This window comes from Crotalus tigris, unplaced genomic scaffold, assembly GCF_016545835.1.
Source record: "Crotalus tigris isolate CLP2741 ecotype Arizona unplaced genomic scaffold, ASM1654583v1 scf7180000017576.4783729, whole genome shotgun sequence".
Lineage (NCBI taxonomy): Eukaryota > Metazoa > Chordata > Lepidosauria > Squamata > Viperidae > Crotalus > Crotalus tigris.
In genome coordinates, this window is record NW_024096487.1 from 3,916,059 (window position 1) to 4,060,237 (window position 144,179).

General features: G+C 38.0%; 1 protein-coding gene across 2 annotated transcripts; it reads right to left on the reverse strand.

Moving 5' to 3' along the window:
- Positions 1 to 1,228: 1,228 nt before the first annotated feature.
- On the reverse strand, positions 1,229 to 79,270 carry CD82 (CD82 molecule). Of its 2 annotated transcripts, none has more exons than XM_039359003.1 (9): positions 78,688 to 79,270; positions 36,740 to 36,823; positions 20,886 to 20,958; positions 19,071 to 19,195; positions 17,759 to 17,833; positions 12,857 to 12,964; positions 8,254 to 8,442; positions 4,656 to 4,739; positions 1,229 to 3,255 (listed from the first exon to the last, which is right to left on the reverse strand). In XM_039359003.1, exons 2-9 carry the CDS (start codon positions 36,800 to 36,802, stop codon positions 3,178 to 3,180), a joined length of 795 nt encoding a protein of 264 aa, XP_039214937.1. In that variant the 5' UTR covers positions 36,803 to 36,823; positions 78,688 to 79,270; the 3' UTR covers positions 1,229 to 3,177. The 2 variants fall into 2 exon arrangements, with proteins under 2 accessions (XP_039214937.1, XP_039214945.1); XM_039359011.1 differs by lacking the exon at positions 78,688 to 79,270 and adding an exon at positions 29,452 to 29,500 and having other exon boundaries at positions 36,740 to 36,798.
- Between the last annotated feature and the right edge of the window lie 64,909 nt (positions 79,271 to 144,179).

Below are 144,179 nucleotides of genomic sequence, written 5' to 3' on the forward strand. Positions count from 1 at the left end.
AACTCAGCAGCACTTTTTCGTGCAGCTGCTGATAAAAACAGGATCGCCAACATGATCGCCAATGTTCGATAACGGATATGGCACAAGAAGAAGAATAAGGCAGTGAGTAGACAAGGATGTTAATGGTTGTCTTGAAGACTGACCAATCCAGGAAAGTCCTACACTATTTGCTTTTGCTTCTATAAACCATGTTGAGCAGTTCACCTCACCAACTGAAATCCATAGCAATTTTTACTTTCCATCTATCCTTGATCCAGACAGCTTTCCTCACCCTCTTACAAAGTTGTATGTTGAATCCAGGTTGACTTGGACTTGACAGTAACCTTAATCCAGTCCTATGTAAGGTATACTACTGCAGCAGCCCCAAACAGTGGTAATTAAAATTCTCCTTAAATACTTCAGTTGTCTAAATTTTGATATGTACCTTTATGTATTTTTAAACTTTCATAATTTAAATGTAAAGTTAAATTCTATATTTTTACTCATTGTATAATTTAACTCATTTTTTTTATTTAAAAGAAAACTGTTTAGATAATTTGTTGTGGCACTTAAACTCTGTAAAATAAAAACAGTATTAGTCTGAATTCTGTGGCAATTTATTTCTTGATTTGGAAGAAGTAACTTGTTGTAAAGAATTGAACAAGGAATTATGAACACAGTAAAAAAAATGTAAGTTAAACATGAATAATTTAAATGCAAGAATTTTATGTATTCTCCAGGCAATACATAAAGTTGTCTAAAACATTACCTTACTAGGATTAGGAATAGCTGCAGTTCACTTCATCATGAAATATATATCATCAGCACCCTCTAGTGGACTTCAATTTAGAAGCTTGGCAAAAAGTAATAAAGAAAATGTTAACTAGTTATCAAAACTTTTTTCTTTCCTTTTAATTGTGATTCTATCCTATGAGATATACTATATCACGTTTTCTTTGGGCAGGTATTTCTGAACTTATCTAGATTAATAGAAGTCTCTTTTACTTCTTCTCATTTAGCATCAGTAGGTTAGGACTAGAGCAGGGAGGCCCCACACATAAGAGAACATCAGGGAAGAGTCATTGTTTGAAATATGCTGCTATAACTTATTGTGGCCAATCCAGTTCTATTGCCCAATAAATACTCATTAACACAAGTACTCTTGCTGAGGGCAGGAGATCCCCATTTGCATCATTAGCATCCTAAACAAAGACAGGTGGACGTCACAACAATAATGAAGATAGAAGTGTTTTGTTATTTTTTTAAGCAAATGTTTTATTACTGAAATACCCACCCATTATTTGTTAAATCTGTACATGCATTTGTTTCATTTGGAAGTGGTTTCTAAAAACAAAAAACAAAAAAAATCCAAAACAACTCCTGTGTTCTTCTGTTCAGAGCTAAAGCCAAGAGAACAAGAACCATCATATAAACACCTTATCAGTGAAGTTTATCAAATGAAGCACAAAGTGATGCCTATACATCCTAGTGTTACAATCCATTTAAAAATGAAACAAAGACTGGTGGATGGTGACAGTAGGACAAGAGCCAACCTGGACCATTATTTCCAATAAAATGACCAATGTTTGTTAGAATGTTAATGTGAAATGATTCAAGTGATGGACCCTGGAACATCCTTCACAAATCGTCCAACTGTCCTACTGCACAAAATCTAGCAAAATGATAATAATCACCTCTTGTTATAGTTAAGAAATTGTAATATTTGAAAGGTAGGGAAGCATGGGAATGCAGGTGCTCTTAAGTAGATTTGGTCTCTAGATTATCTCAGACCTATTTCATTCTCCCTCAATAGACAAAGATCAAGTTTCCTATTTGCAAAAAGTATGTTCTGTGCTGTGAGATGATGGAACATAGCATTCATGGTTTGATCTATACATTAATAATTGTTAATGTAAGGAACTTGTAGTTTTGGACATGTAACTTTTCCTGGTTGCCTTCTTTGGCACACCTCAAAAGGAAGCTCTCCATGAATGCTAATCATGCTGTGACTACATTTTTGATTTTCTTTTTCACAGTTTTATGTACTAGCAGCCTTTCCTTAATCTGGAAGGAGAGATTTCCCTTACAAAACCAGGTTGCTTCTTTGCATTCACCTTAGAATAGATGCTCGGATGGCTTTTGAATAGAGAAGCTTCTCCCAGTAAAAATATCAACAGTTAAGTTCTTCACAGTGACTCCTGCAACATAGGTTCTGGTGGCAACTACAGTGATTCCAAGGTCACAAGATCCCCACCCAGGGAGGCAAGAAGAGCTATGTACTTTCCTTGGTACATATAAACTAAAGGCCAGAAAAAGTGTTCCCTGCCACTGTAGGCATGAAGAATAATCAATTCTGTATAAGTTCACCATAACCAAGAGAAGACAAAATTACAGAAGATTCATGTTAATGTGAGTGGAAATATATATGGTCTCCATCATCACCACAAATGAAGTTGGCAAACCAGGAGTAGATGACAGAAAGCCAGGACAGATTCATCCTTGGAGATGCAGTCACTAAAATGTCTCTAATGTAATGGACTCCCAAAGGGAGGAGTATGGCAGAAATGATAAAAATGATATCAGATTTTCTATACTATACATCCCTGTGGTAAATGGTGGTATTTTAAGCTTGGTGCCCTACAGTCCAATTCTTGATCTGGCTGGTGTCAATTCAATAGATCAGAGGAACTGAAGCTAAAAAAGATAGAGGCATCAGGTTCATTTTAGAGGAGAGAACGTTCCTCTCTACAGCGTGTATTTCTAAAAGCATGTGATTAAAAAAATATCAAACCACAACAGCTAAAGCTTCCCCCCCCTCCAACTCTTCCTCAATGAACAATATAAGGATTATGTACATATAGCAAACAGCTGCAACAACTGGAATATGGGAATACTCTAAGCTTAAGTCACAATTGACAAATGTGGATAAAAGGAAGGGAAGGAAGAGGTGCTGGCAATAAAGGTGCAGGGTATCTCACAAGGAGAAGAAGATTTAAATGGCCTGTTTCATAAAAGAACAGTCAGGAGATAAAAGGAGGCTGCCCAAGCCCCTGGTCCCTCAAATAATTCGTCAATGCAGCACAACCTAATTGAACTGCAGCAACACTGCAGAGTGGTCACCAGAGGGATGAAGACAGTCTGGGTTTAAGAAAGGGACATTCCATGTGTTCTGGGGCAGCTCTCAAGACCAGCAGTCTCTCAGTACTTGGGCACTTTGGTGTAGTCTTCAGTGTGAATGTTCTTGCAGAGGCAGATAGAGAGCACCATTCCCAGCAACTGCAAGAGAAAAAGGAGGAAGGGTGAAAAGGCTGGTCTTTTGCACTTATAAAGAAACGGGGAATCCCCTGGACAGAATTTAGCTTTTCAGTGATTGTTCAGATTTAGACCAAACACACTTTTATAAGGGAACCTAAGATAAAGTCTAAGTGCATTTTCAGTTTTATCTCAACACCCTTTGCGTTCTCAGTCTTCTTGGTTCTCCTCCTCCCGTCAAAACTGCAACTATAAGCTCCTCCAGAGAGGGAGCTACATTTTGCTAGCATTACTGTGAGAAACACTTCTGTTCTTGGATGAGTTTTGCTACAGTTAGTTCTTGCTTACTGACGGTCATTGGGACTGGGAGCCCCATTGCTAAGCAATGCATTCATAATGTGGGGTACAATATGACTGCACCAATTTATGATGATAGTTCCAGTAGTTCCAGTAATAGCTGGGAATTGTTGAGCGAAGCCTAAGAGGTTGCAGCGCTCCACAGTCACATAACTGCCATCTGCAATCTCCTGCCAGATTCTCACTTTGCTTGTTGGAAGCTGGCACAAATAGTGATCACATGACCACAGGATATTGCACTCTGTAATTGCGTGCAGGTTGCTGAGCACCCAGATAGTGACCACAAGATTGTCAGATGCTGCAATGAACACAACTATAAGGGCCCCTTCCAAGTACCCTTTGTTCAGCATCAACTTTGAACAGGCACCGAATGAGTGGACTGCTGCATTTAGTTTCATATGTTTAATAAAATGTTCCAAATAAAAATGTGAGAAGCAACTAATGAACCATATTCAGCCTGCCGTTTTGTCATCATGTTGGAATATGTCTGGACGAAACAGCATCATCAACAGATAGGAATTCATACATAATAAAAATGGAAATCAGAAACCTGCTGAGATGAAATAAACCTCAATCAGCCACAGGAGATAGAACCATCATTCTAATTGAAAGACTACTACAGAAAAGAGGTAGATGGAACAAATAACCAGACCTCCTCACATATTTTTGTCCATTGGTTTGGATCTATTTACATCTGGTTCACCTTCTCTCTCATTTCCACTTTTGCATCTTTGTTTTAAATCATAAACAATATTGCTAGTGTGAATAAATTGAAGCAAGGGGAAAACGTTTAATCAAAGCTATCCTCTTTAAAAGGCTCCAATCGTCAGATACCATCTAGATTTTTAAAAATTAAATTAAATTTATTTTTAGCCAAGACATAATAAAAAATAAAGAATAGAAAGGGTGACTCATTTTTTTTTTTTGAAAAACTGATTAATTTCCACCAAGTACTACGTATTCATAGGCCAAGGAGCCAATATATTATACATCTGGAGAATATATTGTTTTGTTTGTAATTACAAACAAAAAGGCTTTTTACAAAATGCAGGAAAATGAACACCTACCTCAATGACTGCAACCCCCGTGCACACTCCAAGGATGACGCCAAGGTTGTCTTGCAACCAATTCTGCACACCTTTCATACATCCCTGGAGGATAAGTACCACATCTGATTTACCAAGATTGTAAGATTATGGATAATACTTAAGATAATATTATTTATTAGGATAATAAAGCAGGAGAACAATATCGAGTTAGAACATGAGTACTTTTGAAATCTTTTCTACTTATAATGGCTATTTTGGATAAGGCCAAAAGAATTTAATTATTTTTTCTCTTTAGTCCAGGGATTCTCTGACAAACAGGGATTTTTCCAGGATATCTTATTTCCTTATTGCTGGCTTATGGCCCAATTAGAGTCCTAAGGGATGTTGGACACTAAATTTGAACCATACCCATCAGAAATACTTCTGTACTAGGGGAAACAGCAGCACTTATATATTCCAAGTTAAAAACTAAATTTTGGAGCACATAAATTAAACTTAAGAACTGCATATTGTAAAAATCTATTCCACGATTTTGTCACCAAAAGCCATTATTAGGATGTGTTTTGAAAACTCACAAAGTATACTGCCAAGATAACAGCAATGCCAAGACTTTTGTCTTGGAGTATACACTATGTCTGTAAACATAGCCATTTATTCTAATAGATGCATTTTTAAAAATCAGAACTGTGTACGAACAAATAGTTAGCTACATACATGACCGACAGACAGGAAAGACTGAGGCAAATAAAGTGGACTTCAAAATTGTCTCCAAGAATTAAAATGAAAGATTAAAAGGCAATCAAGATGTACTCTCAGAATGATGGGGGGTGGGTGAATGAGCAGTCTGTAATCATGTCAAAGAGATAATAATAATAATAATAATAATAATAATAATAATAATAATAATAATAATAATAGGAGGAGAGGAGGAGGAGGAGGAGGAGGAGGAAGAAGAAGAAGAAGAAGAAGAAGAAGAAGAAGAAGAAGAAGAAGAAGAAGAAGAAGAAGAAGAAGAAGAGGAGGAGGAGGAGGAGGAGGAGGAGGAGGAGGAGGAGGAGGAGGAGGAGGAGGAGGAGGAGGAAGAAGGAGGAGGAGGAGGAGAAGTGCCTTGGGTGCAATCCCAAAACAACTGGAGCACCACTTGAATACCATTGGCATTGACAAATTCGCCATTAGTCAATTGCAAAAGGCGGCCTTAATAGGAACTGCTTCCATCCTGCGATGATATCTGTTAATACCATCAAACATCCACATCTGCCTATCCCAGGTCCTTGGTAAGAACTTGATAGGTAGACAAAAATGCCAAATCCAGTCTGAACATCTGGCTGTGTGATGATTAATAATAATAATAATTGGAAGGGACCTTGGAGGTCATCAAGTCCAACCCCCTGCTCAGGCAGGTAACCCTATACCACTTCGGACAAATGGCTGTCCAGTTTCTTCTTAAAAACTCGCTTCTGGAAGAAGGTTGTTCCACTGGTTAATTGTTCTAACTGTCAGGAAGTTTCTCCTTAATTCTAGGTTGCTTCTCTCCTTGATTAGTTTCCATCTGTTGCTTCTTGTCCTGCCCTCAGGCGCTTTGGAAAATAGCTTGACTCCCTCTTCTTTTTGGCAGCCCCTGAGATATTGGAACACTGCTATCATGTCCCCCCCTCGTCCTTATCTTCATTAAACTAGACATACCCAATTCCAGCAACCGTTCCTTATGTTTTAGCCTCCGGTCCCCTAATTATCTTTGTTGCTCTTCTCTGTACTCTTTCTAGAGTCTCAACATCTTTTTTACATCGTGGTGACCAAAACTGGATGCATTATTCCAAGTGTGGCCTTACCAAGGCATTGTAAAGTGGTATTAATACTTCACGTGATCTTGATTATATTCCTCTGTTAATGCAACCTAGCACTGTGTTGGCTTTTTTGGCAGCTGCAGCACACTGCTGGCTCATATTTAAATGATTGTCCACTAGGACTCCAAGATCCCTCTCACAGTTACTACTATTGAGCAAGGTACCCCCTATACTATACCTGTACATTTGGTTTTTCTTGCCTAAATGTAGAACCTTACTTTTTTCATCATTGAATTTCATTTTGTTAGATAGCGCCCAGTGTTCAAGTCTGTCCAGATCCTTCCGGTCAGCCAGCTACGAATCTGGTGGTGATGCTGTCTAATCCACATTTTTTCTATCTTATCAAATAGTAGGTTGTGATCTATTTTGTCAAATGCCTTACTGAAATCCAAGTAAATTATATCCACAGCATTCCTCTGCTCCATTGATTTTGTCACATGGTCAAAGAATGCAATAAGATTTGACTGGCATGATCTATTTTTGACAAACCCATGTTGGCTTTTAGTAATGACTTTGTTTGCCTCTAAGTGTTCGCTGAATCTTTCCAGGTACTGAGGTCAGGCTGATAGGTCTGTAATTTCCTGGATCCATTTTTTTTCCTTTTTTGAAGATGGGAACTACATCAGCTCTTTTCCAGTCCTCTGATAGTTCCCCAGTGCTCTAGGATCTTTGAAAAATATAGTTTACTGGTTCTGAGATCACATCTGCCAGTTCCTTGAGAACCTTGGGGTGTAATCCATCTAGTCCTGGTGATTTGAACTCGTCTAGGCTGGACAGGTGCTCACTTACCATTTTTTTGCCTATCTTGACTTGTGTTTCTAATCTGTTTTTTATGGCACTATTTTTGATAGGTTGGTCTGTTTTTTCCCTTTGTGTAAAGACAGATGCGAAAAATGAGTTAAGTAGTTCTGCTTTCTCCCTGTTGTTTGTCACCTTCTTGCCACTTTCACTAATGGACCAATCATTTCCTTCACTTTTTTTTTTTTTACATGTTGAAAGAAGCTTTTTTTGTTATTTTTGACTTTGGTTGCAAGCCTTAGTTCATTTTGAGCCTTAGCTTTCCTCACTTCATATTTGCAGGCTCAGGCTATTTGCTGATATTGCAAATAATAATAATAATAATAATAATGATGATGATGATGATGATGATGTTGTTGTTCGAAGGTACCTTAGAGGTCTGATAGTCCAACCCCCTATACCATTTCAGACAAATGGTTGTCAAGTCTTTTCTTAAAAACTTCCAGTGTTGGAGCATTCACAGCTTCTGGAGGCAGGTTGTTCCACTGATTAATTGTTCTAACTGTCAGAAAATTTCTCCTTAGTTCTAGGTTGCTTCTCTCTTTGATTAGTTTCCATCCATTGCCTCTTGTCCTGCCTTCAGGTGCTTTGGAGAATAGCTCTGACTCCCTCTTCTTCGGGGCAACCCCTGAGATATTGGAACACTGCTATCATGTCACCCCTCGTCCTTCTCTTCATTAAACTAGGCATACCTAATTCCAGCAACCGTTCCTTATATATTGTCCATGGTTATATTCACATACTTCTTTCAACACTTTCCCTTCAACCAGGAAGACAACTGAGATCAACTCAAAAGTCATTAAAAAGAATGCAAGATTTTATATTTTGCTCCCAAAAACCTTTCAGACCAAATGCCAAACAAAATGAAAGTGGAGGGAGAAAGAGAAAGCAGATAAATAAAAGCTGATAGCACTTTCTCTGTTCTTTTAAAATTAAGTGATTTTGGACAGAACTTTCCTAAATGAGACACTCACCTGCTTTTTAACTGGCCAGTCATCCACTGTTGTGGAGTTGGAAATAATATCCAGGGAGCAGAAACCCACTTCGGCCGTCGAGGTAAAGGAGCCATTGGAGCAAGAGCAAGGATAGAATGTCTGATTTTTTTCCTGAAGAACAGTGTTGTTTTTCCAATTTTCTGGCCCAGTCCAACCACAGCATTGCAGCTATGTTTAAAGGAAAACATCACCTTATTAGTTCCTATTCAGTGCCACAGGGCCATTTTGACTGAGCGGATTCTTCTGCTTCTCTCTTTTGTTTAATATTATGTTTTCTTTAGTAGAACTATCTTGCTTAATAAAATTCTGTGAGCAGCTTACAATTAAAAAAAAAAAAACAGCAAAAGTTGCAGGGACTTGCCCATGTGGTTGCCAAAAGTAAAAACTGACAAACAAAACAAACAAAAACCACACCTTCACCACAAAATAGCAAAACTCACTTCCTCTACAATCTAAGGTGGTAAAACTCAAACAGTAAATAATATGAAGTTAGCTATTTTGTGAGTTTGGAATAAATTTGAAGAAGAAAAAAAATAGTAGCAAGTCTCATAAAAGCAGAATCATCCTCCCCATCCCATTACATTCCCTTCCCTTAGTCACATTGAAGGCAAAATACTGTATTGAGGCAGTATCTGCAGGATCCCTACATTTACAGCTGCCGTGCCAAATGCACCTTTGCATTTGGTATTAATTCTAGAGAATTCATTTCAGTCTGTACAATTAACAAAATGGTCCCTCTTTTAGAGATTTAAAATATTTTTTTCTTGCCATACTAGAAAAATAAGTAGGATTGGTTTGGGTTTTTTTCTTCTTTCCTTTAGGTAACTTTGGGAGTCATGGTTTGTAGGTTGGTAAGTCATATACATTTATTTAATAAATAATTCTTATAATTTTCACTGTTAAGATGTGAGGTGAATGTAATATTTTGTAGCCATTATTACAATTTTTATTATTACACACAGAATAGGTATTTCATATGAAAGCACATCCCTATATATGAAACTACTTCACGTGTTTGGAAGTATAAGAAGTTCATTGCGATAAAACTGTGTCAGGCTAGCTTCAAATGTGCTCTTAATAAGAACTATATCAAGGGTCTTCAAACTTGGCCCTTTTATGACTTATGGACTTCAACTCCCAGAATTCCTCAGCCAGGCACACTGGCTAAGGAATTCTGGGAGTTGAAGTCCATAAGTCAAAAGGACCAAGTTTGAAGACCCCTGAACTATATGGACACCCCAAGGGCTTGTATGGAAATGGCTTTCAGATCAGCTGACAAGGCTGCTGACTGTGAAGTTGCCTCCATATAAAGTCTATTAAGGATTCTCCATAACCAAAATGGTATTATAGTACAATGAAGCTGGATGCAACTTTTCCAGCACACTATTTGCTTGTGAGTTTTTTAGCCAGTTTCAAATGGAAGGTAGCAATTATAAAGCTCAACAAAACCACCAAATAATAGATGCTTTCATAAAGTTGCATATTCTTCCACAAGACTGCACAATGGTATTCTGGAAAAAACAGGCAGTTAGATTTCATTCTGCTTGAAGATCTCCAGATCCAATGCAGTGCCCTGAATTGCTAGTTTTTTGAAACATTGAAGAAGTATGTTATACAGCAGGGGTCTTCAAACTTCACCCTTTTATGACTTGTGGACTTCAACTCACAGTATTCCTCAGCCAGCGTGCATGGCTGAGGAATTCTAGGAGTTGAAGTCCACAAGTCATAAAAGGACCAAGTTTGAAGACCTCTGTTATAGAGGTACTTCCCAGCCTCACTCATAAACACCAGCTTGAGGGAGTTGGTTATTTCTTTAGCATGAAAAAGGCTAATTGTTAAGAATAGCCAGTCACCAAAAGATGGAGCTCTTCTACTATTCTCTCCTCTTAGCCTGTGGTTGAAATAGGATTATATAAAAACATGGTAAGACTTTTCATTTGTGAAGAAAGACTAAGTAGGGCTTAATTATATAATATAATGTACTATATGTAAATAAGATCCTGTTTGCTGTTGGGAATAGGATATAAATAGAAACCTGATGAAAATGGTAATAGTAAGATATACAATAGCTACAAAATAGTGAGAAGAAATTACAACGTTTGGACCAACTGAGAGTTTACTTAGTCCTAAGTAGCTAAAATGAATTTCAAGCTTATTTCCTTTCTGGTTTACAAATACCATAACTGATGTTCTGTTCTGACTTGGAGATAGTCTACAAGTTTATTCTTTATGATAAAACACACCTTAAAAGTGGAGTCTGTGAACTAATAGTTTCAATTAAAATATCCCCAATTAGTTTAGGAAGGAAAAACGAACTCAAGTTTCTCTCATGTTGAATGAATGCAATATAATCTCTATGACAAAGCAATGAGAATCTGAGTGGATAGAAAACATATTAAACACCAATGTCCAATTAACCCGACTGTATTGGTGTCAAAAGAGATTTTAAGCTACAATCCTGGTGCATGCTGTCAATACCTCAGACCCCTGCCACGTCTACTAAAAGAGGCAGCAGGTCTGGAAAAAGGCTACAAATTTTCAGAAAATCAAATCATATAGTCTGCAAAGAATAATACTATCAATTTGGAGATTGTTTCTAATGTAGAGTAAGCAACTTCTCTTACCCAAAGAAAAACACTGACTACATTTAATACAAGTCTTCAGCTATTCTTAGGTTTGTTAAAAAGTCCAAGCAAGTTCCGCACCACATTTTAATACAGCTTTATTTGACTGAAGAGAAATTATATATGTGCTTTTTAATTCTCAGATGAAGGAATGGAACAGATATACAAAACAGTTTTCCTATTAGAAGGCATTCTGATCAGCAGAAAAGGGTAATTCCTAAGGGAAATTCATCCTTAATTCCAGTGTAAAGATTACATAAAGCCTTAAAAGCCAACATCTCCTTGGACTTTGAAAAAGCGGGATAGAGTAGAAAGAGCATTAATGCATTTGAACTTTGGTTTTGGAGAAGATTCCTGAGAATACCATAGCAAAGAAGAAGAAAAAAACAAAAACAAATGCATCATAGAGTAACTCTGAACTCTCATTCAGAGCTCAAATGATCTGGGTCAAATTATCATTTGTTGACTACTTTATGCAAAAGACTCTTTATAGTTCTTTTGAAAAACCTATAATGCTGGAAAAGGAAGGATAGCGAAAAAGAGAAAGGCCAATAACAAGGTAGATGCACTCAGTTACAGCAATGATGGGTGCACCATCGGAGAACCTGAAGGACCAGATTGGGAACAGATCATATATGATTATTAAAAGACAACATCAACTTGATGGCACATAATCCAGCTCTTTAATATCCTACAAATATCTGGACCAAGTCAATATAACGGGTAAACCTCTTAGAGCTAACTAGCCCCAGTCTTATGTTTTTGTTGGCTTCTTACCAACCAGATGCTGTGATAAGCTGAAACTATATTAATGGCACTACAGGCTACATACAGAAGAACTGGTGTTTAGGCCCTTGGGTAAGAATGACAGGAGTACAGAGATGGTTGCTGTCAAGAGCCATCAGTAGTAGGCAGATTATGGTGGCCACCAGTACCGACCTCAACAATGTATACTAACTTTGTCACTGAATGATTCAAGACTCCTGGTTTATGTGAAGCCTACAATTAAAAATATGAAATAAACTGTGCCTGAATTTATAAAAAAAACCTGTCTGTAGATCTTGAATGGCAATAAGTTTTCACATATGGAACTCACTAGTAAATGTGGTCACAGTGTTGAAAATGTATATATAAATACACTGCCACGATGCAGCTTTGCACCCTGTAGTAATTGAACACGTGGACAATTCCGGCATGCTTCATTTTTCTGTGGTAACACCCAAAGTAGATCTCATGTACAGGACATGCCAAACTTTACATCTGGCAAACTAAATATTGCATAATTGTTCACACATGCCAATGGATCCATATTCTCCACACATGTTCAATTTGAATTGGACTAGGACTTGAGAGATTCAGGTTCAAATCTCTGCTCAAGTAAGAAACTCGGTGATCTCATCTCTCATTCTAATCTAAGTCACAAAGAGGAAACCATGTGTACTGCCTTGAGCTTCTAAAGCAGTTAAGATGTATAGGTTTCAATTCTATGCATCTTAAATTCCCCAAGTTGAAGTCCAAATATCTTAAAGAGACCAAGTTTGAAAAACACTGCTTTAGAGAAAAGACAGGTTGTAAGTGTAGTGACTGATTATAACTTCCTCAGATATAGAACTCCATATTCTAAGCAATGTTTGGTGAAAAGAAATTTTAACAAATAAGTACCTCAACAGTACATCTGAAGAGCAATACCAGAGGAAACCAAAAAGACAGTATATTGATGACATGACCCACTATATGAAAGCAACTTGTTCCTTATATATAGAACTTTTGCTTGGCTGATAAGGTTCTCTACCCACTTACTTCTGCCTGTAGCCAATCTTCAAACACCAGTATTAATTTATGATTAAATTAGATGAAGACCACTGTTGAATAAGATGTTCTCATTCAAGAAAAAGCTTACTATATGTATTATTGGCAATACCACTAACTGTCTCATTAACTTTTGCATAGCAACTTACTTGTAACTGGACATAGTCCCAAGCATTTTCAAGAGTCCTATTGTTGTCATCATAAGGATCGTAATTCTGGACGAGTTCACTAACAATCCCAGACATTTCCGCTTCAAGCTAATAAAAATAATGCAGAAAATTAACTGAGCACTGGTCTTGTAATTATTTATCCCACCTTACATTTGAAGATATATAAATTTCAACTTTATTCCAAAATAAGTGAATCCTCTTCCTTTTTTGCTGTAGCCCCAGAGGTGTCTTCCAGCATGTCCTGCAAGTAAGAACTGGAGAGAGGTAAAGAGAAGGAGGAACAACCACAACAATATTTTTCTCAATCAATGAAAAGAAAGAAAGGGACAGGTCAGGACATTTCATTCAACACTGAAGAATGATGTTTTATTTAATATGAACCTGTTTTTCCAAAGAATAAAGGTTGTAATCCATCCAGAGAATTCCTTTCATCTCCTCTCATGGCAGCTCTTTCTTATACCCCCTCCCCCCCACACACACATGCACATAGAACAGACACCTACAGTCTGCTATCATGCTGGCTGTTCTTCGAATCTGCTGTATTGCCACATTTTTCAGGACTTCAGAAAGATGTCACCTTTTGTGGAAAAATGGTAAATCAAAGACTGCACCCTTAAGATGCCTTAGGGATTTTTTTTTTCCTTGAAACAGTGGGTGAGTTTACTTGGCTTTGAAGAAATAATAGTGACATAGCTCTCGTGGAATTCAAGCACAGCAAACAGGCCTAAGGTTTATTTGTATGTATCCGACCTTTGTTATTTAATAAATAACACAAGGCAGTAAACATACCCAACACACCTTCTTCTTCCTCTTTTTCCCACAACAACAACCTGAAAGAGAGTGTCTGGCTCAGACTCACCCAGCTGGCTTTCATGGTTAAAGTGGGACTTACAACAGGTTGCACAAGGAAAAGGCAAAAATGGCTACAACCTATGTTTAAGCTGTGGTGAAATAACTGTTAGCTATTCTATTAGTATTTTAAGAACAAGTATGAATGCCTGTTGGTGCTGAGTACTAAACTCACAGGGCTCATATTGTGGCAATTAGACAATATGGCAGCCACAGAGTAAAGAAAGAAACACAAGCAACAACAAACAAGTTCTTCTTGCAAAAGAAGAGTTGCTGCAAAATATTGCCAAATGCTACAGATTTGGAAAGAAGGCAGCCATTTGCCTTTTTGTTTTCAGGACACACGTCTGAACAAATGGCAGAAACCTCCTGCTGTGTGAGCCCAGCAAGTGTCAAGTCAGCAAAATGCAAACTCATTTCTTGAGCGATGAATGGCACAAGTGTTTGGATTACTATCTGCCAACTGCAAAAACCATGTCAGACAAGAACAGTAAAACGTTTCACAATTTCCTCTTAGTGAAACTGGAAATTATCACAAAGGTAAAAAAGTTTTCCATTTAAAATTAACTTTCTCTAGTTCAAGTCCATGCTTTCAATTTTTACTTCATCTACTAGTGTCAAAAACTAAGGTATACCTGATGTTACACAGAAGAATGTAAAAAGAATACAATTTATAGTTACTTGAATATCATGCAAAGATTTTTTTTAAAATAAATAAATAAATTGCACCCTGTTAAACATAGAAGGGCATATTCTAATTGATCAGGGTGAAATTTGTCCTTTTCCACTTTATTATAATAATGAACATGATAAGAAATGCAAATGTTCCTGTCCAGCGGAGACCTACTATGATCAGGAAAAATTAATAACATTAACACAAACTCAGGACTATTTGATTTTTGAAAATGCATTAACATTAGACACTATTGGCACCAAATGAGAGAATTTCTTCTTTTTTTTTTCATTTAGTGCAGTGCTTTTATTTTTCTTTCGCAATGAAGTGTTGGACGTCACAATTCTCAATTTCAGGATGACTTACAAATGTTGGTTTTCTAGTGTCCTATGACAACGTTAAGGCAACCTACAAAAATCTTAAATAAATTAAACCTGTAAAGTATTTTCTGAGGAACATGGAGAGCTACCAGAGATTAATCTTTTCTTCTAATGCTGGCCCATCAGAGCAGGGGCAGATGGATGAATATGCAAGAAGCACTGGACAATTTGTGACATGTTCATCCTACATTAAATGAATTTCCCATCAACTATTTTAACAAATGGAAGTAATTTGCACAAATTGAGTACCAGCTGGTGAATTGAAGTGACTAAATCTGGGTTCAAAGAGCAGAGTAACATATATTACTGAATGGTACAAACTCTACTTGGATAAAACTTAATTCAAATATAGTTTAAAATTTTATAGGGATCTCCCGTGAACCTTATAATTCATTCGATCTAAGCACTAAACATACTCATGAAGTTTTAAAGCGAGCATTATGGGGGGGGGGATCTAATGCCTCTATATCTCTGGATGAAACTAAAGAAACAATATATGGAATTTAGTAAATTTATCCAGCCTAAATGCAAAAATGTGGAATATGAGTCAACCCCAGTGGAAGAGAGGACAGATGGCTGCTTTCCTACCCAGCAGTCACATTGTAGTTGAAACTCAGCCCACTTTCATAATCCAGAAGACTGGTAAGGAGCACACAGTCTGGGTATTCTAAACGTCTCCTGCCAACAGAATCTCCATTAAGTTTCCTCAGATGTTTCCCCACAGTAGGCAAAACAAGAAGAAAAACGAGACTTCATCAATCCCTGTTATTAAAGCAAGCCTGAAGAAACACTGCCACAGTCAGCTTTACTGCACAGATGCTAAAACCAAAACCTTGATGGAAGGAAAAAAGAAAAGAAATGAGTGATAGAGGCAATTTAAATCTACTGCCAGGAAGAACCCGTACAAAACCTTCCAGATTCCACAAGTAGAATTTCCCAATGACTGCTCACTTTTTCCAACATTACGCATTATTGAAAGTTCTCCTGACTAGGCTACACACATACTTGAATTCATTACTCTGCATTGTCACATTGTTTTGTTCTGCAAGTCAGGATATTGGACGGAAAGGATCTAAAAATGTACAATTGTCTTTAAAAGTCTAAAAATGTCTTTAATTTAAACTAAAGTTTAAGTCTGATTACTCCTTTGGTTCTAATGTTATTATCAGATATTTACTTTACCTCCATTATACGTTAACTTGCAAAAAAGGTTGTAGAAAAATTAGTACATTTTTGAACAAAAATTGCTATGTATTCTATATGTAATTTTGCACCAAAACAGTTTTTACTCAGATTTCAGCATGCTTTTCAGATTAATATTAGCATTTCTTTCTTCATTAGAGGTTGTAGCACAACATTCATAAAAGTATAACTAGTGAAGTATACTGTTATCTCTTTTCATGGTTTGCGAAGTGCAAATGAACTAAGATTACATTAAAATTAAAATGTAAACTCAATATTCAAGAGTCCAAAAGACAGTTTTGCAGCCAAATAAGTGAAATGGCAATCCATTTTTCCTGGTCTTTTGTTGTCTCTGGACATTAAAGGCAAAATTCATTTCCTTTCTTGTTTGGAAATTTAAATTCTACACAAGCTATATATAACATCTCAAAATAGAAAATATGGGTATAGAGATTACTAAGATTATAAACCAAAAATTAGAGGTTCTTCCTAAGAAACGGGATAGTGGAAAGAAGCATATTATAAGAAAGAAAAGTGGTCTTAATGCTTTATTCACATATTTCAAGCCTGCAGATTCTATTCTTTTTATTTGTTCACTCCTGCAGTGAATTTTGTCCATTTATACTTCATGTAGAAACCTACCTTTTTGCCCAAACTAAACTTTATTTAATCAGTTTCTTACCTAAAATTCTCAGGATCTCATTTACTATAGTGGTTTTCACGTCTGAACTGTTGTAGAGTTTGTATTTTAAATTTGAATTTTGTACAATTTCACCTCTTGTTGAATTGAACTTATATTACTTTTAATGGAAAACACTTAAAACATGTAATAAATAGTAAAAAATAGATCCAGTATTTTTATTAATGTTTACCCAGATTCCTTGTCCAATGCAACTGTATATAACAAGCAAAAAAACAGTTATTCATTATTTCTCAGCTTATTAGTATATCTTTTAAGCAAAGAGGGCTTTGGGCAGTTAAACATTATTAAACTCTAGATGATTAGTAAAAATTAGCTATTGAAACAAACCCTTCTTAAAGTCTATAAAGTATTTACAGTTAGTTGGTGTCTATTGTTGTTGTTGTTAATTGCGAAGTCGTGTCCGACCCATTGCGACCCCTTGGTTCCTCCAAGTCTTCCTGTCCTCTACCATCTTCTGGAGTCCATTTAAGTTCACACCTACTCTGTTTTTATTTTCTTTTTTCTATTATTTGCTATTTAATTATTGATGTTAGTTCTTATTTTAAGAATGACGGTAAGCTGTTTTGAAAACAGGAATTCAACTACCCCTCTTTAAAATTACATGTTTTGTTTCTTTTCTTTTCCTTTTTTTTTGCTTATTTTTCTAAGTACATATTAAAAAATTAAAAATTATACAAAGAATAAACCAGAAAAGTCAGTTTTGGTTAAATCACAGCTAATATTTATAGTTCTGTGATTTTTGCCATTGTAAATGGTTGTAACAGAAAGTACCAGATTATCAGTCATATAACATTTTTCCATCTAACAGGAACAAATCAGATACTAACATTAAAACACTGGTTTTATTGTTATTACTTCATGCAAAAATAAAGAATGGTAGCAATCCCAACCCAAATGAAGAATGTCAGATTGAAGTTAGAGAAGAGTGTTTTTTAAAAAGAACAATGACCTCCTAGTGATATTTGCTGAAAAACTGCATGTCTAAATCTTGTTTTTAAGACATTACTTGGAAAAGCATAAGAATCAGAACAACAACAACTCAACCTTAGCAAGGAAACAGGGAAATGAAATTGGGAAAGAAAAGTGTCACTTACTGCATTCCTCTGGAAATAGATCAGCAGGCCGGCGGCTATTTGGGCTATGAGGATCAGCAACAGGCAAGTAAAATACTGCAAAATAGAGAGCATTTCTCACATTTGGCACACTAATACTTGGTACACAGGTAGTCCTCAACTTACAACAGTTCGTTTAGTGACCATTCAAAGTTACAACAGCACTGAAAAAAGTGACTTATAACCGTTTTCCAGACTTACAACTATTGTAGCATCCCCAGTTACATGAATAAAATTCAGATGCTTGGCAACTGACTCATACTTATGACAGTGTCCCGGGGTCATGTGATTACCTTTTGTGATCTTCTCACAAGCAAAGTCAATGTGGAAGCCGGATTCATTTATCAATTGCATTACTAACTTAACAACTGCAGTGATTCGCTTAACAACTATGACAAGAAAGGTCGTAAAATGGAGTAAAGCACAATTAACTGCCTCACTTAGCAACATAAATTTTGGGCTTGTGGTCGTAAATTGAGGACTTTCTGTATTACCTCAGAGGAGAAGTTTTTCAAAGGGTGTGTGTGTGTGTCTTACGGAATACAGTACAACCAGATGTAATAGGAAGTTTCAGCTCCAAAGCCAGAATGCTTTCTTGCCAGGAGCCCAGTGAGTATCTGCTGATGTATCTGAAGGAAATTTATTTCCATTTTCTGCCTGTCTGAGCACAATAAGGTAACAGAATTTGCTAAGCTTGCTTCCATGAGGTGTTTTAATGGAAACCTGGCACAGGTTTAAACAGGGTAGCTGAACAGGTCTAAAATAGTGCAAGAGTCTCTATTGATCTTTTCCATCCTCCCTGAACATCCCAGACTTTCAGTCTTTCTCTGAAGAAAGTCTCAGTCTAACCCTGGAAGATATTGTGTGGGGTGGGATTGCAACCTTCTGCCTCCCCACAATTAAAGACAGGGCAATTCTGGCAATCTTGGAATGATTATAAGAAACACACTATTTTTTCATCTTCTTTAAAAATAAAGATGGCAAATGCAAATATGCAAAGCCTAACAAATCAACAAGAACTCATTAATAAACAAATCAGCAACATCAAAATCAGCAAGGAATTTGAAAATTGGACATCAGAAGGACTATAAGAGAGGGTATGCAGACAGCTTTTCTTGGGAAAGTATTCCACCATCAGGTTGCAATCAGAGAATGGGCTTCTTGTGTAATAACTTCCAAAGACATGCTGTATACTGAGATGCCACAGATGTGGCAATACATGCATGTCTTCTGTGCTTTCTACATGCTTCTCTGTCACAGAAAGACTTTACCAGCATCTACATGTACTGCTTACCAGTCCCAAGAGGCAGCGAATCTCATTGACTGCTCCAACACAGCCCAGGAACCCCATTAACATAGTAAGAGCTCCTACTCCAGTAAGAATATATGCTCCAATTTTTGAAGTTGTTGATGAGGTCTCTGTGAAAACCCAAGGGAAAAAATTGCATGTAACAGATGCACATTTATTATGTTCCAGCAAAGTAAGATTAATTGTTCAAGAGAGATAAAGCACTCTACTTTAAGTTCTGTAGCCAAGAAATCAAAGCACTGGACAACAAACAGCTAAATCCTGTTACATGGACATATTGTGCTGGGAACTGAGCACTCACTTATTGGTCATGTGATAGTGAAGAGATGAACACAAAGCTGTATTTTAAAAAGAAGGTCCAGGGAGAGGGAAGGAATTGACCCAGAAAAATGGGAAGAGGATGAAAATGCATTTTTGTGTTCCAGGAAGTGAAAGCATAGGCCCCAATTGGTAGGTTTGCTGACTTGGGAATATTGGTTAGTGCTTCTTAGACTTTAATAAAACAGGAAAGGATTATTAGCTATGGTTGGAAGTTGCATATCTTTTCCAGATCTTATATAGTGATAAATTCTTACTGACTCTTATATTTCCAAGTATTGGCCATGCTGGTTGGGGTTGATATAATATCCAATTCCAAATGTGGTGGGATTACTACATAATGCACCTTTGACTTAAAACACATGTGCAATATTCAGTAATGTTCTGTTTTTAAGATCTTCAACTTTAGAACAGTACCCAGTTGGAAATTCTATACACTTTGAAAAGTTTGTCCCGCCAAATGGTGCTGCCTTTTCAACAAAGCAGCCTAAGCAGAACTTTCAAGACCACCCTTGCAGAAAAACAGTGCCTCAGCTGGGCTCTTGATCTGTAGCACTTCTTGGTTTGTCGAGAAAAATTTCCCAGACTTTGCTGGCATAAGGCGACTACCGTAATTTCTATTCCCTCTTGTAGCACTTCCCCCTACTTTTTTTTTTCTGGGAAAAATTCCAGACTAACACAAGAGGGAGGTCTTTTTGGCAACAAAATGGAATGCCCTGCTGTGTCAAGTTCCTTCCCAAACTCTCTATTAAGGTTACCAGGGGGGAAAAGGGGGAGGAGGAATCAAGAGAGTTGCAAAAAAAGGAGTCCATCTGGAAATCTCTGGGAAGGAAACAGGAAACACTGCATGTACAGTCTGATTACAAGATAGAAGAAGAAAACTTTTTTAAAAAGAAAAGAAAAAAAAGGTGCTCACATATTAAAGGCTCCAAGAACACAGTAGCAGTAACTGCATTACTTTGATCAGATCACAAGAGAAAACCAGATCATATTCCAACTCTTTTTTTTTTACTTTTTAAAAATGTATACGAGTATTAAAGAGAGAAGGGAAAGGGACACAGCTTAATTCAACTTGCCACTTTTGTTTCTGGCTAATTCTTCCTTATAGATTACATTGCAGAAATGATCCAGCTAAGAATAGTTAGCTATGCAAATATAGAAAGCAGAAATAGAATATAGAGTTAACTGACAAATAGCTTCTTTTTAAATTATCATGAAATCTGCCAGCTTCTCAAAACTCCCCTCACATTTCTGCTAAAAAGGGTGAAAATTATCATGAAAAGAATTTTTCAAGGATAATGCCCTTGGTCTGACCTGATGTAGCCTCACACAAAAAAGCTGATTAGCTCTAGAAAGCTTTTCTAAATCTAGCAGGAAGCCATCCCTGCTTTGGACTAAGATCTAAAGATGGACTGCAGTACTTCCTTTTAGAATTTACTAAAGACAAATATACATGAATAGGAAACTTAAACATTGTCTTACGTAGAACTGAAATGAAGCTTGTTTTGTCAACCAAAATCCATATTCCAAAACCTAGGATGACAGCACCCAGGATCTGGAAAAGAAAAATCAGTTACTTAAAAAGATCATGCTAATCTTAAATTTTGTTTCATGAATTCGTATAACAGTTTTAATGAGAAGAGTCTCCAAAACAGCTCACAGAAACAAAACCTAAAATGTGAACCATAGAAAAAAATGGAAATAAGGTTACAAAGGACAAAAATAATCATAGCTTTTTTGGTTTCATGCCTTTATCAAAATTATTTCTGCGAAGGGTCAGGGTGAAGCATTTCCAGTAGTAAAAGACAGATGGTGACTATGAAAACGTGCTGTTTTGTAAGGAGCGGAAAAATGATTTGGTCTTTCCAATACATGTGACAAATATATTGAACCCAGTCACGTCTTGCATAGCAGAACTGTGATGCATAGACATAATTAAAAATAGGAATGATCACCGACTTGGCACTTAATCAACCAATCAAACTTACAACTCTGCCAGAACCCTTCCAATTTTCTCACCAGATCAGGCCAAGCATTCTTTTTAACATAAAATTAAAAATTGGTGAAAGAAACCATTACTCCCTGCCATTTTTTTATTTTTATATCACAGTTCTTCTCTCTTCCCACTCCCCACCCCCTCCATTTCTTGGCTTCCAGAGTCATACAAATGTTTCCGGGCACTCAGGAAAATCCATGTTTATGATGTGCAATTCAATAAAGGTAGAATATTTCTGTGGGTAACCATTCCATTCAGCCTTTTTAGCCAGTGAAGCTTCCCTGTTCCTCTATTTAAAGAGTGACATGAATGCCTAAACAGAAGTATAAACTGATTGCTGAGATCATCATGTTTTTTTCAAATGAGATATTTTTTTAAAAAAAAAAACAATACTTAAATTTAAATGAGTGGAGAAGTGTGCTTTAATTTTTTTACATGAGTAGCCAATTCACCATGCAAGCCTTCTCAAACAGCATACAATGTCACACAGGTACAAACTCATATGTTCAGTGAGAACCAGATTCAAGTTTAAAAGAAGACAAATGACCAGCTGTCTGCAAGGAACATAAATCTTCCATTCCCCACCATACAGTCAGAGCTGAAGAAGCTTCTTGGATGAGAAGCAAAACTTTTTCAAAGAAAAACAAGGAAATCCAGTTGCCTCTTGAAAAAGCACCTTTGGGACAACCATGTTCTGGATGACTGAGAATCTCCATAGACATTCAAGTTTATAATTTGCTATGCACCTCTATTTTTAAGACAGAAAAATTAGATGACAAGCTTTGTGCACGGGCTTAACAACACTCCACAGGTTCTCAAATGCATGCAAGTGAAACAAGTTTATCAGGCCATTCTTTCTCTTTCTAGCATGTCATTAAATATCAGACCAATTACTATGCTTATAATAAAATACACAATAGGGCTACAGCCTTTGTATAAATGATAAGAATACAAGGAAACAGCTAAAGGAGGACTAAATAAGGCCCTCCGTGTATAATTGTATAGAAACAGGAAGCAGCTCTGCAGTCCCTTACAAAGAATACATATGCTAAATATTTGCCTACCAACTTAATTCAATGAGGCTACAAATCATACAACAGTCATACCAGCAGTAAATCCCGTGGCACAGTGCCACGTCTTGGCAAGCAGATTGCAAACACACTGCAGTGCAGCAGTGTGCTGTAAATGGCTGCTAGCTGGCAATCTCCACCCAACCTCAGAAGTTGCCATCAGCACAGTTGAAAACAGGGCAGCAATTATTATGCTGCTATAGTCCATCTTTGCTCAGCTAATCACAAAACATTCCTGGGGATAGATAAATAAATCTGGACAATTCTATAGACTTCCATGTCAAAACAGAGTTCGGCTGCAAGACAAGAGAGACCTCAACAAGGGAGGAGTCCCAATTCTTTCACCAGAAGATAAAAGTCAGAATTTCTTTGTATTATGCCTCTTTTGTATAAGGGATGAATAATATCAAAACTGACAACTGTTAAATTGTATTCCAGGGTTTATTTTATGATTAAATAGGGGCATTGGGATTTTGAAAATGATTTCTTAGAAGGAATAGTAAAGAAAAATAAGAGAGATCTTGTCTTTAATAGGCTTGACAAAACTAATAGCACAAGAGTGCTGTTGCATTCCAAGAGACATCAGAAAGGATCCATCTCAACAGAAACCAAGAGAAAAGTGTACCCTGATCCTTTTTACTCCCTCCAACCTGGATTTCCGAATTTTGCTCTCCTTCCTTATTCCCATGATTAGGAGACTCCGCTCTGGGAATTGTAAAATTCCAAATGAAGAATTTTTCACTGTTGGAAAAGACATGGTACTGTTATGGTCATTTGAAGTACAATCCTGGACCAATAACTAAGTTAATTGTTTTAGGCACAAGGGAGAACGGCTGCTGCATTACATTCCTAGAGGGCTGATTGTTGCCACGCAAAAGAAACAAAACCAAATGTACAATGTCCTCCTCCTCCTGAATCAATTTATATTTGGCAATACAGGTAGTCCTCAACTTACAACAGTTCATTTAATGACTGTTTGAAGTTACAACGGCACTGAAAATTAAGTAACTTATGATCGTTTTTTTCACACTTATGACCATTGCACGTGATTTGACAACTGGTTCATATTTATGATGGTTGCAGTGTCCCCCGGGGTCATGTGGCCATCTTTTTGCGACCTTCTGACAAGCCACGTCAATGGGGAAGCTAGATTCACTTAACAACCATATTACTAATTTAATAATTGCAGTGATTCTCTCAACAAAAGTGGCAAGAAAGGTGGTAAAATGGGACAAAACTCACTTAAACAAATTTCTCAGTTGGCAACATAAATTCTGGGCTCAACTGTGGTCCTAAGTTGAGGGTTACCTGTATAAGTTGGAGCGTCAACACAATGTTGCAATAGTTAAAAGCTTTTCTCTTTTGGTCCATCTAGTTTTTCTACTTACCTCTCCTACCCCTCTTGCTGTCCACCCACCCCATTTTTTTCTCCATAAAGAATGTTAATGCAAAATTTGAGGTATCTCTAACTATGTTGTCTCTTGTGCCTTCATCATACAATTTTGGTCACGTCATGGCAATTATTCAGGATTTGAGAAAAATACATGACTAATGTATTTTACAAAAAGGAAAATAAGTAACTAGTTAAATTATAGCATTATAGGATTATATTTTGTTTACAGCTGGGTGGGAATGTTTCCTTTCTGAAAACAACAAATTTCTTACGAGCAAAAAAAAAAAAAAATGTAGCATAAGAAAAGCTGTACCAGCATTAAATCTGCAAACATGCTTACAATGATATATGTAGTGGGACAAATTCATGACTTAAAAAAAAAAAACCCTTAAAAAACCCCCACAGCTACTCATAATGAATTGAGAGAAATAGAACAGCTTTAATTTTGCAGTGAGCAGAATAATTATGAGAAGTATTGTTCCTTTAATGAAACACAATATTATGTTCAGTAAAAGCTTATGAACTAGATTGCAAAAATCTGGATGATTATTACATGACAGCGAAAAGAGAGTTTTCTTTATTTTGTTTGTTGGATCTACTGACTGTAAGAATTTCTGCAGCCCAGATATAGTTATCCTAGAAACACTATATGAAATATGAACAGCAATCTTCTTTTAATGTTGCAGTGTGCCAACAACACTTTAAAATGCAGAGACAGATCTTTCCAGCCATGGTTCTAAAATGACTTGGATGCTGTTATTGCTTTGGTTGCCAAGATTGTGTTTGTACACCACTTGCAGTACTGTTGAGTGAAATAAGTTACACATTCATAAATAACATTCTGGCAAGTCCTCCAGAGTCTGTTCCGTGTGCCCATAGGCACTCCAGATAATATAAACTGTACTTTGGAACATGTGCAGAATGCTTCATATGTACAGCTGAAACTGCTAGCCAGCCCTGCAGCCTTCAGTTTAGAAGCTAAATGGTCAAGAGGCTTTTTATAAATGTAATTACTAGTAACTTAAAAACCTCCATAACTATGGATAGATAATAATCATTAGACCAGATTATGTAAAACAAGTTTTTATTATCACTATGTCTTGGGTAGCCTTGAGGACACACCAACTCAAAAAGAATGGGCTGAGCAAAGGATCATAGCTTAGCTGCATCGCAATGACCAGTAGACAAGGTGTGGCTTCCAGAAAATCAACACTGAAACTCACTAGTGATGAATCCATTTGATCTAGTAGATTTGCCTTATTTCCTGTTAAAGCCTTCCCCAATGGGCAGCAGTTATATGTATAATTTATTAGGATGTGCTTCTTATACCATAAGCATTACAAATTCCAAGATAGGGCTATTGTCCCAAATGATTTGTACCAGCAGTGATAAAGAGTACCGTACTCTCCGGCATATAAGACGACTTTCTAAAGCGTTGAAATCGGTGCCAAAATCGGGGGTTGTCTTATATGCCGAGTCATCTTGTACACCGGAAATTATGGTAGTTTCCGGTATATAAGACGACTTTCTAGGCATGCAACTCGGCGCCGAAGTCAGGGGTCGTCTTATACGCCAGGTCGCCCTATACGCCGGAAAATATGGTAGTTCACAAAGACACTTGAACATCACAAGGTGAAAAAATAAATCCTATGAACACCTGCCTGTGAACTCAATAAAATCTAACTATTGAAAGAATACAACATTGTTCTATTAAGGTATCATATCACATAAAAGTCTAGCTTTGTTTACTTCATCATTACCCACAAGATTCTAGTTCAAATTCCCATAGCCTGTAATGCCTTAAAATGGGATGAAAGCCCAGATTTCCAAATCCTGAGGCAAATAGTAGGGCCGTGCTAGGAGCCAAAGAGAAGAACTCCAGAAACCAGCTGCTTCCTGTAGTCTAACCAGTGGAAAAGTCTCGATGGGAAAAAAAAATCCAGTCTTCTATTCTCCTTCAGCTTCTTCCTCCCTGCTACTTGTTTCCCTCTTCAGCCAGCCCTCAAGAGACTTCCCACTTCTTTCTGTTCGTGCTGTGGGAAAATATTTTGCTGCTCAGCTCTGAAGTTATTCAGCCACACAGCTTTGATCCACCTCCTGTCAGTTCAGAGCCATCTCAACACAGCTCCGAGAACATACTTGGCTTCACTAGCTAAAGTCAGAGGGAAGGGATAGCTGGGAGGGAAAGACTGAAAATATCTAGTTCACTGAAGCGCTGTGGTGATCCAACCACGAGCAGGGATTATCAGAAGACAATGCTCTTCTGCAGACCATTGTAGATGGACAGCTTCTATTCCTGCAACATTCAATTTAAGTTCCTTGAAGTGCCTTTCACCTTTTGTTGTTTGCTATGAAAAAGTTGCCACAGAGACTGGTGTTATGTGCCACCTGAAGCTTCAACATTCAAAACATTTTAAGGCATCAAGTAAACATGAATTACCTGCTCTTCTGGTTCTGAAAATAGGATGCTGAAAATAAGTTACTGGTTTTGTCCCTCACACCCTACAAGGGAATGTATGGGTCGTCCCAACCTTCATGTCCTATTTACTACAGTAACATTTAAGGTATATATCTTAAACACAGTGTATGTCATTTCCCTGCCATTCGCCTGTGGATGATGATGAACTAGGGAGAAATAAGCATGTTTTTTGTGACACAGAGATGACTTGACTAAACATTATTTACTCTTATTTCCTTTTGCATCATACTTTTTATCCGCAGGTTATTCAAGGAGGCTACTCCTTGACCAATATTACCCAACTATCCCCTAACCTAATATACATAATATCCAGTAATCATATAGATAATTTTTGCCTGCAGATTTGCTTTAATTCCTGTATCTTCCATAATCAGAGTTTACTAATATAGCATTACAGATTCCAACAACACTAGAAGTCTTTTAAGATATAAGAATGGTATTCATATCCTGAGAAGCTCAGACTGGAGCTACAACAAAAAGGACTCAGTAATTACACACACTCTCTTAACTAAGCATTATGCTTCTTTGAAAGCAAACATAAAGACAATGGACACTCTGTTAAAGAGCTTCTGAACACAGGCTTGCTATATACAGGAATTAACTGTGTCGTCCATTAGTCTGAGGACAAGTTCAAATGAGTATCCAATTAATTTTATACCGCCTACTGACACAAATTCAGTCCTATCCCCTTATAACAGTTTCTCTTTAAAAAGTGTCTTCCTTTGTATGCTAAAACCATGTATAAATGACCTTTGGTCCTTGGCAGCCTTAAATGGAATCCTGATTGCTCAGAAGTTAAAAACAACAAAGCATACAGCAAAAGGAGGGGAGGGGGAAAATAATACAGAAAGCAAATTGAAAAGTAGTTCCAGATGTGTGCCAGATGCACTATCTGGGCAAGTTTTCTTGTAGGCAGAATCTACATTGGACAGAGTTAGAAAGTGGCAGACAGAGAGGTTATCCACAACTTAAGAAAGTAAACCTCTCGTTTTAGCTAGTGATTTAGTAGAGTTGCGGGGCAGCGCCAAGCCTGTAAAAGGGGTGTACAATTAAATGGATGAAGAGGCTCAAAACTCAAAGCAATTCAAGTGAAATCTAAATAGCACAACATCTTCTCCAATGAAGGTGCACCAACTCTAAATGGTATTTGAATCTCACTTTATTTTTCATTTTGCTATGTCCCTCTATTCATCACTGTGAATTGGACGGTCATATAAATTTTTAAAAGTATTATTTCTACCATTTTATGCTATTTTTAAGCTGTTTCTTGTAATATGTTAAGCCACCATTAAGATCCATTTAAGTAATAATCCTTCTTTGAAGCTTTTCTTTTTTGAATGTATTTTTATTAAAAGCTTTTTTTCTTAATATAAAATACAAATAGAAATAAAGACGATGGAAAAAGGGGGAAAGGAAGAGGAGACAGAGTGAAGGAAGGGGGGGAAGAAACAAAACAAAAAATAGCTTCTTTTTCTGGTGCAGTAAGATGCGTGATAAAGTATCAACTATCTATTTATACGAAATAATAACTACTAGCCATTTCTATAGCAGTAACCCACTTAATTGTCAAAACCCAAAGTCAGAATTTCATTTTCCCCCCTTTTTCGTGCAGAAAGCCCAGAAGCGGTTTCCAAGTGTAGCCATACAATTATTTTCATTCTTGTCCCTAATTAGTGCAGTCAACTTTGCCATCCCTATCAGTTCCGTAGTCTTTTCAATCCATTTTTCCATTGTAGGAGTTAAGGCTTCTTTCCATTTCTGGGCATATAGAATTTTTACAGCCCTTTGACGTTTCAGATACTTTGAAGTATCTGAAACTACATTGACGGAAAGTAATATTTCTCAAGCTTGGCAAGTCCAGACTAGAATTTCCCAGTTGGCATCACCATTGCTCAAAACTCTGGGAGTTAAAATCAAAACATCTAGATCAGTGTTTCTCAACCTTGACAATTTTAAGGCATTGGACTTCAACTCCCAGAATTCCACAGCACTGCAAGAGAAAGACGAATCAAAATGTCCATAAAAGGCAACTGACATTTTCTTTACTGAGAAATAGGTATTGGAAAATAGGTCATTCTGCCAAGAATTTTGATCCTACTATCAAACATTTCATCGCATAGTATTTTGAAATGCAACATATGACTCACTAGTCATTATAAATACAATTAATGCACAAACATAGCACTTCAAAATAATGTCTTAAAGGCAACTTATGACAATTATACTGTCATTCTCGACTTCCCAGAAATTAACATTTGAATATACTGGCCAACACTGAATGATACTATTGAAATACCTAATTTTAGAGACTTTTGAATATGATGTACACAAAACCTTGTTAAAAAATGTCTTAATAAATGAGTTTTATTTGCTTGAATTTTGTTATGTATAAAATAAAAACATACTGGACTACATTCAACAATACCTAAGGAAAAGCAAGAAACAAAAGCTTAGCAACTCATACTGCAGAAATGGGATCAAAAGGTTGTTTAATAACTCAAACACAGCACTTGCCATGCTGTTGTATTAACATTTATGCTGCTGGTGGGAAAACAGATAATCAGGGTAGATGACAGGTGCAGTCAAACAATTAGACCCCTTAAATAATGACTGACACAAGGGGAAAAAAAGATGAAAGGATATCCATATATTTGAAAAAAAAAAAAAGAGGTTAAGATCAGGTACTACTTAAAGTGTGGGAAAAATCAAAAGAGACTGTTAAACTGTGGGGTAGCTCTTATTTCACATGGGATTGTATGGAGAAAAGGTTTTATACTCTCTAGAAATGTTAGCACTTTTTCTATTTCTAAATTTCAATAGATAATGACTAGGTATATGAATAGACTGGTGGAGATTTGTGGTATAAGGACACTTACTTCCACCCCCCATTAATCTACATCAGGGATGTCAAACTGCCAGCCTGTGGGCCAGTTTCATCATACTGAACCCGCGCTCACCCCATTGCCGGCAATGCAAAAAGAGTTGCGATACATTGCGACATGTCACATGACGTGGTGTGTTTGACACACATGATCTATATAACCAAGAATAAGACCAGCACAAAGTAAGCATGTACAGGTAAGCTAAAGAATAAAATGCAGAAAAGGTACCTCTGCTTGGGTGTCACAGTGGATAAAGCCTATAGCAAAAGAAATCATGCTGCGAAAAAAAAAAAAACAATCAGGGCTAGAACATGGAATATATTAAACATGAAGTGTAGGAACTTGAATATTAGCAAGAAAGAAATGACATGGAACATTTTGGCATTAATAACATCAATGTCTGAAAATATCTATGTTCAATTAGATAAGTTTACAATATGATATTCTGGAAATGACAACATCAGAAGGAATAAAATGGAACTGGCAATGAAAAAGAAAACTGTCAAATGAATCGAACAATTCTGAGCAGCAAAAGGGAGATCAATGACTCTTTGAATCTGTATACTACTAAAGTTCTCATTATGATCTTTACCTGGGCAAACAGTGCAAAATAGGGCAACACGTTTTGAACCAAGGTACCTCAAATGGGCTAAATTACAGAATGTGTTCAAAACCTAGGATCCATGACTCTCGAGCAAATGAAATTTGGGAAAGTTGTGGCTGCTTCAGCGCTACTGGCTGCTGTGCCACTGGGCTGCTGCTGCAGCAGTCACATGATACCCATTTTCAACATTCCAAGATAGTTTTTCCAGGCAGTCTTGCAATCCTTCATTCCCTCCCTCACCCAGCAGCAGGGAATTGACTCATCACATATATCAGGCTAAGCCCAAGAATGATGTAGAACATCATTATGGCTTGGCGGCCTGTTAGGGGGAGAGGAGAACCAAGCTGCTCATGCGGCCCAGTTCCAAACAGATTACAGCCCAATAGTAGGTCACACCCCTGACATAGAACAATTCAGCCAGAGTTCAGTTCTTTGTTTGCTTAAACCATAGACAGAATCTTGCCAGATTAAACCTTACTATTCTCACTCTAACACAGTGTTTCTCAACCTTGACAATTTTAAGGCATGTGGACAATGCTGGCTGTGGAATTCTGGGAGCTGAAGTCCACATGCCTTAAAATTGTCAAGGTTGAGAAACACTGCTCTAACAAATATATTGGGAACTTCTAGCAAATGTTTATCCTTAGTCTTTCTTTTCTAGCCAGCATTATGATCCATGGTCCATATTGCAGGAGAAACTCAGCATGTTGAAAACACGGTATATGCAGTAACAGGTACCCCAAAGCATTCAATGAGCATATAAGGTGTGGTGATGATTCATATCCTGTCTACAGCAGACAGTCTTCATAAATGGGAGGATTTGAAAGACATCAAGTAGGATGACAGACTTCAATTACTCTTTTCAATGGGTGGTACCCTATAAAGTACAACTATTGAAGATGTCCCTTTTCATCTCAATGTAAAAATATGCTCATCTGTCAAATCCATCAAATATGTCATCAAGTATACCACACAGGGAATGATCAGGCAATTTTTGGACTGAACAGGGAAGACAAAAATCACACAGTACTTGATAGGCAAATATAGTGGGCCCTCTGAAGCTGTTGCATTAATATTTGCATTTCAAATTCATAAGAGGGAACCAGCCATTGTTTATCTTCAAGTGCACCTTCCAAAACAGAATCAATATTCTTTCAAGATAATACAGCTATGCAACAGAATAACAGAATAATGATATTGTATTATATGGATATTCCAAGATTTTACGTTTGGACTAATAGGAGCTGGGAATGAAGGAGAATTGGGAGAAGAAAACTCCAATACTGTAAATTTTTTTCAACATGTGAGACTTCTTGTCTAGGATGAGAGTCCCATGGTTAAGAGGGAGAGCTTTGAAGCCATACCATTCTCTTCACAATATATGCAATAAGAAAAAGGACTTTGGGAGAATGTTAACCATTTGCTGTTGTGGTTTTCATCAGCCTTTACCATTTGTAACAAGAAGAAATGGTCCCGATATGGAGAATTCAGGCATTAAAAAATCATACTTATAGAGATGTTTTGTCAAGTTTCAATTGAAGGGAAACATGTGACGGAGTGAGGGAAAACGAAGATATTCTCACTGGATGATGGAAAAGACAAAATTCAGAAAAATCAAAATAGTTAAACAGAATTATCTGAAAATATGGTTCTGCCAGCAAAAAGTATGAAAGAATGTATAAATTTCGTTTACCACTTTTGACAATCCTGTAGAATTGTTCTCAGAAAACTCTTTCATGGTTTCTCTCAATGAAATGATGATAAATATCATCCACGTGCAATGATTGCTTCCCCAGAAAGAATATTGTTCCTTTAATGCTCTCAGTGACGGAGCTAACACTACTCACTTTCCACAGCATGGAAGATTGAATCTCCTGTCATTTTAATAACAAACTTTAATAGGGAATTCTTCCAAGAGTTTGAAATGGAATATGGATGATTTTGGAAGAACTCTAATAATATCACTGTAGCAAAGATAAACTTGGATGCATTCAAAAATGACATTGTCATGATTCCAAGAATTACACTCAATTCATCAGAAGGTGAAGATGTTCCTCTTCAGTGGACACAGTTCTCAATACAGTCATGCTTTGCTGTCACTATATATAAAGAGCGAGAACAAACCATGGAGATGATTTATTTGGAGAAACCAGTATTTCAGCATAGTCAGCTGTATATAGCAGATCAATTCACAACTGTTGTCATCAAAAGCATCCTTTGTTAAAAAGAAGCATCTATATTTGTCTTGCTACAGATCTTTTTTCTTTAAGAAAATGATGGTTTCATTTTCTTTAATTTTAAAACCAAAACAGCAGCAATCACTCTGTTTATCTGTTTAAATAAGGAAATGTTTCTAAAAGGATGACCCAATGGGTCACAGGTTGTTTTGTCCAAGATATACAGCCAAATGTCACAATTTCCAAAATTTATGCAGGAACAACAGATACATTTGAAGCAGAAATAAAACAGTTCTGTGCAGACATTCATGAAGTGCTACGAGTTCCAAAACATATATAGTATTCATTATGGAATACCAAATTTCAATACCAAAATTGATGAATGTCACTTGAATACATGGCATCTCAAAATGGACTGTACTACAACCAAACCAATTACATATTATACGGCCAACAGTGGAAAAAAACATATTTCTTTACTTGCTGCAGACTGTGGCTTGGACCACAATTATTTGTAGCCAAAGTCTGGTTCAGATTCAAATTTGAACACCCAGGAAATATGATATCAACAAAAGTTTATATGCAGCTGAAATTAAGGAACAATATCAATGTGCTTAATTCTATGGAAGAACAGCTAGATAGGAGAAAGCATGAAATGAAAAACATCAATAAACCAGCTCAATAAATCAGTTCAGAAATATGTTGCATATAAACATTAAAAACAACTGAAAACAAGGAAATAAATGGTGGGCAGTGGAAACTAGCCGAATTGCTGAACCAAAAAAAAAAGCTAAAATTATGGGCAATAGAGATGAAACAAAACGGCTAAATGGAGAAGTTTAACATAAAACCAGAAAAGCCCCCTCCCCCCAAAAAATAAAATTAGATTTTACAGAACATGCATGTAAATTTCAAAATTATATTTATCCATCAACTACAGTAAAACTTTTCACTGTACTGATTATGAAAAATTATGGAAATCTCTAAAAGGGGCATTCCAAAACACTTGATTCACTACTACTATTCTATCGTTATTTCTATTAAATGTATATACTGAGGCAGTTTTGAGGAACCTTAATTTAGATGAACTGAAAATTGAAATAAAAGCATCAAAGATATGTAGATGACATTGCTATACTGTAAAACTGAGTAAGATATAAAAGTGAAAGCAGAAATTAAAAAGATTAGATTGCTTTTGAACATCAAAAACAATTTAGCAGTGATGATAACTGGAAGATAAAAATCAGTAAGAAAATTAATCAGTCCAGGACTTTATTTTCCTCAGATTCAAAACTGAATAAACAAAGACCTCAAAGTTAAACAATGGGAGCACTGCAATGACTATCATGGAAATGATTTTAAAAAGCGATATTTTGATACCAAATGCAGAATATTGAATGCTATGATTTTTTCCTATAACTACCTACAGATGCAAAACACAGTTTGGCTAATAAGAAAAGAAATTGAAAAAAAGGACTCCCTCAAATTATGGGTTTGGAGATGATTATCTACATCCCTTTGACAGCAAAAATGATGAATAAGACGACCACATTGAACCAGAAATATCACTAGAAACTAAGATTACCAAACTAAGACTGACTTATTTTGATCATGTCATGTATTTGAATTCCTTAGAAAAATCAATTATACTAGGAACAGTTGAAGAAACTATAAAACAAGACCAGCAAATAACATCCTTGAGAGGTTCCATCAAGCAAAATACTGCTTTAAACCGAGAAATCTATATAAAAATGTAAATGTTCGTTTGTTCAAAACCTTAAATCTCCGAACGTTCTTCACTGATTGCTTTGAAATTTTGACACAATATTGCATTCGTATACACGCGTGTTTCTATATACCTATATTATATAGATGTCACCTCTGTGACAGGTAAAAATATGCTTTTTTGGAAAAACAGTGCCATCTGTTGGACGTAAAAGCAACACACGCTACGTGCACTTTCTCTTTTCTTTCTTTTCCATTTAACCAGACTGAGCCACAGCAACGTGTGGCCAGGTACAGCTAGTGTTAAATAAAGTTGTAAAATATTGGAAAGAATAATCTATAAAGTCTCTGAAAGTTGGATGTGACTGAACAGATGAAAGGAAACAAGCAGAGAAACCACTTCATTCTAAAATATAAGGAATGCATTTCATCTCAATAAAAATATTTTGATGTTGGTATTTTTTAATATGGTGTACCATGATTTAAAAAAAATTAAAATATCTTAACAGTCCTAACAACTAGTAGAATATAGGTCTGAATCTAGCTATTATGCAAATCGGACAACAAATCAGAAATAATATACATTTCACATCTCATTTTTATTTCCATTTTGTGATTCACCATATTTTATGATTGGACAAATGCAAGAGAGCAGTCCTGCTATAATCTAGATAAAATAATTCACCCGAGTCTTGATGAAATAAATAAAAATAAAAAGTAAAGGCAGAAATAAAATAGAGGTTCCAAATAGGTCTGAAAGCATCTTTATTTCCTTATTATCATTTAAAAGATTTTGTTCTTATCAATAGCCAGGAGAGAAAGCAAGGGTTACAAAATCTTCTTTAGAATATACTCAATCTTTAATTAGCTAAAATAATGTAGAAATATTAAGTTAGAAATCAACAGTATGGGTAGTATTTGACTAGTAGTCTTCTGCAGCAGGAATATGATAATAATACACATAAACCGATTATAAAAACTACATAACACAGTCACCAAAATTATTCCTTGGAGCATCTGTAAAAAATATCAAGGGCGCCAGGAATGAAAAACTGAACACAGTTGAAAAAAAGTAATAGAAAACAAAAAAGTTAAAATATTGTAGGATTTCCGAATACAGACTGATAGTCTTAGCTCATAAGATATAACTGTTTAAAAAGATGAATCTATGGGTAATTGATGTGGCAATACCAAGGAATGGTAGAATAGAAGACAAAGAATTGGAGAAGATCAAGATTTGAATATTGAAAGATTATGGCATAAACCAGTCATGGTGGTTAGGTGCCATACTAAAAAAATCCTGATGGCCCTTAGAAAATCTGCACATTGACAAAATTTGTAGCTGTCAATTGCAAACAGCCACTCTGCTTGGATTGAACATATATTATGCCAATGTATTATGACATCCTAGGTTCTTGAGAAGGACTCAGTGCTTTTGAAGGCCAACACCAGCTAAAGAAGTGGCAGCTATGACTTCACATTCTTGTGAACAGGTAATAATATATCAAGATTTCTCCAAACTTTTCATATCAAGCCCTTATTGGTACTGGCTGCAGAGAGCCATAATTCATCAGCTTTTGGAGACTCCCAGATTCCATGCATTTCCTATGTGGCCCCTTTGCATAAATTTATGTCTTAATTAAAAAATCAAGGTACTAGCACTTTTGTCAAAGGAACCCATCTAAAAAGAGAGTGGAAGGGGAAATTATCAATATTTGTGACTAGGCCACTGCAAGAGCAGCAGAGATCTATCAGTTACCTATACTATGGCCCTCTGCTACTGAAAAGTAACATAAAGAGCTTTGACATAGACAACATCTTTAAGAATAGTTGACCTTTATGTCTAGCCTTTTTTCCCCTTTTTTTGTCCTAGAAATAGATTTACTGCTCATCTTGGCCACTGTAATGATGTTGCATAAAACAGAAAATCGTTTTAGAATGGGCTTGATTAACATGAATTGGCCACCAATTTGGCTGTGTGCCAAAGAGAATGTACAACTCACAAAACATTTAAACCAAAACTTTTACAGATGATACACAATTAATACCATGTCTTTAGCCACTTTTTTTTCTTTGAGAATTATTTTATATGGGAAAAATGTAAGGCATTCATTATTCCAGCTAATTAACAAGTTACTGAGTTGTGAAATAAGACCATTAACATAATATTTTGATGATTTCAATAATATCAAAATGCTAAATAAGTCTAAAGTTCTTAATGAAGTTTAATCATCCAGTCTACATTGTTGTAACCCCATTAAAGATATCTTCACCGAGTTGATTAGCTTAGAGTGCATAAAATGTTTCTATTATGTATTATTTTTCATTTGCAATGTCCCCTTTATATGGGTCATCATAAAACAAAACATCCTACCAGTAGGATGGTATACTGACTTCAGTTAACAATATTTCTGAATAAGAGCATTTTAATACCCTTCCAAATGTTTAGGGGTCCTAGAAGTCATTAACTATTCCTCCCAGTGGCTGGGGCCATGGTTACTTAGGCTATTTCCTAAACATTTGGAGACCACCATGTTGCCTAATTCTTCTTTAAAATAATGTTTTTAGGGGGAAAAAAATCCTTAATATCCAAATTGTTACCCAGCCCTCCATACCTTCAGTATTGCTAAATATTCCTCTATTCAAGTGAATATAAACATATTTATTTTTCCCCATATGATAATTAAACATCACATTCAATGTATGCCTTTATTCTTGTGCTTGTGCCTTATGGCAATGATTTTGTGATAGCTGGAACCCTTGTTTCTATAATAAATCTTATAATTTACTTATGCTATTAGGCTAGGAGAGAGAAGAGCAACTTATGGCCCACCAAATGGTGCTGAACTACGACTCCCAGAAGACTCACTATGTGTGTCATCAATGGTGAGGAATGAGCGAGGGGTATTTCAGCAACAACTGGAGGGCCACTGATTCACTTCTTCTGGCATAAATCCTCTCCATGCTAAAATTTAAAAGCAGAGTATTCAGCTTGTCTGCAAATACTTACAAAGAAAAGGAGGTTGAAAAGGAAAAGAAAATATTTTGTGACTTTCAAGCAGCCTGATGCCATCTTTCTTTTTCTTCTTCAGACCTAAGGAAGTAGAAAGAACTAGATGAGTAGTCATCCTTGATATTATTCTGCTTTTCTCGCCCACCCCTATTGCATACCAGATATGCCAGGTAACACAACATAGGAAAGAAAAACTGAAAAGCCTTCCCTTTTTGGTATTTGTTTTCCAATAGATGATTTCCTTAGTGTTGGATAAAGGTATGTAGCTTTCAACTGTTAAAAGGAAATGTTTTTATATTCCTATTTACATTCAAAATTTGTTTGGAACTAAAAAAAAAAAAAACCTTCCAACCCTACACAAACAGAAATAAAATAGTTGTGCATTATGCCTTAGTTTGTGTTGATTTTTGAGAGTTGGAGACCAATGCTGAATAGAGATAATGTGTACTTGCCTCACTTAGTCAGTCATCGGACTTTCACTTTCTATGACTCAAAAAAATCTTACCTTTTCACTAGCTGTTAAAATAGGAAATCAGCTGGCAATTCTCATGATCCGTATTGAGCAACTAGAATCAGACAACATCCTTAATGACCTTCCTTAACAATGCAACAGGAAATAAAACATGACAGTCTTAAGAGCAGCTAGCCCTTCAACCTGCAGCAGATCAGCTCAGAGTTTCCTTGTGTGAAATAACAATTCAGCAAAGGATAGTGGAATAAAGCTAGATATTATGCTCCTGTCTAAAACCTGCATCTAATCCTGTTAGGTTATTTAGGCCAATACCAAGATCAGAATGGAATCTTTCTCCCCAGGCACTAGCACATTGCATTATCTTGCCCATTATCTTATATGCTACATTACATATTATTATATTCCATATTAAGGATGAAAATATTTAAACAGGATAAACAAACAGAAACACATTACCGAGAGTAGCTGAGTGAAACTTGAAGACAGATAAGATGTGGTAGTGTATGGTCAGCCTGTTTTCTGAAATTGGTATTTTCTATCTTAAGCATTTCAGAAACAACTGTTCTTCTTTCCAAGATAAATAAGGGGAGGGAGAGGAAGACAACTTAGGAAACATTTTCCTAAGTTTAAATTATATGCACATGGCAAAAAAGTAATTGTTCCATGTATTTTAGTAGTGTAAGTATAACTGCTATTTATGTAAGCAGAATTCAGTTGGGAACTCAGCCTCCATTCAAGATACTGCTTGAGCAAAATTCAAGTGAAGTTTGTAAACGCCACTTTCAAGAATACACCATACTAGACTCCTCTAAGCAGACATCCTTCAGCAAAAAAAACTCTAAGCTCCCAGAGTTTCTAGTCAGCAGGAACAATAGCTTGGAATTCTGGGAATTGAAGTTCCAACACATCTGGAGGATGCAAGGTTGGGAATCAAAATGGTTTCCCATGGAAGATGGTATAACAGGTTATTTTGTTTAGGATGACATTAAATGCAGGATTTCTGGACACATTTAACTCAATACTTGGAGTGCACACTATAATGCACATCTTGTTCATTTGGGCTTTTTCAGAAAAGAGATGTTTTTCCTGTAGGTCAGAGAAAGAAAATTCACAATCTATTCATTCCAATTTTGTAATATAAACCCAGCTAGTCTTCTTTTTAAAAAAGCATACATCAATAAGACCAAACACATAGCATGTTTTGCTGCTCCACCTCTTTCTTCTTCCACCGCCTCAATTTCCAAATAGCCTACTGAAAGAAGTGTAAAAAGATACTGTGGGAAAGGGACAGAAGGATATGAGGAAATTTCCAGCTTTTTTTCAATGGAAAAAATTAAAGAATTTCAAAAGCCTCTGTTGAAAACTTCCTCCCGAACCCGAGAAATCTATTAAACAAAATTACAGCAAGCCTGAATTAGCATTGCATTATTAGTCCAAATTCCTGTTTCACATGTTAATGCCCAGCTATCATATCCTGCAACACATACAATATTACAAGTACAAAAAGCCAATTTTGGACTTTTGCACAGAAATTGGCATAAGCATCTACCCATAGACTGAACTCAACTCAGCCGGAATCTGAATCTTTCCTAAACAGAATTAAATCCTCATATTTATTTAACAAACCATATTATCTTTAGCCCTAAGTTATTGAAAGAACCATCACAAATCTCTAGCACCAGAATGTCACAGGTTCTTTTACCTATATTCAATTTACTGGGCTCCACACCCAAAAGAACCAACAACAACACACAATACCAACAACAACAACCAACCAATACAACACACACAAACAAGCATTCACAGCTATTTTCACTACCTGCTCATGCTCCACTTTTGCCCACTACTACTGCTACTACTTCTACTCCTGCTACTCCAACTACTTCTCATGAGTCCTATTAATTCCTACTCCAACTACTTTAGGCTGCTTCACTTCCACACACAAACATACACCTCCCTCCTTTTCTCTCTCTCTCACACACACCACATTCTCTCAGCACAGCACATCATCCTGGTAACTGGCTTAAAGTGATAGGATAACAGCAGCACAGGTGCTGGCTATTTTTTTGATAGCTTGATTTTTCTTGCCCAGAATCCGTGATAGTATCAATTCACCAATGAACAATAGCATGATATATGTTACTGGGGCAAACCTATAACACAACTACACTTCTATACACAAACTATTATCGGTCCTCCCATATGAGAGGTATAGTATACTACAGGATCCAACCTGGGTCGGTCACTGGGACCAAAGGTTTAGTCTTCCAAGCCTTTGGACTCATGCTGGAGCCTGTCCTCAGAGAACTTCTCTCTACCAGAATATGTTCCTGCAACATTATCCCGGGATGCATATATTTGCCTATATGCATATATATGCTTGCATGCAGAAATAAGACATTCACAAAAGCTATAGTTTAAAAAAAAACTAAATAGAGAAACCACTGCACAAAGGCATTACCTTTCTCAAAGTAATTGTTTTTATGATAGGACACCACATTTCTTATAATTACATCTTTTACTATGAAAACTGGATTCCAATCAAGAGGGAAAATACCATTTCTTGCCCACTAAATTTTTGGAAACCTTTAATTGCTCATATATGTGTGTGTATACACATTCCTTTTCCATTCAAAAAGATTGCTCCTTGTGTTAATAAAAACTTATTTTTGTGGTTCAAATCTTCAAGTCTGTAAACAAGTTATCTGCTTGTCCCAGTAATCCCTTGGGAAAGTTATTCAGCTAGGCCAGTGGGAAAAATGAAACCGCTCTCTGAAACTCCACAACTGCACATTGTTTTCTACAGTGTGTGCACGTTAGGTATACTCAAGAAGAAATTACTACATAAAGGGATCGTCTGAGCTTGCGTTGTCTTACCCATTGTGCACAAGGCATTTCTCTTGTTTCTGTATTACATATAAATTAACCCTGCTGATCTTGTGTAAGAGCCTAAAGTCCTAGCTCTCTCTGGGGCTCCAAAGAAAAGATTTATAAACATAAATTTATCTCCAAGCTCTGTAACCAAGCTATATTTTTTTAAGTTGGGGAAGAAAGCAACTAAATGAGTAAGTATGGTGATCTTTTGAATAAGCGTTCTATATACTTTCCTTTTACCTGCAGCAAACTAATAAGCAGTGGCAGAATTAATAATCCCCTTGTTTATTAATAGGAGCCAACACATCCCTAGGGGCAATCAGCCAGGAAGTTTGTAGCTACCAATCAGATTAGCTTTGTCAAGTATAGTCAAAATGAAATAAGCGAAGACAATTCCGGTAATTAAAAAGTATACCACATCAGAACTGTTTCATCATTTACCAATGAAACCTAGCTGTTAAATTAACTGCAAAAATGAATTGTGCCAAACATCCAGGAATTTTGAAATTTAAGAGATTTCTAGTTTAAATTAACTGAATTTTATATTTGCAAGTTGAATTCTAAATGCACAAGGCATAGTGTCTGCAAGAACTGTGGCACCTGGTGGAACACACAGAGATCATAACAGCTATCTTAATTCCACTGCTATTTTAAAACCCAGTTCCTGCATGCCACTTTCTTTTGTGAGAAAAAAAGAATTTTGCAGAATTGTATGCAAAAAATTAGGCACCTGGTCAAGTTGTATTCATCACTGAATCCCTAAAAGAATAGAAGCTGACACAATCTATATAAGGAACAGAATTAAACATCACAAATTTGAATGTATACTTGAGTTCAGCTGTTTAGAAGCAGAAATAAGAATATAGCAGGTGTAGAGCTTAGACCAGGGGTAGGCAACCTTGGCTCTTTTATGACTCGTGGACTTCAACTCCCAAAATTCCTGAGCCAGCCAAAGTAAATCCCCAAGTCTAAATTGTACAAAGCATGTTGAACAGAGAATCAAGAAGAGGAAAAAGTTTTACATATGGGAAGTAGATATGAAGAACTAGATTCTTTTGCATGAAGTTGTTTGGGCAAGAGTCATCAAATTAAAACAAAAACAAAAATAGTTGACAAAGATTGGGAAAGAATAATACTTATCATTCTTCATAGCTAATTTTATTGTCATGGATAATGTGTCACAAATGGAAAAGTTTGCTGTATAATGATCTTTCACACCTTCTCATTCCAGTGAGCTGCAAAGTTAATTGTGAATCTGAACTGCTCTAAAGCAAAGGATGATTGCAGACTTATTTTCTCTTTGCAAGCAGAACGTCTTGATCAAAAAATTCTATTTAAACACTGTAAAAATGGAAACTTGAATTATTTTGTTCCTGACCTGAATTGGAATCTTTCCACACCCTGAATACATACTTCCACTGCTGTCTACCCACTCCTAGATACTTAGCCCTGTGGAAACTCCCCCATGCGAATTATTAGTCAGAGACAGACAGAAAGTTAAATAGATAGGCAGGCAGGCAAAGCCTTGAATCCAAAGCATATTCTCTTTAAGATATGAACAGCCAACATAGGGTTCTTGCCCAGGGCACATTTAAAGTGCTACGCACCAATCTTATAATTATATTGGCAGACAACTTTCTGCCCATCTCCCCCTACCGATTCTTATCTTGCAACAGGAAGAACCAAATTGTGGTATTTGGACAAATCAATAAAAGAGACTAGTGGATTTTTCCTGGCTTCCTCTCCTCCAGTAAAACAATATCATCTGGTACAAAAACAATTAAGTACAAAAAACAAATTACCAATCAGGCTTCTTAACCAGTCTCTTGGTTTGAGACTGAAACAACCTTAGGAAACTTCTTACCAGCAACTAGGTAGGAAAACTTGCTTCCCACAGCTGATCAGGTTACATAGAATAGAATAGAATAGAATAGAATAGAATAGAATAGAATAGAATAGAATAGAATAGAATAGAATAGAATAGAAATAGAAATAGGGCAGGTTTTCAAAGCCCCAAGATTGATCATCTTGAGGATTTTCAAGTAAGTTCTTACCACCTTTCCCGGTCCCATCATCTGATCCCCAAACTGGGAGACATGGGAAGAGGAGAGAGAAAGCAGAAGGATCAAGTAGAAGGAATGTGAGACACAATATTAAAGAGATTTCCACTGCAGTACAATATCAAGCAGAGTGATGCAGCAAAAAACAAACAAAAAGTTTTTCTCATTGCATTGTGCAATCTCTCCAGTCTGTGACCTTGTCAGATGAACAACATTATCTGTTGCACTGAGCAGCTGCTGAAAGGCAGCGGGAAACAGTGAATGATTCTGCAGGAAAGAGTCACCAAAACTACATTACACAACCCATGGGAAGCCCATCATGCTATTTTTAAACATGGGTTGAGCACTTTTAACCTATCAGTTGCACCACGAACTGAGATTGTCCCCACGTTACAGTCCTTCTCCTGGGTCTATCAGCTGTTAAGTGGGCTACTTTGTCAACAGCACTAAATTGGTGGGAAAAAGTTTCCCTCCTGTGTCATTGCACAGTTGTTATACAGAAAACCCAATTTGAAAGAACTAGCTTTCCTGCTCTGCAAAACAAACTAGCCCTAGAGGACAGGGCTCAGTATAGAATGGGTATGCCATCATCAGACTAAGTAGTTAATAGAATCTGGGCCAATCCTACCCATTGGGAGTTCATCTTATTGTGCCAATGACAGATCAGTCAAAGTATGTCAGGTTGCAATCACTGTAAAAAAAAAAAAAATGTGTCAGGAGGGAAAGCATTACTTTAACAGAGATACAGCTAAGGATGACTTAAGGTTGTCTCAGGCATGGGCTGAAAATCATATGACTGAAACACCATGAGGACACAGCTGGAAGATACTTTATACAGTGGTTTGATGCAAGTAATGAAGATTTCTGACAGAGATCTTAAAGCAGTTTGAACTGGTTTCCTATCAAATCTCAAATATGGAATGGCTTTATCACATGTAAATAAAGAAAGGGTTCTTCCTGTGGGTTAAACTACTGTATGTAGACTACATAGAAATAGTCAATATGAAAAATCTTACAGGGTTAAGACCATTATTTCTCAGTTCGGCAACCCACAGTACTTGCCTACTGAATTGTAACAAGGAGATGCTGACATAATTACAATATACAAAGCTGATGGAAGTTATCCAGACCAAAGCATGGGAAGACAGACCCACAGCTACAAAACATAGGAAAACGTTTTGTAATTCCCTGGGAATGCATAGCTGAAGCATCCATAAATTAAAATAGAAAGGTAGACTTCACTGAGATTCTTCAGATTATTCTAATTAATAGGGAGGGAGGATTTTCAAATAAGAATATTTATTGAAAATTCTTCAAAGAACTTAAAAACTGAGAAAAAGTAAAAGAAAAAAGGGAAGGGACAACAAAAAAGAAAAAGTACAGAGGGAAAAAATAAAAAAAATAGAAGTAGTTTCCAATTTCCTTTCCATCAAATGTATATAAAATTACAAAGTTATCTTTTACTGCGTGGTTACAAAAGAAAACTATTTTTTTCTATTTTCCATTTTTTCTGATCATCAAACCCACAAATCATAAATACATTTTTCCCATTTCATGCAAAAAGATTGGGTTTCTAGTCAAGCATAAATGTAGATATCAATTCTTCTCTAATCATATTCACCAATAATTTCTCCATTGTGGTTAGTGTTGAACTTTTTCATTTTTGAGCATATAATTATATCACTGCAGTTATAAAAAATGTTCCATGGTTTTTGAGGTTTTTTTGTAGTTGCTTATCCATTAGCTGCAAAAAAAAAAGTTTCTGGTTTTAACTGTACTTTAAACTTTAAAATTTTCTAATTTAATGTTCATAAGTCATAAATTTTTCATTTAATTCTTCAGAATTAATTTTCTCAAGAGTTTAATCTAATTGCTACACTGAGCAATTTGTTTTGCTCAAAGAAGGCACATAAGCCACACAGAACGAAGTCAGAAGACATTAATACTATAGAACAAGGGTATCAAACTCGCAATGTCACGTGACATGGGCGCAGTTTCGGCATGACACATCCAGCCTGCTGCTGGCAATTTGACACCCTGCTATAGAATGTTCTACACAGTTTATAACCATTATGTTGGCTATGTGAATTGATTTAATCCCATGCACAAAAGCTTAAACCCAAGAGGTAATTTGTTTGCCCCATTTCCTTAACTACTATTGTAAAATTAAAAGGCTTATTCCATACCCTCGAGATACCCATAGGATGTTTTATCCTCCAATTTTACTGTTATCAATGCAGTGGAAAATCCCAACATGACTTGTCCATTGTCATGTTTCAAGCTGATTAATGACTGTCCAGTGTCTTCTTAATTTAAATCAATTTAAATGCATTTATATTTTATCCTAAGATTACATCATGGATCCCTTCTTTCCACTCTTTCTACACTTTCTAGTTATCAAATCACAACTTCATTTTTTTTAATGTTTTCATGAAAAAGTCCATAAAGGGTTTACAACTAGTGACACTGAAGTTGTACATTAAATGTCAGCATTGGCCCGGGTCCCCAAAGCTTAGAGGATGCTTTCTTAAAAATGCAAATATCAGCACTGATAGGTAGTGTTACCATCGCCTAGGTACTATACACCATCACCTAGAAGCACCATATCCCTGAGCCAGGACTAAAGTCAGTCCTATTAGCTGTTCTATGTGGTTAAATGTGCTTCTTAGCATCCCATCTCTGAAATAACTGAGTCACATATACAGCAAAAGACACAGAAGGCTATCTATGTCAACCTCAATCCAAGTGCAGCCTATATATATTTAATATTTCTAGTTTGCATGATTTAAAGGGAAACATGTTGTTAGAATCAAATATTAATCAAAAGCTTAAAAACATTGCAAGCGCTAGATTTCTGGATTCTTCCACATTACTTCTTTCCATTCTTTCCTAATAATAGCCTCCATCCTCATTTCCCCCATCTCTCTGCCTTAACTCAAACAAACGTCTGACATCAGTACTCAATTTTCTCTAAAGCAACACATGTCATGTCGCTATGCTGAGCAGAAGATGTTGTTCAGGCTATCTCAAGCTAAATGGAAAATTTCTGATTTATTTTTTTTAACAAAGGAAACAAGGAAAATCTTATTAGCAGCATCACATTGACGAACAGACTTTTATCCTCACTGGACTGGGAATGAAAACAGAATGGAGCCCATTACTGAGTAGTTGGGTGATCCTAATGTACTAAAGTGGAACAGCATGAATATATTAGTTATTTAAAGAACTAGTGAGTTTCATAACCAAGTCCCAACACTGATTTTTCGATAGTATCCTAAGTCTCCTCTACCATTTTGCTGCAGCATGATCGAAAAGCCACAAGAGCATTTATCACTTTGACCGGAAGAATTTAAGCAGATGGAACTCTGGCTAAGCAAGGGGCTGGGAAAAAATATACATATGGTGTCAAGTACCACAGGAATTTGGCAGCTGAAGAAGAGGCTGGATTTATAGAAGGGAAATACATATGGAAAGCCAGGGTGGGTGGGGTGGGTGGGAATCCAAGCAGACAGGCATATGTGATGCTGTGTTTCGGTCCAGATCGTCTGGAGAAGGGCTAACCAAAAACAAAAGCGGGCTGGGTGGCCTCTTCCAATTGCACAAAGCATTATGCGTTAAATTTGTAACATGGAGATCACGTTTCCACCAAGCCTGAATAGAATCAGGTTTGCACAACTCCAACTTGAAACTGGGCTTTTTAAGATGTGTGAGGACTGTAATCTCAGAAAGTTATGGCTCCCTCTATTACTCCTAAATTAATAATAAGCCAGTAAGTCAAGTTGGTAGAGAACTATAGGAGGACCTAGGATTCCCAAGACCCATGAGACAACAAAGGATGGCTTGGAAAGGCTGCAAAAAACTTCTACAATTGAATACTGTATGCAAAAAATAAAATATAAAAAATATTGTAGGCATTTTGTATAACTCTTCAGCCCAAAAGGTTACCAGAGAGGTTTTTTTAGACTTAATGGCACATTCTTGCTCTCGAGCTAAAATGTAATTGACCTAGCATAAAAGGCAGAGAGATTGGGAAGGAAGAAGAAATAAGCATGTTCAAGCATTTGTTCCTAATTTAGCCTTTGGCAATTCACACTGAGGAAATGGATGCCATCAAGAATGCCAGAGAGTGGAGAGTTCTAAGGAAGGATGAGGCGATAAGAGAACAAACAAAAAAACATGTTTAGTACAAACTTTTGGTGTATGTATCCAAATCAAGCATTGTATTTACTACCTCTAGTCAATAAATAGCTGGAAACATCCACATTTTTCCACATCTGAATAGACTTAAATTCTGCACTCAGGGTTTTAGCACTAACAACCAAAAAACACTGCACACCTATTCCAGCTTCCCTTTGACAGGTTGGGGTTTGTTTGTTTTTTAGAAATAAATAAAATAAATATACAGACTGGTACAATTTTGGCAAACTAAACAAGTTTGGATCTTGGGAACAGCAGACCATCAGAACATTCCAGTGCTGTAGCCTAGACCGGGAATCAGAAAATTATCCCAAAAAAAGGCTAATGGCAAATCACTTCCCTATTAATGCCAAGAAAAAAATATGGATGCATCCATGAAATCCACAGGAATTCAGCTTGAGCTGAAGGAGGCTCATAAAAAGTGGAAGACATGGAAGGATTACACATAGAAAGCAGCCTCATTTGGATCCTCTGTGATTGCCAACAAAAGCCTAGTCTGAAAGCATCCAGAAGTTTTTATAAAAGACTTCCTGTGTATGTTCAAAACCAATTCCCCAAACTATTATCTATCTGTTGGCAAAAGTATTTATTGCCTGGAACTATGTTGCCCATCTGTATGGTGAATGTTTTCTTCTACAGAGAGCACTAAACGCTTAAAAGCGTCACAAGAAACCATGGCAAGAACTTCAGAACCTCTTATTCTCCGCAGTTAACATATCCCAAGCACCTAGTGATGCTAGAACTAAGTAACATTTGTGTTTGTGTACCATGTTCTAAGCAAGGCTGCCTTCAAAATGAATTAAAAGCATTCATTAGAACAAAATGAGATCTGGATAGTTGCAGGATGAAACCATACTACACTAATTTGATACCAGCTACACCAACACCAGTTTGATTCTAGGTTCGATTAAAGTGCTGATAAGCTTGGAACCCATAAATGGCTATGAAACTATTCACTGAAAGATGATCAATGTCTAACTGAATCCACTTAGAGGTTAAACATGGCCACGGAGGCCTGCATCTATACCTGTTAGTACAAACTGTCAGAGATTTTTCAGTAGTTGTCTGACATTTGAAGCATTCCTTTCTGTGGTAGGCTGGCAGTTACTTTGTTTTTAAACTGCTTTTTTGTTGAAACAATAAGATGGAGTTTTTGAACCACCACTGACTTGTTTCATGTTATAATATGAATATTAGTTGCGACACTCAAAATGATTTTATATAGTTTTTGTGCAACCATTTAAAACATCTTACTATTTTTAAATGAAAAAGCACTAAAAGATTTTGTTTTGGAAGACGATATCTATACAAGGCCATAATCAACAGCCTCAAAATTTATGATAAGAGTTTCAAAACCATAGGCCAGTGATGGCGAACCTTTTAGAGACTGAATGCCCAAACTGCAACCCAAAACCTACTTATGCATCGTCGAGTGCTGGGTGGGTGTGGCCCATTGTCTGGGTGTGGCCAATTGGGTGGGCGTGGCCAATTCGGTGGGCATGGCTGCAGTGGTAATGGCAGACTGGGTGGGACTAAAAAGTTCAATCAATCAATTCCAACTTTGCAAGATTTTTTTTTCCTGCGAGAAGTTGAAATTGACTCATTGAAACTTTTTTTTTTTTTGCACATGGAGGCGGAGGCCTAAAGCGAAAAGGTTTTATAAAATCCAGCTGAAGGCCTAGGACTGGGGCGACGATACACGTACCCACAGAGAGGGCTCACGGGTGCCAGAGGTTCACACCACTGCCACAGGCACACAGAATGACTATCAAAAATTAACTGAATAAAACAAGAACCAGGGCAGGGCAAGGCAGCTGAGAGATCCAGGAACACCTACTTATGTTACCACTTCATCACAAGAAAAAAAAGGGAGTAAAAATATGTGACATATTTATTTCCTTGTATGAGTTTGTAGATGAAGTGCTATTTACTTAAACCAATTATACTGGTTGAGTCAGCAAATTCTTTTCCACAATGGAGCACGCTTATTAGGTTAGAATGAAGATGCAGCAATGAGCAAGAGGTTTAGGGAAGAACTTCTAGCCCCAGAATTAGCTATATATAGCTTGGAAGGGAAAGGCATGTTCAATAAGGTATACCAGTGGTGGCGAACCTATGGCACAGGTGCCAGAGGTGGCACTCAGAGCCCTCTATATGGGCACGTGCGCCATTGCCCCAGTCCTAGGCCTTCAGCTGGGTTTTATAAAACCTTTTCGCTTTAGGCCTCCGCCGTCATGTGCAGAAAAAAAAAAGGTTCAACCAGTCTGTTATGTCCCGAGCTTTGCAAACGGGCTCGGGGCGTTTGCAGGCAGTCCCGGGCAGGTGCAAGCTGCCCGGGACCAGACAGGCTGTCGCCAGCGCCTGTGCGCATGCGCGGGTGCTGGCGCGGGTAAAGTAACACATTGACCTGGGAATTGCCTATATAAGAGGCTGGGAGCTTTTGGGCGCTGCTGAAGCCTTCACCTGTAAGCTGAACACAGAATAAAAGAAAACCTGAGAACTACAACTGCTTCTCGTGTCTGCTTTTCGCCAAGGACTCAACACTGGCGACGAAGGTGGGATGCCTTGCACCGACGGAAAAGAAAAAAAAGGTGTAAGCTTACCCAAGTGAGTCCTGAGCGGCGGAACGGCGTTGACTCGGCAGCTACCCGCCAATCCAGTGCGCATTCGGGGGTAGGCTGGCTGATAGACCCGTCTCCTGAAGATGGCAAAAATTGGAAGGCTTTCGGAGTTCGACGTCTCACATCCAGAGAGGTGGGAGTCCTACGTAGCCAGGTTGAAAAACTACCTCAAGGTGAACCAAGTGAGGGAAGATAGCTTGAAGGCTGCCACCCTGCTGTGTGTCTGCGGTCAAGACGCCTTCGAAATCGCGGAGAACCTCGCAGCACCTGTCCCATTAGAGTCTGTCAACTACGCAGATATAAAGAAGCTACTGAAGGAGCACTTCCAGCCTAAGATGTCCGTCATCGCATGGCGCCACACCTTCGAGCAGAGGGATCAACGATCCAGAGAATCGGCCAAAGAATACATCGCCGCATTGAGGAAAGCCGCCAAGCACTGCGAGTTCAAGGACCTCGAAGAACGACTGAGGGATCGATTCGTGTGCGGGCTAAGGCATCAAGAGCTACAACAGAGGCTTTTCGCCAAAAAGGACTTGTCTTTTCAAAATGCCTTGAGAGAGGTCACCGCAGAAGAAGCAGCAGGCGGTGCCATCAAGAACATGCGGCCGATCAGGAACAGTCCAGATGTTGCATCCGTGCACCAAGAAGAAGTCCGAGGGAACTCCGAGGAGGATCCGGACGAGGAAGTCGACCGTCTCCACCCCACGAAGGAAGAGAACTGGAAAGGAAGCTCTTCAGCTCCCCTCAAGTGCATCGGCTGTGGAGGTCGCCACAGGAGAGCCGACTGCAAGTTCCGCTCCGCTATCTGCTGGGCGTGCGGGAAACAAGGACATATTGCAGCTGTGTGTCTGGGCCGACGAAAGGTACAACCTCAGGAAGAACTGCGCCTGAAAGGTACCAGGGTCCCCAGCCAGAATAGGGTAGGTTTTTGCGCTTCGCGAAGGAGCATCTTTAGGACAGGCACACACAAGCCCATTAAGAAAAAGCTGTCACTCAAGGTGAAGCTACAAGGGGTTCCATTAACCATGGAACTAGACACGGGGTCTGCACTTTCAATCATCTCCTTGCCTACTTTTAGGAAGATTTGTTCCGGCAGTGGAACTCAGGCCAAGTTAAGGCCTTCTGACATTGTGCTAACAGATTTTCAGAATTCAAGAGTGTGTGTTAAGGGGGAGACCACCCTTAACGTACAGTATAAGAATTTTGAAGGTCCACTAGACCTATTAGTAGTAGGGGATGAACGAACGAGTCTCATAGGACTCGATTGGTTTGAAGCCTTGGGGATACACGTCACGGGGCTCAACAGCTTACAAACACTCGACCTACAGGAAGTCTGCAAAGAATTTGCAGATGTCTTCAGCCCCCAGCTGGGCACATTCAAGGGACCCCCTGTGTCCTTAAAACTAGACCCCACTGTCACTCCCATTAGAATTAAAGCAAGAAGGGTCCCTTTTGCTTTAAAGAGTAAAATTGACACTGAGTTAGACAAACTGATCCAACAGGGAATTCTAGAACCTGTTGATTCCAGCCCTTGGGAGACCCCCATTGTCACGCCTCTAAAGGCAAATGGGGACATTCGCATTTGTGCTGACTACAAATGCACTCTTAATAAGGCATTGCAGCAACATGCCTATCCTGTTCCTGTGGTCAGTCATATTCTGGCCTCCCTCAAGGGGGGGGCGCGTTTTTGCAAAGCTTGACCTAGCTCAAGCGTATCAACAGCTGCCTGTTGATGATGATGCTGCTATAGCTCAGACTATTGTGACCCACAGGGGAGCCTTTAAGGTAAAAAGGCTACAGTTTGGAGTGAATGTCGCTCCTGGGATTTTCCAAAGCGTAATGGAAAACACACTACGGGGCATACCGGGGGTTTGCCCCTACTTTGATGATGTCTTAATTGCAGGAGACTCCACACACATTCTAGCTGAAAGGCTAAGGGCTGTTCTGTTAAGGTTCAGGAAAACAGGCCTCAAGCTCAAAAAAGACAAATGCAAAATTGGGGTGCCTTCTACTGAATTTCTGGGGTTCAAAATTGATGCTGCTGGGATTCACCCTGCTGAATCCAAACTAACTGCCATTTTAGAAGCACCTAGGCCAAAGTCTAAGGCCGAACTTCAGGCCTTTCTGGGCCTCCTGAATTTCTACAATTCCTTTCTTCCACATAAAGCTAATGTAGCTGAGCCTCTTCACAGGCTATTAGACAAACAAGCAGTGTGGCAGTGGTCACAAACACATGAGGCTAGTTTCAATGAGGTCAAGGCCTTACTCACTTCTAACAGTGTACTTGCACACTTCAATGAGTCCCTTCCTGTGTGCATCGCTTGTGATGCTTCCCCTTACGGGGTAGGAGCCGTCCTGAGCCACCTCAGATCTGATGGAACTCAGGTTCCTGTTGCATATTACTCCAGAACACTGTCTTCTGCTGAGCACAACTACGCTCAGATAGACAGGGAGGCTCTGGCTGTTGTTGCTGGAATTAAAAAATTCCATGATTTTTTGTATGGCAGGCATTTCACAGTCTTCACTGACCATAAGCCTCTGCTGGGACTGTTTACCACACGTAAACAAACTCCCCAAATCATCTCCCCTAGAATGCTTAGGTGGTCTATTTTTCTGTCTGCATATGATTTTTCCTTACTCCACAAGCCTGGGAAAGAAATGGGCCATGCTGATGGCCTCAGCAGATTGCCCCTGCCAGTAGTAGAAGCTGACCCTGCGCCAGCTATCAACATTCTTTCCATCCAAGCCTTGCCCGAGTCCCCTCTGAATGCCAGGGATGTTGCCGCTGAAACAGGCACAGATCACACGTGTCCTTTCTTGGGTTTTGTCTGGATGGCCTGAGCACTGCCCTATCCTGAGTTTCAGAGTTTCTGGTCCAAAAGGAACGAGTTGTCCACTTCTCAGGGTTGTCTGCTTTGGGGAAACAGAGTTGTCATTCCCACCTCAATGAGGACTAGGATCTTAGAGTCCCTCCACGAGGGTCATCCTGGCATTGTTCGCATGAAGGCCCTTGCGCGCAGCCACTTGTGGTGGCCTGGTTTAGATAAGGACATTGAGGCTAAGGTGCATGCATGCCACCTGTGCCAGCGCTCTCGCCCAGAGATGCCCCAAGCTCCTGTGCATAGATGGGAGGATACACAGTCCCCATGGTCTAGGGTGCACATTGACTACGCTGGGCCCTTTCAGGGCCAGTTCTTCTTGGTCCTCGTTGACAGTCATTCAAAATGGCTTGAGGTTGTACCTGTCTCATCCACCACCACTGCAAAGACTATTCAGGTACTGAGGGGGATTTTTGCTGCACACGGGCTCCCAGATGTCATCGTGTCTGACAACGGCCCTCAATTTACTTCCTCCGAATTCCAAGCTTTCTTACAGGCTAACATGATTCGTCATGCCACGTCTGCACCCTTCCACCCGTCCACCAACGGTATGGCTGAACGCATGGTCCGCATCACAAAGGACGCCTTGAAAAGACTCACCTATGGGGACTGGCATCACAGGTTGGCTGACTTTCTCCTTTCTTACCGCACCACACCGTCCACTTCTACAGGGAGAAGCCCAGCTGAACTTCGCTGGGGGCACAAACTTACTACGAAGCTTGACCGGTTGCATCCGGACAGACTGCCTTCATCTACCTCACATCCTAGGGCACCTAGACAACTACTTGTGGGTGCCCCAGTTTGGACTCGCAATTACGGGCCTGGTTATACATGGGTCCCCGCTTCTATTTCCAGGGTCACAGGTCCTCTATCCTACGAGGTAGCCCTGGACAACGGTCCTGTCCTGCGTCGGCACATCGACCAACTCCGCCCTAGGCGGGATCTTCCAGATGAGACTCCTGGGTCTTTTCCAGGGGGGGAGGGGGACCCTTTAGAGCAAAGGGAGAGGCACGAGCTGCTGCCCACCTCCAATGATGGAGCCACAAACGGCCCATTCCAAGATTCCGCGAGTGCCCCAAACAGGAATTCTAAGAGCCTATCCAACTACCAGGCATTCACGCCTACTCCAGCCAGGGAGTCACCCCGGGGGTACAATCACTATTCACCTGCACAGCACAGTACTCCAGTCAGGGAGGATACCCGGGAGCATCCCAATAAATCATACCCCGCAAGAGAGCTGGCACATAATCCCCAGAGTTGGCCTGACCTTACCCCAAGTCCTACAGGGGGTCAAACATACAGGGAGGTGGTCGAGGAACCAAGTCCCGACCGCAACACCTCTAGCCCAAATCAGGGAGTAACTGAGTTTTGGGAAGGTACAGAAACCCACACGAGCCCGGACACAGAACGGGGTTTAGGGAATGGACAGCCTCCTGACAGGTCTTGGATGGACCTAGGAGGTTCTACAGAGATGCCCAGCAGTGGCTATCACTTCAAGGGGCCCGAGGGCCTACAGCTAGGCAGGTCAACCAGGTCACAAAGTGACAGAAGCCCTGGCCTGACGAGCCCGGTGGGCGAGCAAGCAGGCCAGGCATTGGGGCACAGTCCTTGGAAGGCACCAAGGCAAGATAAGGAGAACAGGCTCACGTCTCCCTTCAGTCAGGGAACACCTGTCAGAAACCCAGAGCTGAGAAGGTCACAGAGAGCAAGGAAATCTCCTAAGTACTTAGAGGATTACATAACATTGCTGGCTAAACAAAAGCCAGTAAACAGTAGGAGCACTGGGGGGTAGAACACTGCATCAAGAAATAATTGTATGTTGGTAGTAGTCTTAGCCCGGGAGAAAGGGGTGTTATGTCCCGAGCTTTGCAAACGGGCTCGGGGCGTTTGCAGGCAGTCCCGGGCAGGTGCAAGCTGCCTGGGACCAGACAGGCTGTCGCCAGCGCCTGTGCGCATGCGCGGGTGCTGGCGCGGGAAAAGTAATACATTGACCCGGGAATTACCTATATAAGAGGCTGGGAGCTTTTGGGCGCTGCTGAAGCCTTCACCTGTAAGCTGAACACAGAATAAAAGAAAACCTGAGAACTACAACTGCTTCTCGTGCCTGCTTTTCGCCAAGGACTCAACACAGTCAATTTCAAGTTTTTGTGGAAAAAAAAAGATCTTGCAAAGTTGGAATTGATTGATTGAACTTTTTAGTCCCACCCAGTCTGCAGTTATCACCGCAGCCACACCCAGCCAGTGGGCCATGCCCAGCCAATGGACCACATCCAGTCAATGAGCCACACCCAGCCAATGGGCCACACCCACCCGGCACTCGACGATGCATAAGTGGATTTTGGGTTGCAGTTTGGGCACTCGGTCTCTAAAAGGTTTGCCATCACTGAGGTATATAAATGGCTGTAAGAGTAATCCCAGAGTTAGTTATTTGATTTAAAGATGCACTCATCAAAAATCAAGAAATTCTATTATGTACAAGAATGAATAAAGCACCTATTTATTTGGCTATAAGATTAAATGCTGCATGAAAAGTGAATCTGGGGAGATAATTATTAGTCAGGGCAAAATGCCAAGAAAATTTAAAGCCTCTGAATTGATTTTTACAATGTAAATGATCATTGAAAGGATGTCTTTATTAGGATTTTACAATAGCAAGCTTGACAGGACTTGTAGGCTACAATGCAATTTCAAAAATATAAAATATGTAGTTCCACAGTTAAAATAGGAAGGCTATCTTTAAAGATGGCCAGTTCAGGACACAACTTTTCATAGGAGAGGTTGTGTCTACTTCAAATAGCTTCTGCCAGTCCTACAAGATCAAAAGAGTGGTTGTGTTCCAGGTCCTTTTGCTCAAAATGCAACCTATCAGCATCAGTGCACCCTTTCTGTCGCAGTATTTGCTCATTGGAATAGCACCCCATCTCATCTCACCTTCCCACTCTGAGATCTAGAGATGGCTCCCCTTATGAGGATGTTTGGAAAGGTTTGAAAACATACGGCAGTTCTCTTAGTCCTTGAGGTAGGGTAATGTTGAGCCCCTGTAGAATGTTATCAAATTACTTACCTTCTCTCTTCCAGAGGCACAAGATCTTCATTCCCATTGTTTTCCTGCTTTTAATGTCTATGGAGATTCTCAGTCATGCAGGTCATAGTTGTCCCAAAGGTGCTTTTTCAGGAGGCAACTGGACTTTCTTGTTTTTCTTTGAAGAGGTGTCACTTCTCATCCAAGAAGCTTCTTCAGCCCATGGATGAGAAGTGAAACATCTTCAAAGAAAAACAAAAAAGTCCAGTTGCCTTGTGAAAAACCATCTTTGGGTCTTGCTTTTAATACTGTAAGCTGACCAGAGTATGATGGGAATGGGTAGCTTCTGAATTCAAGAAAATGTATAGATGAATGAATAAGCAATATGGAAAATACATACACTTCCACTTTACCACAGGTGCCCATGGAGTGTTAAAAAGCAAACATAGTAGCTGCAATAGCATGATAAATTTTGCCACTTTTTTACATGTATGTCACACACAAAGCCACAAAATAAAAGTTGGAGCTTCCAGTATTATAAAAAAGATGTTGAGACTTTGAGGGAAAAAAAAAGTGCAAAGAAGAGCAACCAAGATGATTAAAGGCCAGGAGACAAAAACAGAAGAATGGTTGCAGGATTTGGGTTTGGCTAGTCTAGAGAAAAGATGGACTAGGGATGACATGATAGCAGTATTCCAGTGTTTGAGAGCTTGCCACAAAGAGGAAGGGCAACTTATTTTCCAAAGTATCAGAGGGCAGAACAAGAAAGAATGGATGGAAACTAATCAAGAAGAGAAACAACCTGGAATTAACAAGAAACTTCCTAACAGTGAAAACAATTAACTACTGGAACAGCTTGCTGTCGGAAGCTGTGGGTGCTTTGTCACTGGAGGTTTTTAAGAAGAGACTGGATAGTCACTTGTCTGAAATAGTATAGGGTCTCCTGCTTGAGCAGAGGATATCAATATCATGCCAACAGTGAAGCATGGTAGTGGCAGTATCATGCTGTGGAGGTGTTTTTCAACAGCAGGGACTGGGAGACTGGTCAGGGTTGAGAGAAGGCTGAATGAAGCAAAATACAGGGATATCCTCAATGAAAACCTGTTCTACAGCACTCAGGATCTCAAACTGGGTCCAAGGTTCACTTTCCAACATGACAACGATCCTAAGCACACAGCCAGAATGTCCTAGAGTGGCCCCGTCAGACCCCTGATTTGAACCCTACTGAACATATCTGGAGGGACCTGAAAATGGCTGTCCAACTGTAGTGGAAAAACCACGATACTTACATCAGAAGACAAGACCATGAAGGGCTGGAGAAAACAGGTTTTATTTGCTCAAAGGTTCAGAGTATTCATATGACAAATTCTGAACCCTGAGTTACTCCCAGGGTGTCATTTTTATACAGCTTGTCACCCACGCTTTTACCCAAGGGATGACTTCTTATCTACCTTTAACATACTAAAAGAGAGAAGTTCATGCACACATAGGAAAAGGAGTTCACACAAATGAGTATCTTATCACACGGCCCTACAAGGGTAATATCTTACACCATCTGTGACTTTCAGTTGACACTTCTTGTAAAATGTTTTCTTCATAGAATTGCACACAGGTCACCACACTCAGCCAGTTTATAATATTAGTTGATGCTTTCAAAACATCACTCCTGTTAATTAAAATATAATTCAAAAGTACTTTATCATTTCTCTTAATGGCAATTTTTCATCTACCTCACAACAGCCGCCATCCAACATGACTGAGCTTGAGAGGATTTGCAAAGAAGAATGGTAGAAAATCCCCATCCAGGTTTCCAAAGCTTTTCATATCATACCCAAAAGATTCAAAGCTGTAATTTCTGCCAAAGGTGCTTCAACAAAATACTGAATGAAGGGTCTAAATACTTATGGCAATGTGATATTTCAACTTTTTCTTTTTAATAAATTTAAATTCTGTTTTCACTTTGTCATTATGGGGTACTGAGTGTAGATTAATGAGAAAAAATGAATTTCAATTTCCACTGTAGAATCAGGCTTCAGAATAACAAAACTGACAACAGTGAAGAGGGTCTGAATATTTCTGAAAGCACTGTTTGCTTCATAGTGCTTTATAGCCCTCTCTAAGCAGTTTACAGAGTCAGCATATTTCCCCCAACAATCTGGGTCCTCATTTTACCAACCTTGGAAGGATGGAAGGCTGAGTTAACCTTGAGCCGGTCAGGATCAAACTCCTGGCAGTTGGCAGAATTAGCCTGAAATACTGCAGTCTAACCACTGTGCCATCACAGCTTTTATTTATTTATTTATTTATATTTATTTTTCAGTGTTTAGATGCCGCCCAATCCCAAAGGACTCAGGGCGGCGTACAAAGTTAAAACAATGATAAAACAATAAAATAAAACAGTCATAAGCACTATATGTAGTGCTTATTGTATAAAGAAAACAGATTAATGCATGCACACATGAGCTAACCTAAAGATTCATTTGCACAAGTTTTATTCAATATAAGATAATAGATAGGTAGATAACAAACAAAAAAGAGAGAGGGAGAGGACTGTGGGATAAACAAAGAAATCTTCTGATAGGAAGAGACTGTTCACGGACTTGCTATTCATGACAACTTCAAGGAGCCCATCACACTAGTCAGTGTTTTTTCTCCTTTAGCTAAAAAATGCAAAGAAAGCTACAACAAGAAGCTGTTGCCAATGCCAGAAGCATCAGAAAGTCCACTGAATTAGTTTAAATCTCCCCAAAGCATTTCAAATGTACCTAATTCAATTCAATGCCTCAAATCAAATCATCATTTCAAACATTGAGAGTGAATCTCTTTTAAATCATTGCTTCAAAATGAGTCTTCGCACAATTCTAATTCCTAGGCTCCAAGGGTACAATTTCCTAAATAACATTAAGTATGAAATTTGCCTGAAAAAAAATACAAAAGTTACAGAATATTTTCTTTTTTAAAAAAGTTTTATTAATTTTTTAATATAATCACCTTAATAGTCGGTAAACAGTGTGTTGTCTGGGTTTACAATTAAGAAACATTCACTAACAGTTGATTTCTATAATCCAGTGATGGAGAACCTTTTAGAGACTGAGTGCCCAAAAACTAGCCCCGCCCTGCTCCCCCACCCTCGTCCTGCCTGCTCCACCCCCACCCCGCCCCTGCCTACCTGCAGGGCTACTTACCGCCTCCATGGCCTGCCACAGATCACCCAGGTGCCCAGCAGTGCCATGGCAGCCATGCCCTCCGCCCACGCCCCGCAGCATCAACTGAACATGACAGGGCACGAGGGCAGAGTCTTGTCCCCGCTGCCCAGCTGCCATGTCCTTGGCTGCACTGCTCCACGTGAGCTGTGCTTTGGGGCGACTCTCCTCCGGGGGGAGTGCTGGTGAGGAGGGGGCCATAGGGGGAGGCAGGGCTGGAGTGATGACATGCGTGCCCACAGAGAGGTCTCTGAGTGCCACCTCTGGCACGTGTGCCATAGGTTCGCCACCACTGCTATAATCTATAATCCACATAACAACTTTACTTGATTTCGTTTTCCCATAATGTTCTCTTTTACCAACCTTAAGTTAATACAATTCTTGTTGTTTTAATGAATGATGATTGAGTATAAAAGTTTTCTAATATTTCTATAGATAATAATCACATCAATATAATAATTCTTTTCTATCTAGTCATTCTGGTTGTCTCATCATAAATCCTGTTTACAGTTATTGTTTACATTTGTTTTTTCCATTATGATCAAAATATTCTTACTGGTTACAATTTTCTCAAAATTAATTACATTTAAATATTTAAGTCTATTTTTTCTCATGTAAGCCAACCCAATACTTTTACCTTTCTTAAGGAATAAATAAGACTAAAAAAAGAAAAAAGAATAAGAATAAAAAAAAATTAAAAAGATAGTATGCTACTTAAAATCCCTATTTCCTATAAGCTAATACATATTTATTTCCAAAAAATTTTCATTCTTTTTTACCATAATTAAAAATATATTTAATCTTTAAATATTCCATTTAATAAATCTAGTCCTCTAGTCTTTTAACTCTTATTCAAAACATTTTTAATCCATTGTAATTTTCTTAAAGTCAATCACCTTTAGATATCTAAAACATTTCCTTTATATTAGCCATTCCAACTCTTTTTCCTTTATATAAGCCATTCCAACTCATATCAAGAAATAAAATAAAAAAAGAAGAAAAAGAAAGTACTATGTTACTTGAAGGGCTCTTTCCTCTTAAAGTCAAATTCACATCCAAAATGTTTCTATTTCTTTAACCATATTTGAACAGGTGTTTCTTTTTTAAATATTTTCTGATAGGCCCCATCATCTATTTTCTTAATTTTCACTTTTGCCTTTTTCTTTTGCCCAGTATCTTTCTTAATCAATATGTTCTGCTGGGTCAAAGAATCTTTCCATATTCTTGTAGGTGTTACTGTAGATATAAAAGGTAAGTCAAGTACAATATCTTTGTGAAAGGCATTTGCCCATTCATTTTTACTGAAAATATTTTTCTTTCTTTTTCTTTCTGCTTCACTTTCATTTTTTGTCTCTCCAGTTCTAATGTTTTCCCTGGCCTCTCTGTGATCCATTTTGTCCAATCTTTTTTCTTATCCTCAAATTTGTTTTGTGGTGTTAAAAGTATAAGTTGTCTTTTCCAAATCCAGTATTTCTTGTAATTTTTTTTCCACTTGGGTTAAATCATACCTCTTTGTTTTGTTAGGTTCCATCTTTAAGTCTCTATCCTCAAATTTGTATTCAGTTGTCTGTTTTATCTGCTCCTTCTCTGTTGTTACTTCCTGGGATTTTTTTTTTTTTTGTAAAGTTAAATTGGAGATGAATTGGTTTATATTTTCAAAGTTATTTTGGATTTCTTTGTGGTTTGAAATTATTATTTGAATTAGGTGCAACATATCATATGTCTCCTCTTGAAAAGTATTTATTTTTTTCTTGATACTGTAGGTTTTTTCTATAAATCTCTGATTTTCCATGATGACCAAGAATCCAAATTTTCTTTTCTCTGCAAATAGCTTTGGGGTCAGAGTTAAATAGATACTTGTAATCCAAACAGGTATTTTTTTGTTCCCTGAAGTTTGTAAGTCTGACTTTGTCTACAACCCAGATTCTTTTCTTTTTTGTCACAGCTGTTCTCTATTGTTAGAGCTTTGAAGTTCACAAGTAGAGATTAGTTTTTTTTTCAGATTTTGCCAAGTCCTGCATGAAAGCCATAGCTGTCATAGTCTTCATCCACCACTATATGTCAGCAGTGGTTTATTTTTCAAATTTTCAAAATGAACAAATTGCCTTTAAAATGAGAATCTTAACCATTCAGTTACTTATAACCTATCCAAATTTAAGTTTTATAGTCATTTCATTTCATTTCAATACGTTTTGGTCCTCCATAAAAGGTTTAATTCACCATTTCCATTAATAAAAGGGTAGGACAAAAATCCCCCTCCTTCACTTTCAGAGGTTTTCTGCTTCTGGGGATTTTTTTTTCCTTCAGGGAAGTTGATAAGTAAGATAGAGAAAATCGATGTTCTTACTCAGATTCAAATGTGCTGTTTACAATCAGCTTAAAATAGTGCTTTTGACTTTGGTTGCTTGCAGCTTGGGCTAGACTCTGAAGTTAGGCTAGCCTTTCTCCTGTTGGTTTCTGGAAGGCTTCTCTGGACCCATCGTGTCGACCACTATCTCTCCGAGGTCCCCGGGACTTCCTTCCTTCTTTGCCACCTCTTTGGGACAGCTTCTGGCCCATTTAGGGTCCCCTAACAGGAAGAAACTCAGTTGAAGGGTACAAAGTTCCAAACCCCTCAACTGCTGCGCTGATGCGCAGGACCGGAAGTCAAAAGTTACAGAATATTTTCTATAGACTTCAGAAATTGCTTTGACTGAGTTTTATTCAATGATGCATGAAGCCTGAGGTGTCAACTAAAAAAAGTAAGAATGTTTGATGTAGGAGGTTCCACAAAAAGTACTAAAATTTGTAGTTGTTCCAGTAATATTTCATAAAGTTCAAAATATTATAAAATAATATAATAATCCTATGGATAAGAGCAGGGCAATTTAGCATCACTATTTTTCAGAATCTGTATATGAAACCTGAATGATACATGTTACATTACTAACCCTAAATATTCTTTGATTTCTGTTGGCAAAAGATAATCCCGGTTAACATGGTTTGGGGCAGAAATTAATTATAATGTTACTGAGTTAAACTCAAGCCTCTTGATATTTGCTTATTTCCATTCCAAAGAGAACACATGTTGTGTAAGGTTTAATTACATTACACTTTATATGGCATAACATGTAATTTAGAATTTGCCCTAGAGCGAGTAAGAACTTCTGGGCATCTTGTTGCTAGTGTTATGATGCAATTGGAGAATAAAGCTACATGCTTACTCTCCATACTACAGTCTTAAAGACAGATCAGTCTTTATTATATGTATACTGTATCTTCCTTTTAACTCAGAGGAGCACAACTTGTCTCCCTAATCACTGGAAGCAACTCTTAACTTCCAATTAAATTATAATTTTTAAAGGGGCAGAAGGGGGGGAAATAATAAATACAGGAATAATTATATTCACTAGATTCACTTCATTACATTTAAATTTAGATATATGCCCTGGCCTAGCCTTCTTTTCAGAGCTTGTCTCCCCCAGCATAGTACTCAAAGAACAAATGTGGGCCTTAATCTAAAAAAAAGAGTTCTGTTTATAGCCTTAATTATAATTGTATTTATTTATCAAATTTATATAGTTATCCAAAGGCAATTCTGGGTGGCACAATTCTTAGTCGCTGGAGGGAGAATAACTAAGGGCATTATTTTGAAAGGTTTTTAAAAAGTTAATTCCCTCTAAAAATACAATGCACTCCATGGGTACTCATACTTGGTGAGTTCCTTGTTGTGAGCCTAAGAGAAATCACTACAAAAGATGAAAGAAACCTGAATTGTTTTAAATGAACCTGCAATTCCAATTCTTCTGCCCACAGAAGTGCTGGCCATTATGGGACTGGATTGACCATCAAGGGCACAAATTTCTCAGTATTCAAGAAAATACTCTGGCTTGTGGGAATGTCTTCATTCTCAGTTGAAATTATGAATGGAAGGAAGAGAGCTGCACATACAGTCTACTCAGCACTGCCTTTCCAGCAGTACTGCTGAAATAACAGGTCTCAGGTCTGGGCCAGCTTCTACATATCTGATGATAAAGCTGTCTCCTATAGTGTTAACAGAGCAACAATGTAGGTGGTAAGAAGAGTGAAGAAGTAGAACCATTTTCTCAAATCAAACAGATAACTGTTGGCCTTCTTTCAAGAACTGTTACCCAAGGAGCTGGCAGTAAAATGGTGGGAGGATCACAATTCAATTCTGCTATTAAGAAGAAGATATGTAACATTTCATGGGGGAGGGATATAATTATAAAAGAGGAGCCTAAACTATTAACTTACTGCAGGTCTTAATGTTACTTACAGTTGAATGATTTTATTTAGAAAGACAGTTATTCATGAATCAATCATCTAATCCAATCCAACCCTGAAGACTGTCAACCCAATTTCTTTTAGAAAGACAGTCATCAAAATAAGCTAAACAATAGGAGAGAAAAAGTGTGGCACTAACAATAAATCTGCACCATCAAGCTCTTAAAAACTGATTTGTTTGTTTAAAAAAAATGTAGTACTTGAGATTCATATAATTTAATAATTTGTAATCATTTTGAGCAGTTCAAATGAAATACAATGTTTAGACCTGGAAGTAGTCTAAATAAATAAAAATAGTATTGCAGGAATATAGCTTATACAGTTTATTTTACTATTTTAGATTAGATGGCAAAAGCAAAACAAACTAGCCTCCTCATCAGCACAGAATATGGAGTTACACTGGTTCATTTTTAAAAAAGTTATATTATCAATTAGCCTAAATCTGTACCGAAAAATATTAAAGGATGTTCAAAATATGGGATGTGATGTTTATAGCTTTTTTCTTCTGGAAATCAAATTGAAAAAGTGGTCACATTCAAATAACCAAACTACAGCTTAATACTACTTAAATGAGCCTTCGTCATATTTGTATGGTCTATCTTTTCTTGATCACATAGTAACCAATTATTCTGTGCCACTCAGAAGCACCATTTAGAATTTCTTGCAATTACTTTAATTTAGACAGCTGCAGTTTAACATTAACTTTTTAAAAATTTAAGCCTGTTGGATGTTACACAAAAGATTTTGGCTGAACAATAAGAAACCGTATTTCATGGTTAGAGAAGAGAAGAGGCTTGGAAGAAGACTAATGCTAAAACATAGTGTAACAAGACATTTTCAATGCTATGACAATGAGCAGGAAAAGATTATAGTTCCCCATCATATTTTGCTTCCCAAAGTTAGCTGGCTGGCCATAAGGAAAAACAGCATGCTTACTTCTATGGATCGCTAATATATATCAGCAGAGTCCTCATCTTCAACAACCTTCTACGCAGACTCCCTGGGAGGCTTAAAATAAGTATGTATGTGTGTATGTATATATACATGCATATGTACATACATAGAGTACATACATCTATGTGTACACAGGGCTTTTTTTGTCATAGGACGGAGTTGCAGCACCTTTTTTGGATGGAACCTTGTAGGGTAGGCAAGGCGGGTTGTATGACATGTGTGAGTTCCAGCACTTTTTTTTTTTTTACAAAAACAGCACTGTGTGTACATAAACACACACACACAAACACATAAACAGCATATACATAAGAAATGATCCAATTTACTTTTGACACAATGGATCTATGAAAACCATTTCCTGCCAAGAATGCCTGATCGTGCCTACATTTGAAGGTTGTACTTTCTTATCATTCTTTGCATTTCACCTAAATCAGACAGAGAAAGAAATGGAACTGAAGCTCCTCAATGCTTGAATAACTGATTCACTGAAACATATTTATGGTGCTTTAATTCCCAGGCAATCTTTACCTCGGTCGTATGTCCAGAGAAGAGTTCTGACTACTTAACTCACCAGAGGCCTAATTCAGAATATTAATGTACACATTAAATAATGTCAAAGTCTTTAAGTTAGCACATGAAGAGAATGAGAACATTCTTAACAAGATTCAAAATACACTATTATTTATTTATTTATTTATTTATGAGACTTATATACCGCTTCAAGTGCAAGCACTCTCCAAGCGGTGTACACCAGTAAGCAATGTATATATATATTTACATTGCCCCCAACACTCTGGGTCAAGGATGGAAGGCTGAGTCAACCTTGAGCCGGTGAGATTTGAACCGCTGACCTGCTGAACACAGTCAGCCAAAGTGGCCTGCAGTATTGCACTCCAACTGCTGCGCCACCTCGGCTCTTTATTATTTTACTTTTTGCAATATTTGGTTTGCAGTATGCATTACAATTCTAAAGGAAGGGAAGAGGTTGATGAAAATGCACTGAAGTACTATATAAGCACTAAAGGAGATTAGTATAGGCAAAATAAAATCAACCTTCTTGCATCAGCATTTTTCAGGCACCAAGACTTGATTTCCTAACCAGGAGATGTGTTTCTGTTTAATACAGAGCATAAACAAACAATCTAAACTTACTGCAAAGGTACTTAAATCTGTTATGGAAGAAGACAATTACTTAATTTTCCTTCCTATTAAGTTAGAATAAAAAATATTGTAAAAATGTGTCCCTCATTCTTAGAACAAGTCGATGTTATTCTTCATTCATCCTATTTCTCAAGTTGCAGCTCCTTTCCCCTCCAAAAAACATGTGTAATTAGCTGAGATCAATTGCTTGATAAATATGCAGGTCTCTCTCTTTCTAGACTACACTTTGCACTGTATCATTGCAAAGTAGACGCAGAAGCTGATATTTTGGTTGGCCTGGGAACACAAACAGAAACTTGTGTTCAGAGAACTTTATTTTGTGCCTACCAGGCCTTACCATTTGCTTTTTATTAAAGTTCCTTTTTCCTTATTCACTCCGCAAGACAAATTCTGGTGTGGGTCCAGGCCATTGGCTGACTCCCATTATTATCCCCTGCTCATCATTCAAGTTCTATTCTCAGGGTCTGAGGGTAACAATAAAATCAGGAAACCAGGAGGAGGGGAAACTACAGACCACCACACATGCTGCATATTAAATGAAGGATTCTTTTGTAGTGCCAAGAAATGTATGCAAGCAGTGCTCCCAGGCTATGGCAAAAGAAAGAGAGAGAGAAACAAGAGAAAGGGAAAAGGGGAAACAACAAAAGTGAATAGACTGGCCCCAATCTACATTGGAACCGTTGCTAATCTGATACCATACTTTTATCTGATGCTCCTAGAACAAGACAGTGCTGATCAGAAAGATCTGAATATTGTGTAAGAATTAGTAGAAAATTTCAGAAGTGGAAATGACCTTAAGAAAAACTTAATCATACCTTTTTTTTAATGGGGCTGTCCCTATAGGTTGCTTCCTCTTAATCTTCCATCTTTGAGTGTTTCATACATTCTTATGACCTTAGATTTCTAAGGACATAAGTACTCCTCTTCTTCTTCACATGAAAGAAAGATAACTTAGACCAATAAAGGAGACTATTTGTAGTTCAGGATTGAAATGAGGATTAGCACTGATGATGTTACCTAGTTTGGTAACGAAATGTCTCCAAAAAAACAACCAAGCTTTGAGAGCACCAATGACCCCCTCAGATAACTTAAGAGTGTTTTTCATCATCTGGCTATGGAATTACAGACCATGACAAAAACAAGGCTCTATTAAGCTAGTTTCCTTACATTAAAAAAAGTATCTTATTACTACTATTAAAACAAGCTTCAAACCCTGAGGAAACTAATACTAGATAACATAAATTATCTTGTGGTATTTGTAAACATATGCAGGACTGTTAATTATGTTATCTTTTATCTTCTCATTCAAGTAGCTCAAACTAAATCCCCAAAATTAGCAGCACAGTCTGACTTTACTATACCAATGAGTGTCTTTTCTTGTAGAGGGGCCCTTAAAGAGCCCATCAAGGTGGACGTTTCATCTGACACACCTCAGCATTTTGTGTAGGAACCTGGAACAAACAGTGAGGAGAGAGAGAAAGAAATGTTGTCTATTTCATAAACATTTGGAAAAAAATAGGTTTGAAAGCGGCAGATAAAAGTCTCCAGTCCAGAGTAATACTTTCAAAGTAAACCAGCAAAGAGCAATCAAACTGGCAAAACTCCCATCCTTCCGGGGTAGATAAAATGAGGACCCAGATTGTTGGGGGCAATGTAAATATATATATACATTGCTTACTGGTGTACACCGCTTAGAGAGTGCTTGCACTTAAAGCGGTGTATAAGTCTCATAAATAAATAAATAAAACTTGGTGCTGATCGTATAATTGGAGAGCTGAGTGATTCCAAGCAAGCAAGTTTGGTCTAGATTTGAGGAGTGCATTCTTCTGCCAGAAATGTGAAGAAGGTATTTAATGCAGTAAGTATCGGATTTCAGGTTTAAGGTACTTAGGATATTCAGGTTCAGGTATTTAAAGCAAAAAGTATCAGACCAATATAATATTTTTTGACTGCACGCACACTATTTCAGTCCCAGGTCTTTCAATACAGAGGGACGGTCTTGCAACAAAACTACCACCCCTAACTCAAGAGGTTCAACAGGTTTCCAAAACATCTACGTGAAGAGAGATAAAATAAGCTTTTGGCAGCTTCTGCAGAGGGAGGTTGAGAGGGCAGCCTGTGCCAAAATCTTTGCCCATTTTATGATTGTATTAATGTATCACATGCACACTCCAAAGGGGCAGAGTCTGAAGTTCAATAGCAAGATTGTCACCATGTTGACAACAGTGGAAAGTCTCTGTAAATCCTAAGAGGTATTCTAACAAATATGGAGTAAATAAAATAAAAATCTGCCACTCATAACATAACCCTAAACCAAGTTATTGTTTAAAAGCAAAGTTAGCTGAAAAATTCAGATTGGCCTTGTTTACACATAATGCAGTGCCCATGATGTATGGACAGATATATCATACCAAACACAAAACAAATGGTTTTACTGCCATGCATTATGTGTCAGTCAGTGTGTAAAATATCTAGTTTGGACAATCAGGAACAAACTACAAATTAGTGCTAAGAAACATCTAAGTAAGACTTTGAGTCAGTATTGACTCTTGGGCACTGCCTGGGTAAGTCGCTCAATGTTTACATTCAAAATAAAAACTGTAAAATTAAGTAATTTTCTTAAGGTAAAATGATTTTAGATTTAGCGCTAGTCTTTAAAGACACCTGAAAAGCCAAAAGGGGGGCAACCCTATCATCCCAAGTATTTCAGCATTTCAGTAGTCTCACAGTGTTGGTGCAAATCAAGAACTCAGTGCCACAACTTGCCGCAGCTACTCACTGCTCCTTCATCAGTTCTTCATTTGGAAAATATTTATAAACTAGCCAAAATCTGGGAATTATTAAATAATTAGCAGAAGCTAAAATTGTTTCATACTGTTCCCTTGCATGGAAAGAGGGAAATTTTGCTCAGCCAATTGTCTTTTCCACATGCATCTTTTAACAACTGCCACATGAAACTCATTTTCTTTTACTATACACTTTCTCAGCATCTTTCAAGAATATTATTTCATTTTTACTGTTGGTCCATACTTTCCAATTGATTGGTAATTGGATGTAAAGTAACATTGCAAGCTTTCTCTCCTCATCTACAGAATTTGTTATTCCACTCGTTTCTCATAATAAAACTTGCTGAAACAAATGTAGAAATACTCTTAGAGGGTTGGGATTTACTTTTTGGATGGCATGTCTATTTAATTTTTAATAAAAAGGTTGATAGGGTCTTTAAATCTCATATTATAAGGATTTCTTTACTTCGGGTTTGGAGGAAATATTATAGAAGTGATTTTAAAATTCCATTATGGGCTATACCGTGGCATGCGATAGAAGGGATAAGGAGAGGAGTCAAGATGGATAGCGTTTCTTATGCACAACTACTTAGATGGGATGGTAAAAATTGGCAATTAAAATCTTTGGAAGATTTAATACAAGAAAATATTATTTACTCATGGTTTCATTATAGACAAATAGTGGAGAGGTGGAAGAGAGATCGTAATGTGGGTTTTCTTAGAGAAGATGAGAATTTATTAAAACAAATAAAAGATCAAAGATGAACCTATATTAAGAGAATTTATGGGGTGTTAGTAGAATTGGATTCAGAAGTAGAATTAGTTAAAGAATGTATGGTTAAATGGGCACAAAATTTTGATGAACCGGTTCTATTAGATACTTGGGAAATTATTTGGGTGAGGAATGTTAAATTTACACAAGCCCAAAATTTAAGGGAAAATTTTTACAAAATGTTTTATAGATGGCACCTTGATCCACAAAAAATGTCTCGTATGTATCCTGACTTACAGCCTAAATGTTGGAGATGTGGATGTTTGGATGCTACTTATTATCATATCTGGTGGTCATGTAAAAATATAAAAGCTTTTTGGATTAAGATATGGTGGAATATTCAAAGAATTTTTAGAAGAAGGGTAAAATTTACTCCACAACTGTTTTTGTTAGGTATTGTTTCTGATTGTGATACTAAAGAGACTATATTGATGTTAAATTTAATCACAGCGGCAAGGTTGTTAGTAGGGCAATGTTGGAAGAAGGAATCTTTGCCTACCTTGCAAGAGTGGTTTTTTAAAGTTTCTTATTTGGCGGAAATGGCAAAGATTTCGGCTTTCTTGAAAGACCAATCGCAAGAGAAGTATTTTTTGGTATGGAAAAAATGGATAGACTTTATACAATATAAGTTGGATATAAAAAAATATTATTTAGCTTTTCAATAACTTATACTTAAAATTTAAGATATTTTATAGACTTTTTTCCTTTTTCTTTCTTCCTATTTTCTCGTATTTCCTTGTATTTTTGTTTTTTTTATACATATATTATTGTTAACTAGTTTACAATTTCTTTAATTAATGTATTTAGATTTGTTTATGGTTTATATTTGTTTTAAAACTTTTTGAAAAAATATTAATTAAGCCTGTATTCAGCTCTGGGAAGGTCGGGGGAGGGCATGGGAGGGTTGGGGTGGTTTGGGGAAGGGAACCGTATTGTTTTGTAAAATTTAAAAATTTTCAATAAAAAAATAATAATAATAATAAAACTTGCTGAATACATGCTTAGAAATTTACAATCCTGGACTACAAAGCAACATTCTTCCTCAAATGAAATAACAGCTATTAGAGACTTTATGTGCTCCACGTGGAAAACCCCAAATTTTACAATTGGAAAACAGCAAAATCATAGCATAGCATTTTTTAAAAAATGGGAAGGTGCAGATATTTCTTTCCCCTTAATACAAACAGCCGTGAAGATTCACATAAGGAGGTTAGGACAAAGAAATAAGGTATGAACATTTATTACCTGTCAGCTTAGGATAGCAGACTCCAATCTCTTCAACTCCCTCCCCCCAACCCTCTCACAAGATTAAAAATCTGCTAATATTTGATAGATACTTAGCATCAGAATATTTTTGAATATCATTTTTTCTCTCAACAGCTCCACATATTTTTTACAATATGTCGTGTTCAGTTCTCTTTTCAAGTTGTACTATCATCAGATTCCTTTTAGATGTGAACATTACAAATTGCAAAATTAAAATGCGTCTGAGATAACATCTCAAATCATGTCAGCCACTATTTCAGCTCTGAAGGCCCCACATTAGAGATGTCATCAGCACCATATTGCCAATCCCTACCTTGTTTCAATTAGCCTACATCTCATCTTTCCTTTGATCTTGCAAAAGCTAACATAGCATTTGTGCATTTACAACGGTCTTCAATCAGAAGTTGTTGGCTTTTTTTTTTTTATGCTATGCTACTCTAGGAATGCTGCATATATGCATAAAACATTCTGACATATTGGCCATCAGGCTGAATCTTTGGTGTCTCCAGTTTAAAAAGAAACAGGCGTGGATAAGATTCTGGAAAACACTGTCAAAGAGGGGAAGTACACTGCATTTAGGCTGAATGTCTGCATGAAGAACACCCTCATTCTTAGCCTCTAAGTGGCCAGAGAGGTTTTTTGTCATAAGCAGATTGAAGTCATGTGGAATAACAAGTTTCTCCAGACTGTTACCTTTTTGTAAGATTCACCATATTTGACTCATTGTTTACTGCAGTTGATCTGAACTATCCTCAAGGCCTTAAACAAAACCTTAGAAGGTTTAAAAGCAGAGATGAAACATTACCAGAAGTGACAGACTGGATTTTTTTTTACATTTGGGGGGGGGGGGAACTATTGAAAAACTGAAGTTTATGCAGGCACTCATTTGTAACCATCACATTTAAAAAAAAAACCCACTTTTCTCTAAAATGAATTATCTGTAACTTGGCAGAAAACACTGCTGTTTGGACTTTTCAACAGCATGAATTTTTTCCTTAAAATGTTCCTCTTTCTCCTCTGTCTAAACTTTCATATCTGTAACAAGAACAATTTCTTCTACTACAGACACCAAAACAACTTTCACACACCATTGTTTGGTGATAAAATTGGCAGAGTCCAACATACCTTGCTAAGCCATGTTTTACAACCTAAAATGACTAGGTTCAAACTGCTACTAAGCCTAAATCAAACCATCCCTAATTGCACAACTATGAAACCAAACTGAAGGGTGTTTATAACAGAGTGCAGAGGTGTGTCATTAGGAGCAGAGACTGCCAAGTTTACCATTTTGTTTAGCAGGCTGTCTTTTTCATAACACTATCAGTGCACAGTGTTTAACATAGGCATGCAAGCCAAATGAAGTCTATACAAAAAGGAGATGACAAAAACATTTTGAGGGCAGTTCAGAACTTATGAGGAGAAAGGGGATATGAATAGCACAAATGCATTACATTTTGAATTTAGACACAGTTTTAATGTATAGATCCAGCTATCTCCATCTATTTCCAATAATTTCTGACTATCCTGTACAATCAGTCAGACTTGGCATGCCCCAGGTCCTATCTAATGACTGTTATCTTTCGTTAAAAGGGACCCAAGAAATGAACTTTCTCTGTTTCAGTATCCATCCTCTACAATGGAACAGTATCCTCCCAGAAATCTGGTAAGGCCCCTAGCCTGCATATGTTGTAACATTCCTTAAAAAAAATAGTTTTTCTTCCAGACATGGATGGGTGATAGAATATTTATGTTAGGTTTTATTCTTTATTGCTGTCTGGATGTTCTTTATTGCTGTCTCTTCTTTATATAATTTTTGCATTTTTTGTGTTATTTGCTACTCAGAAATTACATAGCTGGGTAAATATGCAAACCAGATTTTTAAATGGATGAGTATATCTCATTGCTTAAAATGAATACCCTTTACCCCACTGGTCTCAGTTGCTGACTGAAGTCAGAGAACTGCATGCACAGGAAATGTTTGTGAATGTTACAAGGCATAGCTTTGGCTGGTCTTCAGAGGGCACAATACACAATAGTCACAGAAGCAGCCAAAGTCAGCGTGAGATCTGACCCTAAAGAGTTGAAATTATCTCTCCTTTTGTACCTTAGATGGCTTTTCCATGTAGTGGAAGTTAGATACACACCAACCCTAAAAACACAGTAATAATAGAGACAGAAAAAAAAAAAACAGTTGGCAGAAATCCTAAATTTTACGAAATACCGTTCACACCATAGGCCAGCTATTCCCAACCCTTGAGACAACAATTGTGCTGAGACCATAAATTCCCAGTCAATGTTAATGTCGTTGTCCCAGTCAGCCTGAGAATTCTAACCTCACTGTATCTAGAGGGAACTGCATTGGCTTAAGAGCAGAGACCTCTTCAGAATACACTGTACACAGTTTGACCTAGTCTACTAGAAAAACAAGTGAACATAAAAAAATAAGGTAAATTACTTGAGACCAAAATAGCAACCTGTGGCGGAAAATTTTATGCAACGCTGATTTTCCCCACTCACACTGGCAAGTAGCCAAAATCTTCAAACTCAGGGTGTCTAAACTTCAAGAAATCTCAACATGCAGGTGAGGCAAAGTTGAATGTAATTTCAGGTGGAAGAGAAGAAACAGTAGTTCATATACCATGCCTAACTCACGGTTTGCATAACCATGGTTTGTTGAATAGGCCACAGGTATCTGGATTCACACTTTACATTGCATCATATTTACAGCCATAGCAGCTGAGTTCACCCACAACACTATGCTAAAATCAAATAAATGCTCAGTCTTTTGATCTGAAGCAGCACTGTTTTCAGGTAACCAAGAACATATATTTGGCATCCTTAGGTGTCCAGTACCCAGAACACTGGTCTGCCAAGCTCCTGCCTACTTCTCAATCCTTGATTGCAATTCAGGAAAAGTCAGTAATGCAATATTACAGTACAATTCCCGAAGTATTCCACTCTAAATCACTACATCTAGAAAGGTATCTCTAAGCAGCAAAATCCTTAGCTGGGGATAAGAGAACAGAGACTGAAGATTGGTAAGGAGAGGCAAAATGAAAGCTGACAATGAAAAGATAATAAAATTTCATAACTCACTTCTCAGTGCTGGGAGAAACAGGGAGGATTGGCTGCAATCCTTCACTCATCTGAATTGAAATACCACTCAGTTCTCAAAGGCAGATACAGCAGCCTTGGCAACAGGTACAAGCAGGATGCCAGGATCTTAACAATATGAATGCTGTCTATGATTAAGATACCTGCCAAATTCACCCGTTGCTTGTTCTCTTGGGTTTTAGATTTTAATTCACAAGGATGAATTAAAGGAAAACAAACATCCCTCATGAATAATGCAGATCCCATAGGTCTTGTTACAACTGAATGTAAAGTGTAGATGCACATGCAGGCACAGGAGCCATTGATATACGTTGTTTCCAATGCGTACTATAGATGGCCTTATTAACGATATACAAAAGATGGGAGAATATTACGGTAAATTTGTCCAGGTGCATAACTTCATTCTACTGTAGTGGTCAACATTGGAGAGATTAACACTTACTTATTGTAATAGCAATCTTGCCCACATAGCAGTTCGAAAGCATACAAATGCAAGTAGATTAATAGGTATCACTTCAGTGGGAAGGGAGTAATGTTCTGTGCGCCTTAGGTGTATATCCATGCTGTCCACGTGACCACGGAAATTATCTTCGGACAATGCTGGCTCTCTCAGCAAAGAAACAGATATGAACACTGTGCCTTAGACTCGGACATGATTGACAGGGAAAGCTTTACTTTTTATAGCATCCAGTCCTGTGGAAGGTAGGTTTGGTTTTGTTTCTCGGCACTTTCAAGCCAGTATTGACTGCTGACAGTTGTGTGGATTAGTCCCTGCAGTTTTCTTGGCAAGGTTCTTTGGAAATGGGTTGCCCTTGCCACCTTCTAGTGCTGAGAGCGCACAACTGCCCCAAGGTCACCCAACCGGCTTTGTGCCTAAGGCAAGACTAGAACTCAGAGTCTCCTGATTTGTAGTCTGATGCCTTAAGCCACCAAACTAGTTCATGGAAGTATTAGGGATTCCCCCCCCCCCCTCTATTTAGACACAAGTCACAGTTTGAACAATATCAAAAACTAATGTCTGTTTATTGCACAAGATAAACATTTTCTTACTAAGTTGAAATATTCATACTGCTTCATTATTGCATATGCAATAATGAGGTATCTGATTATAACACAAACGTGTCCAGCATGTCTATTAACATTAAAATTCCTCATATATCTTAATTGGCAAGATGATGCTATACAAATTGTAGGCCCACAGGGTAATAATTGTCCTATGGCATATCTGAAATGCTCAAGAAAAACAAAGATTTATTTCCCTTTCCGATGAAGCAGAGATGCTTCTAAAGCAATTGTTTTTCACATAAGAACTGCCTCTGACTCACCACTTTATACAGTCTGTAGATAATTTGAAGGATTACAAACCAACTTCTCTGGAATGGGTCAGCTGAGAATGCTTATATTTTTATGTTTTTGCAGAAAGCTAGTTTCTGCCTTGTATATTAATGATCCCTTTGCATGTATGGTTTCAGAAAATTACTTGCTATCTTTTGAACCTTCCAAGGCTGGCCTAAGTCCATCCATAAAACTGCAAGCCATTAATTCTTGAAGTTTCCATTTCAGTGTTATGCCTATTTGGCATATTGGTGTGCCCAGCCAAGAAGCATCCAAGACTACAATAGCAACAAAACAAAAGGCAAAAAGTTCAAGCCAAGCTCATACTCATGGAATACAATTTAGTTCTTGCTGCTATGATTTGAGACAGCAGGGCAGAAGTTTTTTGATCAGAAAATGTAAATGCACCCACAAATGAAAGCAAGCCATTGTGAAAGATTAAATGGAAGAGACAGATTAGTTAGTACATTCAAGAGTTACCAAATGAAAGTATGTAATTTATGTGTGGTGATCCAAATCTACAGGGAAAAGTATTATTTCTACTGAAGCATGTAAAATTCTAGGCAAGGATGCTTTACTTCTTTCAAGCCACAATTCTCCATATTAAACTATTCACACCATCCAGGTTGCTATGATTTATTAGATTTATATCCCATGTTTCTCCAAGATTCAAGGCAGCTTACAAAGGCTTTTCATTTCATCCCAACAACAATCCTGTGAGGTAAATTGGCCAGAGAAACAATGTCAGGGCCAAAAATCACCCAATGAGCTTCCATATATGATAGTAAACTTGAACTATAGTTCAATACAGAATCCAATACCTTAATCACTATACCTCATTGGCTGACTTGTATTCCACAGGATGAGAAAAGAGAGGAAGTAATAGACGTTAGAGATAGGAAGACAACAGCTATGTTTTAGGAAGTAAATCCTAATTTCTTAATAGCATCTGCCAATTCTTTTCATTCCTTGCAGAAGAATTCATTTATGTACATATTTAAAGTATTCCTAGCCTATTTTTCTATTAGCAAACACTCCAATTTTATCCCAAATTTTAAACATGACAAGACACTCAACTAAGCAACATGACAACAATCCCCAAGTACATCAACAGAATGATATCCTTTCCTGAGCTATAGTTACATAGGACAATTCATTAAGCACATTAATCAAGATGGATAAGGAAACACTTAAGAGGTGACTCAAATTGGATCAGGAGAACAATCATATTTAGCTACAAAATGTACTAACTCATACAATTATTTGCCCAATTAACTTAATTGGTTTATCAACTCTGAACAAGAGGAACTTCACCTGAGAAGCTGTCTTTGTTAGGACTTTATAAACCATTCCTGCTTCAGTTGTAATAAACAATGAACATAACACAGTTCTGTCCTAGTGTCACAGAACAGTGTTGCTGTTGCGTTCCAGTTGACCTTAACAAAATCTCTATATATGAAACCTGATTTTGAAGATCCTCAGTTTCTTCATACCTCCAAGTTGCAAATGGCATACAAATCTAAGCCAAATATTACCACTATTATTTCAGAGGCTCATGCACATTAGGCTACTTCATTAGCAAAATATGAAAGTATCACCAGGAGACACCTCTAGCTGAAGATAGGGCAGATGGAGATATTCACAGATGCAGGCCTCAGTATACAACTTCTGTGTCACACCTAAGGTTTTTTTAGTAGTATAGTTTCAAGACCAGGCCTTTTTGTTCATTTTTCCTCTTCAATTGATCACATACAATCCCCCAACCCCACCCCAACATCTAAAATGATGATTTCTGGGATTATTTTCCACTCCCTCCAAATATCCTCAGACTCCCAACAGCCAGCTATTATGGCAATTATGTCTTATGAACTTCCAGTCTGCTACCAGTACCATCAGCCTACTTATAATTTGAAGACTGACTACATTTACCAACTCTATGGCATAATAACCCACTAACTCTCTCCACAGACATATACACACTCCTGAAGGTCCAACTATACAGGACAGCAAACAATCAAATGGGTGTATTTCTCATTTCTATCCTGAAAGAAAAAGAGGAAACTGCGGAAATGATCTATTGTAATTGTGACTCTTCTGTCTCTTCCCTCCCTTCCCCCCAAAAAGATGGAGGTTGAAAAAGAAAGCAAGAGCAAGATCTTTCATCAAACCTTGGAATTTCTTGCCCAGAAAAAAACTTGCCCAGCCAGTTTTCCAAGCTCCTCCAGTTTTCTAAAGACAAAAAAATGAAGTGATCCAGCAAGCAAAGCAAAAATGTAGAAGACCATTAGATGGCAACAGTTTCCATCATCACTAGAATCAAAGTTGTTAATTGCAGGTGTAGAGCCAAGAGGTGCTCTTGATTTGATTTATTCTGGGAAGAGTAGCATGTAGATTTGGCCCTCCATTCATTTTCTCATGTGTTACCTGTTACTCCAAATACTTAGACCTTCCCACCACATAGCAGCTGTTTTACATATTAAACCATCCTTTACTTTAACCATAATGTGTTGAACATACAGTAATGACTTCATTTATTTACAAACCATGATTTACCAATCATGACTAGGCTGTTACAATCACAGTGCCAAAATCAAACAACATTGATGCACCCATCAAAAAAAACAGCTAAACTAACTTAGTCATAATATGGTAATCCTATCCCGCAGGATTCACATGTTGTATGGAACTATAAGGAGATTGCTTACTTTTGGTTGAATTTTGTCAACTACAATGCCATGATTTCAAAATCTTGGTCTCTGGTTTATGAATTGGAAACTCCAGCTGAATCAAGCCATTCTGACTTAGCTTTTGCAAACCAAATAGCCAACACAACATAAAAGGTGGCCACTAAAGAAACAACAATTTTCTCACTGGTAGAAGACTTCCAAGGTCCCTTCCAACCATATTATCCTGTGTTCCAAGATAGCAGAAGAGATTCTGCCCAGTAGTCTAAACCTTTCCTACTGTATTATTTCCTACTGATAGGGCAGTGAGCAAGAGAAAACAGCTGCTCTTTCAAAAACAGAACTGTCACATCTATACATTTGCTCAGTCCTTGTGAGATTCTCTGACCTTCTCAGTAGAACTTGAGGAATAGTAATGTTGTTCAGCAATTGCTTACCTCACTTGCCCTCTCCCCTCTGCCATAAACCGCAGCTTCCCCCAATGCACTGCTTTCCAGGTGTGCTGCACTAAAGCTCCCACCATCCCTACTGAATGATGAGTATTAGTATCTGACATAACTGCAGGTTACCACATTGGGAAAACTGGAATATCTGCATGCTTTAAGCTTCTAAGAGGCTTAATAGAAAATGACAGGAAAGAATTAATAGACTGCTTAGTTGCCCACTCTCCCTCCATGTTAAACTGAACATTCTACCTGATGACTCACCTTTTCAAGAGATAAGAAGGGCTGGACAATTTGAGCTTAGCATGCAGTTCCAAGAGGCCAGATGGCCACTTCTGTGATGACCTAACCTCTAAAATGCCCTGCTGAGAGAGGGTATAAGCAGGATGAGATGTCTACAGAATGCAGAACTGATTCTCCATACTGAGAGACCCCAGAGAGTGAGCAAGCAAACACAACTATCTATTGTTTGCCTCCCTCCTTGCTCAGCCAGGAGTAGAGAGAAAAACCTGGGAATTTCCAGCCTAGGGCAGAGGGAAGCTCCCTGCCCTTCTCAGCTGGCAGCAAAGAGGAGCACCTTGTTCTTTATTAGTGGTTTGCCTCTCACTCCCAATCAGCTGTTTTACCTTCAGGAGCAGGGTGTGAGAAACTCAAAAACCTATTTAATATGAGGGCCTCAAAAAAAACTGACTTGCTTGCTTTTCATTCACCACCGAAGAAAGCAACAAGCCAACATTTTGGCTTCAGCAACTTGTGGGCTGGCAATTTGCTGGACTTCAGCCTTCATGTGTGTATGTGTGTGTGCCTGCGCACACACTTGCTTTTCTGAGAGAGCTTTTCTGACAGTCCCCGAACTCACTCCCTTCTTACACTCTGAATAACAGCCAGACAGCTTCCAAAGGCTATTTGCTAGTCAAGGGAGAGGATTAGTGTAAAAGGAATCCACCAGTTGCCCATGGGAGGGAGGAAGTTCCCATCAATTCTTCTTCATGCTGTTTACCTGGAAAATCCCTTCCTTTCTCAAGTGGAACCATTTCCTAGCAATGCCCCAGATGCCAGGAATAGTCTTCGCCAACTGAACTTCTGCTTGTCTTGTCACTATTGTCCAGAAGCAGAAGGAGCAGAGCCAAAGCAATACAGCCTCAGAACTATTCTGGGGGGGAGGGGGATTTTCTCTTCCTCCTACCCCCTTCCCTTTTTCCCTTAAGAAACAGTCCATTATCCAAGAGGTGGAATTAAAAAACGACCAAGCTTCGGGTCCTCGGAAATAGGCAAAAAGACCAAAAGAGCCGAAAAGAGGCCTTCGGATTTTCTTTATTTTTTTTTTGTATCAGTTCTCAAGCTGGCTTTCCGAAGCGGAGACGTGGCCCCTCTTCCCCCTCCCCTCTCATTCCCAAGTCCCTTCGAAACATAAATCGTTGCCCTACACAATCTTGCCTTCAGCGCGCAGCAAAAAAAAAACTGTGGGGGGGTACTCTGCTCAGGGGAAAAAAAAAAAGACTCAGCGTCATGTGAGAATGCTCAGACACGAGATCTATCCGGTCGAAAATAATAGTTGTGGGGTGAGTGGCTTTTAACAGAGGGAAGACGTAAGGGAAAAGGGCAAAAGCGACGAAAGATCCTTAGGAGGAAACTGTAGGGGAGACGCTCCCTCGGTCCAGATAACCCCCCCCCCCAAGGAAGCAGCCGCCAGCAAGGGCAGGAAAGCCCCCACTTCACGGACCCCGTCCGTCCTCCCCCCCCCTCCCCACGAAGTCCCGCAATCGCGCAGCCGAGAATCGCCCTCCTCGCAGGGGCAGCAACGACGGCCAGCGTTACCTGAGACAGAAGCCCCGCCGTGCAATGAAGCGCCTGGCTTAGCCTCGCGGGCTCAGAAAATAACGCGAGTCGGAGGTGGCTTCGGCTCCGCTTGGCTTCGTTTCTCAGTCCCAGCTGCTTTCAGTCCGCTCGAGCGGAGGAGGTGGCTGCAGCCAGGGCCAACCTCTAGGGCAGCCCAGAGACGCCTTCCACGCTTAACCCTTGCTTGCCCGGAAGCAAAGGCAGCCAGCAACTCCGCTCGTAACCTGGAGGCCAGGGACGGAGGAGAGCCACACGCCTTATGCTTTCACGTTGACTTTAAGTGCTGCTGATCGGGTGCCACAAATACCGCTGGGACCTCCGTCCGCCCCCGCTCTTTTGCCTTTTGTCAATCAGGTTTTCCCAGTGTTGGGTAACAGCCGCTTTCTCGCTTCTCCCGCTAGGCGCCTACACGAAAATTTCTGACCCCCTTTATAACGCGTGGGTATTTCGGAGCATTTTGAAGCCTATTGCTTCAAACACACCGCGGGCCTCGTTCGCACCTTGCGCTGACCTACGCGCGTGCAGAACAAACCACGACGATAGCTACACGACACTGCACTCGCGGATTTCCAGGCTTAAGAACCAGATTCACCGCCCATAAGTCAAACCAAACCAGGGACAAATCGTCTTTCCGGATAACCAGGAGTTACGATCAGTGGGGTGCGGGGAAAGGGGCGGGGAACTCAGGCATCAACAATTATACAAATTTCTCGATCACGTGGCAGCGTCTCTGCAGGTGCACCGTGTAGCCTTGGAGGCGAGAAGGACTCTTTTCTGCGGTTTAGACCACAGCCAAAACCCGCTGAGATCTGGGCATTTATTTCATATCTTTAGGAATGGAGGAGAATCTTTATAGATTCCAGAACTTCAATTAACAGCTATACAGGTCAAGGCGGTCATTCAAAAGGATCTAAATGCATTGCGATCCAGGTCACAGCCTGGCGTCCTCCTGTCCCTCGATTATACATGCAGCTTTGGTTAATATCCTGAACGTTCCCTCCAGGCAGAGACGCAAACTGTTAAGAAATGCCCTTTGCATAGTTAGATATGCCTGCACGTCATCCAGAGTGTAGGTGGATGGATGGGCACCAGAATGCCTGATAGGATCGGCGTAAAAAAAGACTCTGGAGTTGCTCCAACGGCGACACGCAGCAGCCTTCTTGAGGATGCAACCTGTGGTTGTCAGTGGCCATGCCAGAGAATTCTGGGAATCGTAGTGCTGGCTCCCCCACTGTGGAACACGTCGCCGGGATGGGGAGAGTTACATGTTTCAACAGGGGATGGGAACGTCTAACTTTCTGGAATGCTAAACATTTGCTAAACCTTGCTTATTTTTTGGAGGGGAGGGGGGAAAACCTTTATGGTCGCTTCATAATCTTGTAGTTATGAACGAGTAGTCAACCTTGGCTCTTTTATGATTCGTGGACTTCAATTCCCAGAATTCCTGAGCCAGCTTAGCTGGCTCAGGAATTCTGGGAGTTGAAGTCCACGAGTCATAAAAGAGCCAAGGTTGACTACCCCTGTTATAAAGTATAAACTGACAGACGCACTCGAGGTTTTTTAAAATGCATGAATAGGGCGTGTTCTGCAGCCAGCTGGAGGTCATGGCAGCTGCAGCCTTGTTTTCTTTCAGCCTGTGCATAATATTTCATGAATATTGGTTTGGGTCACAAATATACCAGCAGCTGCCATCAGAGAAGATGTGTGGCAAATCCCAAAAAAAAAAAAAATCTATTCTGGGTCAAGTGGGTATTTGATTGCCAACTGTGCCCAACAGCTGGGCAAGTGCTATGATTCATCGAAACAACCACTTGTTGCTTATCCTATTTTCCTCTGGTCGGTTGGTTTCGCACCTGCAAATAAGTGGTGGATGTGGCACTTTAGAGAATTCCAAATATTAATTCTCCATCTAAGCTTCAGTCTGGGGATCTTCCTTCGTCCAAATAACTAGAGAAAACCAGGAAGAGAAGATTCTTCACAGCTACATAAATTTTGGGAATTCTCTGTGGCTGCCATGCCTTTCCCCAAATAGGTGAATCTGGTTTTCCCTAAATTATTGTACTGTGTAAAAAAAAACTCTTCTTTTCAGGATGTGTGTTATAATTTTTGTTGAATTGGTTTTCACTATTCAGTTACTGTCTAATATATAATTTTTTTACTGTCTTGAACAACTTCCATTTTCAAGCCATTTTTGCAGCCCTTAGAAACCTCTGACCTCCAATCTTTGGTGGGAAGTCATTTGTTAGCCTCCAAAAACTGAGACATTTAGAGAAGTAACGCAAAAAGGAACCAACATGTCTCAAAACTGGTAAATTATCAAACATACTTTCTGCAGTGATTTCAGTGCACTATTACCGTATATTACTTATTACCCTTAAATGGGTTCATCTGAATGGCTTTATGCCTTTACATATGGTATATACCCAAAAATGTATAGGGTGGTTGAGTGTGTTATCATTGTTCACAAATGTTTGAAAAACAAATTCAAGTATTGTAAGTTTCCATATAAGTGTTTGTTGAAATAGGTTCTCTTGTTTGAGAGCGTAAAAAATGGGTTAATGTTACAGGAAGAGGGATTGCAACCAAAAGGTAAAAGAGAAGGTCAACAGAGGAACCAACTATCCAGGGACAGTGGGATGGTGGTCAGATCCCTTCACTGAGTGTTGACAGAGAATAGATAGCCATCTTTCTGCTTAGCCTTCATTTAAATGTATGCCCCAAATGGAGATTGAATAAAGGGACCTAAATGGCCTCTTCCAACTTTAAGATTCCAAAAATTAATATAAAATTTAAATCAACTATGAATTTAATCAGACTGAAAAGGGCGGGTTAATAATGGAGATTTTAATGTTTTGGGGTTTTTTTTTTAAATCAGAAGGAATGTATTCTATAGCTTAGGAACAATACAAGAGAAGGCATCTTCTGTGTTACCAGTAACTGGACCTTAGAAAGTGCTGGCAAGTGAGGTGAACTGGTGGATGGATAAATGAATGAATTGATAGATGGATTTATTTATTTACTTATTTATTTACAAATATTTATATGCCGCCCAATCCCAAAGGACTCAGGGCGGCGTACAAGGTTAAAAACAGGATGGAGATAGATAGATAGATAGATAGATAGATAGATAGATAGATAGATAGATGGATGGATGGATGGAGGGAGGGAGGGAGGGAGGGAGGGAGGGAGGGAGGGAGGGAGGCTTCCAGGAAATAATTTACAATCCGTTTTCTAAAGCTATCAAGATTATGGGCCTCAAGGGCAACCTATTTAGGTTACAATAAATAATAATAAATCCTTTATTATGAAAGTATAACATGTATACAGTGAAATTGGCTGAGCCTCCCTCTGTGCCCAGTCTCAGTTACTTCAAGTCTGCAGCTGTCTTACACCAAAGCAGCCTTCTGCATCTTGGTACTGATCAGATGGATTGGTCTTCTGTTTCCAGAATCCATAGACAACATGAAGTCCAAGTTCCAGAGGGATCTTATTGGTAAAGGCTTCACATGGTGAAACAGACCTTTGGTGTTAGTCCAGGAGAAGTTAAACTTGTAATTGGGGACAATCTCTTTCATATGCTTTCTGCAAATAAAACAAAGTAGCACAGGGGCTGAAGTGCTGGACAAGCATTGTAGAGAGGGAAGTTCACGTTCAAGTCCATCTTCAGTTATGGAAATACATTAGGTGTTTTGAAGCCACACTTCCTTTTTTAGTCCAGGGCTATGCTTGTCTATGGAGATTCTCATCCAGGTCATGGTTGTCCCAAAGATCCTTCTCCAAAAGGCAACTGAACTTTCTTGGTTTTTTTCCTTGGAAAAGTTTTGCTCCTCATCCGAGAAGCTTCTTCAGTTCAGAAGCTTCTTGGATGAGAAGCGAAACATCTTCAAGGGAAAAAGCAAAGGAAGTCCAGTTGTCTTTTGGAAAAGGCCTTTGGGACAGGGCTATGCTTGCTGCTGTGAGATCTTAGATATAACTCAAACAAACATGGCAACCATTTTGAGAGTCCAACCCAGACATGGTAAATTTAATATGCCCCAGACCTGAGAGAAGGTATTCTCCCTCTAGGGGGCTTCATTGAAATAAAATGCAAAGATTTAAACTGAACAAACTTTCTCCATTAATATACTACTATATCCCTAATTAGGGTATTTCAGAGCTTCTCTTTTTCCGCTTTTTGAGAGACTGGTGAAACCTGTGAATCCTTTCTTTGAAAAATGTTTTTAATTGCTTTACAAAGGAAATCAATGTTTAAATTTATAATAGGATAGAATACATAACATTATAAATTAGGTTTATTAAAGTTAACAGTTTTGGAATCTGGAGGTCATAAATTAGGTTGTTTATTTACATTCAATTGTATGAAAAGGGAAATTTCAGTAAAAGGTTAGAGAAAATAAAGTTGTAACTTTTTTTTTTCCATTCAGGTTCACAGACCTCTAGAAAGCTATTCAGACTCTGAAGGAATCCATGAACCCCAGGCTAAAATGCCCTTTTCTATTTTAAGTAAAAAACAAAACAAAACCAATTCAGACCAATATTCTGAACAATTAATCTTTATTTGTCAGTCCAGCACTTGTGATTCATCTAGAGGCTAGCAACTTCACATTATCTTCTGCTGAAAAATCTGCTTCCTAGCAACAGGGCAATAATAGTAGTTGTCAATTTATCATCTCTCCAGCTTGGAGGACTTAACTTTGCAACTAAAGTGCAAATTCAAGAGACACAATAGGGTTACAGAAACTGATAGTTTGATTTTTTTTTTAAATTTCAGTTTACTTCATCAAGGTGATAAGGGCTATTGCCGTTCTGTAATTGGCTTGCTGGCAACCATCTTGTTTTGTAAAATTTAGGAGGAATCAGGCAGTTTTCAGACTACCAAATTTGGTTAAAAAGGCCTTTGCTTTTGTGAACTGCAGCTAATTTCAATAGATGCCTTTTTAAAAAAAAAGCTGATGCTTTTTAAGAAAAAGATATCAGAAATGCCTTTTAATGAAAAGGAATGTTTGCCTGAAAAGGCGCTACTAGACTCCTTGTGAACCTTGATTACAATAGACTAACACAGGTCTCCCCCTATCTTTCCCCACAAGGCTTCCTCTCCAGATCATCCCTTAAAGCAGTGTTTCCCAAACTTGACAATTTTAAGGCATGTGGACTTTAACTCCCAGAAGTTGCTGGCTGTGGAATTCTGGGAGTTGAAGTCCTCATGCCTTAAAATTGTCAAGTTTGGGAAACACTGCCTTAAAGGATGATTCCACCTTTTGGAGGCAAAATCAAGCTGTTCAGTTGTTACACAAACAGGCAAATGCTTGGCTGGCTGTGCTACCATTAAGTGCATGTTTAAGCAAGAATTGCCAGCTGTCATCTGGCGGTCTTCCTTTGTCTTTAACAGCTGCACAATCAGCAGGCACTCAACAGGCAATATTTTTTTTTCTCATCACTTCTTTAAATCAGAGCAGTCTCCCTGATAAATTTGTACTTTTTGAAAACTGAAAAGAAAAAAAAGGATGTTTCAATTTTTTTACCTATATGTGGTTGCAGAAATATTGGCCCCAAACATTAAATGGGCTGCAAAAATGGAGAACACCAGTAGGTAGTATCAAATAGCTTGCTCTAAATCTTTGCTGCCATCTAATGTACATCTAGATATCTACTACACTGAAAATGTTACCTAGTTAGGAAACGAAACAGTCTGCAAGAAAACAACCAAGATAAGAGAAAATCAAGGGCCCGACATCTAAATACATGCAGCCCAGTTTAGACTAAACATTTCTCACTCTTTAACAGGTCATATGTTTATTTACGTCTGAAACTATAGTACCCAGAAAATGTTTTATATTAGTGATGACGCCTGTACGCCTAACATCCTTCATTATTAGCCATTTAAATTTAAATCAGGAAATCCCAATACTTTTTAGTCCTTTGCATCTTGCAAGACTTTATATCTAATCCTTGGTTTCTCCTCTTATCATGCAAATCTAGATATATCTTACTACCAGTGCTTTTTTTTTTTTTTTGTCATAGAACGCACTGAAACAGAGTTCCGACACCTTTTTTTGATGGATTTTCCAAGTTTTAAAAGTAACTTTTGAAAATTAGATGTTTAGTCCACGTGGACTTGAGTGGCCCTGTCGACCCTAGCAGGTCGGCAGCAAAATCATTAAAACAGTGCATATGGGCTGCTTGTGTGTCGAGTCTGACACATGCATACTTCATCCACGCTGGTTGTGATGGCGCTGCTCAGCTTGTGGCATTGCTCGGCTTGTGATTGGTCGTGTGGCCACGCACTGAGTGCTTACTGCGAGCGCCTAACCGTTATGTTTCGTTACACAATTGATATGTGTGGGTGTGTGTGGAGTGATTCACTACGTGCGAAAGGTAAATAATTTCTTTATTTTAAAAAATCATTGATGAATTGAAAATATTTTTTAAATTTTTCGTGTAAAAGTGTGACCCCAAATTTAAAAATGAATTACTTCTCAACAACTGGTCCTGCTAAGAACTGAATATATAATTTCTCCCACCTTAACATATGTTTCTTAATTTCATTCCACATCTTAACATAATTATTTTGAAATAACATGCAATTAATATTTGTCATGGTAATACCTAAATGTTTTACTTTTTTCTCAGTCTTAAAAAATGAGGGGGGTTGTATTAGCTTCATTTTAATTTTTTTTCATGCTTGTCTTTGTCTTTTGGTTATTAATTATAAAATCAGCTAATACACCAAAATCCTTTAGTTTTTCCATTAACATTTCTATTTCTTCCAAATCATCAGCAAACACCAACAATTTACATGTTTCCCTTTTAATCTTCATTTCAACAATTCTTTCATCTAATGTTTTATGTCTCTGTTCAATACTTCCAAACTAATATGAATAACAGTGTTAATGGGACATCTTTTCTTGTCCCTTTCTATATTTCACAAAATTTGTTGATTGTCCATTTACAATTCTCTGTACCCTTTGTGGGACATAAATTGATTTTAATAAAACCCTTACCAATGTCCATATCTTCCAAAATTTTATACAAGAGTGTCCAGTTCAAATTGCCAATGGATTTTTTTGCATCAAAAAAAATCAATGCAGCTTCTACCCATTGTGTTGTTCTAGGTATTCCAAACTATCTAATACATTTCTACTATTGTCTCTCAATTAGCTTTTGAGTAAAAATACACACTAATTTCACCAATAAGGTCCTGTAATACTATTTTCATCCTCTCAGCTAAAATCATCATAAATAACTTATTGTCATTATTTAATAATGATATTGGGCTTTTTGGTAAAGTAAGATGCTGGCTTTCCTTACGTATTAATAGTATATTAGTTTATATTCAACTGTCTGGTGTCTCTTCAGTCTGTAAAATAAAATTTATAATATAATTCATAATGCAGATGTAATAATTTAAAATATTTATAATGAGGTTGATAATCTCACCAGACATTTTCCTTATTTTTACTTCTATTATGGCTTCACAAACACAGGGTTCTATTCCTTATTTTTTTCTGTTTTTCTGTGATCCTTGGTATTTTTTTTCCTTTGGATATTCATCAACCTTTGCCAGTGAATGTCTTCTTCTTTACATAATTTAAAATAATGTTGACTGTTTGGTATGTTTAAGTTATCTGATACTATGGTGTATCCATCTTGTAAATTATAATATGACCTGAGATAAATGAAGCACCTAGAAACAATCAAGATTATTACTAGATGCCAGTATTGGTTTGTTAAAAACAGATCATACCATTCTAACCATATTGCCTTCTTTGATAAAATATTTAAAATAAGTGAATCAGAGAAATCCTGTGGACATAGTTTACTTAGACTTCAGTAAGGCATTTGAAAAAGTAGATAGCATCATTAGCAGATGGATTCACAATTGGCTGACCAATTAGCAGGTAGTCCTCAATTGAACTATCTCTACAAGGAGGGAAGTATCCACTGAGGTATCTCAAGGTTCTGTCTTAAGCCCAGTATTTTTCAACATCTTCATAAATTTTCTAGATGAGGAGCTAGAATGGAAATTTGTCATGTTTGCAGATGACACCAAGCTGGGGGAATTGCTAACACTTTGGAAAATACATTCAAGATTCAGAACAATCTTCATAAACTTGAACATTGGGCCCTATCCGATAAGATGCAGTTCATTGATGAGAAAAGTAAGGTTCTTCACTTAGGCAGGAAAAAACAAATGTAGAGGTGCAGAATAGATGGTACCTGGCTGAACACTATTAACAGTGAGAGAGATCTAAGTGTCCTAGTGGGCCACCACTTAAGTATGAGCCAGCAATATGCTGCAATTGCCAAAAAAGCCAATGCAATCCTGGGCTGCATCAACAGAGGGAAAACATCAAGATCGTGAGATGTGATAATGCTGCTTTATACCGCCTGAATGAAGTAACACTTTGAATACTGAGTACAGTTCAGATAACCATGGTAGAAAAAAGACATTGAGACCCTAGAAAGTGTGCAAAGAACATCAAAGATGATATAGGATCTGGAGGCTAAATCATATGAAGAATGGTTGAGGAAGCTAGGTATATCTAGCCTATCAAAAAGAAGAATGGGGGGGGGGAGAGAAACATGATAACTGTCTTCCAGTACTTGAGGAGTTGTCACAGAAAAGAGTGGATTGACTTATTCTCCAAAGCACCAAAGGGTAGGACATGAAGTAATGGATGGAAGCTTGTTAAAGACTGATCCAACCTAGAAATAAGGAGAACATTTTCCAACAGTAAGAACTATTAATCAGTGGAATAGTTTGCCTCTTGGAGTTGTGGATGCTCCATCACTGGAGTTTACAAAAATAGACTGTAAAACCATTTGATCAGGATGGTATGAACAGGGTTAGACTCGAAGACTTTCAAGAGCCCTTCCAATCCTGTTATTCTATGTTTTATGAAGGAATGAGACTTCAGTGGATGGAAAATTACAGCTTATACACATACATCCTTGTCAATGAATAGCAGTAATAAAAGTGTTAATATTTATTGCACTGTGGAATTTGTTCTTTGTTGGATAATGGAGGAAAACATATTTTCAATCTTAGTGCTGGATTTCTCCTCACTACATTAATAACCATCCAACTATATGCTCAGTAAAAAACTGCAGATGATCTATTATATTTCCGACAGAGATTTAAAAAGCCACAGGGCTTCCTTTTCTTGTACTTTTGAGATAGTTACTTCTGTTTTTTCCCCAGGAATTTCCCAGTAGAGGTATTTTAATATCATAAAATAATTTTAGAGTCACTAAGGAGTTAGGCTCCTACAGATGGCAGAAAATCATTACAATACTTTCGTGAGCGTTCTGGAAAAATAATCTCATTTTTTCTTTAATCATTACTGCAGACTTTATCTCCTTTTCTGTGTTTATCCATAAAGACTTGGATCTCTTGAAAGATGTAGAAGTCTTTAGTACTTTTTAGCTCCTCATAATATCATGGGAGGGTAGAGTAAGATCAATAAGTCCTATGGTTCACGTATTCTTCTTTTGTTCACACCTGTTGTTCAACTGTGATCATTTGTGTTTACTGTTCAAACCAAAAAGGGGCTGAAATGTGAAGGCTTTAATAGAACTCATCTGCTCATTCTTGTTTTTCCCTCCTAACCCTTATCTTGCCTCTAGGAATTTGTTCTTACTCCCTACCGATACCTGTGCTCCAGGTATCTTTACGTGCTGCTCATACTAACTAAAGCATTTGATTGGTTCCTTTCGCTTTGCTTTCCACCCCATAGACAACTGGAACATTTCAAAGTTCATCAGTACTATAACACAATTGTTTTCAGATAGCAATGTATGCCACCTTCTGGTCAAATTTAACTTGCACATGTGTTAAAATATTTATAATCATATGAATGGAGAGAAAAAATAGAGAAAAACATGCTTCATTCTTCAGTGAAGTGCACTTATCTAATTGTAAAAGAGAGGCTACTGGAATTCTGCCCAGAAACCTTTTTTTCCCCTCTCAATCTATTTCCTTCTCTTTTGGTCTTCAAGTTTTCCCAGTTAATGGTTAAAATATTTCAATACTATAAATATAATTATCACTACAAGCTATTCAGTCAAGTATAAAGTCTGCATTTTCCACATCTGCTTATCTCTTGCTATGTTGTTTTGAACGGGTTGAAAAGCTTTTAAGGTTATGTACTGTATAGCTGAGATTTTTTTTTTTAATAGCAAATTATACAAGTAGCTGCAATTTGCTCAAAATTCACTGGGTGTCACTCTGTAATCTCAAATGTTATCTTAAACAACTAGGTTCCCCCTTTAATAAAATAAGGAATTTGGGTAGGCAGTGTTTACACTGTCTACACATTAATATATTACAAAACACTAGAATAACCTTTACAATAATTTATACAGGTCTGTTTCTAATCAGTTGCAATTTACACCCACTAAATATATGCATACATATAAAAATACATTATATGTGTCTCTCTCTGTGTGTGTTTTATATATATTGAGCTGTGAAATCAACTCCAAACTGTAAGCCCATCTCAGACTGTAATTGTTATTATTGTGAGGTGAGTTGTGCTGAAAGTGACTGGTCCAAGGTCACCCTGTCAACTTTCATGCCTAAGGCTGGCCTAAAACTCATCATTTCCAGCTTGGTGATTTAATCACCAGATCAAACTGGCTTTATCTTTTTATTTATCTATCTAGTTTTTTTCCTGCCTTTTAAGTAAGTGGTTTTTTTTCAACACAACTTACAATAAGACAGTGTATACTATTAAAAAAATTTTTGTAATCCTAAGCATACATTGCATTCATTTTGAGACCTTAATTCAAGTGACAAACAGGAACAGAATGATATAAGTATGGTTATGAATCCTTTTTGTAAAATCACAGAAGGAATTATAACAACTGATTGGTATTTGTAGTAGAATGGTGTGGCTAAAACGTTGGCCTTGCAAATGGTACTCTCAGGTTTTTTGAGTTGGATCAGCAAATTACTTTTGGCATACATTTTCTGTTGGTCTAACCCACTAGGTTTAGAATTTCTATCAGACAACATAAAAACCACACAGAACACACCCTCTGCTCACTGGATGATAAACAGAATACAGATTCAAATGGTGAACAGAACACTTTTAATTTTCCCTCTAAGAGTGCAGAGAGTGTCCATAGAGAGATGGTCAAAAAAGTCAGGATGGCAGCAGACCACGTGATGAAAGTTCTATATGTAAAAAATGGTAAGGCATCAATCATGCAGTTGTAGCTACTATTTTTGACAATACCTCAGTACCAGAATACCTCTAGGAATGCTTCTAAAATAGGGGTGTCCAGTCTTGGCAACTTTTAAGACTTCAACTCCCAGAATTCCCCAGCTGAAGCCCACAAGTCTTAATGTTGTCAAAGTTGGACATTCCTGTTCTAAAGCATTGTGGGAACAATCCAGAGAAAAGAAATGTTTTGGGGAATATTAAAAAGGCAGAATATATTTCCCCAAAGGAATAATGGAGAAGATCTTTTAAAAGGCAGACACTTCTCTACATACACACACAAACACACACGCACAGCCAGACAACTCAGCAAAAACCAGCTTTTAGAAATGCAGAGGTAATAATTCATTCAGAAAGTTGGAGCCCTCCAGCTAGAAACTGAAGAGATCAGGAAGACAAAGACCCTTAAAATCTACATACCCCACCCAAACTCTAAGACAAGATATAATAGGATTAACCCAACACCATCAGAAAGGCACACTCAGACTCAGGTCAAAGTTCATGACACAGGAACAACTTCAAACAAAAGCCCAAGAAGGTATAAAAACCCACTCCGTACTACATGTGCTCTCTCTTTTCTTCCAGAGCCATCTTCTGTCTGGCTCTGCTCTTCAATAAACTACAACCTTCTTTCTGAATCAGTCACCATGTTATTTACAGTATTCCTGGCTTGGACTCGACCCTGATGAAGACTTTTCCTTCAACAGCATCATTTTTTCTATTACCCAAACCCTCAAATAAACACAAATACTAATAAGGTTTCAAATGAATCAAGTTTGGAGTCACATCTATGAAAGACATTAACCGCCTTTGAAGATTAGTGTAGGCCTGTATAAAGCAAGAGCGATTTACTGTGATACTGTGTTGCCAGAAATTTCCTCATAGCACTAGGAGACAATTTCCAGTTACTGGAAATGCTCGAGGAGACAATCACTCAGTGTGAAGTGAATCGAAAAAACAAAACAGCTTTATTTCATTCTGGAAACAAGAAGGCATGTTGCTTCATGATGTAGCTTCTGAAAGTTTCAAAACTATCGTTGAAACAATGTTTGATACAGACCTAGAATTGTGTATATTTCTATGATTTATGAGCAAACATATTTTGCAGTTTCATATATTAATCGCAATAGGTCCTCTTGGAAATCTTTAAATTATCTTGAGAGAATGATCTGAATTCTGAATAAGAGTCTCACTCAAGCCCTTTTAAATCTATTTTAACAAGCTATCAGGAATTTATCATAAAGATGACCTATAGGGGGTGTGAAAGTCCACTAAAAATGTACCACATTAATTTTGATCATTCTAGATTCTATTGATGCAGTTGTAGGTAGGATAGGATGTATTACATATATATTTTGTGAGCATGCATAATTCCTCATTTTGGTTTAACATCTGAAAAAAATGGAAAAATTAACAAACTTTCATAATTTATTCTGTTTGCTGGTATGCATTACTATATAAGATATTGATTCACTTCTTGGTGTTATATGCAGAAGTGTTACTGTTAAACATTGGAAAAGTAAAATACATTTTTTATGAGATTCCTAGAATTTCAACATGTAGGAAACTACTTTTGCTGAAAAATTAATATAGCACTAAGGGATTTTGAAAATTCTTATGCTGAAGGAAATTGTTCTCATTATTTCATATCTACGTTGACAAAATAACAAATTAAATTGAAATGTCATTCTGAACATTCACAATAAGAAATGTGAAGGATTAAAATATTTATATTTTTCTGTAGTTCACTGATTATCTGTATATGTATATATACATATCTATAATACCGTGTGTGTGTGTGTGTGTGTGTGTGTGTGTGTGTGTGTGTGTACATACCCAATGTTCTGTTTCTTTCTAAGTTTCCGTTTTATTATGGTTTTATAGTATTTTTAATTCTGCAACTTTTTAGCTTGTGGCTTTTTATTTTTAAAATATAAAAATAATGAAATAGTTTGATCTACTATCTTCTTCTCTTTCACTGAGAATGAGGCACAAGATAGTTCCCCAGGTCTTGTGGCAATTAAAAAAACATCCTACCCTCTACCACACTTCATGCCGAAGGGAAAATAAAGGGTTTATAATCTTCTCTATATATTCTCTGATTTTGGTTCTATGCAAAGATATTTGAGAAGCCACCTTGCCCATTGGAAACCTGCTATGGCAGCTGAAATGAATTCAGTAAGGCAATACCCTCCCCCCAACAAAAGAGATTCAGAAAGGCAAGACCTCCAACAAAAGAGAGGATCAGGCTACCTGCAAGTTCCATAGCATTATAGAGAAAATATTAGCTTATTTTGCTTCCATATTTTCACTTTTCCTCCAACCATATGCATTTGCTTAATGTTTAGCAATTCACAGAAGACCAAAGGCCTGATGCTAAAAGAGCATTTACTGAAATAAGGAACTTGCATCATGGCATGTTCAAATATTTCAAGCTGAACTGCTCAACTTCAAAGAAAGGTTGTTTTAAACATCTGAAAATTGCCCTGGTTTCAGACTCTAGTAAAACCAAATAGTAGCAGAAAAGGAAATTTAAAATGCGTTCAAACATTTAAGTACAAACATTTCTCATTTCTGATATTCATTTTATCTTTTCAGGCAGATAATTATACATTGTGCTGACTGATCTTTGGAGCAAATGTAACAGAAGAAATGTTAAGGCAGAAGTGTAATAGTTCTGTTTTTCACCATTACTTATGCTCTCACCTGATGTTGTCATGTTCTGTAGTCAAACTTTTACTTGCTCAGTTTGAAACCTTTAAGTTCTGGCCTCCTAAGCCATTCAAAATCTTAATTTTGAAGACTTAATTTTCTAGAACTATTCTGACTAAGTGATATAGGGATTTTTATTTACTTGTTTGTTTGAAACAGGGTCTTAGCAGCTTTGGGGCCCCCAGGCCTGGGCACATAAACAAGTATTTATGGTCTTATGAAAGGCTAACAGGGCTAGGATCATCCTAGTCCCAGTTGAAACTCTGTAAATATTATGTGGATAATTGTCAAAAGCTATAATGCAATGCAGAATTAAGGGCGTGGATCTATTAAAATCAAGGGACTAGAGGGTGAGTTTGGTTGTAATCTAGAATTCTTCAGTGAGATGGGCAACAAATAAGTTTGATAAAGAAACAAACACTCAAGGGGAAAGGGGCCAATATTTTTAGGAGTACAGATAGCATTACTACTGTTACAATTACTCCTTTACTATTATTACTAGTTCCTTGGAGGGTGCATTATCATGAGGGAGGGAGATCATTTTGGGGTCAGAATCTGAATCTATTGTAGATAGATACATTTATTTTATTTCCTATTGAAAACTGTTAAGAAAGAGTATTACACTTATTCAACGGCTTGCACCAAATTTCAGTCTATAATTTTGAGAAATTCACAGAACTGCAAAACAGAGTCACCTATAGCCCACAGATTGCAGGTTGCCAATCTTTGCTCTAGAATCAATAGATTCAACTGGATGTTTTCTAGCTGTCTGGAATAACAACTTAGTGATCATCAGGGAATACATGTATGTTCACAGGCCATATTGGTATTGGTGGGATTTGAGTTCAGCCCAGGTGAGAGAATCAGGTACCAAGAAATTGTTTATGGATGTTATCAAATAATAATAATAATAAACCCTTTATTATCAAAGTATAACATGTATACAGTGAAATTGGCTGAGCCTCCCTCTGTGCCCCCCCCCTCACCACAAACTCGCGGTGACTACAAACTCCCAACTTATTTCACTCTGTGAACTAATTGCACATCACGTCGGCCTCACTAGTCTGTCATGCATAAAATTATAAAGTTATGTCCCATTCAGAAGCCTGACAGCCCATGGATAAAAACTATTCTTCAGCCTGTTGGTACAGCTGGTTATGTTTCTGTATTTCCTCTCCGATGGTAGGAGAGTAAAAAGGTACCAACCAGGGTGTGAGTCATCCCTGAGAATTTTCCTCACTCTACCAAGGCAACGGGCCCTGGTGATGTCATCCAGTGGAGTCAGGGAACAACCCACGATGTCTTGTGCCGTGCTCACCACCCTCTGCAATACCTTCCTGTCTGCGGCTGTCAGGCCAGCATACAAAACCACAATACAATATTTGAGAATACCGGTAGAAGAAGGTCATGAGTCATCGTTCTACCCTGTTCTTCTGCAAAACTGAAGTGAATGAATTTAATAATGACCTAATTATCTTAGATGTTGATGCTGGCCATAAGTACATAAGCTTCTTGGTTGCTACAAGTCCCACTTGTTTATGAAAGAATTGAAGTGAACTAAATTTGATGCTATACGAAAGTCGGAAGTGTTCCAGAGGTGACTATGATTGTTGCCCTCCTGTGCAGAATTTCTTCCCTTAATCCAGCCTCTATGCCTCTTTTTTTTTCTACATCACCTTGTTTTAGCTCACTTGGATCACTCTATGCATTTACTTTCTCCTCTCCTTCCTTTGCATTTCTATACTTCAAATATACCAAACAGTTGTTGTTAACATTTCTTCACTGCACTGAGACTGCAAAGCATAGGTCTTTAGATGTGGTGAAACAGCCACCACCACCCCCTTGCCACCACCCCCTTGCCACCAGTAGAGGCCCCTGAGCAGAAGAGGAGCAATTATTGTATTTCACACTATTTCTACAAACCTTCTGCTCAGCTAGATTGGAACATTCCCATGTATCAGTTCAAGAAGAATGGGAACCACCAAGAAGGCTCTCCCCCATCTTGCAATTTCTGAGGCAGTGACTCACTTGGGAACTATCACAATCTGGAGTCCAGGGATGGATGCTTCTTTAAAGTGGGGTGTTTAAAAGTAGAAATATAAAGGGGTACTAAATTGTGGTCAGGAATTCTGGGAGTTGTTCTCCCATCTGGAGAGCACAAGGTTAGGGGAAAATGCTGTAAATATTTATGGGTTGTATCAGGGAGAGAGGAAAAAATGTATAAACTTATCCCAGTCTTGTGCAAAAGGAAAAGGAAAGGCTATTTTATTTCTCAGGATTCAGACACAGAAGTGAGTTCTTCCATGTCATTTTTTTTCCTGATGAATTCTGCCCAAGATGTGCCTGGATGATTCTAGTCCTACAGCCTGCTCTCCATCTGTGATTCTTTAGGAAACTGTCACATATTCGGCTGCCTTCATCCATCTCCCTAATTCCTTGGTTACAGTCAAAATAGTTTGAAAGGCTCAGTTCCCACAATGGAAAAGGAACTGGGATGATGCCTGGCAAGCACAACTCTGGTTAAAGAGCAACTGATGCTTGTGGAAACTTTGAAATGCTTTCTCCCGCAGCTGAATCAGTTGTGCTGATGTAGCTCATGGTTTTGGATTGCCTTTCGTCTCCCATTATAGGCATAGTTGCAGGGCAAGCTATCTTTCATCCCTCCATGATATTTCCAAAGTACTAGCAAAAAGTGAGAAAACTTGTCTTTGGTTCTAATCTCAGTAGTCTAACTGTCCTAGCAAATCCATCCATCACTGTTTCTTCTTCCAAAATCATTTGATAGCATCAAGCCAAGGTTTGTTGGAGGGTGTATTCAGCAAGAATCTCCAGTAATTACTCAGCTGGATGTAGACAAGTTTTGCAATTGTGTGGCTTCTGTAAAAACATCTAAAGGACCATAGGAAATGCTGGATCCAAAAGTTGAGAGAGAATTTTTCCTTCAGGGATAAAGCCAGTGTTAATTACTATTGCCTGCCACCCCTGCTAATCTGAAATGCCAGCCTCTTAACAGTTTTGCCATCATTTTGAACCAGCAATGTTGCATATTTGCCTATTGTATAACTATGCTGTTGCCACAACAGAGGCACTTTGGTATAGAAAAATCTTAACGGGAGGAGAGAAAGCAAAGAAGCAAGCAACTTAGTGGAGAGGACAGGAAAGAAGAATATTGGATTAATACGCAGTATTACAGGAAACTCTGCCCACAGCCAGGAGTTTGATCCCGACCGGTTCAAGGTTGACTCCATCCTTCTGAATTTGATAAAATGAAGACCCAGAATGTTGGGGCAGTATGCTGACTCTGTAAACCACTTAGAGAGGGCTGTAAAGCATTATGAAGCAGTATATAAATGTAAGTGCTATTGATGATGATGATGATAATGATGATGATGATGATCCGACTGCCAGTTGTAACTGGATGCCCCAGTTGTAATCGGATGGGTGATAACATCAGAAGAGGCACAGGAAAGGAGAATTAAGTCTATGTTCAGTGCAGTACTTCTCATTGATGCCTTCCCAGACACTCACTCTCTCTCTCTCTCTCCCTCTCTCTCTCTCTCTCTCTCTCTGTGTGTGTGTGTGTGTGTGTGTGTGTGTCTGATGAACATATTTGGTTTATTTTTGATCTTCCTTCAGTGTGTTTCTTTATTTAACTTTCATTCTTCTTTCTTCTGTTTTTCTTCCTTCTCTTCTTTTTGCAATATATTGTATTCCAGGTTTTGGGGAGGGGAGGAGATAGTATTTATTTGGTGTTTATTTAGAGGCCATTCAATTCCAGATGATTCTGACAGCTTCTAAATTACAATTAAGAGAGGTCTGTAAAAGCTGAAAGGAAAAAGGCATATCCAGAAAAAAAAACATGCACTATAACAAAAAACAACCAAGCAAGGCCCAGCAACCCACCTTCTGCAAGGCCTGGGAGAATGTCATCAAGATGGGAGCCCTACAGATCTCTGGGGAAATGGCAGTGGTGGGATTCAAATATGTGAACAACCAGTTCTCTGTGTGGATGCCACTTCTGGAACTCCACTGTGGGCCTGGGCAGCAAAATATTAGCTACCGGTTCTGCCAAAGTGGTGCAGACTGGCTGAATTCTACCACTGGGAAATGGTGTTCCAGAGGACAGGGACCACAACAGAGAAGGCACACCTCCTAGATCCCAACAGGTGACACAATTTAATCAAAGGGACATGGAACCTGTGCCTAATCTCCCTGGATGAGTAGAAATAATTGGAGTTGCATAACTCTTTTTTTCTTGCATGACTTCCCTTGTTCATTAATCATTCTCACAGATAATTCCTTAGTTTGCTTGTTGTTGTTGTTGTTTTTAAAAAGTGTGTATGTATGTAAGTCTGTCCATGCATGCATAGTGTAATTGGAGAGAGTGAGAATTGCACATGTAACTCAAATTGGGCTAGCAAAAGATTACTGATCGATTTTGAGAATGCTGTGCAAGATAAGATTGTAGCAGCCAAAATGCCATGCTGTTTGAAACCATTGAATTCTATGAACCTTGGCATAAATCATCCCCTCATAATGTCCTGCAATATTCTTTATGTTCTGAGAGAAAAGAAAAAAAGAAAGAAAAAACCAATTATGCTACTTGAATAAACCAGAATTTGAAGGAATGTATGTCAATTTAGCATCAATTGCTATGAAATTTTATCATCTCAGTATTTAATCATCCTAGCAAATGGTGCCTGCTTTTGGTTAAAAAAAAAAAAAAAAGCTGGAATGACTAAAGGCACCATTAAGCACTTAAATTTCCCTTGTGCTAGAGAACAGAAGACGGCACTAAATTTTTTCAGACGCAAACTCTAGGAATCAGAATGGGTTGTTGCATTTCCAGAATAACACAGACCTAGCCATGTAGTTGAATGGGCAGCCCAGCAACTAATGAACAGCTGTTAGTACAACTGCTACATAAGAGAGATTTGCACAGCTTCAAATAATCTTTCAGATGATCTTTCAAAGCATATTGACAAGGTGAATGGTCTTTCTCCTCTGAAAACTGGATAGTCTACGGCAGTGTTTCTCAACCTTGACAATTTTAAGGCATGTGGAATTCTGGGAGTTGAAGTCCACATGCCTTAAAATTGTCAAGGTTGAGAAACACTGGTCTAAGGGTTCTGAAGGGTTTCCTGAATGCAAAGTAGACGCAGAAAAACCTTGTTTACTGAGGGAACCAGCCATGAAAATCAATCTCACTTTAATCCCTGGGTAAGGCAGAGTGCCACAGGACATCAGGAGAAAGCATCTTGACAAACCGGAATCATGCCATTTTGCTCAACCTACTACTTCTCAATATAATAACAAGAGCCACCTTAAATAAGAAAAGATTTTCTTTGAAATATATACAATTAAGAACAAATTACAAGGGTTTCAGATCTGTATTTGCAATCAGTCCCCCTTCTTTTTAATGGGATATGTGCTCTTTTGGCTAGGGATAAAAATAATTACTATTGTTATCATTCTTTACCATCTCCAATTTGGCTTCAGTGGCTTTTATTTTAAATGCATAAACCATATTCCAGACATTTTGGCATAGCTTTCTCCAATTATATATGAAGTTAAAAACTAGAGTCAGTAACAACTGGAACACAGCAGAGGAGATGAGCCATTGAAGATGTACCTCATGTCCATTCCGTACTCTAATTTTTTTAATTTTTGTTGTTGTTGTTAATACTCTCTCTGTGTTCATTTTTGGGGGGCTTTTGCTTTTGGGCTTTCTATGAAAATTAATTTTCAATCAATTATTTCCACATTAAAATGCATATGATAAAGTTTCCAGTTTATCATATTGAGAGGAAGAGGACAGTGAATGGCAGAGGAAAATGTTATTTATTCTAATATTAAACAGCCCTGGTTGCACAGCAGTTAGAATGCAGTATTGCAGGGTAACTCTGCCTCAGTCAGGAGTTTGATCCTGACTGACTCAAGATTAACTCAGCCTTCCATCCTTCCAAGGGTGGTAAAAGGAGAACCCAAATTATTTGGGGCAATATGCTGACATTGTATACCCCCAAAGAGTGTTATAAAGCCTTATGGGGCAGTATGTAAGTCTAAGTCAGTGTTTCTCAACCTTGGCAGCTTTAAGGCATGTGGACTTCAATTCCCAGAATTCCACAGCCAGCATTGTAATAGCACTGCTCTAAGTGCTATTGCTATTATATATACACATACATACATGCATACAAATGTATAAAATCACAATAAAATAAAAATAAAAATCTACAAATTATAACTAAATGTAAAAGGTGGGGAGGAAAAGAGAACAATGTGGGGGGAGGAGGACATGGGAGCTGCTATTGGACGATCAACCACCTTCACTGTGATACTCCCTCATTGGGGCCCCAAGCAATAGGACAAGTAACAATTGAAATTTCTTGTAAAACACCTGAAAAATAATCAAGGATGAGGAAATCACACAATAGATATTATCCGTGCCAATGCTTACTAAAGGCCACCCAAGTGAAATATTCTATTCATTTCAGCTGGTTGCAAATTTATGTTAAACTGTGTGGAGTGTAAAGAGCTCATAAAAGTGGTTTTCATTTAAAAAAAAGTTATTTTCCTTAATTAAAGCTAATAATATTATTATGTACAATCCCTACTTTGCAATAAATAATAGATATCTTTCATATGATGACATCCTCATTTAACAATTTTCCTGCATTCCCATCCTTATTATCATGGTCCAAGCAACATTTTTTTTAGTTGATTGAATTCTTTTGCCAGCTGAAAAAGACTAATTGAAGCAAAGTCTGCATTTTTCCACTTTTCCTTTAAAATATGATGAAGGGAGATTGAAAGAAACTTTTTGCTTTGTATTCTGCAAAAAAGAAAAAAGAATAGCTTGATTCAGAACATTTTCAGAAAGCTGGAGTGGGAGATTCATTTTGAACCAGAAAAAGCAATTCATCCAAGAAAAAAGAAAGAATAAATATGTGATCTAAAGAAGACAAAGCATGTGAAGCATTTGATAAGTAAACCAAGAAGAGAGACTAAAACAATTGTAGGGAATCTGATAAAAAGATATAGTTTATAAAAAACTGAAAAGCATTGTGATACCTTATGTCTAAAAAACATTTACAGCACAAACTTTTATGGCCCAGACCAGGGGTCCCCAACCCCTGGTCTATGGACCAGTACCAGGCCATGGCATGCCAGCAGTTGGTTCGCACAAACAAGCAAAGCCCCATCCGTGGGATGCAGGCAGCAGACAAAACCATGTACCTTCCAGTCCGTAGAAAAACCCTGTCTCCAAGGAACTGGTCCCTGGTGCCCAAAAGGTTGGGAACCTTTGGCCTAGATCAGGGGTCACCAACCTTAAACACTCAAAGAGCCATTTAGACCCATTTCTCACAGAAAAGAAAACACCAGGAGCCACAAAACCCTGCTGCTTCCCCTCTGCATGGAGTGCCCCGCCGCCATTGCTTTCTCCCCCCCACTCCCGATAGAACACTCCACCACCACTGCTGCTTCCCCCTGCACAAAGCGCCCCACTGCCAGCCACTACTTCCCCCACCCCCTGTGATGGAGCTCTCCACCACCGCTGCTGCTTCCCCCACACAAAGCGCCCCACTGCCACTGCTTCCCCCACCCCCGACAGAGCACTCCACCACCACTGCTGCTTCCCCCACTTGAAGTGCTCCACCGCCAGCCACTGCTTCTCCCCAACCCTCCCCCCAACAAAGTGCTCCACCAACACTGCTGCTTCCCCCCAGGACAGATCGCTCTGCTTCACCCAGTGGTGAAGGTGGAGTTTGAGAGGCAATGGCAGGGCTCTCAATAATGCAGGCACACATGAGCAAGCAGCCACCATTGCCCGACCTACTCCTCACCTGGCTGGCTGGGGAGGTGGATCATGGCCACTTGGGGGGATCTGCCAAGTGTCATGGCAGTGGCATTGGCAGCTTCTCCCACCCAGCCCATTTCCTGGGCTCCATACAAGATGCTTGGCATAAAATACCCCGCATCCCCGATCAGATCCACATGGCACCTTCTTTCCAGCTCCACCACCATCCTCTGTCACTTCCTCCACTGCTGCGTGCAGTCCCACAAACAAAAGAAGTTTGTGGGCAGTCCCACAAACAAAAGAAGTTTGTGAGCAGTCCCACAAACAAAAGAAGTGGGACTAAAAAAGTTCAATCAATCAATTCCAACTTCGAGAGATCTTTTTTTCCCATGAGAAGTTGGAATTGATTGATTGAACATTTTAGTCCCACTTCTTTTGTTTGTAGGACTACGACAGAGGACTGGGAGCTGCAGCAGAGGGATGAAAGAGCCACATATGACTCCGGAGCCGCAGGTTGCCGACCCCTGGTCTAAATTGACAAATAGAGTTACCTACGCAGAAGAGTAGAGTATGGTTAGGGAAGTTGAAATACTAAATTTTAGATTCTGACAATATTATGACAATTATATTTAACACTGAAATGCTTTGAAAATAAACTACAGGTAGTCTTTGATTTAAAATCATTTGTTTAGTGACCACTTAAAGTTCCAACAGCACTGAAAAAAAGTGACTTTTTCACACTTACTCCTGTAGTCACATAATTAAAATTTGGACACCTAGCAACTGACATGTATTTATGACTGTTGCAGTGATCAATTTTGGTGACCTTCCGACAAGCAAAATCAATGGGGGAAGCCAGATTTGTTTAACAATGAAATGATTCACTTAATAACTGCAGAGATTCACTTAACATCTGTGGCAAGAAAGGTCATAAAATGGGGGCAAACACACTTAGCAACTGTTAAAATTCCAATTTTAGGCTCAGTTGTAGTTGTCCTCAACTACTTGTATTCAGCCATTGACCTGTACATTACAAATTCAGCATTTGCAGGAGTGGATCCAGCCCAGAGAGATTGATCTAGAAAAGTGTGAAAGCCTGCATTCCAATGTTGCACTGTTTGAGAAAGTTGCTTTTTTATATAAGCAATTAACATGAAAATGGCCATACAAAAAAAATCACCTTGTTTACAAACATTATCTGAAAGAAGCTCAAATTGAGAAGGATAATCGTTGTGATGGCAATTTCCTTGGCAGGTAGAAAACAGTTGCAACATCTCAAGGACAAAAGTTTATCAGGTCTTTCCTTTCATGGGCATGCCATCAGAAGAACTATGGGGCAACTTGGCACCAAAACAGGGCAATGCAAAAGAAACACACAAATATGGAATCATTTACAGTATACACTGTAAGGACTATAAAAGCCACTATGTAGGAAATTTCAGTAGAAAATCAGCAGAGTGCATCCACAAAGACCAGTAGCAGTCAGAAGACACAAAGGAAACTCCTTAAATCTCACAATACAGACTCAACCAAGTTTCAACTGGGAAACCAAGTATCCTAGACCAAACTATCTCCCAAAATCATGAATTCCTGGAAGTTTGGAATTCAGACCAACATACCATTAGAAAAAGACAATTAAAAAAATCTAAAAAGGAAACAAAAAGACCAAAAGCCCTCTTTGCCAGCATTCAACACCCAGATAAGCAGGGATTAACACCAGGCAACAGAAAACAATATCCTAATCAGGGAATGATCAAGGAGAAAACTACACCCATATGATATTACCTAATCAGGTAATGAAATGTCTGCAAGTAAATAACAACAAAATGAACTAATGGGTTAAAATAGGACAGCTTCAAACAATGCAGTGCTTTTTGAGCTCCCAACATGTTGCATCTGACATAATATGAAATATGAGCAGCTGAAACTCACTGCCATAAAACCAATAACTAATGGTCCAAACCTGAAATATTCCAAGAATAGCTGTTAATAATTGGATTTCTATGCCTCAATCCAGAAAATATTAGTGGTTTGGAAATATTTCCTCACCTTCTTTTTTATGTATTATTAATCAGCTGAACTCTGTATCAGTATGTTGTGGTCAGCTTCTGAACAAATGGACAAACTAACACCAAGAAGAAATTGCCCTGTATGGTTGATGGCTTTATCCCAGATAGGATTGCTCAGTGCAGTTGCTAAATGTTGGAAGACAAAACAGTAGGGCACAAAGCTGTCAGTTCTCTCTTTATTCACTGTACAACTATATGTCTGGAAATAAGGAGGGGCAGTTTGCAACTACTCTGGTCAACAGAAGTACTTCAAGCTGTTGATGCAGTGTGCCAATTGAAGCGTTCATATTTCTGCTCCCAAAAGGGATTTACGGCTTGGCTAGGATCTGCAATGAAGTGTTAAATATGCAGATTATGGTACAAATCGAAAGGAGTCGGGGCTCAGTGCCAGCATTTTGGGTGTAACACACTGGAGGTCTTCCTAAATTATGGTGTGTGTGGTAAATTGATGGCTGGAGATTCGTTGCCATCAATGTGGGTGTCATACTTTGCAGCTAGAGCATCTGCAGCATCAGGTAAACATTAGCTCCAGAACTATTAAGGCATTCAGAACCACGGGGGTGCTTCTTTTGATAAGACTGTTAAAACCACTAAATAAAAGAAATATTTCAGAATTGTTGGGGTCCGTTATATGTTGCTTTTTATGGAGCTTGATTATTTTTGTCTCTGTGTTTCTGAGCTTGGTTGTTTTTGTACAGACATTTCATTACCTGACTAGGTAACATCTTCAGTGCTAGAAAGGAATAGAGTTTGCTCTGTTTACATACAACACTGACAGCTTGCCTGTCAGTGTTGGTGGGTTTATTGTTTTCTCCTTGATAGTTCCCTCACTAGGCTGTTGTTTACTGCTTACTTGTCTCAGTTGGTAACTCCTTGTTTAGGGTATTATTTACTGCTTGATTGTCATGTGTTAATCATTGCTTACATGATCATTGCTGATAATGAGGTGTTGTAGTCTTTGAGTTTCCTTTTTAGTTTTTTATTATTATATTTTATTGTAACATTCACAAGGGAAAAAGAAAACAACAACACACTACTTTTCCTGGATATTCTCTTTATTAGAGGAAATGTCAGCAAATTAGAAACATAAGTCTATTGTAAAGCCACCCATTCTAGTGCTCCACTACCAAAGTAAGAACCCAACATCCTGTAAGAAGAGGCATGTAAGAACATTATTCAGATGAGCACAAATACACTATAGTAGCTAGAAAACCAGTAAAGAAACAATTCACCTATACAACATCTTCCAACAAAATGAATATCCACACAACTTTATCAAAAAGTGCCTGATTATCCAACCCACAGCAGTACAATTAACACAAGCTATGAAAAAGATAACACTGCCACACATCAGAAGCACCAACAGATTATTACAAGCACAGTGCATCACTGTAGCACAAAAACCAACTAAAGCCCCCCAAAACATCCTAAGTAAACCAAAAGACCCAGGAGCTTCAGAAGAAAAAATAGGAATCCTCTACAACATACAGTTTAAGGACTGTAACAGCCACTATGTAGGACAAACAGGCAGAAGACTAGCAGAGCGTATCCATGAACACCCGTTAGCAGTCAGAAAACATGATGAAAACTCTTTAATTTCACAAAATATGGAGAGACTTAACCATAGTTTCAGCTGGGAAACTGAATAAACCAAACTAAATCCAAAATGACTAGGGAATTCTTGGAAACTCAGACAAATCAGCGATCAACAGGCACGTATATAACAGTATAAATGTACAAGTATGTAAACAACATTTACATACCACTCAACAGAAACAATCAAAAAGCTAAAAAGGAAATAAAAGACTAGAACACCTTATCGCCAGCAATCAACAACCAGATAAGCAGGGATTGACAGCAGGCTTAACAACCAAGAAACAATCAAACAATACCCTAATCAGGAATTACCCACTCAGACAAACAACCAAGCAGTAAACAACAGCCTAATCAAGGAACTATGAAGGAGAAAACAGCACTTCCACCAGGTCTGATAGGGCAACCAATTGTAAATAAACAGAGAGCAAGCCCCACTCCCTTCTAGCCCTGAAGATAGTAATAGTAATAGTAGTAAAGTTGGAAGGGACCTTGGAGGTCATCTAGTCCAACCCCCTGCTCGGGCAGGAAACCCTACACCATTTCGGACAAATGGCTGTCCAGTCTCTTCTTAAAAACTTCCAGTGTTGGAGCATTTACTGCTTCTGGAGGCAAGCTGTTCCACTGATTAATTGTTCTCACTGTCAGGAAGTTTCTCCTTAGTTCTAGGTTGCTTCTCTCCTTGATTAGTTTCCACCCGTTGCTTCTTGTCCTGCCTTCAGGTGCTTTGGAAAATAGCTTAATTCCCTCTTCTTTATGGCAGCCCCTGAGATATTGGAATACTGCTATCATGTCCCCCCTTGTCCTTCTCTTCGTTAAACTAGACATACCCAATTCTCGCAACCGTTCCTTATATGTTTTAGCCTCCAGTCCCCTAATCATCTTTGTTGCTCTTCTCTGTACTCTTTTGTTACCTAGCTGAGTAATGAAATGTCTGCATGAACCAATCAAGCTCAGAGAGAACCAAGGATTTCACAATTGAGCCTTGAGCTACAAATATTCTCTTCTATTGGTTATGCTTTTTTATCAGCTTGTGCCAAGGTCTCATAGTGCACATATAGCCACCTTTTGGCAGCATTAGCAGACAATGTACCTGCTAATCGGCTGTGGGTCCATGTAATTAAGCCCCCAAAGTAGAAGCTAAAATGGAAAAAGTGTCTTCAAAAATCTGCAACAAATAAAGGATGAGCAGCAGAAAACAGAAATGGAAAGAAATGTGAATAATTTCATCATTAAAAGTCATCCACTTCCAAGGGAATCATCCTGTTTCATTCTAAAATGGAAATGGAACATATTGAAAGCAACTTCATTGCAATAGAGGGAGTAAACATAAGCCTCCAGATGATGGAATTACTTCAAGCAATGGGAGGTGGCTATTATTCCTATGTCATCAAATTTGTTGTAGATCAGGGGTATCAAACTGGCGGCCCATGGGCTGGATGTGTCACACACAGGTCATGCCCACCATGACTGCGAAAGGCAAAAAAATGTCACAATATGTCATGACACATCATGTAACGTGATCGAGTTTGACACCTATGTTGTAGATTGTTCCTCTATGCTCCAGAGTAAATTTTGAAGAAAAGTAAGGAAGGACAAATAGCATCTTCCTACCTCCATTAAGGATGGAAAATGAATACTGGGTTTTACCCATTAGGTTAAGTTATAACAGATATTTATCAAAAAATTTAAATGACTAACCTACTAAAATATTGTTTCCAAAATATGCACTTATTGGTTGTTTTCAAATAATTTTCATATCCCAAATATAAGTTACTTATAAATATAACTTATAAATATAAGTTGGTCCACCAACATAATATACTAGCAGGACCATTTCATCCTCCATAAAATGTCCGCCTGAAGGCAGGACAAGAAGCAACGGATGGAAACTAATCAAGGAGAGAAGCAACCTAGAACTAAGGAGAAACTTCCTGACAGTTAGAACAACCAGTGGAACAACCTGCCTCTAGAAGTGGTGAATGCTCCAACACTGGAAGTTTTTAAGAAGAGACTGGACAGCCATTTGTCTGAAATGGTATAGGATTTCCTGCCTGAGCAGGGGGTTGGGCTAGATGACCTCCAAGGTCCCTTCCAACTTTATTTTTATTATTTTTATTATTATCGTTGTTGTTGTTGTTAAAAGGGAGTATATACTATTCAACATTTTTCAACTAAGAACAAAGAAAGAATATAAGGGTTTAAAAAGGATTCAAGCTAAAGAATTCTACAAATGTTGCTATTACACACCACTTTGGAATAGCACAATTCAGGAAGAGATGATATTGTTTACAAACAGATACACACCAAACAGCTAAAATACTGCTTGTTAAACTTTATTGGGCAACTTGGAACAGAAAAAAAAAATGAGAAAATAAAGATTTACTGAAAATTATCCCTTGATACTGGTCCAAATAGACTCTTGATTGTTCTAATCCCTAAGAATATAGCGGGCTTTATCTGCAAATGGTAGTTGCTTTTTTTTTTTAAACTGAAAAAAGGGCTATTCCTACCAAGGATATAATTGTCTTAGATTGGCTGGCAGTGGAAATGCAAGCCTTTTTTCCTGTCTAACTTTCCTTTGGCAGCTGGAGAAAAGATACTAATCTTAAATTTAGAGACATATTCGATATAACCATATGCAACTAGATAGATAGATAGATAGATAGATAGATAGATAGATAGATAGATAGATAGATAGATAGATAGATAGATAGATAGATAGTGTTATGTATTGATATCAAAAGTTAATGTGTTTTAGTTTAAACGTGTCTCCAACTGTTTTGGAGGGAAAGTTAAGTTTGAGTTTGAGCGGGAAAAGACCGTTTGATTTGATTGGTCGCCGCCTAAAGGCGGCAAGTATAAATAGCCATCATTCTGTCGGTTAAGCTAGTTTTGTTTCTGTTACAATAAATAGCGTTGCATTCAACCGGTCTGGTTAATGACTCCACCAAAACCCACTGCACAACAAATAAATAGATAGATAGATAGATAGATAGATAGATAGATAGATAGATAGATAGATAGATAGATAGAACTAAACACAGTATAACCTCTGATTTATTTCCTTCCCATCAACTTCCATTATAATTTGAAAGTCATACTTTATGGCTTAGCATTTTGGTGAGCCAGGCCATTATGGTTTGTTCACCAAACTATGGCTAAGGCAAATAATAGCTTGCATGATGAGTAAAGCCAGATATCAGCTTACTAAAAAGTTTTTTTTTCCCAACCCAGAATTTAGCTTTGCTGTTTCTTCTTATTCTAAACATGGTCACAAGCCACGATTATTGAAGCATCTCATTGTAACAAATTAGAATTCAAAAACAAACTACCCTCTTTCCTTCCAATCAGTACCAAATTTTAAATGACTAGGAATGAGCCCAACTGGGGCTTCAGAGAAACATTAGAGAAAAGGATATTCCATAAGGCTATATTAGAGAATTGTGTCCAGCAAAATAATGTTCACATCTCATTAATATAGTATAATGATGCATGCCTGTAGCCAGTTAACCACATAATTCAGAAGGCTGTCAGCCGAACTGTCTTATATAATAAGGAATATATTAAAAATGTTGGCAGCAAGATTCTTTTTTACCATTCCAGAATTCTTCCTCTTAAAAGAAAGCACTCTTGGGACTGCCTATACCGCTTAAAAAAGAAATAAATAAAGAAGTTTGTTGATTGCATATGTAATCTGCAATATGTATATGTATATGTACACACACACATCAAATGATAATGGAAACAAAACCTGGCTTAGAACATTTGTTTTTTATTTTGGGTGGTTTTTTTAGAGTTTTGCAGACGCTCACAATTTTGCTCATCCAAAGACCTTGTTTGTTAAAAATGTTACATTTCTTCAGATGTAGACCAGATTAAGACACAATGCTAAATACCAGTTTATATAGTTGAAGTCTGTTCCTGTCAAAATTCATTCTTGCTAGCAAAACAGGATCTGAAACCATCGTCTGAATTTATTTTGCAAATATTGGCTTGCATTAAACTATACTTTCTTGTTACATATAAAATCTGCATTCTGCCTTCCTGTGACTGTTACTTCACTCTGCCGATGCTGCCTGACTAGAGAATACTACGAGGCTTTGAACATGTTTAAAGGAGCCAAAAGGAATTTATAAAGACTAAACAGATATTTTGCTTTTAGCAATTTGTACTGATAGTTCTATGCATCTGATTTATGTAAATGTTTCCTTAACTACCACACTTTCATGCTCTGCAATATTCTAGACATCCACTGATATTCAGGAGACTCTACTAATATCTGTCATGCTTATCTTTCTGAGATCAGCCAAGGCCACCTAGGTCACCACTGAAAACCAATTTTTCCTAAGGCATCTATCAGCTTACCAGATCTAGTCTTCCAGGTGGGGTACAGTAAGTTGATTGCACTGGGGAGGGGAGAGGAGATAAATCTCCTACTCCCATCACTGAGTTTTTAGAAAAAGCCCTTTAAGTAATGGAAAAGATAATGTAGCTACAGTATATGTAACATTTCAAGAGCATGTCCAGTTTCTCCTTTAGCCATGAAAATAAAACATATTGCCAAAAGATACAGAGGTGAGACCTTGAAAATTTCAGATATCATTTATGGAAGTCATTGCATGCAATTCTAAAGTATGTTTATAAAATGCATGTATTATTGTCATGCAGTAAAAATAGTATACATTTTCCAAAATTTGTCAATTAACTGAAGCACTCTTGCTATAAGCATTTCAAGTAAGTGCTGAAATATTAAAAAATAAGAATGATTTATTGACATGCCTATCCCTGTAATAATGCATAAATAACTCAAGAACCAATATTATTAACATGACTGTGAGGGATTATGGGAGCTGTAATCCCAGTCCTTCCAGAAGGTAGCAAGTTGAAGAAAGCAAGGGTGCACTAACCAACTAGATGGATGAACCAATTCATCGTAACATAGCTTACTGGTTTTTTCCCCCCCTCAAGTTGCAGATTCAGAGGAGCTATTGCTCTACAATAGTATTTTTCAACCTTGGCTGGGAATTCTAAGAATTGAAGTCCACACACCTCTTAAAGTTGTCAAAGGTGAAAAACATTGCTCCAGGATTAAAAAAACAAACAAACAAGGGTCACTCTATGTCCTATTTCTTGTTGTCCAAAAATCCTCTCCAAGAAGTGAAGAATAGGTTAGCTCTGGCCTACGTCTCTCTTCAGGTCACCATGGAAGATCCTTCAGACAGAGGGAAACTTGGAATTCATAGAGTACCATTTAATATAGAAGCAGAACCAAAAATGAGATAGTGGTCTGTTTAATTGGAATGACATACATAAGATATATATGTAAGTATCATGAGAAAGAACTTCATCTCCTTTATTCATTAATGCAATATGGCTGTAAGTGAAAGAAAGCCATTAATCTTCTAACATCCTTGAAAATCTGGCAGTGGTCTGAACTATAATCCAATACTGCCAGGAAAAAACTAAGGAATTTCCCCCCAACCTCTTCAGAAACCTGCAATACCCATCTAGAGCAGCTGATCCCTGGGGAAGCAGAGGAGTTGAGTGAGGGTTGCCTGCATTAATATCACAGGAGTGACAGATTATAATTTGATGACTCTCCAAACTTCTTTTCTTTCTTCCTTTGATGATTGCAGGGGAAGGGAAGAAATGAAAGACCAAGAGGAGAGAGATAGAGTGTGATGGGGAGTAGGAGGGAAGGGGGTGTTTTGAAATCTGCTTCCTTTTGGCCACGCTTGAACTTTCAAGGATCTGCATTTGACTGACATCTTTAGGAAACAGGGTAGAAACTCCATGCTGAGCCAGTTCTTGGCTGGGCTTAGAAAGGAGGCATCTGGATGCAAGGAGTCACAATCAAAGACTTTAATATGTCTGTCATTCTGCCCTGCAGAGGTGCATTTAAGTTTGGAGGGATTCTTTTAATGGAATGTTCTATTCCAGAGGCCACTCAAGAAATTTCATCTTAGAGGGAGATTAGATTACCAGGGTGCATCCATTAAAAATATGTTTTGTGTGATTTGCACAAAACCAACCATAAGAAAGCTGTTCTAATTAGCATTGAATTGTATCTTTAGGATGATCTTACTAGTCCCAGCCCAGGAGTATGACAGGAACATTCAAGTCCTTGGTGCATTGAAACCAAACCAATATATAAACTACTCCAAGACATGACTGAACACATCTTTGCATGTCACACATCTGTCACTCTGGGATGAAACCCTAGGGATTTAGCACATGTGTAGGACATCTGACATTGCTATGAATAGCAGAGGATGCTGTTGGAAGTAGAAAATAACTCTTCTGAAAAAGCTAAGCGGCTGTACAGCAAATCCATCATTAAACAAAAACACTAGTTCTGGTGAAACCACTTATACTCAAAGAATCTTCCCTTGTCGATTCACTGAAGGTTGCTTTCTGAATGGTAGAATCCCCTATTTGTTCTTCACTGATGAGAGTCTTTGCAGGACAGTCCAATTTCTGCCAACAGGACAAGATTTTTGGAAAACACGTTAGAAATATTTAGCTGTTTTACTCATGAAGAAATACTACAGAGCTTACTCTTCCAAATTTCAGATTGCGTTATAGATGAAGCTTTTTAATAGAGCTGATTAAATCCCTAAACAGTAGGATATCAATAATGGAAGGAGCTGTCCTAGTTAATGGGGACCGTAGATAAAGATACAAGGAAACAAAAGAGAATCAAGCCTAAAGGGACACATTATAAGTCGAAGCTCAATAAAATTATGGAAAATAATAAGGTCAACAATTTCACCATTAGCCTCTTCTCTAAATGCTTCTCTGGTTAAAGATACAGTAACAAAAATACAATTTACATATGCAAACATGGTCCACCCAAACCCCATGAACAGATTAAGAACACAGCAAGAATTACTTAGCGAAGGCCAGATCATAACATGGCTGATGTATCTACACATTGTTGGAAAAGTAGTCTGACCTCTAAAATGAGGAAGAAACATTAAGAAAAAAAATCAGATTTGAATTTGCAATACTTATGAATAATCAAGACACCATATATTAAAAAAAACCTCTGCTTAGATATGGTACGAAAACAGAGTAAATAAAAACATGTATGATAAACTGGGTGCAAAGCTTCAAAGAAACCGTTCTAACACAACAATGGGAAGAACTCTGGAAAAAGAATATAAATTTAACCCAAGCTATCGCTTGAGAGAGAACTGGTATGTTTTACAGATGGCATTCAACCCTGTTAATAATTGTCAAAATAGATAAATCATATAGTATAATATATGCTGAAAATCCCACAAGACAGAGTTGGAATGCTAGGTGATTAGGGAGCTTGCCTATATAGTTCCCTGTCTCTGCACCCGGCTTCTTGAGCGCATCATCGGCCCATTGATTGTGTTAATCTGCAACATGCTAAGCTGATTCGCATCCGGCAGCCTGTTGGTGGATCTGATGGTTGTGTTCAGATTCTCCATTGCTTTTCTAGTGTGCATGTGGGCGCCTGGGGGGCAGTTGTCAAGCTGTCTCTGCTCCTTATCTCTCTCCCCTCTCATTTTGGAGCAATCTCTCAATCTGCATTTCAAACGCCCTGTAGGGCTGTCATCCTCCCCTAAGGCCACCGTTGTTGCACCCGTAGCTCCTTCTCCCCAAACCTGTGAAGAGCAGCTGTTCGGATGTTCCTGCTCCCTATTCCCCCCCTTTTTGTCTCTCCTTCCAAGCCGCTTCCGCAAGTCCATTTCCAACACCCAATCTTGACACATCGTTAGTTTGTCGTCTCCTCCCATAGCAGCCATTGCCGCCTCACCTGTAGCCCTGTCACTCCAATCTTGCCAGTTGCTATCTTGTTGTGGTGTCCCATGACCCCCCTCCCCTTTTGCAGTTCGCTGTCCTCCCTAGGGATCGCAGCTTCCCCATTTGTACAGCCATGGTCCTGCTTTTGCACCATGCGGGTGGCCATCTGCTCCATGGATTGCAACGTTGTCTCTCCCACCTTCTAAGAGTCTGGTATGCCAGTAGGAGGTCTATATGGAATTCTCATCTGAAAGCCTGGCTTCTTTAAGAAGACAGCCACCCTTAGTGGTCTCACAGGATATGGCCTGTGCATTTTCCAGATCGAATGTGTGGTCCAAGTTGGCCATGTGGGCCCACAATTGTGACACTGCTCCTGCCTTTTAATTGCCAGTTCATGTTCATGGACCCTAGTCCTGAGCCTTTTAGCTGTTTCCCCAATGTAATTGCAGGGGCAGTTCCTCAATTAATTCTATAGACTATGGAAAACTGTTCACCGTTGGGGAGCGGCTCTTTGGGACACATAATTTTGGTTCTTAGGGTCTGCTCTGGTCTATGGGCAATGCTTACATTGTGGGGGGCCAGCTGCAATCCCTAGGGAGGACAGTGAACCAGAAAAAGGGGAGGGGGGCCAGGGGACACCACAACAAGATAGCAACTGGCAAGATTGGAGTGACAGGGCTACAGGTGGGGCGGCAATGGCTGCTATGGGAGGAGATGACAAACTAACGATGTGTCAAGATCGGGTGTTGGAAATGGACATGCAGAAGCGGCTCAGAAGGAGAGACATAAGGGGGGAATAGGGAGCAGGAACATTCAAACAGCTGCTCTTTGCAGGATTGGGGAGAGGGAGCTAAGGGTGAAACAATGGTGGCCTTAGGGGAGGATGACAGCCCTACAGGGCATTTGAAATGCAGATTGAGAGATCACTCCAAAATGAGAGGGGAGAGAGATAAGGAGCAGCTTGACAGCTGCCCCCCAGGCACCCGCATGCGCACTAGAAAAGCAATGGAGAATCTGAACACAACCATCGAATCCACCAACAGGCTGCCGGATGTGAATCAACTTAGCATGTTGCAGATTAATACAATCAATGGGCCGATGATGCACTCGAGAAGCTGGGCGCAGAGACAGGCAGCTGTATAGGCAAGCTCCCTAATCACCTAGCATTCCAACTCTGTTGATGTCAGCAGTCTGGCCGATGAAAGCTCAGTAACTCTTTTACTTACAAGCTTGTTTATATTAAACAGTCTTGTTTATTTTTATCCTGGTGTTCGTTTTTCTATATTTTTATTGATATGTGTATATCCAGGATTCACATTTTTAATGTTATTAAGGATATATATATATATATATATATATATATATATATATATATATATATAAAAACTGGGTAAGAAAACTTAGAGAATATGTAGTAATGGCTAAATTAGTAGTATATATACATAATAAAAAATTAAATTCAAACAAGAATGGCTTCCATATATAGTGTATTACATATTAGGCAGCAAGGTAAATACAAACACTTAGAAAATGATTCCTTAAATTTACACCAATAGAGCTGTAAATCAGTTGGAGAACAAAGAAGGTGGAAATCAGAAATTAAATAGTTACCCATACTGGGGGAGTGAGAGGTCTTTTCTTTTTTCATTTTGTCTTCTATTTTAAAAAATTATGAATAATATTAATCTGGAAATTTTGTTATTAAACTCAAAAATTCATACGTTTCTGTTAATATCATGAAAACATATCCTCCGTTTAGTATCTCTTATTAATGTTATATTGAGTATTTATCATATAATCTCAGTAATTATCTGTTCATCTATAGATATTACTTTTGGGGAAATATTTCTCTATTTTAAATAATAAAATAAAATAAAATAAAAATATGTATCATCATTTTAGCCATTGTCTATCCACTGCAGGATGAAGGCTTCTTCCACATGTTTCCAACCAATAAGGTTTTCTTTTGCCAATTGGACCTGTAACACTTGATGATGTCATAGATCCATCCAGTTTTAGGTCTCTTTTGTGGACGCTTTTTATCAAGTGGGATCAATTCTATGACTGCCTTGGTCCAACTGCCTTAAGTTCTTCCTGTTATGTGACCAGCCCATTTCCATTTCAATTCTTTTACTCTCTTGATATTGTATACTTCCGCTTGTTCTCTAATCCATGTACAGGTCTTTCTATCTTGACTTGTAATGTCGAGCATGTATCTTTTCTATCACTCTTTGTGCCATTTGTAGCTTTTGTATCGATTGTGAGGTTAGTGTCCATGTTTCGCCAGCTTTAGCCAAGTTCATTTCAGAAATTTACACGTATATTAGAGCAGGTACCACACACTGATCAAAAACTTTTCTCTTCAGGAATAGAGGGAGATTGTTCTTGAAAATCATGCTTTGCTTGCTGAATGCCTGCCAACCACATTTAACACACCATTCAATTTCCTTTATTGTATCACCTACTACTGAGATCCATTGGCCAGGTTATATGTTGTGGTCTACTACATCTAGTTCTTCTCCAGATATATAAATAGATATAGATATAGATGATATAAATATAAATATAGATATATTTCTTTCTTTGGTGAAGTTATGAAACATAACCTGGCTCATTTTCAGGTTTATTTTTAAGCCAAATTGTCCTCCTACTTTGTGCAACATATGTATGTATGTATGTATGTATGTACGTACGTACGTACGTTACAGCACTATTTGGTCTTCAAAAATCTTTTTTCTTTGTTTGGGAATCAGTTTATTTTTCACAATTTTATCCCAGTATTAAGGTCATTGAAACTTTCAAAACTCAGAAACTTTCAAAACTCAGAGAATGTTCCACCTAAGTTTAACATATTTGCTCCTTTTTTCACCATCCTTTTCCAGCTCAACATAGTTCCAACTTGGATATTTTTCAGTGTATATTTCAAGCAGTGTTTGGAAGACTTACTGATGTTATTTGGGGGTATACAATTGTGCTTGTCAACATCACTGTCAATCTTTGGAATAAGTTGCCATGAACTTGAGTGGCTTCTTAACCATATTTAGAACACACCAAAGTTATAGCCCTGTTGTATTGGCTTTTTCCCAAAGTAAAACTCAGTCAAAATGTTATATAAAATGTTATATAAATATTATATAAATGAACCCTATAAAGCCTCTTTAATAATTTCAAATATTAAAAAATACCACCATATGATTCAAATGTGATTATAAGTAATCATGAATACAGTATGGGCAGATTACTTGAATTTATTAATAATCTCATTTGAATCAGATAGTGATCTTTTTATATTTGAAATTGCTAAATAAGTGTTACAGTGTGGTCATTTATGCAAGCATATTATGAAAAAGAGTCATGTTTTCAAACTGTTTACTATCAGATAAGTTATTCAACATGGGGCCATCTGCCAAATATCTCTAGTACAATTTGCATAGTACTGGTATGAAATCTTTTTATTGTCTGTTCACATGACTCTTTGGCCAGTTCTTTAGTACTTCACCATCATACCATTGTAAGATAACAGTTCTCTTTTACAGTCATCCAACACCTACTTCTTAAGAGATCTGATTTGCAGGAGGACAAATTATCCTTCAAAAGCTCTCATTAGTGGACGCTTACAAAAATCCCCATTGCTATCTTAGTTAAGGAACTTTCACTTCAGAAATGTTGAAGTAAATAATGCTTCTTGACAGCAATTTCCGTGCAAAAGTTGATGATGCTGAGACATGTTTGTCTTCTGTGATAATGCACTGGGAATTGAACTTTGATCTTCTGTGTTCAGCATCATTTTTCAATCATACTGGCTCTTTGCCATGAGTTTGTCTTTCGGTTCAGACAAAGTGAATTTGCTATCAGCTTGTAAAAGGTATTAAAACTAGAAGCTTGCATCCTTGAGATGTCATCCTTAGGGTTAAAATAGAGCATATTTATTAATTGCTTGTGGCGAGTCTCCAGGTCAACATCCTTTCTGGCAGAAGGCAGATATGATGAGGCAAGTCACAAGTTTCCAACTTCCCATGTTTCAAAGCCAAAGAAAAGCCTACTCTGGTTGTTAAAAGATGGTAAGCTTATACTTATCCAGAACTTGCAATGACAGATATAATCCATAAAAATCAAACTTGTTCCAAGAAACAAAGAATGATTTATCCATCTCTAGACGGTTTAGTTGCTTGAAGCAAAGAAGAAGAATCCTACAGGAGCTGTGGAGCACACGTCAAAACCCTGCATCACATTTCCCAGGTTTCCAATCCAAAGACATCATGTGCAAGATCTGAAAACTTCTGATGAAGCCAAGCCAATAAGCAAGAGAAACAATAAATTACACAGAAACCATCATTACATGTTTTCTAGCCCTGGCCTGGTGCACATTGCATCTTGTTGTGAGCAAACACTTCTAGCACTCTATTACTCATATTTAACCCCTTGTAAGGGAATCCAAAGTGTTCAGGCAAAACATTCATCTTTGTAGTGGAGAAGCCTTTTAAAGTCCCTGTTCCACACTGTTCTTTTTGTTGTTACAATGAACACATGGATTACACAAGCTGTTTTATTTATTTTCAACATTTTAGGGCACCAGAGTGGAGGGGGAAGGGTATTTGGCTGGCATTTTCCAAAGCTGTCTTTACCAAATTCAGTCTGTTAAGTGTTCAACAGCAGGTTCTTTCCAAAGTTTGTGATTCTCTTGCTATCACCCAAAAGTGAGAATGGAACAACAGCAAATGCCTTGGGGGAAAGAGTGTCACGAAACAAAATCTGCAGTTTTATTTTCAAAGAGGATATAAGGCAACAGAAGGCAGCTGGAGCATCTTAAATGTGGAAGAAAATGTGTGTTGGAAGAAATACACTGAGCAGTGATGGGTAGAATTTCATGCTATCTTGCTTGATCCCAAACTCCCCTCTGTTGGAATTTTCAGGGATGGGTGCATTTTCTGCAGAGTATTAATGGTAAATATTTTATCCCTCCCGGTTTTCCCAATCCTCATCTTTCTTTGTTTTTAATTAGAAACAAGTTTTGAGGTCCCTAAAGGGAGAAACAGTGAATACCAAAATATCAAACTTATGTACTCTTCTCTTCTTCTTCTTCTTCTTGTGCCATATCCATTATCGGATGTTGGCGATCATGTTGGCGATCCTGTTTTTATCAGCAGCTGCTGATAAAAGTGCTGCTGAGTTTTGTCCAAACCAGTCCCTTAGGTTTTGAAGCCATGATGTTCTTCTTCTGCCTGGACCTCATTTGCCTTCAATCTTTCGCTGGAGGATTAAATGCCGTATTTTTCTGGGTGTCACATCACATGTCGGAAATATTCTAATTTTCATTTTTTAATTGTTTTGATGATTTTCCTTGGCTTTCCCAGGCAGCTTATCACCTCCTCATTTCTGATCTTGGCACTCTTCTCTAGTTTACCTTATAGGGGATAATTTCCAATATTTGTGATATACTTACAAAGACCGACTGTTTTCTCACAGTGTATTTTTTTAAAACAGAATGACAAATGAGAGGCAAAGATAGAGTTGTCATTCAGCCAGAATTTGATAACCCAACTAGTGTCACATTGCCCTGAACAATCATTTATCAGATCAACTAGATTAGAGGTAAAATGAAATATTCAGTTTCAGCCTCTTATCCCCATGAAAGATTTTACTGACAGTTTAGGCAATCAACAGAAATACAATAAATTTAGTTAATAGTGCAATCTTAAATAGATTTACTGGGACAGCTTTTTCCTTTACTGGGATCTTTCCAAATGGTTTGAATAACAACTTCTCAGCCAATGTGACCAGTATGTAGGGATACAATGATGACAGGAGCTGAAAACTGAGAAAGACCCAGATTAGGAAAGGCTGATTTGATTGCTCAGGAACATTTATTCCTGAACAAATATGTTTAAGGTTGGGCTGTATAAACTTGGTTATCATTCAATTAATGTTTATCAGTTGACAACTGTAAAATAATTTATCCCACACTCTTCTTGGGTGTTTTTTTTCCTCGACATTTTCAGAGGTCATGTTGGCAAACATTTATTTTTACAAAGAGTTGCTTCCCAACAGTGTTGGTTGTATATGCTTAGAGTCACCATTTTGGGGTCCATTTTAAAAATAGAGCAAAGAAAAGGGCTGCTGTGTATGCTTCACAGCATCCACCTTTTATCACAAGAAGCGTAAGCAAAATTAACTTCAGGAGACAATGCTGTAGGCATATTCAGTGACACTCTGGTGTCATCCACAGGTCCTGCTTGCTATGGCCCAAAGACATTCCACTATCCTTTTGTAAAAAAAAAAAAAACATGTCCTCATAACATATCCATCTCAATGTCACCCTGTTCCCAAGGTAGCCTGAAGCTGACATAAAATGTTTTCCCTTCTATTCAGATCCAAGAGTTCCCATGAAAATATTTGAAGGGACATAAGGAGGGGCCTCTGAACATCCAGGCACCAGTTGGCTGGCAGATCAGCTGTGGGATTGTCCTCTTGCATCCAGTTAATAAGAGTCTGCTCCTCCATGAACATTCTGCCTTTCAAGACTCAGATTAATATTCCCATTAGTGCAAAAAAATAAACACTTTTTTAGTACTCACATGGGAGCTCTGCTCTCTGATTGTGCAAAAGTATTTACTTTCATTTTGTGGGATGTCCCTCCTCCCAGTGTGATTTCCAGTGCCAAGTTTGGGGTTGGCTGATGGGGAGAAAGTCTGGACACTTCTTTCCAGCCCAGCCTGTACAAATGTGGCTCCCGTCGGTTCAGAGGCTGTAAGGAGATCATCGCTAGGCAAGGGGCAGTAAATTTGAATGCAGGGATCAGTTGTACTTCATTTTCATTCAGCCAGAGCAACATCCAGCTTGGCGAGTGATCCACTCACTGGGTGGTCTTCCTTCTTGCCATGATAAGCACACAATGAATTCATACAACTAAGGAAAAATCAAATATATAATCAAAATGACAGCTCAAATACTCATCCCTGCCCTACCACATATTCAAGAAAGTGGCTGGTGGTTGGTTTTCCTGCCAGTTGGTGATGCTGAGTGGGAGGAGAAGGGAAGCAGAGAATCCATGAATTGCCACCTTGAAACTGTTCCATACTACTTTGAGGGCAGCAACTTTGTGTGAAGGTTTCATTCTTGATGTACAGTAAAAGTAGATAGCAGGGAAAGCATTTTTTTTAATCGACATGAATATTGTTCTTTAGGTTATAAAGCATATTTTATTCTCATTATTTTAGCACCTGCAAACCTCCTAGAGTCTACAAAGATAGATGAAATAAATGAATCGCATAAACAAAATTACAATAATTCATGTAGTCCTCACTCAACTGGCCTTTTTCAGTGTTGAAAAACTAACTTTATGATTGATTCTCATGCTTACAACTGTCACATAATCAAAATTTTTGGCATTTCTCAACCAATAGGCTCATGCTTCACAGCTGGCTTCCACCAAGCAGAGTGCATGGAGAAGTTGGCCATGAAATCACAACTTGCAATCATGCAACGTCTCACTTCCCAACCACAGCGATTTGCTTAGTGATAGAGTTGCTTATCTCAATTGTCATTATGCAAGGACTGCCTATAACTAGCTATCAACTTTTCTCCTATTTTTAAGAAAACGGAGGAGAGCGCATTCAGGAGGCTATGAGGAAGAGCCCACTCTAATGACAGAAATATTTAAAACAAACAAACCTTTGGCAAATGCAATTCCCTAGGGAATCACAAACCTGTCCCATATGTGTCTAACAGTAATAATCAGAGGCAGTTTTGACCATGAAAAGAAAAGCAAAACAAAGAAAATCTTTAAAATATTTTCAGAATGTTCCATATTGAGGACCATGAGAAAGTGCTTTATACTGACTCAGATCTGTGCCTAATCCAGTCAGTGCCACAATATTCATTGATTTGCTTTGCTTTCCAGGATTTCAGGAAGGGATCTTCTCAGCCGAGTCCTGCATGCTGATGGCCTAGAAAGCATACATACCAAGCACATGTTCCTCTGCCATAAAGTTCCATCCCTGGTCCTGTTTTAGAGATGGTACCAGTGGTGGGATTCAGATATGTGAACAACCAGTTCTCTGTGTGGATGCCATTTCTGGAAGTTCATTCTGGGCCTGAGCAACAAAAAATTAGCTACCGGTTCTGCCGAACTGGTGCAAACTGGCTGAATCTCACCACTGGACGGTACCAAGTAAAGAACTAACTCAAACTAAACTTCTGAGCTAAAATAGAGCAATGAGCACACATCGGAGATTTATATAGGTAGTCCTTGACTTACAACAGTTCATTTAGTGATCATTCAAAGTTACAACGGCACTGAAAAAAAAGTGACTTATGACCATTTTTCACACTTAGGATCGTTGCAGCATCCCCATAGTCAGGTGATCAAAATTCAGACACTTGGCAACTGGTTCATACTTACGACCCTTGCTGTGTCCCAAGGTCATGCGGATCCCCTTTTGTGACCTTCTGACAACGCCAATAGGGAAGCCAAGTTCACTTAGCAACTGGTTTACTGACTTGTCAATGGCAGTGATTCACTCAGCAACCGTCGCAAGAAAGGTCATACAATGAGGCAAAACTCCCTTAACAAATGTCTCAAAAACAGAAACTTTGGGCACAATTGTGGTCTGTTGAGCTGTATGTATGCTAGGTACAATTTGATCTACAGTGGCTGTTTCTGTCTGCAGGATGGGGAACCAATTCAAATAATCACTAACGGAATATGAAGAATTCTGGTGAAATATCCCAGCTGGCATGTTTGATGCTCCTGTCATTACCCTGATCCTATCATGGAATGGCTATTCAGTCAGTTCCATCAGCTATTACTACTCCCATCTCTTCCATCTCAGATCCCAGTTAGATTTCTGGTACTGATAACTGAGCTGTTAGAAAAGTTTCATGGTTCTGCAGTTTTATATAACTTGTTTGAGATCCCAGCAGATTGTAGGTAGTACAATCTTGAATCATATTTATTACAAACGAAAAACAAACCAGAAATATTAAAATCTGAACTTTTTTAGCTGGAACTTTAATATTCTGTATCCTTGTAAACATGCGAATCATTTAAACCATATATTACAAGGTAACAAACTAGTAATATTAAAACTCTGAGCATGTTTTTTATATACGTATTTGTTAGTTTTCAGATTCATTAAACTACAATTCGTTGATACACTGGGAAAAATCAAATGAATCATAGTGTTTTTTAAAATAATGTTGAATTATTTATTTGACTGTATTCTATTGAAAAAATCGGTAATTTTTGAAATATGATAAAAACTACTGTCCCTACATTGCTGTGGCTCTAAATTAGTTATGTTGTCATTCTTCAGAATGTTAAAACCAGAGCTCAGCTAAGAAATGGGATACAGAGAAAGTTTTTAAGAGAAAAGAGAAAATTACAACTTGTTTAGGATAGCTGGGCTGACATTATATAATGAACTGATAACTTTCTCCCTTATTCTTGGATGTAATTGCTGTGCTTAAAGACTATAATTCTCTTCTTCTCTCTCTCTCTCTCTCTCTCTCTCTCTCTCTCTCTCTCTAGAGAGAGAGAGAGAGAGAGAGAGAGAGAGAGAGAAAGAGAAAGAGAGAGAGAGTTAGGCAGACAAGACAGAGAGAGACAGAGAGAGGGAGTTATAGTATATAAAATAAAACTTATACTTGTCACTAGCTATAACTCAGGTTTTTTATTATAATCATGACCACATGGGTAATGGGACTTAATATACCACTATTAACTTGGGCTCCACTTCTCAGATCCATAGCCTTTCCTTGGCCCCCAGATCCAGTCTACCTCTTTTTGATCAAGTGCAATTTCATTCTATTTTATAGGTAAGCTGCTTCTTATTGAGAAGAAATTAAATTCCTGTAAAGTTGATGATACTAGATTTGTGTGGTACATAAAAAATATTCCATGGCCAGAAAATGCAAATAAAACTATTTTCAAAATGGATCCAAGCAAATTGTTGCATTCACATTTTAGTTTTGGAATATGTGAGACTGAGGCTGAAAAATAGTCTCTTTAGGAATATGATGTGATTTTTACTTCATGGTTTTTTAAAAAACCTGTTATAGTGCTTTTTTAAAAACAAAGCCAGTTTACTATTACATTGAATGTATTTTGACTTACTAATCTAATCATAAATCAATAATAGAAACAAATTAGTCCAGTAAAATGAGGTTTCACTTGGACATGTTTGTATATACTGCACTAATACAGTATATGAAAATGAAGAATTACATAATGTTTTAGGTCTCTCATAGATTCATGCCATCTTCTCTATTCTATTAATGTTATACACCTATTTATAAAGTATGTGTAAAACTTTCAGTTCCTGCTGTTGGCCATGGCAAGCCATCTCCAGAATCATATTGCTCTGGGCTGGATTTGGCATATTTTAAAAGATGCAAAATCCAGCTCAGGGCAATACGGTTCTGAAAGTTTCTGCCACTTCAGAAGCTCGTCAATGTATTTGAATTCCAATAACCACTGAACTACTCCAGAAAATGTAAGGGCTAGGAGGAGATTCAGTCCAGAGGAGAATACAATACCCTGGAGTCTGCATATTCCCCCACCTATTCACGTAGGAATTCCCCCTTGAAAATTAGCTGCTGAAAATGCAGGAAGGCTCAAGCAATACCAGAGTCTGCACACCTGAGTCCTGCAAAGCGGGTTTGCCTTTGAAGATTAGCTTGAAGATTAACTAATGATTGGGAAGTCTCTTTATCTGGTTAATTTAACTATTGCAATCTCTCTTTTCATCTCTCCTCTGTTCACTTCCCTCTTCTCATTTCCATCCTGTCTGTTCACCATAGCTTTTCCTTTATACAGCAGTCTCAGTGTCAAGGATGAAACTTTAACAGCTATGTGCCTCTGTATTTCAACTTGCCTTTAGATTAAGGAGGGGGTGAAGGTATTATTTTCAAGTGGGTTAGATCAGAGGTCCCCAACCTTTGGGGCAAAAGGGACCAGTTATGTGGATAGAAGTTTTTCCGCGAACTGGAGGGAGCATTGCTTTGTGTGCTGCCTGCATCCTGTGGATGGGGTTTTCCTTGTTGTGCGGACTGGTTGCTGGCATACCATGGCCCAGTACTGGTCCATGGACCAGGGGTTGGGTACCCCTGAGTTATATGGAGAAACAAAACTTCTACGATTCAGCTGAAGACAGTTGCAGCCTAAAACTTTTTCAAGGACACCAGACTAGGTGTGGACTTGAAGCAGATAGCTCCCATAAAAAGAGAACTTGTTTATATGAAAGATGTTAGGGGTTTGGCTGGGGAAATTATTGTTTAAGTCTATGAATTGGGGTTGGAATCTCAGAATTAGTTTTGCTTTGACATACCCATGCAGTGTATTCAATAAACAGTAAGATTTTTGGAGACAGAATAAACCTGGAGTTTTATTTGGATTCTTGAGCTGGATGTTGACACTCAGTCATTCTCTGTGTTCCTTCTATTTCTTCCTATTTTTTTTTTCTTCTTTTTTTTTGCAGGGGGGCTGATTCTGGAAGGAATGTATTTGTGTATGTGAGAGACAGAAAGACAGAGAGAGTGAGAGAAAGAGAGAGAGAGAGTTTATTTCTGTTTTTCATGGTGTGAATGATCTAAGTATAAAATAGAAAATAAAGAATACATAGATGCAAATCTATTAATTATGTAAACATAGATTATTTTATAGGCAATTACTTTTAATAAATACATTTTTTCAATTAATATATACATTTTCCTAGCCAAATCTCTTTTATGGAGTATATGCACACACATCTAAAGCTAAAACTGTCATATTTTTTGGGATGTGTGTACAATCCTTTCTAGGTAAGTGCTGTACCTAATTTCCTGCTCCAGATAAGACTATGCTATGTATCATTGCTTTCTCTAATATTAATCAGGAGCAACTCTTAATATTTTCTAAAGTCTGTTCTCAGTATAGATATTCCTACAGAGAATATGAGGGCATTAAGAGGATGCAATTCCTTTCTCTAGAACACGGGTGTCAAACTCGCAACGTCATATGACGTGTCGCAATGTATCGTGATTTTTTTTCCATTGCCGGCAATGGGGTGGGTGTGGCATGATGCATCTGGCCCACAGCCTGGCAGTTTGACACCCCTGCTCTAGAAGAATATTTAGCTTAATTATTGAATTACTTAAGTAATAATTATTTATCAATATATATTTAATCTAATCTACAAAGTCAATGATAATTCTTAATCCGATCTGCATATCGGGTGAACAATAAAAACAGATCAGGGAGCATAGATCTCTCTATAAGAATAAACTAAACAAAAACTCAGCTGTTTATTTATATACTGGGGGGAGGGCTTAAAAGAAGACCAGTTTGTTAAATCATATGTGGAAAACTGGCAATCACACAGGAAGTATCAGCTCAATGTAACATTCAGCAGATACTGTCCATGCTAAATGTCTTTGCATCAGGAGAGGACATGGAGGAGGCCTCTTAAGTATTGTGTGCAAGGAGCTTGCCCAAAGGAACACAAAGCATGTGTGATTTGCTTCCCAAATGCTGGCTCTGTTTACAAAGCCAGCTGCACTGATGTAGTTCTGCTCAGAAAACCAGAAATCAAAATCCAGACGTGGAAGAAACTTACACACAAATCAATAGTGCCCTTCCCTAATAAAACATGTCTGCATATGTGTTCAGTCTACATATTCAGACTTTTTTTTTCTCTTTCTGCTTTCTCTCAGTGTAGTTAGAAGTGGCTATCCATTGCCTCAATCAAAAATGGTATCTTACAAAGATATACTTCATTCTTTTGGTTTGGTTGAGCCCCTGCACACATTGGACTGCCATATTTTGCCTTGTTGGCAGAGGTTGCTTGGCTACGACTAATGAAGCCAATATTGTGATAAGAACATCCTCTAAACAGGTCAGAGGAAGATGCTATATACAGTAGCTGTCTTCCATTTCTGAAGAATGAGCAAAGTCTTATTCTGTCACTTCCTCATACTCTGTTGCAGTAATGAGGATCCCACTGGATCTTGCTGGACTTCAGTCCCCCTCAGGTTGCTTAATGGATAAGAAAAAGTTGAAATCCAGCATCTGGAGGGTCACAGATGTCCCATTGGCTCAGCTGTTCCTGGCTATTTCTGATATTCTAGAAAAGCCTCAAATGTATGCTTTCCAGTACAAAAAGAGGCAACTCCAAGTGAACTCAAAGTGAATATGAGTTATCAGCAAAGAACAGGCACTGGACAAAAAAAACAACCCACCCCAAAACAAATTCTTAGGTGTGAATATGGGGGTTCAAAGAAACTCAGAAAAACTACAGGATAAATAGAATTCCATATAGTGAATATTGCAAGAAGCTCAATCTAATTGAAATCTGAAGAAAAAAGATAAGCCATCAACTAATAATAACTTCAGAGAAACATCCTAATATGTACACAGAAAACAAACATCCTAATATGTACACAGCAAACCCAGTTATCTAAATTGCCAGTTCTTTATAGATAGTCCAAATATATATACATCTATATCATATATACAAGGACATACTTATGTGGTGAGCAATAAAAAAGAGCAAGTTTCAAGATTTGGAGAAGGACAAAACATTTTAGCAAAAGAAAGACTCTGAGGAGAATCTGCAATGCTCAGAAACTGATTTTTTTGGGTGAAAATGTGGAGGAAGAGGTTATTGGAAAAGAAGCACTGTTGGAGAAAAGAATGATTGATTAATAATGAAAATTCATGGCATGGATGTTATAAATAATCCCAGTGATGGTGGGAGTAATACTCCTTCAATCTATGGCTTTCTAATATGATTTTGCATCTTATAATCCATAGCCAATGCAGCTAAGAGCCATGCTAGCTGAGGGAAATCTGGGGAAGGCAGAGCTGAACTATGAAACTCCTATAATTTATCAATTTACTCCTGTTAGACTTTAGGAAATGTATTACTTCAGGACTGAATTAAAGCAGGGGACAGGGATTGCCCTTTCTGGGTGGCCCTAATATTAGCCTAGCTCATACACAGTCTATTGAATCAGGATCTATCACTTTTTCAGCAATATTAGATAAAGGTCCCGATGAGATCTTGCAAAAGAATTAAACATCATTTGCATTCAGGGTGTGTGTGTGTGTGTGTGTGTGTGTGTGTGTTCAACATCATTTTTCCTTGCACATTTCGGAGGAATTCTTATCATCCCATCAACTTTCAAAACGTGTCATTCCCTCTGTTGGCCACAAAGAGGAGCTCGCATTGCTTATGACTAATGCCTCTGCTGAAGCCGGAGCAGATGAGGTGCAGCTGAAGAAAATGCAGAAAAGAATCTTTTCTCTCCGCTGCTAAATCGATAATAAAGCAAAGTATGTAGAGGGAACAGGCTGTTAATAGGTGATTCATGGCTCATAGGTCAAAGAGGTTAAAGATTCTCATCTGAAGAGGATTAGATTATTTTTCAGGAAGCTCACTCTCCTAGCCTCCAGCCTTCCCTTGTAGCTTTCAGTGTCTCACAACCTGTTTTGGACCTTGTTATCCTGTCCCATCACCATAAAATTCCATATTATGTTCTAGCATGGCTGGGAGTGGGGCAGAGATAAAGAAAGTAAAGGGGAAACCTATTCCACATGAATGAAAAGGAATGAATATATAAAATGAATTTAATTCTGAGGGGACTATCACTGATGATGTTACCTAGTTTGGGGAATAAAGCATCTGCAAGAAAACAGATGGACCCCTCGTTCCAACCCTGAGCTGCAAATATTCTCTTTTATTGGAATTTAATGTTCTTCGGTAAGATACTTTCACAAAGAAGCATCCAATTCTATCATCAATTTTCCTTAGAAAAGCTCAATATTCATCAATATAACATCATCAAAATCACTATGTAGAGACAAATGTATACCACACAAGATCTTTATGAAAATATTATAAATAATGAATATGTCATGCCTAAAGAAATCTATCCAATTATTGCTATTATTGCATATAAATTTTTCCTCTAAAATATGGTATCTTTGCCATACAGAGATCACACAATTTGTTTCTCTAATCTCAAAATAGCATTTTTCTTTTAAGTCTCCTTTTTTCATCAATGTTTACATGTGATCTAATTCAAGAGTGTCTTGTGCATTGACATCTGGAATGCATGATCCATTGTATTCAGGTTGATTATTAGTGGCACATATGTTTTGGCTCTTACATCTCTATACATATGCATGCATGTATTCATTCTCCATCAGGCTTAGACTGACACATAAGAATCAACCCAACCCAATCCAAACTGCAAAGTAATAATAATAATAAAGTTGAAAGGGACCTTGGAGGTCATCTAGTCCAACCCCCTGCTCAGGGAGGAAACATTGGACAAATGGCTGTCCAGTTTCTTCTTAAAAACGTCCAGTGTTGGCGCATTCACCACTTCTGGAGGCAGGTTGTTCCACTGGTTAATTGTTCTAACTGTCAGGAAGATTCTCCTTAGTTCTAGGTTGCTTCTCTCTTTGGTTAGTTTCCACCCGTTGCTTCTTGTCCTGCCTTCAGGTGTTTTGGAGAATAGCTTGATTCCCTCTTCTTTGTGGCAGCCCCTGAGATATTGGAACACTGCTATCATGTCCCCCCCCCCCTCGTTCTTATCTTCATTAAATGTGAGTACCTCACTTCAGTGAGTCTCTCAACTAATTGTTGGGAGGGTAATTAAAGGTAACCTATCTTTCTTTCCATATTAGGGAAATATGACCACACACAAAACTCTTTTACAGAAAGGCCACTAGAAACATGTGCAGGAACTGATTTAGAACATAGACTAGAATTGGACAGTACCTTGGAGGTCTTCTAGTCCAACCCCCTGCTCAAGCAGGACACTCTATACCATTTCAGATAAATTGATGTCCAATTTCTTTTTGAAAGCCTCCAGTGATGGAGCACCCACAACTTCTGAAGACAAGCTGTTCCATTGGTTTATTGCTCTCACCATTAGGAAATTTCTCCTTAGTTCTAGGTTGCTTCTCTCCTTCATTATTTTCCATTGTTTCTTATCCTGCTTTTTGGTGCTTTGGAAAATAGTTTGACCTCCTCATCTTTGTAAGAACCCCTCAGATATTGGAACACTGCTATCCTGTCTCCCCCAGTCCTTCTTTTCATTAGTCTAGACATACCCAATTCCTGTAACCATTGTCAGGGACGCTACACATCTTCTCCATGACCAGTTTTCCTTGTTACATTCTGGGAGGAGCCTTTGTGGTATCTGAAGCAGAGCATCTAGATTCAGTCACAGCTTTGTTCCATGTAGTATCAACCTTGTGAACTCCCAAGTTTCCTGTTTCGGCTATGTATTCAAAATGGACAGTGATTAATGTCTGTGTGTGTGTGTGTGTGTGTGTGTGTGTGTGTGTGTGTGTGTGTTGAGTATAACATTTTTTCTTTTGAAAGTGGGCATCAGAATTCCATTTTTAATATGTGCCAGTGTGTTCACAGAAAAAAATGACAATAAATGTTATCTTAACTTATCTTATATATTCCTTAGGAACCACAAATAGCTCTCTATTAAGGATTCACAGAAATGCAAACCTACTCACATATGTGTGTATGTATATGTTTATTCTGAGGCAGCTCCTCCTATGTTTGTACTATATAATATGTAAACTTCAATTGTCCTTGGTCTTTTAATACGTCACATCCAAAACCTTCACTTATAAACTTTCATTAAGTATTTTCTAACCTATTGGAAAAGTTGTTATTATAAAATTGGACATTTATTAGTATTATGAAACCCAGAATGGCAGTTGAAGTCCACCAAGTTGTTTCTCAAGACCTTTGGAAATTTTGAAATGTGTCATAAAATGTAATGTAAACTCAAGTCTTCGACTATTGCCTTTCATTTCAGTATAAATAATTCCAGAACGCAAGCTTGATTATTCCCTTGTTTTTTGTATCATCTTTTATTTCTGTCATGTGTTTCAACTGTGTTATTAGTTAATGCCAATTGTTTTGCAACTCAGTTTTGTAAATAAAAACTGTATTCTGTGATAATTGATGTCTTGCTATTATTTATCCCAGAAGAAAATGGTTTCCATCACATTTGCAAAGCTGAATATGTTAACTTTTCTTTCTTTAATTGATAGTTGTATTTTCTTTCTCTTAAAATTATATGGTTGGATGGCATTAGACAGAGGATGGGTAGTATGTGAGTATATATGTACATTTGTATGCAGAAACACTATGTTGTGGGTTAGAAAGTCAAAAGTTTAAATAAATAATATGATGCTATGAGTATGAATCTGAAAATGTATCTAACATTTACAAATTAACATTGACATTAACATTAGTATCTTCTGTCTTATGGCAGAGAAAATGGAATGAATGACCGCAAATTTTATATTAATTATTATAATATTGAACCCATATTAATTTGTATATATTGGTAGAATGTTTATTAAAACAAGTTCTGTATGCAGAACTTTTAAGATGGTTATGCAAATACCAAGTAATATAATTTGCATCATGATGTCATTGTGCATGAATCACAGTGTGTCTTTTTCCTGAAGTTACCAAAGAGATCTGCTGAAGAGTAATTTCTGGCATAAAATGCAAGATCTCAGATTTTCTAAGGCTGCCACTGAATCCATAGCTTTCCTCTGTTAATTGATGGGATTATTTAAAATGGGATCCAAGTTTTTGGTTTACTTTCTTACACCAGGGAAGTACCTGGGGATTGGAAAAGGGCTGATGTGGTTCTCATCTTCAAGAAAGGGAAAAAAACAGACCCAGGAAACTACAGACCAATCAGCCTAACATCAATATCTGAGAAGATCCTGGAAAAAATAATCAAAAAACTTATCTAGAAGCAAACAAAGTTATAACTAGCAGCCAGCACGGGTTTGGCATGATCTAGTTTATTAAAACTAGATCATGGCAAACCAATGTTATTTCATTCTTTGATAAAGTGACTAAATTAGTAGACCATCAAAACACTGTGGACATAGTATACTTAGTTTTCAGTAAGGCATTTAACGAAGTAGACCACAACCTGCTGTTTAGTAAGCTAGAAAAAGGTGGGATAGACAACATCACCACCAGATGGATCTGTAGCTGGCTGACCAACCATACTCAGAGAGTAGTCCTCAATGGTACTACATGGAGAAAAGTAAACAGTGGGGTACAACTGTCTTAGGCCTAGTACTCTTTAATATCTTCATAAATGACTTAGATGAGGGAATAGAATCAAATTTGCAGATGATAGCCAGCACCCCAGAAGACAAGCTCAGGATCCAAAAAGATCTTGACAAACTTGAACAATGAGCCCTGTCCAACAAAATAAATTTTAATGTGAAGAAAAGCGAAGTTTTATATTTAGGCAGAAAAAATCAAAGGTATAAGAACAGATTAGGTGAGACCTGGCTCAAAAACAGTAACTGTGAGAGGGATCTTGGAGTCCTAGTGGACGATCACTTGACTATGTGCAGCAGCAGCCAAAAAAGCTAATACAATCCTGGGTTGTATAAACAGAGGCATAGAATCAAGATCACATGAAGTATTAGTACCACTTTATAAAAACACTAGTAAGACCACACCTGGAATACTGCAACCAATTTTGGTCACCATACTTCAAAAAAGATTTTGAGACTTTGGAAAAAGTTCAGAGAAGAGCAACTAAAATGATCCAAGGCCTGGAGACTAAAACATATTAAGAACGGCTGCAGGACTTGGGTTTGGCCAGTCTAAAGAAAAGAAGAAACAGGGGTGACATGATAGCAGTATTCCAGTATTTGAGGGGCTGCCACAAAGAAGAGGGCATCAAACTATTCTCCAAAGCAACAGAGGGCAAGACAAGAAACAATGGTTGGAAACTGACCAAAGAGAGAAGCAACCTGGAATTAAGGAGAAAGTTCCTAACAGTGAGGACAATTAACCAATGGAACAGCTTGCCTTCAGAAATCGTGGGCACTCCATCACTGGAGGTTTTTAAGAAGAGACTAGACAATCACTTGTCTGAAATGGTATAGGTTCTCCTGCTTGAGGGTGAGGCTGGACTAGAAGACTTTTATGGTCCCTTCCAATTCTATTCTATTCTATTCTATTCTATTCTATTCTATTCTATTCTATTCTATTCTATTCTATTCTATTCTATTCTATTCTATTCTATTCTTCTGTCTGTCTCATAGCTTCTGTGTTATTTGAAACCAAATTGAGAGCTTTACTGTATCTTGATAACTTGATGGTTTAGAAGAGGAAGCCATCTACCTGTCTTCTTCCACCGAGTCTTCTATGCTGCCTTCTGCTCCTTATGGAAAGTGAGACGGGAAGTTTCAGCTGGCCCATCTGGCATAAAGAGCCCAAACTTAGTCTGGGTGAAGCTAATGCTTTAATGACACTAGATGAAAGACATGATTCCAGTAACTTTCCCAGTGCCAGTTCCCGCTGTTTTATGAGGTGTTGTACCTTTTACTTACTTCAATTTATTTATGGTTTTGGTTCTACTGATAGGAGTCATTAAACCATTGTAACTAAAACCATGAAAGGGGGATAAATATGGCATGTATATTTGTGAGTGTGTGTGCAGGTATCTATTGATATCGCAAAGGCAAGCTGAGTATCTCAATTTTTTTATTCAGAAAGAAGAAAAAAGCTGGGATCAGATTTAAATAGACACCACTTAGTGAAATATCTACCTTTATTACTCCATTACCCAGTCATCCTGATTTTTCTCCCTAGGTAGACATAAAAGTCACTGTATCCTTTTTATTTTTACTTGCTTCCCTGATATCATTTCCTTTACAAGTTCATGTCTTTCAGGAAGTTCTAATTTGTTTTTTCTCCATTTCGAGTTTCAGTTGAATATGCCTTAATTTCTGTTGCTAAACTCTTTTCAGAGCTTTGGCCTATTTGAATTTTTTTCTATTCATTTCAAGACAGACAAAAGCTCCATCTACAAGTATTTCTTTTTTATTATTATTAGTTTTATTCATTTATAACATAAATTGTGGAAATACAAAAGCAAATAGTAGGGGACAACAGTAGAAAAAGAGAAAACAAAAAAAAGGTGTGAAGAAAGGGAGGGGAAGCAACAAAAGGCATTGACCTCTGTTGCATTAAAATCAGACATTAAAATCAAATCTCAACTTTTTACATTTTTATAGTAGTATGCGTTAGCCATTTCTATATCGGCAAATCAGTTTAATCAGTAAAACCCAAAACCATAAAATCATTTTTTCCACCTAAAGCACAAAGTCCAGAAGTGGTTTCCAAACGGAAACAAAAGTACTTATGTTCTTTTCTTTTATCAGCACAGTCAATTTGGCCATCTCTGCTAATTCCATCAGCTTTTGTAACCATTCATCCATGACAGGAATCGAGGCATCCTTCCACTTTTGTGCATAAAGCAATCTTGCTGCCATCACCATATATAAAATCAGAGTTCCATTTTTTTTCTGGTTCTCTTTCCATTAGACCCAGAAGGAAAGTTTCTGATTTAATCTTACGTTAATTTTAAGAATTTTCTGCATTAATATATAAATCCTACTCCAATATTTCTTTGCCTTATCACATGCCCACCATAAGTGATAAAAAGTCCCTTCTTTACATTTACATTTCCAACACCTCCGCAAGTATTTCTGTTATTCAGAGCTGCTATCTTCACATAGACAAATGGAAAGAACCTGACAGGCATAAAGGCATGTTGCGACTTAGGTAGAATCACTGTGTCTGGCTACATATGCTTTAAAACAAACAAGTAAGCAAGCACAGCATCAGGAAGAATTACTGGTTCTACTGCCTTCAAGCCACAATTAATATTCCCTCTTTTTCAATAGCATCCTAAGGAAGTAAGTGGCAGGGACAAAAAAGTTCAGGCATCAAGAAAGCTTGTACTTTCCTTAATGGGAGAAGATTGATTGTTGGGGATCATGCAGACAAAACAGCAACATTCCCACATTGCCCTCTGTTACAAAATTAAAATAAATGGACGTTTTGCAGTACATATAGTCCACAGCTTAACAACCATTTGTTTATCGACCATTTGAAGTTACAATGGCACCGAAAAAAGTGATGCATTATTGTTTTTCACACTTCTGACAACATCCCTATAGTCACATGATATCCCCATGGTCACATGATCAAAATTCAGACGCTTGGCAACTGTTTCCCATTTAGGATGGATGCAGAGTCCTGGGTTATATGATCAACTTTTGCAAGCTTCTGACAAGCAAAGTCAATGGGGAAGCTAGATTCAATTAACAGCTGTGGCAAGAAAGGTCGTAAAATGGGGGCAAAACTCACTGAACAACTGTCTTGCTTAGCAACAGAAATTTGGGCTCAATTGTAGTCGTAAATTGATTGCACTGTGGACACTAGATAGAGACTGGGAAGGCAAGGGGAGCTGCTTTACCTAGCCTAGTCAGAGACCAAAAGAGTGCTCATTGGGAGATGTAACATATGAATGGAGCCAGAAGTTTTAGTGGGGAGGATAGTTTATCAATTCAACCGTCATCGGTGGAACAACCGCAACATTATCAAAAATCAACCATTGCCGGCTTCCGGTTCCAGTTCACAGTGTTAACGGTCATGCGAAAAGAGTCGTCTCTTTGCCAGCCAGTTTTTCTTCGCCAGTAGACCCTGAAAAAAATTGAAAATCACTCTGGAGAGGTGACCACTAATGAGGAGGCTTCTCGTTGACTGCGGAGGGGAGCAGCTCCTCTCGCAGCTCGAGTTACTCCTTAGGGCCAACAGAGCAAAGATCACCCAGTAAGATGGCCAATCACAAAGCCGCACCAGCCGAAAGTCACAAGAACATCTAAGTGTAAAGAACCACTGTGGATGATCCGGGTGAGATCTTTTCTTTCCTGTCTTTACCCTATTTTTTTCCAGTAAAAAGCCTATTTGGGAATTATTTCCCTGCCTTGAGAGAGCGGTGTCTGTCTGCATGGGAAGAGAAGCTTTGAATATAAGGAAAGAATAACTAAAAATGACTATTTTTACTTGTATCTACTCTGGGGTCCCAAAAAAACCCCTATTACTGAACTCTACTACCTGATCTAGTAGAGAATATTATTTCTCCTATTTTTAAATGTTATTTTATTGGTGTCTGGGAAAAGATTGTATAATCCACTGAGGACACCTTGTGGTGAAATTTAAAACTGCAACTGCTTTTTCTTGTTTGATGCTGAGGTTGGTTTTGACCTTCAAAGCATCATAAAAGGGAAAAGATAAAGAAGTTGAAACAGCTGCTAGAAACTATGGGGGTGGACATTGGCTGTTATTAAATATAGCCTCCACTAAAAGATAAAAGAACTGCTTCTAACTATTACTGAAATGGAGAAACCCTATTTACAACTTAACTATAAACTTATACTGGAAAAAATTCATAAAGCCACTGAGCAAGTATGTGCCAAAATAAAAGAGATTACTACAGAAATAAAAATCAGAAACCCTACTCTAAATTTACAAACTGACCTCCAGACTTCAATTAACTATCCTACAGGCCAAAAAACAACAGAAGAGGAATCAATCAACACCAAAGAGGACTTTATACCACATTATATACAACCTATTGAGATTTTTGATGATCAAAAAGTAACTTTAACTAAACCATATATAATTTCAAAAGCAACAGGAATTGATGTACAAATATGATTTATTGAGAACTATGACAATTTTGATAATCAACTATTAATCACAAAACTGGACACAACTGAGTGTGTTACTCAGCTGAACTAAACATTGAGACTTGAATTTTTAAAACAACAAGGGATTAATCACTAAGGAGTCAGGTTCCTAAAACAGAGGATAGGACGTTTTCCCTTGACCCAAATGATATTATGAAGAATAAAGAGAGACTTATTTGTTGATATAGAGACTCTGTTATGGAAACCAGCTTGACACAAAAAGAAAGCCAGAATAAGGGCTCTTAAAAATGAGATTTAAAATTATATGTAATGGGTTAAAAAGGCTTTTTAGAGATATGGATTGACTTAAGGTTTAAGACTCAGACTTATAAGTGAGAGGAAAATTCTCGGTTAGTAGAATAAATATGTGAAACAGAGTAAGAATGTATTTTTTGAAATAATATGTTTATCTTATGTATGATAACTACTTTGTAATGGAATGAGAATAAGAAAATTGATTGTGCTAATAGAAGACATGGTATTAGTAAATGAGGAGCTAGTAGAATAAGAATAGAATAAATTTAGGAAATATGTAATTGTGGGAATAATATGTTTATTTTTAGATATAATTATTATGAAAAGAGGGAAATTAGGGATACCCAAAGTATAAATAATATGTCCATTTACAGCTAAATTGAAATATGGTAATTGGAATTTTGTAAAGCTTAAATACAGGATTGGGATTTGTATAGTTAAATTGTTATTGATAATTTTATTGATTGATTGAATTTCACTAGAGATGTATTAATCTGAATATGATATATTATTTGAGGGAATTTTTAACGAGGGAGAGAATTTTTAACGAGTTAACCTTAGCTATATACAAATGTCTTGGTTTTTGGATAATTGATTACCCCATCACCACGCTGTTTCCTAAGCACTTTGTTGTAAAAACTGAAAAACTCAATAAAACTTGTATTAAAAAAAAAAAATCAACCATTGCCTACCAGAGATCAGGTCAGTCCAGAAGCCCAGGATAAAATGGTCACCCAGAGGAGCCATTGGGGAAGAGAGGACATGTCAGGGACTGCAGCCAATCTGAGCTGAAGCTGTTACTATAATGGAACAAAGCTTTGGAGAACGTCTATTCTGAAGGCTTAAGGCAGCTTGGGTCAGAAAACAGGCATTTTGAGTTAAAGCTGGGAATCATGGGTGTGGACTACACCTTGCAGTGGGCCAGGGATAAGAGGAGGAAATGACAGAGTTGGCCAAGCATAGAAGGTGCATCTACTCAAAAAGTGGCTGAACAACAAGAATTATTGCTCAATCATAGAAAATAAACCATAGTTTTATAGTTGGACCTCATGGTGTGTGTGAGGAAAAAAAAAACAATCTTTTCACAGCTTCTGGAGGCAGATTGTTCCACTGATTAATTATTCTAACTTTCAGGAAATTTCTCTTTAGTTCTAGGTTGCTTCTCTCTTTGGTTAGTTTTAGTCTTTTCCGTGTACTGAAGAATTCAGGAATGCAGTCATATGATTAAAAGAAGACAAAGCAAAGCTGAAGTAAGTTGGTTCAAAGAAGGATCATTGCTATTGCAAGTTAGAGAGTCCAGAATTTATGTAAATTAATAAAATAGTCAAATGACTTTTCATGTTAAGGCTTTTCAGGTTAAGGCTTTCTGTGTTATTTGAAACCAAATTGAGAGCTTTACTGCATCTTGATAACTTGATGACTTAGAAGAGGAAGCCATCTACCTGTCTTCTTCTACCTAGTCTTCTCTGCTGCCTGTCTGCTCCCTTATGGAAAGTGAGATGGGAAGTTTCAGCTGGCCCATCTGGCATAAAGATGTAATATAATGAACAATTTTCAATTATTACATAGTCTTATTACAAAAACCTTCTGGATTATGCCCAAGGCCTGCCTTGTCTAGTATCCTGTTCTGAGATGTGATATTGACTCCAACTTGAATAGTTTTAAAACACTGGCTTCAAATCCATGGAAGACACATCAGTTGATGATTGCAGATCACCTCCATAGTTGAGCAGTAGGATGTTTCTAAATATGTATTACAGGAGAACAGCAGAAGAAAATGACAGTCTCTCAGTTTCCCAAACAGAGACATCTGGTGGGTCATGATGTGAAACAAGATGCTGGATTAGCAGGGCCAACAGGACTTTTATTATATTCTTGGTTCCCTATATGACTATCCTTTACTCACTGGAAGTTTTTAAGAAGAGACTGGACAGCCATTTGTCTGAAATGGTGTAGGGTTTCCTGCCTGAGCAGGGGGTTGGACTAGATGACCTCCAAGGTCCCTTCCAACTTTATTACTATTACTATTAATCTTGGATCAGCTAAGGGCTCAGGTCACAGGCACTGAGAAATGCATGCCTTCTCTGGCTTGATCTTTGCTCTTACTTACTTTTCTATCCTTACTGGGCACACATGACTATTAACATATGCCTTTTTTATTTTGAAAGCTTAAAAATACAATTACATGACTTTTTTGAGCCAAAATAGCGAAGAAGCGATTTATTTCTCTTAAAAGCAGATATTTCTTTTTTCTTCTGTACATAATTCTGCAAGGTGGTAAAAGATAACAGTGTTGAAAAATTTACAAATTAGTCATTATAGTACCTTGAAAGCATTTCATTCTGAGCAATGGATCAACCAAACCAAAATTTTGCTCAAACCACTTGAGTAAAGTGAAGTCCTAGAAGAAGGCATCACACTGACATAGGGAATGTTTTGAAATTAAATTAGTATTCAAGTAGTTTTTAAAATTATTGATGCCAAAGCATTTACACTATTAACCTGTTATTTGTTACATGAGGCATGAAACGGCAATAGCCTTCATTGAAGAGACAATAATTAAAGTATCTTTTTGAGCTTTGATATTCCAGTGGTGGTATAAACTATTTGATATAGGAAAAAAAAATACAGCACTGCTATATTGATGAACTGCTTAAATATAATCATGCTGCTAAAAATTCTGTATGAAATGAGCCATCTCCACTATGTCTTATGATTAATCAATAGATACCATGGTAAACACATTTCTTTAATATTTTGTCCATTTCTGTGTATAGTAAGAGCAGCAAAAGTAGTTAGCACATGGCTAGTTTTGTTCATAACCCAATTTTATGTACCAAGAATGTGGCATTAATGTAATATACTTCTCCCACCCCACTCCTATTGTATTAAAAAGTAGTCATAATGAACTATGATTCATTTAGCCAAATAATAATAATAACAATAACAACAACAACAAAACAACAACAGGAGGAGGACCTATTAAGTGGATAAAATGCCAAATCCAGTCTAAACATCTGACAGACTATAATAATAAAAGCAAAGTTGGTACCAATAGTAATAGGCACCTTGATTGCAATCCCAAAACAACTGGAGCACCACTTGAATACGATTGACACTGAAAAAATCACCATCAGTCAATGCCAAAAGGCAGCTTCACTCAGAACAGCTTGCATCCTGGGACAATGCCATCAGACAACAATATCTGCCTATTCCAGGTCCTTGGAAAGAACTCTGTAGGTGGATAAAATACCAAATTCAGTCTAAACATCTGGCTGACTGTGCAACCTAGTGTAATTTATTAAATTTATATGATTCTTATCAACTGTCAGAAATTTTTCATTGTCACTATGATTGGGGGGGTGGGGCAATATTAATGCTTGATATCCTCTCTTACTTCAAGAGACTACCAGAAGGCCCACTTACTTTTAAAACCCCAAGGATACCTTTTCCCTTTCAAAGCATCCTTGAGCCAGAAAAGGAGAACCCCCTGTTTACACTATGCACATATTTGCTTTGCTATATTTGAAAATGCAAATATTTTCACTAGTTTCCCTAACACTGACATTGAACATGTCCTTAAACTGACTTTAAAAGAAAGATCAACCCTTTCTGATGGAAGTGGCTACCTCTGAGAAAGGTTTTGACGAGCCCTACTGTTGAGCAAAGTAAAAGCATTGCCACAAAGAGTGGATGTTGCCATACAAGGACAGTGATCAGTCTGTTCAATTTATTAGAGTAAGAGAGACAGATTTTCTTCTTCAAGGCCTGAATTCAATCTGATCAACCTGGTTACTCTGCATTTTTGCAAAGAGGGGCACAAGACTTGGGCACTCTCTGCACCCTGATGCCACTTGTGTTAGTCACACAGAACTGATATATACAAAAGAGAGCAAGCAAAGAACCAGTCAATATCAAGGAGCAACTTTCAAACGGGAGAGGAGAGGACAAGGCATATTAATTACAGCAATTAATGTGGATTGCTTAGCTCCAATAATGAGCAGAATGGGAATCTGCAGGAAGCTTCTAAGGAGCAGGAAAAATGGGAATCACAATATGTATTTTTTGCTAACCAAAATCATATTGGCTGCCATCCTGTTAGTTTTTCGGAACACTACAAAAAGATAGCTTTCCTTAGGTGCTGGAATTTTTGCAAATGCCACTGTAGCTGTTGTGTTTTTATTTTGTAAAATTTATGGTAATAAGGGAATGTAAATCACTCACAGTGCTTTTGGATTGGAAAGACATATGAAACCTAAGTAAAACTAAGTAAGTAAAGGGCCAAAGACTAACTGACTAACTAAAGAGATTTATGTACTGTAGTAGACTGCCAGTAGTGTGCAGCAGCAGCCAAAAAAGCTAATACAACCCTGGGTTGTATTAAACAGAGGCATAGAATCAAGATCATGTGAAGTATTAGTACTGCTTTATAAAACTCTAGTAAGACCACACCTGGAATACTGCAACCAATTTTGGTCACCATTCTACAAAAAAGATATTGAGACTCTGGAAAAAATTCAGAGAAGAACAACTAAGATGATCAAAGACCTGGAGACTAAAACATGAAGAACAGCTACAGGAACTGGGATTGGCTAGTCTAAAGAAAAGAAAAAATAGGAGTGACATGGTAGCAGTATTCCAGTATTTGGGGAGCTGCCACAAAGAAGAGGGGATCAAACTATTCTCCAAAGAACCAGAAGGCAGGACAAGAAACAATGGTTGGAAACTGATCAAAGAGAGAAGCAATTAAGAAGAAACTTCCTAACAGTGAGGACAATTAACCAATGGAACAGCTTGCTTTCAGAAATCGTGGGTGCTCCGTCATTGGAGGTTTTTAAGAAGAGACTGGACAGTCACTTGTCTGAAATAGTATAGGTTCTCCTGCTTGAGTGGGGGGCTGGACTAGAAGACCTCCATGGTCCCTTCCAGTTGTATTCTATTCTAGAACTGTTAGTTTTATCCTATTCTACTCATTCGGTCTAGACAGCTGGACAAGTCCTATATGTTAAAAGTATGGACCCCCAATTAATTGCCCTTCTCTGGGACTACAACGTCCCAAATTCCCAGAAAGCACACTCACTTTGGAAATGTACTCCCACAAATTTGAATGTGTCAAACAATGTTAAGGCCTTGTAGAGTTCCAGATACCCCCGCTCTATTGAGATTTTCCTCTTGATGTACTGTGGAAATACCATGGTAATCGCGAATAAAATCCAGGGCTCCAAACAATTCTTTTTTCTTTCCTAACATACCTAAAACCCTTTCTTCCTCTCTCATGATCTTCTTTTTATTGCATAGGAAATTTTTCTTCTTACCATCACCAGCCCAGTCTGCAGCATGGGCGTTGAACTACCTTGCAGCCCAATTCTCTTCTCCCTGAAAGGAAATAAGCCTTTAATGAAAGTCAGATGTGCTCAGATCATGGACCTCTTGCATTAGTTCTGCTTTAGCATCAAAGACACGATAAACGGGAGGCCAAGTGCTGCAGGCCATGATCACTCTGGTACCTAGAATCTCACCCTGGGCTAACATATTCTCTTTCCTTTGAAGGAAAATGCTACAGGACTTCCCATCATCTTAAAGTCCTCCTTGTCAGCAAAATTGGATCTCAAAGGAGGGAAATGCTCCTCTTAGTTGGGTAGCAAGTTGTTTTTCTGCTCTGTCCTTTCAGGAAATGGGTTGATTCTAAAAGAAAGGCTTAAGATGATCTTAAATGTTTATAAAACCTGTCAGTCTGGGTTAGCTATGACCATTGACTAAATATAATAAGTGATAGCCTATAGCTTATTAAAACAAAAACAAAAAAAAAAGGAAATGGAAAAACCAACATTACCAGTGACCATATTTGTCAGGAAAAAGTTAGAGATTTACTCAGTTCTTAGCTATCTACTGTTAATGTTCTGTAATTAGCATCAAAATAGTAAAATTAAAATAAAATAGAATATATCCAATCATTTCTTCCTGCATGGCACATTTCAGCACAGTGGGTATGCCCCATATCCCCTCTATTAAATGCTGCCATTTTGTGGGACCAAAGAAGCATGCATTCTCTGTTGCGGCCCCCATTCTCTGGAGCAGCATCCCCTAAAGCAGGGGTTCCCAAACTTGACAATTTTAAGGCATGAGGACTTCAACTCCCAGAATTCCACAGCCAGCAACGCTGGCTGTGGAATTCTGGGAGTTGAAGTCCACATGCCTTAAAATTGTCAAGTTTGGGAAACACTGCCCTAGAGCAGGGGTTCCTAACTGGGGGTGCTCGCAACCCCAGGGGGTGCGAAAACTTTTCAAAATTATAGGGTATATGTTGCCATTATTTTGAACTTTTCCAAGGGGTGCGAGAATATATCAGAAGCGTTCTAGGGGTACGGGGTATAGAAAAGGTTGAGAGTTGCTGCCCTACAGATAAAAATGATGCCTTCTCTTCCAGGGTTCCAGGAAGTTCTTAAAATTTGGCTTTAGTCCCAGGCCTTGGATTGATATATTGTTTTGGATGGAAGGCTATTCTGTTTTATTTGATTTATGTCAATTTTAGATCATTTTTGGTCTGGGCTGTCTGTGTGGTTCTAGATTGATCTACTTTTATATGGATTTTTGTTTTGTTTTGTTTTGCATGCCACCCAAAGTCCGTGGGAGTTGAACAGCTATAACAAACTTGAATAAATAAATAAAATCAGGAAGCAATAGAGTTCTTTTAAGTGTACAAGAAAAACTCGTTGAATAATCAGGCATCGTTGAATATATTTTTGGAAAGGGCAACGTTCCAAAATTTCTTTTTCAAAAAAACATTAGAGAATATCTATCATATCTATTTGATCCCTACAACTACAGGTATATTACTGAATTACCACGGCTCTTATGTCACGGAAGGAATCCTAAACCTTGGGATTTCATAAGTGATCCTAATAGGGGGAAGCTAACATTTTATGTGCTCTATGGCAAACCGTTTGCTTGGAAGGTTCAGAAGACTACCTTTTACTCAGCTGCCTGAACGTTTTTCTTTCTTGGGTGAAACCATGTCTTGACTGCCTAAATCTGGAAAACTACTAGTTGACAACAAAGAGGTAGAATTTTTGGCATCTCTGCCCTGTCGTATAATGATTATACAGATTTTCCAGCCCAGAAATGGTATGCCCAATTTCTCTCACCCACCAACCAGGAAGGAGGAAGGGAGCAAAAGGAGAAAGAGAGCTGCTTGTAAGTATTCCTGGACAAATCACTAATCAATTCTAAACTATTTTCACACACCACACTGAAATAAGTTAATGACAAGCTTGGTCAAGCTTGCCACAGAATTCAGAACTTGATCATTTTTTTAATTGTTTTTTATTGGTGTTGCTGTTTGATGACCTAATCTGACCTGTGTCTGAAGGCTATTTTGGCTGGTTTAGGATTCATTGTATTATACAAAATGAGGTGGTTTTTTTCATAATCAGGTTTAGTGATTATGTTAGAAGACAGCATAAGGAAACATAAACTGGAACAAAGCAATTTTGGGGCCAGGGAGGAGAAAGGGAATAAAAAGAGGCATTTCCCATCCTTGCTAAAATGAATTTGGCAAGGACTCAACAATCACACTCAGGTTTCTTACCTTGAGTTGCCTCTTGAGTTGAGCATTAACCCAGAAATGTTTTATTTTTGCTTAGGTCTACAACCTGAGAACTGCATTTTAAATGACAGAAGACATTTGTGGTTTATATAGACCAAATTGCTGAACTCAAATCTTAAACATACAAGTTGAGTTAGAGTTTATTAGGACTCTCTCTGCTTTCAATTTAATTTATTTTTATTATATAATTTATTTTTATTATTTTATTTTGTAAATATTCATTCTACAAGAGCACTCACAGGCAAGCTTTTTGTGTACATGGGCAATAGTCACATGCAGTAGTTCTGGTTGCTACCAACGAACAATAATCAAGGAAAGAAGAGAGGCCCCAGAAAGCCACTTCTTGAGCAAGATCCAGGATCTGGATTAATGTCTTGCAGAAATATTATAAAGTAACCAAAAACAAATGTATTGTGACCTAAGATTTAAATTTAATTGGATTTGAAGAAATTAGCTCTGGGCCATGTCACAAAGAGCTGCTAAATCCCTTACCAAGGTGGGTAAGCTGGCTGCAATTCTTGGTTGTTGTTCCATTTTGACTTTGACTTTTTGAATGATCTTTCCTTACTAAATGAGGGAATAGTCTATACATAAAAGCTTTTACTTTCACCATTATGTTGCAGTCTTTTGCACAGAGCATCCTGTGGCCTTCCACCTCATTTCTTATCATCCTTGGCTAATTTCAAAGACTCTCTGGAAAACAAAATGTACAAACATCTATTTTATTCCACCAATCTTATACCCCATTTATTGCCCTCTTGCAACAGCCAGTTTGGTATAGGGTTCTATAGGCTAGAACCCAGAAGATCTTGAATTCTAGTCCCGCCTTAGGCAAAATGCCAATCAGCCCTAGGAAAGAGGCAATGGCAAACAACCTCTAAAATCTTGCCAAGAAAACTGCAGAGACCTGCTTAGGCAGTTGTCAGAGTCAACACTGACTCTAAGGCACAAAAAAAGCTATATTGCAGCTATCAACAGAATATTCTAAGAATAAATTCCAGACAGGAAAACAATATCCACCTTCCTATATTTATTTAGTAATGGTCCTATATCACATTAGGCCTGTGGTGGCAAACTTATGGCACGCGTGCCACAGGCAGCATGTGGAGCCATCTCTGGTGGCACGCGAGCCATCGCTGGGCTGAGCTGTTCCCTCTTCCTCTCTGCGCATGCGCAGCTCTCCGCACATGCGCAGTCTGGGAATAAGTGAGAGGCTATAAAAGGGGCAACTTTCGGCAGAAGCAGCATTTGCTGCGGACAGCAAGCGAGCAAGCAAGCACGAGCTGACAGCTTGGTGGCCATGCCCACTGGGTGGCCACGCCCATCCGGCACCTGGCAATGCATAAGTGGGTTTTGGGTTGCAGTTTGGGCACTCGGTCTCTAAAAGATTCACCACCACTGCATTAGGCCATTGGTCTATCAAACATAAATGTACTGTCATCCAACCAATAATGATTCTCAGATGTGTGAGAAGCAGACCTTTATTACATTTCTGGGATTTATCAGATCTCCTTATTAGAAGAATTATTTGGTCATATTTAACACTGTGACCATGGAAAGTTGAGAAAGAAGAAGAGACCTAATGAAGGATTCATTCAGAGCAGTCTGGTTGCATCTGCAGGAATGAAGGAAATAAGGTGGGCATATAAGAAATGCAGATCAACCTCACATAAGGGAAAGCAGTTGAAGAAGACCTTAAGTGGGTGGTCTTATGTGTTGTTACTTGGCAGCATTAATCACACACCATTCCTTTGACCAACTTCATGCCTGATGAAAAGTGAAAGAGAGAGAGAAAGAGAGAGAGAGAGAGAGAGATAGAGACAGAAACAGG

Coding starts and splice junctions, on each gene's coding strand:
- CD82 (XM_039359003.1), bottom strand. CDS start 36,802: ATGGCATCAGGCTGCTTGAAAGTCACAAAATATTTTCTTTTCCTTTTC. Junction 20,959..36,739: donor TTTTCAACCTCCTTTTCTTT/GTAAGTATTTGC, acceptor TTTCTTTTCCAG/ATCCTGGGTGCTGTCATCCT. Junction 3,256..4,655: donor CGGGGGTTGCAGTCATTGAG/GTAGGTGTTCAT, acceptor TTTCTCTTGCAG/TTGCTGGGAATGGTGCTCTC.